We start from the raw sequence: 125,146 nt of genomic DNA on the forward strand, positions 1-125,146 counted from the left end.
TATTATAAACTGGGTGGATCGAGCCCTGAATGCTGATTGGCTGACAGCCATGGTATATCAGACCCTATACCACGGGTATGACAAAACATGTATTTTTACTGCTTTAATTACGTTGGTAACCAGTTTAAAATAGCAATAAGGCACCTCGGGGGTTTGTGGTATATGGCCAATATACCACAGCTAAGGGCTGTATCCAGGCATGCATGCCTGTGCATAAGAACAGCCCTTAGCCATGGTAAGTTGGCCATATACCACACCCTCTTGGGCCTTATTGCTTAAATATAGACCCCCCCCCCCCCAAAGCATGCAAAAAGTTTCAAGAAAGTAGGCCATTACCACATTAATAATAATACAAATGTAGGCCTTGCCAATGCATTGATATTAAAATTATTATTACATTTACATTTACATTTTAGCCATTACATTCTAAAATATGTGACAATAATGTGGACATTGCCTGACTAAATAGATTGGATGCATACATGGCGATTTTCCTGTTGCCTACGTGGCCGACGCAGGGACACATATTTAAAGTATTAATCTCACCATTTGAATCTCACCATCGCTGTTTTTATAATGAGAAAGTGAACAAAAAACAGGTTCGTTTTTTAATGGAAGGATTTGTATGGAAAGCCAAATTGAAGCCAACAGATGTTGTCTTCCTCATAATAACCGTACATGGTTTTACCTCAACAGAGTAGCGCAACACCCTTCAACTGAAGCGGCGGGAAACAAACGAAAGTATCGACATCTCTCACAAAAACATATCAAAAATGTAATCACGGATAATTATAAGGGAGTGGGAGACTTATAAATTGGCTACAATAATTACAATGACTTCTCAAGCAGCAAATGTAAGAAGGTATGCCTAATCCAGTAGTCTAATTTGTTGTCATTATATCCAGAATAATTAATAGGAATAGCATTGGGTGTTGCGCAATAGTCTATCCTACACGATTGTGCACAGTAGACTCTGTGTCCAATCCAAGGCATGAAAACATGAACTAATTTCCTTGTAATTGTACTCCTGAGTGGCGCAGTGGTCTAAGGCACTGCATCGCAGTGCTAACTGTGCCACTAGAGATCCTGGTTAGAATCCAGGCTCTGTCGCAGCCGGCCGCGACCGGGAGACTCATGGGCGGCGCACAATTGGCCCAGCGTCGTCCAGGGTAGGGGAGGGAATAGCCGGCAGGGATGTAGCTCAGTTGATAGAGCATGGTGTTTGCAACGCCAGGGTTGTGGGTTTGATTCCCACGGGGGGCCAGTATAAAAAAAAATATGTATTCACTAACTGTAAGTCGCTCTGGATAAGAGCGTCTGCTAAATGACTAAAATGTAAATGTTAATAATGCTTTCTCTGTTAAATCTAATGAGGCCCTGTTCTAAATCAAGCAGCTGATCAACATCAATTTGCTAGGGATATTAGATCCAATGTGGATCCAGGCACAACTGTCTACACCAGTGTAACGAATGAGACACCAAAATATTCTTCACATTCCTCGTGAACATATTTTTTCCAGCACTTGGGCTATCACACCAGCTGTTTGTCACTTGACTGTCATTCGGAAAATTCCTTCCTAGATCAGATGATGTGTGGAAATATCACAGTTTAACTAATCAGATGGACACCAAATGTGCATTCAATAAGTATTATGCATACATAGCCACGGACGGAAGGTAGGGGTGCTGAGGGTGCTACAGCACCCCCTGAAAAATCAGAATATTAAAAAATATATATATTATAATGTAAAAACATATATAAATTATATCACAAAAGTAGTGCACTGGGCCTTTACTAGTCCTGTATTAGCCGGACCGATATAGCCGTCTGTAGCGAAGGCAAAACATTTCTGAGATCTCTATACAAAAAACTGTTCAACAGCTAGATCCAGGATTCTTACAGGGTTCAAATTCAATGTGTAATTTAACTGATTAATGCTTCATATCTGATATAACGACAATTTACACTGCCATAATTGCAAGGACAAAAAAGTAATGTTTTATGTCACACGATTTTGGACAAATCCTTCAAGACATGATAAAGGGTTAAACATAGGTTTTAGATCAACTCATGAACTTGATTGAATATAGTTATGATCCCCCTATATTTTCATGTAATGACATGAAAAAAATTGGCAGATTATTATCAGTGACTTATCAACAGCTGTAACAAGTTGTCCAGTGTAGGAAATCCTCACTGGTACCCTAGTTTATAGAAAGACCCTCATACAGACACATCATGTACGTTTTCAGTTAAGATGATTCCAAGATGGCGTAGCAGTGCGGTCATGTTCTTTTTCGGTGTCCTTGTGTAAATAGCCAGTTTTTTGGGGGGGTCTATTTTGTATATATTTCTCAATTTTTACTTTTCATTCTTTAACTAAATATACTTTCTAATAATATTCTATTATTTCTTTATAATTTTTATCAAGAACCTTAAGCTGAAACTAGTCTAGCTGCAACCGAATGGCTACTTGCTATTAGCCACCATTAGCGTCTTCACCATTGTCCGTGGCCTGCACTACCCACCAGCCAGCTCTAGCTCTAGCCTGGACAATTTTTCGGCCAGTCTGCACAGCGTGCTATCGACCCAGAGCATATCGGATTTTCTGCCGGAATCACTGGACCCTAGCGCCGGATCATCGCAACCAGCTAGCTGCAACCAAATGGCTGTTGTCGTTGGCTAATTACCATTGCCCCTTAGCAAGCATCAGTTAGCCTTGAGCTAGCCTCAAGCCAGGCCCATCTCCCGGCTATCTACCTCTCTGTCAACCGGACGGGACCTCCTAGTGTTGACACGGAGCCCCGCCGATCCAACACGACTGGTTTTCCGACGAAATCGTCTGATGTGGTTTCAACAGGCTTCCCGTTACGACATCGACCACGAAGATCCATCTGCTAGCCCCGGCCCGTTAGCACACGCAAACCGGGCCTCTTGCTCGCCAGTGCTGTAGCAGCCCCTGAACTACCTCCAAACTCTCCTATTGCTGTTCACCGGACCTTATGATAACTCAGCTATACAGCTGATGCCTGCTGGACTGTTCCTTTATACGGTACCGCATCCTGTTTATGTTTAGCCTCAGCCCAAACTTTGTCGCCATTACCAGCTGTTGTCTTAGCTCTCTCGAATAACACCTGTGATTGCTTTATGCCTCTCTCCCATGTCAATATGCCTTGCTTATTGCTGTTTCGGTTATTTCTTATTGTACTATTTCACTGTAGAGCCCCCAGCCCAGCTCAACCTGCCTTAGACAGCTCCTTTATCCCACCCCCCATACACGTGGAGACCGATTCAATCGGTGCCTCCAGTGATGCTATCTCTTTCATCGTTACCCAACGCTTAGGTTTACCTCCACTGTACTCATATCCTTCCATATCCTTGTCTGTACATAATGCCCTGAATCTATTCTACAACGCCCGGAAATCTGCCCCTTTTTTTCTCTGTACCCAACGCACTAGAAGACCAGTTCATAAAGCCTTTAGCCGTATCCTTATTCTACTCCTCCTCTGTTCCTCTGGTGATGTAGAGGTTAACCCAGGCCCTGTAGCCCCCAGTATCACTCCTACTCCCCAGGCGTTATCATTTGTTGACTTCTGTAACAGTAAAAGCCTTGGTTTCTTGCACGTTAACATCCGAAGCCTCCTCCCTAAGTTTGAGTTATTCACTGCGTTAGCACACTCCGCCAACCCTGATGTTCTAGCAGTGTCTGAATCCTGGCTTAGGAAGGCCACCAAAAATTCAGAAATGTCCATCCCCAACTACAACATTTTCCGTCTCGATAGAACTGCCAAAGGGGGTGGGGTTGCAATCTACTGTAGAGATAGCCTGCAGAGCTCTATCATACTATCCAGGTCTGTGCCCAAACAGTTTGAGCTTCTACTTCTAAAAATCCACCTTTCCAGAAATAAGTCTCTCACTGTTGCCACTTGCTACAGACCCCCTCAGCCCCGAGCTGTGCCCTGGACACCATATGTGAATTGATTGCCCCCCATCTATCCTCAGAGTTCGTGCTGCTTGGTGACCTAAACTGGGATATGCTTAACACCCCGGCCAACCTACAATCTAAACTAGATGCCCTCAATCTCACACAAATTATCAACGAACCTACCAGGTACAACTCAAATCTGTAAACATGGGCACCCTCATAGATATCATCCTGACAAATTTACCCTCTAAATACACCTCCGCTGTCTTCAACCAGGATCTCAGCGATCACTGCCTTATTGCCTGCGTCCGTAATGGGTCCGCGGTCAAACGAACACCCCTCATCACTGTCAAACGCTCCCTCAAACACTTTAGCGAGCAGGCCTTCCTAATTGATCCTGGATGGATATTGACCTCATTCCATCAATAGAGGATGCCTGGTTGTTCTTTAAAAGTGCTTTCCTCTCAATCTGAAATAAGCATGCCCCATTCAAAAAATTCAGAACTAAGAACAGATATAGCCCCTGGTTCTCCTCAGACTTGACTGCCCTTGACCAGCACAAAAACATATTGTGGTGTACTGCATTAGCATCGAACAGCCCCCGCGATATGCAACTTTTTAGGGAAGTCAGGAACCAATATACACAATCAGTTAGGAAAGCAAAGGCTAGCTTTTTCAAACAGAAATTTGCATCCTGTAGCACTAACTCCAAAACGTTTTGGGACACTGTAAAGTTCATGGAGAATAAGAGCACTTCCTCCCAACTGCCCACTGCACTGAGGCTAGGAAACACTGTCACCACCGATAAATCGACAATAATCGAGAATTTCAACAAGCATTTTGCTACGGCTGGCCATGCTTTCCACCTGGCTACCACTACCCCGGCCACCAGCTCTGCACCCTCCACTGCAACTTGCCCATGCCCCCCCCCCCCCCCCCCCCCGCTTCTACCTTCTCCGCTATGCAATCCGGTTTCCGAGCTGGTCATGGGTGCACCTCAGCCATGCTCAAGGTCCTAAATGATATTATAACCGCGATCGATAAAAGACAGTACTGCGCAGCCGTCTTCATCGACCTGGCCAAGGCTTTCGACTCTGTCAACATTCTTATTGGCAGATTAAATAGCCTTGGTTTCTCAAATGACTGCCTCGCCTGGTTCACCAACTACTTTTCAGATAGAGTTCAATGTGTCAAATCGGACGGCCTGTTGTCTGGACCTCTGGCAGTCTCTATGGGGGTGCCACAGGGTTCAATTCTCGGGCCGACTCTATTCTCTGTGTATATCAATGATGTTGCTCTTGCTGCTGGTGACGCTCAGATCCACCTCTATGTGGACGACACCATTTTGTATACATCTGGCCCTTCATTGGACACTGTGTTAACAAACCTCCAAACGAGCTTCAACGCAATAAAACACTCCTTCCGTAGCCTCCAACTGCTCTTAAACACTAGTAAAACTAAATGCATGCTCTTCAACCGAACGCTGCTTGCACCCGCCCACCCGACTAGAATCACTACTCTTGGCGGGTCTGACCTAGAGTATGTGGACAACTACAAATACCTAGGTGTCTGGTTAGACTGTAAACTCTCCTTCCAGACTCACATTAAGCATCTCCAATCAAAAGTTAGATCTAGAATCGGCTTCTTATTTCGCAACAAAGCCTCCTTCACTCATGCTGCCAAACATGCCCTCGTAAAACTGACTATCCTACCGATCCTTGACTTCGGCGATGTAATTTACAAAATAGCCTCCAACACTCTACTCAGCAAATTGGATGTAGTCTATCACAGTGCCATCCGTTTTGTCACCAAAGCCCCATATACTACCAACCATTGTGACCTGTACGCTCTTGTTGGCTGGCCCTCACTATATATTCGTCGCCAAACCCACTGGCTCCAGGTCATGTATAAATCACTGCTAGGCAAATCCCTGTCTTATTTTAGCTCACTGGTCACCATAGCAACACCCACCCGTAATCTGCGCTCCAGCAGGTATATCTCACTGGTCATCCCCAAAGCCAACACCTCCTTTGGCCGCCATTCCTTCCAGTTCTCTGCTGCCAATGACTGGAACGAACTGCAAAAATCTCTGAAGCTGGAGACTCTTAACTTTAGGCGTCAGTTGTCAGAGCAGCTTACCGATCACTGCACCTGTACACAACCCATCTGTAATTAGCCCATCCAACTACCTCATCCCCATATTGTTATTTATTTTGCTAATTTGCACCCCAGTATCTCTATTTGCACATCATCTTTTGCACATCTATCATTCCAGTGTTAATACTAAATTGTAACTATTTTGCACTATGGCCTATTTATTGCCTTACCTCCATAACTTACTACATTCGCACACACTGTATATATATTTTCTGTTGTATTTTTGACTTTATGTTTTGTTTACCCCATATGTAACTCTGTGTTGTTGTTTTTATCGCACTGCTTTGCTTTATCTTGGCCAGGTCGCAGTTGTAAATGAGAACTTGTTCTCAACTGGCTTACCTGGTTAAATAAAGGTGAAAAAAAAAAAAAGAGTAGGAGTCATTGATTCAGTGTAAACATGTTTAATCAGGTTTACGTGGAGACAAGTAACATGCATGCAGTAGCCCCGAGGCGCAGAAATGTCAGCCCACAGAGAGAAGCAGGAGATTGAACTTCACTCAACTTTCTAGAGCAGTGTACATCATCTGGTTAATCGTGATCGACTGGTCGATCTCTAAGGCATTCCTAGTTGATCGCCAAACATTTCTGTAGAAAGCCCAACGATAAAGCCTTGTGTTCCTATTTTATAAATGTTTTGTCTAGGGCTGTTGGCGTTAGGTGCACCAGATTCAGCTGTCCTGCACGCCAGGTAGGCGAACTGTTGCAATTTTTAACCATTTGATGTGTCTGAAGGCACAAACTCTGCCTTCCCGGCCGGCCCAGAGAGCAAATCAAGTGCACTATACGCCTACCGCTGGCCAATCGGGTGGCTCAGATGACCGTGTCTGCAGTAACGTAGCAGGCATAAAATAAATCTACAGCAAAGTTGATACTGTGAGATTTCAAAACGTTTCAAATAGGGCTGTCAAACGATTAAAATAATTAAATGGCATTAAATTCTGTAGTTAATCGCAAAAGATGTATTTTCTCAAAAGATTTGTCCATATTTAAAAAAGCAGTGTATTGAGTTATAGGCATGTAGGGCCTGAAAAACAAAACATATTCTGTATCAGAATGTTTTTAATGGCATATTCACCATAGACAATTTAAGCAATCCAAAAGTCCTGTAACTTACTAATGCTCCCAGTAGGCCAGGTAATGCTCCCTCATAAATTCTCACACACCCACACACACACACAGTTAAAGCTTCAGACATTCCAAATGATTGTCCTCCCAATTACCGATTGGAGAGTTGTCTATAAGAAAACAATAACTGGCTTTATGGATACAAAGAGCATAAACCTGTCCAACAATGTCATGAATTCCACAGAACATAAACCTCTGACCATACACTTCAGTCCTCCTCCTATTTATTTTCACTGAGTCAGTTGCAAAGACAGACAAGCCTGTTGACATTTTCAGATGATAAAGCTGCTCTCTTCTTTTGTACGATATGCACAGAGAGTGAAAACAACCTCTCACAAGGTACTGATGTGGCAGGCGTTGCCAGGTAACTTCGTGCAATGCAGGCCAGCCCGGTGTGTGCCCCTGCATGCTGTGACCACCACTGTAGTGGACAGTCCTCCATGTTGATGCTGGGCTCTGCATTGTAACGCTCCACACATTTCTCAATGAACTCCTCTTCATCAGAGTCAGACTCAAAAGAACTCAACAAGAGGGCAGCTTTCTTCTTTGGTGGCTCTGACTCTGTTGCTTTATCAGGTTGCTGTGCAGGCCTCTCTTCCTTCAGCAAGTTGCTGACCAAAGCCCTCTCAGGTCTGGGAAGGCACTTCAGGTCCTTAAACCTTGGGTCGAGTGCTGTGGCGATCTTCAGCCATGTGAGGTTGTTTTTTTCCTTGCGTTTCTCCAGGTCTGTTGTGAATGTCAGCTTGAATCTTACCATGTAGGCAGGGTCATCATCTGAGCTCTCCATCCCCCGAAGGAGATTACACAAAGCAGGCAACACCACTGAGCAGGAAATGTACTTCTCTCCTCCCAGAGGTTCAGTCAAGTACCTGCAGTGAAAGATAATTCAAAATCGGTTCAGTCAATCGTGAGAGACTTGTTATACACAGTCTCTCTCTCTCTCTCTCTCTCTCTCTCTCTCTCTCTCTCTCTCTCTCTCTCTCTCTCTCTCTCTCTCTCTCTCTCTCTCTCACACACACACACACACTTTACACTCTCTCTCACAGACACTCTCTTTCTCCCACACACTTTACACACCAAATCTTATTATAACACTAATAGTGATATGAACAATATTACCTGCAGTTCCTCCAACTATTACCTGCAGTTCCTACAACAGAGCATCTCTCAGTGGTTGTTGGTTTCTGTGGACACACTTTACCATTTCCAGAGTGTAATTCCATCTTGTTGTGACATCTTGTGCGAGTGACTCCTTCTTTAGCCATTTGCAACTTGCTGTTGTCCTAGCTCTGCAGCGTTTGGTGGGCTGTCTTTGAAATGGGCAAAATAAATCTACGTTTGGCAAGGGCATTGTCGAACCCGCTGTTCTGTAGGGAAACTGTGATGGACCTTTGGAGACTGTGCTCGGTGCAGGGCAGGTGTTCAAAAGGCAGATGTCTCGCAGCTGCAATCATGTTCCGTGTACTGTCTGTGCAAACTGTGGTAACTTTGTTTTCAATGTTCCACTGCTTTGCTAGATCCATGAAATGCCCGACGCACGTTTCAGCATAGTGCCTCTCTTCTGTCTTCATTACGGCCAGAACGTGTGAATGCAGTTTCCAGTTTTCATCGATCGGTAGTTGTGGTTACTGACCGAAGTCCAGAGCTGTGTTCGAATACCCATACTACATACTTAATGAGTATATACTACATACTATTAGTTCATTTTAGTATACTGTAAACGAACGGTATCGTTGAGCATACTAGAGCATTGCCTGTCTACCGGAAGTTGATGCTGTTGCTATACAACCTCTTGCTAGCTTGTTAGCATAACACATGACTAGCTAAACATTTAACGATTTTGGGTGTGTTCGTAAATACAATCTGCAGTGCCAGAGTGCGCTCTGGGCGTTCGTAAATTCAGAATATATGCTCCCCTTATTTATCCTACGGTTCTGACTTGGTGTACAGGGAGAATATTGTAAGAATGGCCCATGTTCTGAATTCTGTCGCTGTACATTTCAAAAGTGCTGAACAAATAGTTCTATTGACTACGTCCATCCTAGCTCACTCGTTAATGTCTTAATCAAAATTACTGATTGCCTCTTATCCGCTCGTCGTCCCCTTATGCCATAGTTTGTACATCTCCATTGTCAGGTCCTGTGTAGCTCAGTTGGTAGAGCATGGTGTTTGCAATGTCAGGGTTGTGGGTTTGATTCCCACGGGGGTCTAGTATGAAAATATATGCACTCACTAACTATAAGTCGCTCTGGATAAGAGCGTCTACTAAAATGTAAATGTCAGTAGAACCCACATTTGTTTAAGCAAGTCAGCCATATTAGCTATGTTTTTTTTAAAGGCAGTAAATGAGGATGAATGAACTGTTTCGCTGATAGCCAGGTGTAGCAGTGGCTGAAAAGAAAGCTCTACTGTTGGGACAACTTTGTGTAGGCCCTAACAGTTTGTGGGCACCGTTTGTCACCGTTATAGTGCAATTAATGTATTGTTTAGTGTTGTGTTGTGTAGTGGCTTTGCTGGCATGCATCTAAAACACATTTTTGGAGTTTGCCACACCAAGATTAGCATTCTAAAATCGCCACTGTATGGATGGTTCTGGGGGTCAAACTACGAAAATGCGTTAATGGCTTCAATTTTTTTACGCGTTAACTTTGACAGCCCTAGTTTAAAACCATGACAAGAGAGAGACTGTCAACGAATACAGCAAAGAGATGCTGTTTTTATGAGTGAGTTAATGTTTAAGTTCTCACTCAGCACTGTCAACACTTTGTATTCAACACTTGTATAAGCCATAAAATGTACGTTCTTCCTATTTCCACTCAGCGCTACAACAAGCACTGCAGCAGTAATGAATGAGTAGGAAAGTGTATCTATAGGCTTGCGTTGTTGTTATTATTAGCAGCTTGTGTCTTTTTTAATATTGAGGAATATTTAACTTTCTCTGTTCATAGGAGTAACAACATGAATTTGTACATGAGGCAGAAATAATGCGGTGTCCTTTTTTGGTCAGTGTCAGCAGAGGAAAGGGAGAGCGGAGGGATGTTGAGAGCCAGACCCTTAGTCTGCTGCTCTCTCCCTCCACTGACTCACCATGAGATGCAGGCACCATCAGCCCAGTAAAATAAAAATAAAAAGCAAATTATTTGAATGTATGCTCACTCAGCTGTGCTTCACAAGTAATACAAGAACGGATCTATTACCGGTGTCATCATATAGCCTACCTCAAATTTTGAAATATAATTTTAAATGGCCCGAAAAACTATTCAAGGGCAATTCAAGCAAAGCCAAAATACGGTGGTAATGTATTGGGCCTATAGCTTACTGCACAAACCTCATTGCTACAGTACTGTTTTCAATTGGTTAATGTTGCATAGGCTTATGTTTTTTTAATCTTTTTTTTTCTGAGCGGTAAATCTTGTCTTGCATTTTGACTCAGTGATCTTGACTGGGGATCACTGTTCTAGAGTTTTCCCTGTTAACACTATCAACGTTTCCCTTTACTGTGGCAATTGTGACAAGCAATATTAGCCACGTTCAATGCAACATACCGAAACAAATCAAACTATGCAACAGATTTTGTTATAGGCACAACGCATCGGAGTAGGATTCTACTGCATTGACACACACTACTCAGCCCGTACTCTACACAAACCGATGAAGCATAAACAATCAGAGCTGCAGTAGGCCTATATGCAAATAGACCATTACCATATATGGATCTGTGCCATTTACTTTGAACTGGACTGTGTTTACAGCATTAGCGGTCGTGAGTAGATGTGCTTGTTTTGAGATCAAAGCGAGAGCTGCATGTAGCCACATGTGCACATTTTGTTCATATCCTTTGCTAGTTAATGAGTTATTAGCCCAGTTATAGATCATTTGTAGTCAGCAATAAGGGAGTGATTGCTTCCTACAAGAGCACAAAACGTACACATTTCTAGACATCTTTGAAAAGCCAGTCAGTTAAAGAGCTTTTTTCTTTTTCTTAAAGGGGCAGTGTTGTATTTTGAGACAGGCTTAAATAAGCTAAGCTAACCTAACCAGCAGACCTGAAATTTGCTCAATGCCGAATTTTTTTTGAGGGAACATTGATTTGTGCCACAAACATAATCCAATACCTGCAGGTAGTCAGAGGTTTTATTGAATTTCTTTTGAAGTGCATTTTCAGTGAACTGATGAACCCTTACTCAGAACTCTGAGGGAACCTCTCTAGGAGAAGAATGTGCCACGAATTACTATATTGATGACACCACTATCCCCATATCAATATGCTACTGCAGGCACAGAACATAATTTATTGTAAGGGCCTCATCGTGGTGAAATCATTTAAAGGCTTAAACCTCATGACATTCACAATGACTGCAGCTATATTGAGTGAAACCCATTGACAGAAAATTCAAAGCTGTTCACCAATTAGCATCTGCCTGATTAAGTCACATAAGGGGTATTCCTACTCCCTCTTCTGCTACGTATTTTTGTCACCTATCCCTAATGTGAGTTTGAAATCACATCTCTTACGTAGGCTCACTGAGATAACTATCTATGTCAAATACATTTTCCAACCCTGTCACTTTAGTGCTGTTCACTATGATGCAGGTGTTGTCTGGCTGCGGATGAGTGCATGAGTTTACCGGTAGTCTCAAAACCAAACAATGCATTGTGCTCTGTTTTTTTGTTCCCATAAGTTTCACGGTGTTCATTTGTTTTTCTATGTCTCATTCTGCTTTCGTAAATCATAGAGGTGGTAGGCTACTGTCACCATATCTTGGTTTTACTTCCTGTTTTTAAAATACTGAAATGTACAGTATGTATCATTTTGGAATGTCTGGTTAAAATGGCAATGTTAAATAGTCTGTTATTTATCAGTAAGACCAGCAGGCTGGCCTAGTTTGCAATATGAAACTTCACATTGAGTTGTGTGGTGTTTGCATTTTATTGCATGCAATCATCACATGTAGATAATGCTGCAAACATAATTTATTTAAGGGGATCAAGTCAGTAAACATAATATTTCACCAGCTGCACTGTGAGAATATTCTATGTACTGTAATAACTGTAGAGACACAGACAAAAGAGAACATTTGTCTTCCTTACAGACACACAAGGAAGTGGGACAATACATGAGGGAGTTACAACTGCAGTCATTTGATTACCGACAAAGGGGAAGAATCTTCAGTAGGCCTATTCTAGCCTGGAGGATAACAAATCAATAAATGCTAAAACAGTCAGATATACTGTACTTAGGGCTATCAGTTTATTTTAAGAAGTTGATACATTTATCCCTCATTAGTTGATTAACAGTACATATGATTGGAGTGAGATCAGAGAAATCCATCTTAACTGCAGGGCAGTTGAACCTTATGAATACTGGTGACGGCTTACTGTAGGTGAAAGACACTAGAAATAGAAGCCACCCTACACAGGACATTATGGTGAGGATATCCAATGAAGGATCAGTACTTACGGTACCACCTGAGACCTTGTGCACCCTATTCGGAAAGTATTCAGACCACTTGACTTTTTCCACATTCTGTTACGTTACAGCCTTATTCTAAAATTGATTAAATTGTTTTTTCCCCTCATTAATCTACACACAATACCCCATAACGACAAACCAAAAACTGGTTTCTAGATTTTTTTGCAAATCTATTAAAATTAATAACGGAAATATCACATTCACATAAGTATTCAGACCCTTTACTCAGTACTTTGTTGAAGCACCTTTGGCAGCGATTACAGTCGCGAGTCTTCTTTGGTATGACGCTACAAGCTTGGCACACATGTATTTGGGGAGTTTCTCCCATTCTTCTCTGCAGATCCTCTCAAGCTCTGTCAGGTTGGATGGGGAGCGTCGCTTCACAGCTATTTTCAGGTCTCTCCAGAGATGTTCGATCGGGTTAAAGTCCGGGCTCTGGCTGGGCCATTGTAGGACATTCAGAGACTTGTCCCGAAGCCACTCCTGCATTGTCTTGGCTGTGTGCTTAGGGTCATTGTCCTGTTGGAAGGTGAACCTTGGACCCAGTCTGAGGTCCTGAGCACTCTGGAGCAGGTTTTCGTCAAGGATCTCTCTGTACTTTGCTCCATTCATCTTGCCCTCGATCCTGACTAGTCTCCCAGTCCCTGCCACTGAAAAATATCCCCACAGCATGATACTGTCACCACCATGCTTCACCGTAGGAATGGTGCCAGGTGTCCTCCAGAGAGTTCAATCTTGGTTTCATCAGACCAGAGAATCTTGTTTCTCATGGTCTGAGAGTCCTTTAGGTGCGTTTTGGCAAAAGGTCTGAATACTTGTTTTTTATTTTTAATAAATTTGCAAACATTTCTAAAAACCTGTTTTTGCTTTGTCATAATGGGATATTGTGTGTAGATTGATGAGCACATTTTTGATTTTATCCATTTTAGAATAAGGCTATAACCTAACAAAAATGTGGAAAAAGGGAAGGGGTCTGAATACCTTCCGAATGCACTGTATATCCTATAATTCATTACAATGGTTCCAATTGGTCTAAGTATCTCTCTTTGACGTTATACATGAGGTAAGCTCAGTGTAAACTAATATGTCATGTCTACCCATTTTGTAGAATAATTGTTGACGTCTTGACATCGTTATGAATTCATCCATTTATGCTGTACCCCTTATGGCAGGGATCTTCAACTAGATTCAGCCGCGGGCCGATCTTTTCTTGAGCGGAGGGTCGGAACATAACTACAAATTATTTGTAGACTGCAAATTGACCGGAAGAAGCCCAAACAAATATTTGACAAAAACATAATAAATTCAAACCTTGCCAACATTTGCATATGATCACGTGTCTATCTATTATGCGTGGAAATACTTAGGAACAGATTTCCCAAATTAAAATCACTGGAGCTGATTTCCTGGTGTTTTTACTGTTTTTTATGTGCAACAATGAAATTACAAAAAAAATACACAAAAATATCTATTGTTTTTGCTCAGAAACTTGGGGCCGCAAATAAAACCATCAGGCATCTGCCTTAGGAGGTTTTCTGATAGGTTCAGCCTACACCACGTAATTTTTAAAGAGGCAAATGCCTGATGCAGTTGAAAGAGGAAACTGCGCATTGAAGGTATTTCAGGATGTGAAAGGTTATAGCTGACTGAGCACTCAGTGAGGTCTCAGGTGATGACCGAGGTCATTTACCCTGTTCTAACTTAATGGACAGACAGACAATTTTCTTTTCTCAAAAGTTTATTTTCAATTTTGTAGCATTTTTTTGTGCATTTAAACAAATACTTTGAAAAACAAGCATCTTGAAAACAGCTCTAGTCTGCCTCCAGTCATTTCTATTTCCCTCATACATTAAATGATGGCCTTGAGATATTCCTGCATTAGCAGAGTAGAAAACTCAGTACGTAATCGTTAAAAGCACTTACAAATCTACATTTTGCTTTGTGTATATTTAGCTAACATTTTGTAACATCGATAAACACCCACCAAATCCTGTTCAACATTCATTCCCTCTAATTTCCACCAAAGATACTTTCAGTTTCTCCTCCTCTCTCTTCCTGAGAACAATACCTTTAAATACAGCTGAAACTCTGATAACATGATACAATTTTTTACTTGGACAACACTGCAGTAGGCCAAGCCTATAATCTACTGTAAAACACAAAGACAGCACATTGGGCTGTAGTCTGTCTACATCTGGAGCATCTAATGGAAAATAAAAAGCATGGAGTACATAGGGCATAGCCTCCAATTATGTCCTATCATTGAAGCCATGACCCCATGGAGGTCCTTGTTATTTTTGGTCTCTGAAGAAGAGGTGACGGAATGCTGGAACGTGACCTGCAGCTTCCAGGGGAGTGTGGACAGGGACTCTGCCAACGCAGAGGGGAGAGAAATGCTTCCCCCTGGGCTGTCAAATGTCCCTAGTGGTGTGACTAGTGTTAAGGTGTCTGTATGAAGAGATACATACTTCCTCTTGGGCTGTTATTAAAGTATGGGACTCATGTTAGTGAGTGTTAGCACTGTGACCATTTTTTATTTTTCTGAAGAAAGACAATTCCCCTGTGCAACTCTCAAGAGACATCTCTAGTTGCAGTACCACCATGGCAGTCAGGCCTATTCTATATGTCAGTGGGTCATCATAAGTAATTATCTGAATACAGTGCAATTGATCTGACACCATGGTAATCCAAACTCAAACCATATCCATTCCAGAGCCACACCTCATCACTATCTTCCCTGTCTATCTACTCTGACCTTTCAGTCCGCACCTTCCCTGAGGTGCAGTGGAAAGGTGCTGCTGTGCTATGGGTGTGTGCTGTGTCCCTCCAGGGCTCTACTATGGAGGCCTGTGTCTCTCTCACGTCAGGGCTAGGGCACAGATCAGAGGAGTCATTTCCATTTCCTCCCACTTGGCTAATTACTGTCTGCACGCTCTGCCAGCCATTCTTCTTCCCTCTCATGTCATAACAGAAACCTGTGCAGTGGAAAACCCCTGATTACCCTGCGTAGATTAGACAGAGGTGTTAATACAGTAACTCCATCCTCACAGGGTGGGATATGTTTTAACAGAGGGAGAAGCGTCGAGAGTTGATGTTCATCTTGGTGAGGCCAAGGTGTTTGAGGGTGGTGGAGAGAGCAAAGGCAGCCTTCATGGGGATGTCACAGAGCAGGTCGGACTCCTCGCCACACTCCTCCAGCTCGTAGGTGGCGTCGTCCAGCATCTCCTTGTGGCGGTGACACACCTGCTCCACCTTCAGCCGGTGGATCTCCACACGCAGACGGATCAGCTGGCGTGCCAGACGGTTGTCCTGGAACCGCATCTCCCTCTTGAGGAGGAAAGGAAAGAGAGAGGGGAGAGATTAGTAATCAAATATCAATTCAAGCGCTCGTTTCCTTGGATTAGGCTTTTGTCATTGATGTGTAAAGACACTGACACATGTCTGTGTAAAAAAGTATTTGCATTTCTATTTTAGGATTTTTCAGCTCTGAAATGAACACAAGGTCCCTATTGTTTTAGTGTGTTTGCATTATTTTGGATGCAAAGATAGCACATAGTCATGCTGTAATCAGACAAGCATTCAAGTAGAGCTCAACAGTGAAAACAAGTTTATTTCCCATTGATGTCTCCATCACACGACACTGGTGGCTGGCATAGAGGCTCTGCGTTATGGCACACCTGAGTCATGAGGAAGCACAAACCAGCCAACCCAAACCAGTGTAACTACTTACCTGGTAATTACGTTTGTCAAATAGTCGCATTGTGTCCGATTCATATCGAGTTGAATATTTTCATTGTATATCTGAAATAGTGTAGCCTTATTAATTTCTAACATGTCCAAGTAAAAATAACAGATTCAGAGTTGGAGATTTTTTTTGTCAATATTGGCATTAAAAAGACGTGCACTCACCAGCTCTTTTCTAAGAAAATCCAACGCATCATCAATGGTATCGAAGCCACAGATGTTGCGTATGGTTAGATCTGAGTTCTCATCCCGCATAACTTCAGGCAAAAACACATATTTTTCTGCAGTCTCTTGACTATTATCTAAACCATTTGGGTTCTCCTTCCACGGTCGGCTCTGCAAGCGCTCCTGCCATTCAAAGTAGGATGGTCTGCGGGTTTGTAACTTTAGTTTTTCGGTAAGTGCTTTCACATTGTTCAAATCCTCAGCGTTTCCCTCATTATCTCCTTCGCAGTTGTCCTCACCTCCCAGCTCCTTAAAGTCCATTGCAATTGCACTAGACGTTTTAAATGGATCTGCGTAAAAAGACATCACAGAGGCTGCGAAAACGTTTGAATGAGTTATTCACAGAGCAAGATATGTCCCTTGAGTGTTCAGTCAGTGGGCTTGCCAGTTCTGGATTGGAGTGCACTGGTGATCCTTACTTTATTTATAGAGTGATAAGGATAAACAAAAGTGACCGCCCCTTATTGAGCGAGGGGGAAGAGGTGTAGGTCATGCAAGTATCCATGTGACCACAAGTTGGTGAAATAAAGAGTTAGCGGTGTCTACTTATGGCAGCACTCAGGTGCAACTTCTAACGTTGGAATGCAATGATCTGATTTGACATGTAAAAAAAATCCTACACTAAAATGGCAATAGGATAAAAGTGACATTGATTTATCCATATCTCTGAAACGTGATTAGTTAAGATGACTCCTAGATATATTTTGTTTTTATCTGGAATGTTTGTAATAAAAATATTTCTTATTTGATTAGATTTGAAATATTTTGGTGTTGCCAATTCATTTTTAGTAGGACTGGTACAGTAGCTATACATAAACATAATGTATCAGTGCATGATCCTGACTGAAGAACAGCTGAGAAACTGTAAAAAGGTTTCACTTACTATGACTGTGATATGTGGTTGTGTTACCTAGCTTGTATGTCGCTCTTGATAAGAGCGTCTGCTAAATGACAAAAAATTTAAATGTAAACGCGTCAGAAATAGGATTGGAATGTTTTCATTTGAGGCAATGCCTCCATCTAGTGGTGATATTGTAACACGCATGGGGAGTCTATTCAACTTGCTCAATAATGGGCTGAAAGATGGATAGCAAGCAGCATGCTGCATGTTTTACACTATATGTGAATGAAAACATCTACTTTCTCCCACCTACTATTTGACCTCCAGATGATCCATTTTCTATCAAAAACTAGGTCAACACACAGGAAATGAGAAGGGTATTCACAAATATTGACCAATACAGTGGCTTGCTTTAGGTGAGTGACCTGAAGTTACTAGATGAGTAATGTAAACTAACTAGTCTGGGATGGTTCAACAACAGCTTGAAAGAGACCGAAATCAGTCAGCAGCTGATTTCACTCAAAAAATCGAGTATGATTTTTATACATACTCAACTCCAATAGTCTAATTAAGCAATAAGGCCAGAGGGGGTGTGGTACATGGCCAATATACCATGGCTAAGGGCTGTTCTTAAGCACAACGCAACGTGGAGTGCTGGATACAGCCCTTAGCCGTGGTATATTAGCAATATACCACAAACACCCGAGGTGTCTTATTGCTATTATAAACTGTTTACCAACGTAATTAGAGCAGTAAAAATAAATGTTTTGTCATACCCGGTCTGATATACCACGGCTTTCAGCCGATCAGCATTCAGGGCTCTACCCACCCAGTTTATAATGGTATTTTGGTGAGGTTTGTTGACTTTACATAGGGAGGGAACATGCCCGATCCACATCAATGGATCGTGGTCCTCTGTAGCTCAGCTGGTAGAGCACGGCGCTTGTAACGCTTGGAACGCCAAGGTAGTGGGTTCGATCCCCGGGACCACCCATACACAAAAATGTATGCACGCACGACTGTAAGTCGCTTTGGATAAAAGCGTCTGCTAAATGGCATATTATTATTATATTATAATGGGACTGCAGTAGACAGAGTTTTAAGTTCCTCTGCATCCACATCACAGAAGACTTGAAATGGACCAACAACACCACCACCACTCTTGTCAAGAGAGCCCAACAGCGTCTCTACTTCCTATGGCGGCTGAAGAAATTCGGCATGCCACCCCGGACCCTCTACAAATACTACCGCTGCACCATCGAGAGCGTCCTGACCGGTTGCTTCACGGCCTGTGACGGGAATTGCTCCGTCTATGACCGCAAGCCCATCCAGCAGGTGGTGAATATGGCCCAGTACATCACTGCTGGAACTGTGCTCCCACCCATCCAGGACATCTACTTGAAACCGTGCCTGAGGAAGGCCCGCAGCATGATCAAGGACCCCACACACCCCAGCCACGAGCCGTACCCTCCAAGTTTGCAGACGACACAACAGTAGTAGGCTTGATTACCAACAATGATGAGACAGCCTACAGGGAGGAGGTGAGAGCTCTCGGAGTGTGGTGTCAGGAAAATATCCTCTCACTCAACGTCAAAAAAACAAAGGAGATGATCGTGGACTTCAGGAAACAGCAGAGGGAGTACCCCCCTATCCACATCGACGGGACAGCAGTAGAGAAGGTGGAAAGTTAAGTTCCTCGGCGTACATATCACTGACAGACTGAAATGGTCAACCCACTCAGACAGTGTGGTGAAGAAGGCGCAACAACCTCAGGAGGCTGAAGAAATTTGGCCTGCCACCTAAAACCCTCACAAACTTTTACAGATGCACAATTGAGAGCATCCTGTCGGGCTGTATCACCGCTTGGTATGGCAACTGCACCGCCCACAACCGCAGGGCTCTCCAGAGGGTGGTGCGGTCTGCACAACGCATCACCGGGGGCAAACTACCTGCCCTCCAGGACACCTACAGCACCCGATGTCACAGGAAGGCCAAAAAGATAATCAAGGACAACTACCACCCGAGCCACTGCCTGTTCACCCCGCTATCATCCAGAAGGCGAGGTCAGTACAGGTGCATCAAAGCTGGTACCGAGAGACTGAAAAACAGCTTCTATCTCAAGGCCATCAGACTGATAAACAGCCATCACTAGCACAGAGAGGCTACTGCCTACATACAGACTTGAAAATCACTGGCCACTTGAACAAATGGAACACTAGTCACTTTAATAATGCCACTTTAATAATGTTTACATATCTTGCATTACCCATCTCATATGTACAGTGAGGGAAAAAAGTATTTGATCCCCTGCTGATTTTGTACGTTTGCCCACTGACAATGACATGATCAGTCTATAATTTTAATGGTAGGCTTATTTTAACAGTGAGAGACAGAATAACAACAACAAAATCCAGAAAAACGCATGTCAAAAATGTTATAAATTGATTTGCATTTTAATGAGGGAAATAAGTATTTGACCCCCTCTCAATCAGAAAGATTTCTGGCTCCCAGGTGTCTTTTATACAGGTAACAAGCTGAGATTAGAGCACACTCTCATTTACCTGTATAAAAGACACCTGTCCACAGAAGCAATCAATCAATCAGATTCCAAACTCTCCACCATGGCCAAGACCAAAGAGCTCTCCAAGGATGTCAGGGACAAGATTGTAGACCTACACAAGGCTGGAATGGGCTACAAGACCATCGCCAAGCAGCTTGGTGAGAAGGTGACAACAGTTGGTGCGATTATTCACAAATGGAAGAAACACAAAAGCACTGTCAATCTCCCTCGGCCTGGGGCTCCATGCAAGATCTCACCTTGTGGAGTTGCAATGATCATGAGAACGGTGAGGAATCAGCCCAGAACTACACGGGAGGATCTTGTCAATGATCTCAAGGCAGCTGGGACCATAGTCACCAAGAAAACAATTGGTAACACACTACGCCATGAACGACTGAAATCCTGCAGCGCCCGCAAGGTCCCCCTGCTCAAGAAAGCACATATACATGCCCGTCTGAAGTTTGCCAATGAACATCTGAATGATTCAGAGGAGAACTGGGTGAAAGTGTTGTGGCCAGATGAGACCAAAATCGAGCTCTTTGGCATCAACTGAACTCGCCGTGTTTGGAGGAGGAGGAATACTGCCTATGACCCCAAGAACACCATCCCCACCGTCAAACATGGAGGTGGAAACATTATGCTTTGGGGGTGTTTTTCTGCTAAGGGGACAGGACAACTTCACCGCATCAAAGGGACGATGGACGGGGCCATGTACCGTCAAAACCTGGGTGAGAACCTCCTTCCCTCAGCCAGGGCATTGAAAATGGGTCGTGGATGGGTATTCCAGCATGACAATGACCCAAAACACATGGCCAAGGCAACAAAGGAGTGGCTCAAGAAGAAGCACATTAAGGTCCTGGAGTGGCCTAGCCAGTCTCCAGACCTTAATCCCATAGAAAATCTGTGGAGGGAGCTGAAGGTTCGAGTTGCCAAATGTCAGCCTCGAAACCTGAATGACTTGGAGAAGATCTGCAAAGAGGAGTGGGACAAAATCCCTCCTGAGATGTGTGCAAACCTGGTGGCCAACTACAAGAAACGTCTGACCTCTGTGATTGCCAACAAGGGTTTTGCCACCAAGTACTAAGTCATGTTTTGCAGAGGGGTCAAATATTTCCCTCATTAAAATGCAAATCAATTTATAACATTTTTTACATGCATTTTTCTGGATTTTGTTGTTGTTATTCTGTCTCTCACTGTTCAAATAAACCTACCATTAAAATTATAGACTGATCATGTCTTTGTCAGTGGGCAAACGTACAAAATCAGCAGGGGATCAAATACTTTTTTCCCTCACTGTATATAGTGTATTCTATACTATCTATTGCATCTTAGCCTATGCCACTCTGCTAATGACATTGCTCATCCATATATTTATATATTCTTATTCCATTCCTTTACTTAGATCTGTGTGTATTAGGTTTTTGTTGTGGAACTGTTACATATGACTTGCTAGAAATTGCTGCACTGTCGGAACTAGAACCATAAGCATTTCACTACACTCTGAATAACATCTGCTAACCATGTGTATGTGACCAATACATTTGATTTGGTTTGATTTTGTACCGTCGGGCACACGGTATCGGAGTATGAGGTCTGATACCAACAGGCTCAGAGACAGTTTCTATCTACAAGCCATCAGACTGTACCGGAGCATGAGGTCTGATACCAACAGGCTCAGAGACAGTTTCTTTCTACAAGCCATCAGACTGCTTAACACTTGAACTGGACTGACCACTTGCACTGACTCTCTGCACCTTAGCACACATGCACTCACTCACGCACACACCCACAAAGATATACACTCTTATTATGAGTAATATGATTGCTAAATACTGCACAATATAAACACTTGCTCCTCAAAACACGTGTAAATATTAGACTATAAATAGTGCCTTCCTGTATTATACTTATGCTCAAATGTTTATTCTATTGTGCTATTTACTTTACTGTTTGTGTTCTTATAATTTTGTCACGGTTCAGACAGACGACCAGAGGACCACAATTGCGTCACACCAGAAAGTTTATTAAACTTAAGGGAAAAGGGAAGTAGGGAGTGAATGAAGGCTCCAGGGGTAACAGGGATCCCGTCCAATGTGCTGGGTCTGTGCCCCCCCCAGTGGCAGCGAGGCGTCCTATGAAGCCGGTGGTGGGTGGTCCAGAAGTCCTGGGGGGGGGAGACACAGACACAACAGGGCGGAATGAAACAAGGCAGCAGTACAGTTCAAGGGAAATCCAAAATACGTAGTAGCAAGGCAGAAGGCTGGTCAGAGTTACCGGGATTGAAGAGTAGTCAGGAGACGTAATGGCAGAAGCAGGTCTGGATCTCCTGAGGCAGAAGAGTATCCAAAAAACAGGCAGGTCCGGGGTCACAAAACCAGGGTGAGCCAGAAGCGCGAGCAAACAGGTTCCGGGTGTGAGCTTTGCAGACGATCTGACACCGGAGAGCTGAAAGACAGGGCCTTAAATACTGGGAGAGGTAGTGGGTAATGCAGCGCAGCTGGCAGAGTAATTAGAGCAGAGCAGAGCAGGGACAGGTGGAGCTAGTTAGGCTGAGTAGAGAGAGTGGTGAGCAGAGTGGAAGAAAATTAAGGTGGTAACCCGGTGGAGTGAGAGGCCCATGACAGAACCCCCCCCCCAAGGGACGGCCCCAGAAGTCCCAAGAGCAACACCACGCCGGGCGGGAGGAGGGGAGCCGGAGGAGGGCTAGAACTCCTCCGAACGGTCCGAGTGAACGTCCTCATCCTCGGAGGAAGCCGGAGGGCCGTGGTCGGGAGATGGGACAGGTCCCGAGACAGGATCAGGCACAGGACAGGAAGCCGAGCGGGCAGGACGGTTAGGGACCCCTCTGGGGCGGCCCCTACGGATTGCAGGTTGATCAGGATGCCGTTGGTGGAAAGCGGTGATGAGAGTCCTATCCACAATCCGACTAGCTGGCACCCAGGTCCTTTCCTCAGGTCCATAGCCCTCCCAGTCAATGAGGTACTGGAGACCCCTACCCCTCCGTCTGGACCGAAGCAGGCGGCGGACGGTGTAAACCAGACCACCATCGACGAGCCGTGGAGGAGGAGGACCAGGCGCAGCAGGGACCAGCGGACTCTCATGGATGGGCTTAATCTTAGACACATGGAAAGTGGGGTGCACCCTCAGGGAATTAGGCAGTTGGAGCCGGACAGCAGTTGGGCTAATCACTCTTATGATAGGGAATGGGCCAATGAACCGAGGTGCCAGCTTCTGCGACTCCACCCTGAGTGGCAGGTTCTTCGATGACAACCACACCCTTTGACCAACATGGTAGGTGGGAGCAGGAATTCTCCGACGGTTGGCCCCGGTAGTGTAGCTGGCAACGGATCTGAGGAGTGTGGCTCGGGCTTGTGACCAGGTGCGGCGACATCGACGGGCAAAAGCAAGTGCAGATGGGCAAGTAACCTCCTCTTCCTGGCTGGCAAATAGAGGAGGCTGGTATCCATAAACACATTGGAAAGGGGACATACCGATGGCAGAGCAGGTCAGAGAATTGTGTGCGTACTCCACCCATGTCAATTGCTGCGACCAGGAGTGGGGGTTGCGTGAAGTCATGCATCGCAGTGCCTTCTCGAGCTCCTGATTAGCCCGCTCTGACTGCCCATTGGATTGGGGATGGAATCCGGAAGTCAGACTGACTGTGGCTCCCAGCAGGTGACAGAACTCCTTCCAAAAAGCGGAGGAGAATTGTGGACCACGGTCAGAAACTACATCCTTTGGCAGTCCGTGGATCCGGAAGACGTGTTCCAGGACCACCTGGGCGGTCTCCTTGGCGGTTGGGAGCTTGGGGAGGGGAATGAAGTGTGCCATCTTGCTGAAACGGTCAACGATGGTGAGAATGACGGTCATGCCACTTGAAGGGGGCAGCCCCGTGACAAAGTCAAGGGCGATGTGAGACCAGGGACGTCTGGGCACAGGCAGGGGCTGCAGCAATCCGGCTGGGGGCTGGCAGGACGACTTGTGTTGGTTGCAGATGGGGCAGGCTTGGACGAATTCCCGTACATCCTTCCTCAGAGAGGGCCACCAGAACCTCTGGGCGAGCAGGTTGTAAGTGCGGGTGGAGCCAGGGTGACAAGCTAGGCGGGAGTCATGTCCCCACTGAACGACCTGGGACCTCAGGTCTTCGGGGACAAAAAGGCGGTCAGCTGGGCAAGTGCTGGGACCTGGCTGGTTACGGAGAGCCTCCAGCACCTGTTCCTCAACAGCCCAGGTCAGAGCTGCAACGATGCAGGGACTTGGCAGAATCGACACAGGGTCCTTGGAGGGGGTGTCATCCTTCTGGAATTGACGGGAGAGGGCGTCTGGCTTGGTGTTGCGTGATCCAGGCCGGTATGACAGAGTGAAATTAAACCTGGTGAAGAACAGGGCCCAGCGGGACTGCCTGGAGTTCAACCGTTTGGCCGTGCGGATGTACTCCAAGTTCTTATGATCGGTCCAAACGAGAAATGGAATGGTGGACCCCTCCAGCCAGTGACGCCACTCCTCCAAGGCAAGCTTCACAGCCAGCAGCTCACGGTTCCCTATGTCGTAATTGCACTCAGAGGGGGACAACCGACGTGAGAAAAAGGCACAGGGATGGAGCTTCCTATCCTCCGCAGCCCACTGAGAAATCACAGCACCAACTCCCACATCCGAGGCGTCCACCTCCACAATGAATTGCCGGTCCACATCAGGCATCTGGAGGATGGGAGCGGAGGTGAACCTCACCTTGAGGGTACTGAAGGCTTTGTCGGCTGCTGGGGTCCAGGTGAAGGGTTGCTTGGTGCTGGTTAGAGCAGTGAGAGGGGCAGCAACGGTACTGTAGTTCCGGATAAACTTCCTATAGAAGTTAGCAAACCCCAGAAACTGTTGCAGCTTCTTTCTGTTCTCCGGAACTGGCCATGAAGTGACTGCTGATACTTTGGCAGGATCCATTTGGATACTTCCCTCTGCCACTATGTACCCCAGGAAGGCCACTGTCTTGACGTGAAACTCACATTTCTCTGCCTTGGCGTAGAGGGAATTCTCCAGAAGACGATGAAGGACTTGCTGGACATGGCGGGTGTGTTCAGACAGGTTTCTGGAGTAGATTAAGATGTCATCCAGGTAAACGAAGACAAACTTGTTTAACATGTCCCGCAGTACATCATTCACTAGAGCCTGGAACACAGCAGGAGCATTGGTGAGGCCAAAAGGCATAACCAGATACTCGTAGTGGCCTGTTGGTGTATTGAATGCGGTTTTCCATTCATCTCCCTCCCGGATCCGCACTAGGTGGTAAGCGTTTCTGAGATCCAACTTGGTAAAAACAGTGGCTCCCTGGAGCAACTCAAAAGCAGAGGTGAGCAGAGGCAGAGGGTAACGGTTTTTCACTGTGATGTCGTTGAGTCCCCTGTAGTCGATGCAGGGGCGAAGAGATCCGTCCTTCTTCCCCACAAAGAAGAAGCCAGCACCAGCAGGAGATGAAGATGAACGGATTAATCCTGCGGACAGAGAGCCATTGATGTAGTCCTCCATGGACTTTCTTTCAGGAGCAGACAACGAATAAAGACGACCCTTTGGAGGAGCTGTTCCAGGGAGGAGGTCGATGGCACAGTCGTACGGTCGGTGAGGGGGCAGAGATGTGGCTCTTGCTTTGTTAAACACCTCTCTGAGACCATGGTAGCATTCTGGGACATTGGAGAGGTCAGGAGCGGAGTTAGTAGGTACTGGCCGAGGGGGTAGTGCGGCAGCAAGCAGGCAGGTTCGGTGGCAGTCCTCTCCCCACTCCCTGATCACCCCGGTCACCCAGTCGAGCTGAGGGTTGTGCCGGCGGAGCCATGGGTAACCCAGGATGAGGGGTTGGCCTGGAGAGGGGAGCAGGTGAAACTGGATAGTTTCTTGATGGTTTCCGGACAGACCCATCGAGACCGGGGCCGTGACATGAGTGACCGATCCGAGTAAGTGTCCGTCCAGTGCCCGGGCAGGAATAGGAGGTGTCAAACGGAGGTTCTCCAGTCCCAGTTGGCGTGCCAGCTTGATGTCCATTATGTTGGCTTCGGCGCCAGAATCCACCAGAGCAGCCAGGGTGTGAGTTGAGTCAGAGAGGCGGAGGTGAACTTGCAGCAGGGGTTTGCGGTCGGAGGACTGGATGGTCATTGAACTCAACCGGACTCCCCCTATGCCCGGTGAGCTTCGGCCCTTTAAAGGGCAGGTTACCACACGATGTCCATCACCTCCACAATAGAGGCAGAGGTTTGAGGTGAAGCGGCGCTGGCGCTCTGCAGGAGTGAGAGAGGCTCGCCCAATCTCCATAGGCTCAGACTGATCAAGCTGACCTGGGTGAGTGGCAGTAGATGACAGGAGCCCAGTCGGATCTCTCCGAATGCCGGTAGTAGGTGGACCTTGGCGCCCCCTCTCACGACGACGGGTCTGTATCCTTCTGTCGATCCTGACAGTCAGTGCGATGGCTTCATCAAGAGTGGAAGGCAGTTCATGGGAGACCAACTCGTCCTTGATATAGTCAGCCAAACTATGGAAGAACGCGTCCACCAACGATGGTGTGTTCCAAGAACTTCGTCTAGCCAGGGTTCGGAAGTCGATGGAATGGTCTGCGACTGTACGTCTGCCTTGTCGAATACTGAACAGTTCACGAGACGCCTCTGCGGTGGGTGAATCCAGGTCAAACACCTTCAGCATCTCCTCAGCAAACAGGTCGAAGGTTGCACATGCGGGGGTTTGACGTTCGAACTCTGCTGTTCCCCAGAGTCGAGCTCGGCCCGTCAGGTGAGTGATGGCATACCCAACTTTAGCCCCCTCCGTGGCGAAGGTCCTTGGCTGCAAGGAGAACTGAAGTCGGCAGCTAGTCAGGAATGGCCGGACCTGGGTTGAATCGCCGTTGAACCGCTCGGGGTTTCCAATCTTGGGTTCCGGAGCAGCGGCTGCAATGACCGGGGCAGGTAACTCGGGGGCAGGGCTGGTGGGCAGACTGGCTGGGGTAAGGTTGGTGAGGAGTTGAATGATCATGGCGAGTTGTTGTTGCTGCTGCTGGAACTGCTGCTCATGCTCATCGGTTTCCATGTCGGGGAAAGTGTGCGCTGAGTCCATAATGGTCAGATCGTACTGTCACGGTTCAGACAGACGACCAGAGGACCACAATTGCGTCACACCAGAAAGTTTATTAAACTTAAGGGAAAAGGGAAGTAGGGAGTGAATGAAGGCTCCAGGGGTAACAGGGATCCCGTCCAATGTGCTGGGTCTGTGCCCCCCCCAGTGGCAGCGAGGCGTCCTATGAAGCCGGTGGTGGGTGGTCCAGAAGTCCTGGGGGGGGGAGACACAGACACAACAGGGCGGAATGAAACAAGGCAGCAGTACAGTTCAAGGGAAATCCAAAATACGTAGTAGCAAGGCAGAAGGCTGGTCAGAGTTACCGGGATTGAAGAGTAGTCAGGAGACGTAATGGCAGAAGCAGGTCTGGATCTCCTGAGGCAGAAGAGTATCCAAAAAACAGGCAGGTCCGGGGTCACAAAACCAGGGTGAGCCAGAAGCGCGAGCAAACAGGTTCCGGGTGTGAGCTTTGCAGACGATCTGACACCGGAGAGCTGAAAGACAGGGCCTTAAATACTGGGAGAGGTAGTGGGTAATGCAGCGCAGCTGGCAGAGTAATTAGAGCAGAGCAGAGCAGGGACAGGTGGAGCTAGTTAGGCTGAGTAGAGAGAGTGGTGAGCAGAGTGGAAGAAAATTAAGGTGGTAACCCGGTGGAGTGAGAGGCCCATGACAAATTTATTATTTATTATTGTCATTGCATTGTGGCGAAGGAACCTGCAAGTAAGCATTTTTTGGATGGTGTATACCATATGTATCCTGTAGGGGAGAGTGGGGTAAGTTGTGCTTCACTCCGTCAAAGGACATATATAATTATTTCTAACAAATATTTATTTCTACATATATTACAGGATTTTGTGTATCCCTGGAAATAATCAGAATTCATGTAAACATTGTTTTGAAAACATAGCTTGTCCCAAAAAAGGGGTCTCTTACCCCAGGTATGGGGTAAGTTGAGCTGTGGGATAGGGTAAGTTGAGCTGCGGGATAGGGTAAGTTGAGCTGCGGGATAGGGTAAGTTGAGCTGTGGGATAGGGTAAGTTGAGCTGCGGGATAGGGTAAGTTGAGCTGCGGGATAGGGTAAGTTGAGCTGCGGGATAGGGTAAGTTGAGCTGCGGGATAGGGTAAGTTGAGCTGCGGGATAGGGTAAGTTGAGCTGCGGGATAGGGTAAGTTGAGCTGCGGGATAGGGTAAGTTGAGCTGCGGGATAGGGTAAGTTGAGCTGCGGGATAGGGTAAGTTGAGCTGCGGGATAGGGTAAGTTGAGCTGCGGGATAGGGTAAGTTGAGCTGCGGGATAGGGTAAGTTGAGCTGCGGGATAGGGTAAGTTAAGCCGCCTACAAATTTCTGTACTGAATGAAATATTACCACTAACTTTTAAAAACCATGTCTATCTTTGTTGTTCTGAAACCCGACTTGCCGTGGCTATTGTTACGGAGATTTCTGCACGTGCTGGATTTTTTTTTACGTAGCTGCTGCCCACGTAGCTTCTGCTCAGTGTTCCCACTGCTCCGCTGCCTCTCATTGACATGGCTGGACCCTTCTAGCCGTGGTCTATTGAAATGCAGGGTGGAACTTCATGTTGTACACTAAAGATATAGGTGGTGGGCAACGCTGAAAACAGTGAAGTTGATCGATCTACGTTGAGGAAGGAGCTGATATTTTGTATATGACAATTACATATTCTTATGTTTACTGTAACATTTGTTGCCACCTTCAATTCGTCCACATTTTCTCAGAAAAAGTATATTTCAACACTCAACATTTGCGAACTGCTAAACTTGGAACCAATCAGAACTCCCGCACATACCCATAATGATGAAGGCAGCCAATGGCCTGTTTCTATCTACAAAGGTAACACAGCCTCACATGAAATTGTGATCTGCTGTCAGTGTAACATATACAGTACCAGTCAAAAGTTTGGACACACCTACTCATTCAAGGGTTTTTCTTTATTTTTACTATTTTCTACATTGTAGAATAATAGTGAAGACATCAAAACTATGAAATAACACATATGAAATCATGTAGTAACCAAAAAATGTTAAACAAATCAAAATATATTTTATATTTGAGATTCTTCAAATAGCCACCCTTTGCCTTGACAGCTTTGCACACTCTTGGCATTCTCTCAACCAGCTTCACCTGGAATGCTTTTCCAACAGTCTTGAAGGAGTTCCCACATATGCTGAGCACTTGTTGGCTGCTTTCCCTTCACTCTGCCATCTCAATTGGGTTGAGGTCGGAGGATTGTGGAGGCCAGGTCATCTGATGCAGCACTCCATCACTCTCCTTCTTGGTAAAATAGCCCTTACACAGCCTGGAGGTGTGTTGGGTCACTGTCCTGTTGAAAAACAAATGATAGTCCCACTAAGCCCAAACCAGATAGGATGGCGTATCGCTGCAGAATGCTGTGGTAGCCATGCTGGTTAAGTGTGCCTTGAATTCTAAATAAATCACAGACAGTGTCAGCAGCAAAACACCCCCACACCATAACACCTCCTCCTCCATGCTTTACGGTGGGAACTACACATGCGGAGATAATCCGTTCACCCACATCGCGTCTCACAAAGACACGGCGGTTTGAACCAGAAATCTCAAATTTGGACTCCAGACAAAAGGACACATTTCCACCAGTCTAATGTCCATTGCTTGTGTTCCTTGGCCCAAGCAGGTCTCTTCTTCTTTTTGGTGTCCTTTAGTAGTGGTTTCTTTGCAGCAATTCGACCATGAATGTGATGCGTGATTTGAAGGAGTCAGGCGCAGGAGGGTAAATCACAGTATACAAAATGTATTCCGTAATACAGCGTTAACCAGTCCAGTGCACAAAACAGGCGCACTGGAACAAACAGGCACACAGGGAAAATACCCCGGCAATACAAAAATACACTGAGCTCAACCGAGCTACTAATCCTCACAATAAACAATCACCCATAAGGACAAGGGGGCAGAGGGAACACTTATACATGTACTAATGAGGAGATATGAACCAGGTGTGTGTAATAGACAAGACAAAACAAATGGAATGATAAGATATGGAGCGGCAGTGGCTAGAAGGCCGGTGACGACGAACGCCGAAGCTTGCCCGAACCAGGAGAGGAGGCAGCTTCGGATGAAGTCGTGACAATGAAGGCCTGATCCACACAGTCCCCTCTGAACAGTTGATGTTGAGATGTCCATAGCGCTTAATGGTTTTTGCGACTGTACTTGAAGAAACTTTGAAAGTTCTTGAAAGTTTCTGTATTGACTGACCTTTATGTCTTAAAGTAATTAAGTAATAATGCACTGTTGTTTCTCTTTGCTTATTTGAGCTGTTCTTGCCATAATATGGACTTGGTATTTTACCAAATAGGGCTATCTTTGATGTCTTCACTATTATTTTACAATGTAAAAAAGTGTAAATAAATAAATAAATAAAAACCTTTGAATGAGTAGGTGTGTCCAAGCTTTTGACTGGTAGTGTATGTTTGAGTATACTTGAAATATCCAGCATGCAATACGAATGGTCTTGATGATATGAAGTAACTATGTTGACCATTTAGCCAATTTATTGAAAGCTAGGCAATGTTACAGTTGACTAGCCTAGCCAGCTAATACTGTAAACTTCAATGTGCCTGCTCCGGAAGCTAGTTGTCATAAATGCTGTAGGTGGGTGTAGTGGTGGAATCAAGCGCAGGACACCGAAGTATAGTCCAAAAGACTTTAGTGGAATATCCAACAAGGAAAACAGAACAAACTTGCCCGAAGGCGAAACTATGCACGTAGGCAACAAACAAAAGGCGCACTACACAGGTGCGTAAAACGCTCCAACACAGTTGAGTAAAGCTCCACCGAGCGAATACGGAAATCGACAAGCAAACATACGACAGGAACAATCACACACAAACACAGACACACCCAACGAGACTTAAATAGAACACTAATGAGGACTAACTAGACACAGGTGTACAACATCAAGACCAAACCAAACGAACATGAAACATATATCGGTGGCAGCTAGTACTCCGGGGACGACGACCGCCGATGCCTGCCCGAACCAGGAGGAGGAGCAGCCTCGGCCGAAACCGTGACAGTACCCCCCCCTTGACGCGCACCCAGCACCGCTCCTCCGGGCCGTACCCCTCCCACTCCACGAGATACTGGAGACCCCCCATCCGGCGTCTGGAGTCCAAGATGGACCGAACGGTGTACGCCGGAGCCCCCTCGATGTCCAATGGGGGCGGAGGAGTCTCTCCTATCTCATTGTCCTGGAGTGTACCAGCTACCACCGGCCTGAGAAGAGACACATGGAACGAGGGGTTAATATTCTTATATTCAACAGGTAGATGTAACCTATAACACACCTCGTTCAATCTTCTCAGGACTTTAAAGGGCCCCACAAACCGCCGACCCAGCTTCCGGCAGGGCAGGCGGAGGGGCAGGTTTCTGGTAGAGAGCCAGACTCGATCTCCGGGTGCGTACACCGGCCCCTCACTGCGGTGGAGATCGGCGCTCGCCTTGTGACGAAGGACGGCCCGCTGCAGGTGGACGTGGGCAGCGTTCCACGTCACTTCCGAGCGCCTCATCCAATCATCCACCGCAGGGGCCTCGATCTGGCTCTGCTGCCATGGTGCCAGAACCGGCTGGTAACCCAATACACATTGGAAAGGGGTTAGGTTAGTAGAGGAGTGGCGGAGAGAGTTCTGGGCCATCTCGGCCCAGGGAATGTAACGCGCCCACTCCTCAGGCCGGTCCTGGCAATACGACCTCAGAAACCTACCCACATCCTGGTTAACACGTTCTACCTGCCCGTTACTCTCCGGGTGGTACCCCGAGGTAAGGCTAACCGAGACCCCCAAACGCTCCATAAACGCTCTCCACACACGGGAGGTAAACTGAGGGCCTCGATCAGACACTATATCCTCGGGGACCCCGTAATGCCGGAAGACGTGGGTAAATAGGGCCTCAGCGGTCTGTAGGGCGGTAGGAAGACCCGACATAGGGAGAAGACGACAGGCCTTAGAGAACCGGTCCACAACGACCAGGATGGTGGTATTCCCCTGAGAGAGGGGAAGGTCTGTTACAAAATCCACCGAGAGGTGGGACCATGGTCGTTGTGGAACGGGTAAGGGCTGTAACTTACCCCTGGGCAGATGTCGGGGCGCCTTACACTGGGCGCACACCGAGCAGGAGGAGACGTAAACCCTCACATCCCTAGCCAAAGTAGGCCACCAGTATTTAGTGCTAAGGCAATGCACTGTCCGGCCAATACCTGGATGTCCAGAGGAGGGTGACGTGTGAGCCCAGTAGATGAGTCGATCCCGAATCTCGAGCGGAACGTACCTCCGACCCTCAGGACATTGTGGAGGGCTGGGGTCGGTACGCAACGCTCGCTCGATCTCGGCATCGACCTCCCACACCACCGGTGCCACAAGGCAAGACTCCGGTAGTATGGGAGTAGGCTCAACGGACCTCTCCTCCGTGTCATACCGCCGGGACAGTGCATCTGCCTTACCATTCTGGGACCCAGGGATGTACGTGATTTTAAATACGAACCTGGTGAGAAACATACTCCATCGAGCCTGGCGAGGGTTCAGTCTCCTCGCTGCCCGGATGTACTCCAGGTTCCGATGGTCAGTCAAAATGAGGAAAGGGTGTTGAGCCCCCTCAAACCAATGCCTCCACACCTTAAGGGCTTGAACTACAGCTAACATCTCCCTGTCCCCAACGTCATAGTTACGCTCCGCCGGGCTGAGCTTTTTGGAGTAAAAAGCACAGGGGCGGAGTTTAGGTGGCGAGCCGGACCGTTGAGAGAGAACGGCCCCTATACCAGCCTCAGACGCGTCCACCTCAACCTGAAATGGAATTGTGGGATCCGGATGCGCCAGCACCGGAGCCGACGTAAACAGGTCCTTCAGTCTCCCAAAGGCCCTGTCCGCATCAGCTGACCACTGCAGGCGCACCGGACCCCCCTTCAGAAGGGACGTGATGGGAGCTGCCACCTGTCCAAAACCCCGGATAAACCTCCGGTAGTAATTCGCAAAGCCCAAGAACTGCTGCACCTCTTTTACAGTGGTTGGAGTTTGCCAATTACGCACAGCGGACACACGATCTACCTCCATTCTCACCCCTGACGCAGACAACCGATAACCCAAAAAGGAGACCGACTCCTGGAAAAACAGACATTTCTCTGCCTTGACATATAGGTCGTGCTCCAACAGCCTCCTCAATACACGTCGCACCAGGGTTATATGCTCGGCTCGGGTAGACGAGTACACCAGAATATCATCAATGTACACGACCACCCCTTGTCCCTGCATATCCCGGAAAATGTCATCTACGAAGGATTGGAAGACTGATGGAGCATTCATCAACCCATATGGCATGACAAGATACTCGAAATGACCTGACGTGGTACTAAACGCCGTTTTCCATTCATCGCCCTCCCTAATGCGCACAAAGTTATACGCGCTCCTGAGATCCAATTTTGTGAAAAACGCGCCCCATGCAATGACTCCGTCATGGTCGCAATCAGAGGGAGTGGATAACTGTATTTCACAGTAATCTGATTTAGACCACGGTAATCAATGCACGGGCGCAACCCTCCATCTTTCTTTTTCACAAAAAAGAAACTCGAAGAGGCGGGGGAAATGGAAGGCCGAATGTATCCCTGTCTCAAAGATTCGGCTATGTAAGTCTCCATAGCTTTCCTCTCCTCTTGAGACAAAGGATACACATGGCTCCGTGGGAGCGCTGCTCCTGCCTGGAGATCAATCGCACAATCCCCCTGTCTATGGGGAGGCAACTGCGTCGCCCTAGTTTTGCTAAACACAAGAGCTAAATCCCCATATTCAGGCGGAATGTGCAGTGCGGGCACTTGGTTTGGACTTTCCACCGAAGTCGCCCCCACGGAAACACCCAGACATCGCCCCTCACACTGAGCAGACCACCCATCGAGAGCCCTCTGTTGCCACGAAATAGCAGGGTTATGGGTGCTTAACCAGGGAATCCCCAGCACCACTGGGTACGCAGGAGAGTCGATCAGATACAGCTGTATAGTCTCTTCATGACCCCCCTGCGCACACATCCTAAGTGGCGCTGTGACCTCCCTGATCAACCCCGACCCCAACGGGCGGCTATCTAAGGCATGTACGGGAAAAGGTTTGTCAACAGGTAGGAGAGGGATCCCTAACTCTAAACAAAACTTTCGATCAACAAAATTCCCAGCTGCGCCTGAATCTACTAGCGCCTTATGCTGGGAATGAGGTGCAACCTGTGGAAAACCAACAGGTATACAAAAGTGCGCAACAGAAAGCTCTGGGTAAGCGGGGCGTCTACTCACCTGGGAGGCCCCCCCAGTGCGTGGCCTGTTGTCCTCTCCCTCGGAGAACCCTCCCCAGCACCTGGCCGCAGTGTGCCCTCCACGACCACACTTGGTGCAGGAGACAGGCCCCCTCGGGCTCTTCCTCCTCCGCTCTCTAGCGCCAGCGCCCCCGAGCTCCATGGGGCACGGCTCGGAGGCGCTGGAGGGTGAAATGGACGGACCCCCCTCGGAACGTCCGCGGGTAGCTAGCAGGTTATCCAGCCTGATGGACATGTCGACCAACTGGTCGAACGAGAGGCTGGTGTCCCTACAGGCCAGCTCCCTACGGACGTCCTCGCGTAGACTACATCTGTAGTGATCGATGAGAGCCCGCTCATTCCACCCTGCATCCGCCGCTAGAGTACGGAATTCTAAGGCGAACTCCTGGGCACTCCTCCTCCCCTGCCGGAGGAAGACCAGACGCTCCCCCGCCGCTTTCCCCTCCGGGGGATGGTCAAACACCGCCCTGAAGCGGCGGGAGAACTCGTCGTAGGTGATGGTGTTCGCGTCGATCCTCCTCCACTCTGCGTTGGCCCATTCCAACGCCTTCCCGGAAAGGCAGGAGATCAGGGCGGACACACTCTCATGTCCCGAGGGCGCCGGGTGCACGGTGGCCAGGTAAAGCTCCACCTGGAGAAGGAATCCCTGACACCCGGCCGCGGTCCCATCGTAGGCCCTCGGGAGCGAGAGTCGAACTCCTCTGGGTTCCGGAGCGGGAATGGGCTGACTTCCCGATGGGGCTGGCAGAGAGGATGGCGGTGTAGGAGTCCCCCAGCCTCGGATGGTGGTGATCACCTCCTGCAGTGCGGACCCCATCTGCAGGATCTGGTCACTCTGTTCACGGACCCTGTCCTCCAGCGTCGTCGCCTGGGCTGCTGCGGCTCCTGCTGATTCCATTCTTATGGTGTGTGATTCTGTCATAAATGCTGTAGGTGGGTGTAGTGGTGGAATCAAGCGCAGGACACCGAAGTATAGTCCAAAAGACTTTAGTGGAATATCCAACAAGGAAAACAGAACAAACTTGCCCGAAGGCGAAACTATGCACGTAGGCGACAAACAAAAGGCGCACTACACAGGTGCGTAAAACGCTCCAACACAGTGGAGTAAAGCTCCACCGAGCGAATACGGAAATCGACAAGCAAACATACGACAGGAACAATCACACACAAACACAGACACACCCAACGAGACTTAAATAGAACACTAATGAGGACTAACTAGACACAGGTGTACAACATCAAGACCAAACCAAACGAACATGAAACATAGATCGGTGGCAGCTAGTACTCCGGGGACGACGACCGCCGATGCCTGCCCGAACCAGGAGGAGGAGCAGCCTCGGCCGAAACCGTGACACTAGTATTTCATTAGCTATCTCTCTGTCAGCAAATATTATGGATATGCTGACAAAATACATCTCTCCGCCCTAACATTCGGTGTCCACAATGCGGCATGGCGGGCTGTCTTACTCCCGCCTATCCTTTCTTTGAATTGGTGGATACATCTCATTATTGTTGTCCTTTTTTAAATATTCGATAAGGGTTGTTGACGTCAACTGCCTGTATTCAATGGAGAGAGATGCTATGCTACTAGCCTCATTCCATGAATATGCATAACCATCTCGAGACAACTCCGATATAAAGTGTTTTTTCTCAAAGTTGCCGGGATGTCACGTGTCCTACTTACAGTGGGGAAAAAAAGTATTTAGTCAGCCACCAATTGTGCAAGTTCTCCCACTTAAAAAGATGAGAGAGGCCTGTAATTTTCATCATAGGTACACGTCAACTATGACAGACAAATTGAGAAAAAAAATCCAGAAAATCACATTGTAGGATTTGTTATGAATTTATTTGCAAATTATGGTGGAAAATAAGTATTTGGTCACCTACAAACAAGCAAGATTTCTGGCTCTCACAGACCTGTAACTTCTTCTTTAAGAGGCTCCTCTGTCCTCCACTCGTTACCTGTATTAATGGCACCTGTTTGAACTTGTTATCAGTATAAAAGACACCTGTCCACAACTTCAAACAGTCACACTCCAAACTCCACTATGGCCAAGACCAAAGAGCTGTCAAAAGACACCAGAAACAAAATTGTAGAATGCACCAGGCTGGGAAGACTGAATCTGCAATAGGTAAGCAGCTTAGTTTGAAGAAATCAACTGTGGGAGCAATTATTAGGAAATGGAAGACATACAAGACCACTGATAATCTCCCTCGATCTGGGGCTCCACGCAAGATCTCACCCCGTGGGGTCCAAATTATCACAAGAACAGTGAGCAAAAATCCCAGAACCACACGGGGGGACCTAGTGAATGACCTGCAGAGAGCTGGGACCAAAGTAACAAAGCCTACCATCAGTAACACACTACGCCGCCAGGGACTCAAATCCTGCAGTGCCAGACGTGTCCCCCTGCTTAAGCCAGTACATGTCCAGGCCCGTCTGAAGTTTGCGAGAGTGCATTTGGATGATCCAGAAGAGGATTGGGAGAATGTCATATGGTCAGATGAAACCAAAATATAACTTTTTGGTAAAAACTCAACTCGTCGTGTTTGGAGGACAAAGAATGCTGAGTTGCATCCAAAGAACACCATACCTACTGTGAAGCATGGGGGTGGAAACATCATGCTTTGGGGCTGTTTTTCTGCAAAGGGACCAGGACGACTGATCCGTGTAAAGGAAAGAATGAATGGGGCCATGTATCGTGAGATTTTGAGTGAAAACCTCCTTCCATCAGCAAGGGCATTGAAGATGAAACGTGGCTGGGTCTTTCAGCATGACAATGATCCCAAACACACCGCCCGGGCAACGAAGGAGTGGCTTCGTAAGAAGCATTTCAAGGTCCTGGAGTGGCCTAGCCAGTCTCCAGATCTCAACCCCATAGAAAATCTTTGGAGGGAGTTGAAAATCCGTGTTGCCCAGCAACAGCCCCAATACATCACTGCTCTAGAGGAGATCTGCATGGATGAATGGGCCAAAATACCAGCAACAGTGTGTGAAAACCTTGTGAAGACTTACAGAAAATGTTTGACCTGTGTCATTGCCAACAAAGGGTATATAACAAAGTATTGATAAACTTTTGTTATTGAACAAATACTTATTTTCCACCATAATTTGCAAATAAATTCATTACAAATCCTACAATGTGATTTTCTGGATAGTTTTTTCTCATTTTGTCTGTCATAGTTGACGTGTACCTATGGTGAAAATTACAGGCCTCTCTCATCTTTTTAAGTGGGAGAACTTGCACAATTGGTGGCTGACTAAATACTTTTTTTCCCCACTGTATATCAGTACACTCGTAACAACGTAAGCTTTCTGAAACTTATATTTAATCAAATAAACCTCACATAACAAATAAGCCATACATTTGTTTGTTGACCAAATTCGACACTATCTCATTGACCTCCACACAAAAACTCCTTGCTTGGTGGGCGAAACAATAAAAAATCACCATTTGCTGGAGGGAGACAGATTTTCCGCCGAGTTAGGCCTCTCTCTTCCTCTTCCTCTCTGCTGTCATTGTATTCCAGAGGTGGGACTATTTATCATTCCAGGTGGTCCAGACCGGGAAGCATTCAAAATCTTAGCGCTAGCTGTTCGGTCTGACACAGATTGACAAATCATGGGAATTTGAAGAGCTATGAAGACTTTCTCTCCAGCGAGTCAAGTGTTGCTAGGCAACAGTAGCCTTGGCAACACTGCTCCATTTTGGCTAAAGCAAGTGGGAGAATCATGCTAACTTACAGTATGTTTGTGCTTTATAACAAAATACTTCACTCTGACACACAAAACGTATTTGCTAGATTCATGATAGTGTTGTTAGACAAAGCAAGGAAAGTGAACTTCAAAACGTGATGGGAAAATGTCATACCCTCTGTGTTTTTGTCTGACATATTGGGGAGTGGTCAAAACGGCAGTTGTTTGGAAAAAATGTGGTCATGCATTTACTAAAACAGCTGTATTGTTAGATCCGTAACATATATTTTGGATCTGCAAACAGATTTGAATAGGAGAAACGTAGAGGAAGATTTCATACCCTCTAACTTTTTGTCTAACTTGTTGGGGCAGTTGTTTGCAAAACAAATGTCTTGATGTGGTTACTGAAACAGCTGTAACTTTTAACTAAAACTCGTATTCTGATAAAAACACAAGATCTGAGTAGCAGAGAAGTAGACAAAGATATAAACACTCTAACTTTTTGTCTAAGCTGTTGCAAAGTGGAATAAGTAGCTGATTTGTGTCATAAGTTGCATTACTGCATTTACAGTGAATGGAAGTTGGAAGTGATGTCACAATGGGGGATGGAGGACAAAAAGGAGGACAAAAAAATTGAAGTATAAAATATATCAAAAAGTTGTATACAAGCACACTATTCCAGACCGATATGCACGTTTTAAAGTTTGAACGGCGTTTCTAGCTTAAACGGTGTAGAAGGAGTAGCGTTCCAAATAATAATAAGAAGTATGTCGAAGATTTAGAATGGGACGTTTGCTTCGCAAGTCCCGTTAAATATTCAGTGCCTGTGTTATCATAATGATAGCAGGGCTAGTTCAAACATCAGAAAACATACAGTGTGTTGTGTGTGTTAATTACATTGAGATGTTTATTCTTTTGGGTAAACATTTGAACTCAAAGGAGCCCATGGATTTGTTTTCAGATTGCTTGCATTGTATTCTAATGTATTCGCCATCAGCTTGTAGGTGTTGGAGGGGGGTGGTGTTTTGGACAGTCCAGAGATAGAGTTGAGCCCTGAGGGTCCATCTACAGTTGGTTCATCGCCCCTTGATTCATCACCTCTCTGGCCCCTCTCTCCAACGACCAGGCCCTTCTCACCAACACCCAACCCACTGTCCAAGCGCCCCCGTGCTCTCTACCCTACAACTCCATCAACCTCCACCCCATCTCTCCGACCCAGCTCCAATGGCCAGAAGAGGAAGACAGCTGAGGATCCTTTGGACACTGTCATTATGCAGCGGGTGGATGACTTAAAGAAACAGCAGCAGTGTCCAGCAAAGGCCGTCTACGACGTCATGGTACCATGGATGGGTCTATTCCTGCTGATCAACATCTCACCCCAAAAACTGTTGTGTGTTTTTTGTGCATGTTTTTTGTGCATGTTTCCTCATTCACGTTACTGGTGTTTAGTTCGTTTTTTCTCATATTTTCCCTTTCATCACACTTTTTCACCTGTGTAAAACATTGAACTATTTTTACTATTTTACAATATATAAAAGGTCTGCAAATGTATTTGTCTGGTTATTTGATACTTGTGGCATAAAATATGACTGTTTTCAATCAGTCACTCAGTAAACTTTTACTGCTTTGTACCTGAGCTGTGTAGATGGGGGTCTGTCCTTGTTGTCTACAGCTAGACCCATGTACCAAAGCAGGAAGGTCTCCATTGAAAGGCCACTACACATGACCATGTGCAACCTTGTGTTATGTAGATGAGGTTAATGTCTCGCGGTTCTAGCCTTATCGTCTACAGCTGGACAGCCATTCTCACCCATTTGCTATAGCAGGAAAGTTCTCATTGAAAGGCCACTACACAACACAAGGTTAGGTAAATGTCTTGAGGGTCTAGCTTACCCAAAAATATAAAAAACTAAAACAAGGATGAAATGACTATCATTATAGTACTCTTTACTGTAAAATGTGAACAAGAAAAACAGCAAAACCAAGTGTGTAGCTCATAACATTACACAAGCAGTCATCAACCAGAAGAGATGTGTGCACCTTTTCCAAATCACACTCCCATCATTTACTGTACACTCTACAAATTTAGGGTTCAACAAGGGTTCTTCTAAGATCCTCAAAGTTCTTTGAAGAACCTTAGGGCTCTTGGCACTGAAAAGTGCACCCAAAATGTTCTTCCAAGAACACCATAGGAGGTGGGGTTCATCGAGGAACCTCCTTAGTTTGTGGGGGTTCTTGCAGGAACCTAACTGCCCAACTGAAACATCTGGATTTGAATTTGAAAGGACAGCAGGTGCAGGCACTTAACTTTGTCTCTTGTATGATCTAAATTTATATTGTTTTCTGATGATACCATCTATCTTTTCATAGTTGTGCAAATATTTCTAAAACAGAAAATGGACACAATTCAATGGATATCAATCAACAAAGAGGTAAGAATATGTACTGTCGGCTATAAGAATATGTTGAAGGCTAGCTGTATTGGGTGCAGATGACTGAACTGCTCACATTAGTGTCTGTGTCTGCAGGTATACAGAGGAGGTATACAAAGGTATGTCAATTGGTATTGGTATGTTATGCAGATCAGATTTACCATCCTCCTCCTTTACCTCTTCAATTAATATCCCATAGGCCTCTACATTATGGACAAGGTATGTGTATGAAAACCATTATCAAAACAGTTTTTTTCATTCACATTTACCACCTAACCCTCCCTACACCTCTGATGAATATAACAGGAAACCTGTTCAATCACCAAGCACTGCTAAATCATTCTGGCTATGGATACGGAGAACATCAACACGCCAGAGGATATACCCATTGGACTTGGGGCTCTGCTGGGAGTTTACCTCATATTTGGATTTTTTCATTCTGCTTTGCCACTAAAATCATAATTAACACTGACAACTAAAATATTGTGTTATTGTTGTTATGCATATTAATAATAATAATAATAGGGGAGGGGGGGGGGGGTTTTAAAACATTTACCCCAAAAGGTTATTTAAGGATCCATTAAAAAGGGGTTATTTTAAGAACTTATAAGGGTTACCCCACAGTTTCAATTTGAAGAACTCCTTAAGGATACTCCAGGAACCTTTTCTTTTTAGAGTGTAGGGTACACTTGACCTGCTAGTGTGAGGAAGTAGTCCTTGAGGTTGTTGCGCACGTCTATAGCAATTCTGGTTGCTCTGTCTGCCGACATGTTTGTTGGGTCCAGGAAGCTGGTGTCCCCTTGTACCACCTGTCTCCACTCTCCTGGAAGCAGGTCCAGTGGGTGTGGAGTGGTCAACAAACGTAGGGTTGATGTACCGTGTTGATGACTCTGTGTTGTCAGTGTCTGTGGTGCGAAGGTAATTGCGGAGGGCCACGTAGGCCTTCACAATGGTCTCAGCGTTCTCTGGGGCAACCTCAAGGGCTCGTCCCAGGATCCTCCATCTTGCAGCAAGGATCCCAAAGCAGTTCTCTGAAATTCTTGTAATGGACATTTTAATCAATAATGAGGAGAGACAGGGTCAATCACCAATCAGGATATTACTTTATTCAAAACGTATCAATAAGCGGGGCTGGTCGGCCCAACAGTCTTGAGGCCTATGGGATTTTAATTGAAGAGATAAGGGAGTAGAATGGTACATGTGATCGGCATAACATACCAATACTAATTGACATACCTCCTCACAGACACAAAAGTGAGCAGTTCAGTCATCTGCACCCAATACAGCTAGCCTTCAACATATTCTTATAGCCTACATATTCTTACCTCTTTATTGATTGATATCCATTGAATTGTTTCAATTCTGTTTTAGAAATATTTGCACAAATATGAAAAGATAGATGGTATCATCATAAAACAATATCAATTTAGATTATACAAGGGACAAACCTTACTTTCAGTTAAGTGCCTGCACCTGCTATCCTTTCAAATTCAAATCCAAATGTTTCAGTTGGGCAGTTAGGTTCCTACAAGAACCCCCTCCAACTAAGGAGGTTCCTAGATTAACCCCACTTCCTATGGGGTTCTTGGAAGAACCTGTTGGGGGCAATTGTCAGTGCCAAGAACCCTAAGGTTCTTCGAATAACTTTGAGGATCTTAGAAGTACCCTTGTTGCACCCCTAATTTTTTGTGTAGATGGAAAGCATGATCTGTCTTTATCTGTCTTCCTCCCATAAGTAGGCTATTGAAGGTAGTGCGACATTACAGCTATTTTTAGGCATATAGCCAGTAGCCTACCATCACTGAGGTATTTAATTATAACCCACCCAAACAAGGCCTAATCACCAGGTAGCCTATTGTTGCAAAGATGCGTCTGTAGCAGATTGTTAAACGGTACTCTACATGGATAATTTTAATGTAAGGAGGCTGCTCTGTTTTTTCCAGGCAAAACCGGAGAAAATTAAATAAATGCTTTCTGGTCACTAATCTGAATATGTGCGCTTCCTTTGCTCGCCAATGCTGATGACTGGTCATTGGTCAACACGCGCAACTTTTAGGTTCTGAACCACATATTAGATGTTTTTCAAACAATTTGGTGCAATGCCGTAGGCTTATGTTAGTGACCAGATCGAATAAGCAAAGCCACTATATGTAGCCTATTAAAATATGTATTTAAAATACATTTTTCCCAATTCAGTTTCACACTCGCAACCCCCCGGTGTGCGTTTCACTAGCCAATCTGTTTTTTTTTTACTAGTGTGATACTGTCTCTGGCTGCGTGGAGAGTAATCCACAGAGACTGTGCCACAAATGAGTGACAAAACGTTACAAAACCTGGCCAGATCATTTATTGAAGCTCCAAATCAAGTCTCAAGTTATTCTATTTTCTATCAAGTCAGGCTCAAGTCATCAAATTTGTCCAAGTCATGTCACTCGAGTCCACACCTCCGGTGAATTGAAATTGTAATCATGTTTTGGCATGATTGTCTCATTTAAAGTAACTAGCTGCAGACTTAACAAACATTTAATCAGACAATTTGCATAGAAACCCAAATAAAAGCATGTAGATAGAAAGGTGTGTTGTGTGTGTCGTGTATGCTAGAATGGAGGTTTAAAAACGAGAGTGCATTAGAATATTTGGGTATGGAGAATGTTAAAGAGCCTGTAGAATTATAGAAAAAGCAGTTGGGAAATTAATGTTTGAGTTTCAAATACTAAATGTTCAGTGAATGAGTATACAGTTGAAGTCGGAAGTTTACATACACCTTAGCCAAATACATTTAAACTCAGTTTTTCACAATTCCTGACATTTAATCCTAGTAAAAATTCCCTGTCTTAGGTCAGTTAGGATCACCACTTTATTTTAAGAATGTGAAATGTCAGAATAATAGAGAGAATTATTTATTTCAGCTTTTATTTCTTTCATCACATTCCCAGTGGGTCAGAAGTTTACATACACTCAATTAGTATTTGGTAGCATTGCCTTTAAATTGTTTAACTTGGGTCAAACATTTCGGGTAGCCTTCCACAAGCTTCCCACAATAAGTTGGGTGAATTTTGGCCCATTCCTCCTGACAGAGCTGGTGTAACTGAGTCAGGTTTGTAGGCCTCCCTGCTCGCACACGCTTTTTCAGTTCTGCCCACAAATTTTCTATAGGATTGAGGTCAGGGCTTCGTGATGGCCACTCCAATACCTTGACTTTGTTGTCCTTAAGCCATTTTGCCACAACTTTGGAAGTATGCTTGGGGTCATTGTCCATTTGGAAGACCCATTTGCGACCAAGCTTTAACTTCCTGACTGATGTCTTGAGATGTTGCTTCAATATATCCACACAATTTTCCTTCCTCATGATGCCATCTATTTTGTGAAGTGCACCAGTCCCTCCTGCAGCAAAGCACCCCCACAGCATGATGCTGCCACCCCCGTGCTTCACGGTTGGGATGGTGTTCTTCGGCTTGCAAGTTTCAACCCTTTTCCTCCAAACATAATGATGGTGATTATGGCCAAATAGTTCTATTTTTGTTTCATCAGACCAGAGGACATTTCTCCAAAAACTACGATCTTTGTCCCCATGTGCAGTTGCAAACCGTAGTCTGGCTTTTTTATGGCGGTTTTGGAGCAGTGGCTTCTTCCTTGCTGTAGCTCAGTTGGTAGAGCATTGCGCTTGCAACGCCAGGGTTGTGGGTTCGTTTCCCACGGGGGGCCAGTATGAAAATGTATGCACTCACTAACTGTAAGTCGCTCTGGATAAGAGCGTCTGCTAAATGACTAAAATGTAAAATGTAAAATATAGGACTCGTTTTACTGTGGATATAGAGACTTTTGTATCTGTTTCCTCCAGCATCTTCACAAGGTTCTTTGCTGTTGTTCTGGGATTGATTTGCACTTTTCGCACCAAAGTACGTTCTTCTCTAGGAGACAGAATGCGTCTCCTTTCTGAGCGGTATGACGGCTGCGTGGTCCCATGGTGTTTATACTTGCATACTATTGTTTGTACAGATGAACGTGGTACCTTCAGGTGTTTGGAAATTGCTCCCAAGGATGAACCAGACTTGTGGAGGTCTACAATTTATTTTCTGAGGTCTTGGCTGATTTCTTTTGATTTTCCCATGATGTCAAGCAAAGAGGCACTGAGTTTGAAGTTAGGCCTTGAAATACATCCACAGGTACACCTCCAATTGACTCAAATTATGTCAATTAGCCGATCAGAAGCTTCTAAAGCCATGACATCATTTTCTGGAATTTTCCAAGTTGTTTAAAGGCACAGTCAACTTAGTGTATGTAAACTTCTGACCCACTGGAATTGTGACACATTGAGTTGTAAGTGAAATTATCTGTCTGTAAACAATTGTTGGAAAAATTACTTGTGTCATGCACAAAGTAGATGTCCTAACCGACTTGCCAAAACTATAGTTTGTTAACATGAAATTTGTGGAGTGGTTGAAAAACGAGTATTAATGACTCCAACCTAAGTGTATGTAAACTTCAACTGTATTTAGGTGGTTTAAATGATTAACTTTCCTGCTGACCTAAAAGTTGACAGTGCCAAAATCCTGCCAATCCATTCATTATTCTACTAACTATGACCGAATGTGAGACATGTTTAATATAATGTACGTTTCATGCATATACATTCAAACAAACACCATCACAAAGTATTTCACCATTTATTGAGTACAGAGACAAATAGCAAAGGTGTCTCAGGCAATATTTGAATCATCTAAATAGTGTAACCTACCAATCAATGTACAGTATATTAAGTGCCGTGGAGGGCACAATATTGCAGTCCAAAAATTAGAGCTTTACCATCTATGTCACAAGATACTCTAAATGTCGCTCACAACCAAGGGAACTAACAAAGAAAATCACTTTAACAACCAAAACAGAAAGTGGTTCTGAAAGGCACTGATGTTGGTGCCCACTGAAAGTTGGCAAGGTCACTATTAAGGGGTTCTAAAAGACAACCAACATGGATGCCCACTAGGTTCGCCTCCGAAAAGACAAACTAAAAGCAAAACCCACAACAACTTAGGATAGGGAGTAAAAAGAATATGGAGCAAAACAAACAAGGGAAACACCCGAACTCGCACATCAGCTGACAAAGTGGAGCTCTCCAAACATCTCTCAAGCTCAACTGGAGCACTGGGCCAGCCACTCCTAAATAGCACCTTGGCCAACACAGGTGAAACACCTTCCCACTAACAAGATGGCAACCAGCACAGGTGTAACACATTCTGGCTAACAAGGTGACACCAATTGGTGTGCCCTATGCGCCCAACATGCTTTACGTGTCCAACCTCAAAACATAAATGGAAAAACCAAAACCTGTAACACAAGCACGTGTATCTGTAGTTTGTGTTTTTCAACTCTAAAATGCACTAGACTGGTAAGACAAAATCCACAAAGAAAAGACAACAGGCAAATGCATATGTGGTCCCAATGTCTAAATAGTGAGGGCAAGGCTAGTTCAAACTGCAGCAGGATGGTTCTCCTCACAGGTGAGTGAATCAGTCCATGCTTGGTGAATAGCACTTGGTTGATTTCTGGGAATAGGACACAGGAGAGATGAATAGATCATATGACACAAAAGTGAGAGACAAGAATAAATACAAGTAATCATCACTGCAAAGTATGTAGTTTGTGAGCCAGGAAATGAACATCCTGACAGTCTGAGGCAGGGCGCTCTGCAATCATCCTACTCCAACTATTGACAGGGATAATGTGGCATTTCGTATTTGTTAGTATGAATTAAATTAGTGGGTCCAGCCTGTATTTTGTAAAAAAAAAATGTTTGACCTTTATTTAACTAGGCAAGTCAATTAAGAACAAATTGTTATTTACAATGACTGCCTCCTGCGTGGACAGGGGATTAAACATAAAAATGAGTCTTGACTGCATTAGCTTTACACTAGTTGTCCTACATATTTTTGTGGTCATAAATTATTACTTGGAATAAACTGATAGCTAAAACGCTCCTTGTCCCAGAATCAAATCACATTTTTTTGGTCGCGTACACACATTTTGCAGATGTTATCGCAGGTGCATCAAAATGCTTATGTTTCTAGCTCCAACAGTGCAGTAATACCTAACAATACAAAACAATACACAAATCCCCAAAAAATTTAAAAAGAAATTGAGAAATATCTGACAGAGCATTGTCAGTCTGGAATATATATATATATATATAGTGGCTTGTGAAAGTATTCACCCCCTTGGCATTTTTCCTATTTTGTTGCCTTACAACCTGGAATTAAAATGAATTTTTGGGGGGTTTGTATCATTTGATTTACACAACATGCCTACCACTTTGAAGATGCAAAATATTTTTTCTTGTGAAACAAACAAATAAGACAAAAAAACAGAACATGAGCATCAATACTTTGTAGAGCCACCTTTTGCAGCAATTACAGCTGCAAGTCTCTTGGGGTATGTCTCTATAAGCTTGGCACATCTATCCACTGGGATTTTTGTCCATTCTTCAAGGCAAAACTGCTCCAGCTCCTTCAAGTTGGATGGGTTCCGCTGGTGTACAGCAATCTTTAAGTCATACCACAGATTCTCAGTTGGATAGAGGTCTGGGCTTTGACTAGGCCATTCCAAGACATGTAAATGTTTCCCCTTAAACCACTCAAGTGTTGCTTTAGCAGTATGCTTAGGGTCATTGTCCTGCTGGAAGGTGAACCTCCGTCCCAGTATCAAATCTCTGAAAGACTGAAACAGGTTTCCCTCAAGATTTTCCCTGTATTTAGCGCCATCCATCATTCCTTCAATTCTGACCAGTTTCCCAGTCCCTGCCGATGAAAAACATCCCCACAGCATGATGCTGCCACCACCATACATCACTGTGGGGATGGTGTTCTCGGGGTGATGAGAGGTGTTGGGTTTGCGCCAGACATAGCGTTTTCCTTGATGGCCAAAAAGCTCAATTTTAGTCTCATCTGACCAGAGTACCTTCTTCCATATGTTTGGGGAGTCTCCCACATGGCTTTTGGCAAACACCAAACGTGTTTGCTTATTTTTTTCTTTAAGCAATGGCTTTTTTCTGGCCACTCTTCCGTAAAGCCCAGCTCTGTGTAGTGTACGGCTTAAAGTGGTCCTATGGACAGATACTCCAATCTCCGCTGTGGAGCTTTGTAGCTCCTTCAGGGTTATCTTTGGTCTCTTTGTTGCCTCTCTGATTAATGCCCTCCTTGCCTGGTCTGTGAGTTTTGGTGGGCGGCCCTCTCTTGGCAGGTTTGTTGTGGTGCCATATTCTTTCCATTTTTTAAATAATAGATTTAATGGTCCTCCATGGGATGTTAAAAGTTTCTGATATTTTTTTATAACCCAACCCTGATCTGTACTTCTCCACAACTTTGTCCCTGACCTGTTTGGAGAGCTCCTTGGTCTTCATGGTCCCGCTTGCTTAGTGGTGTTGCAGACTCTGGGGTCTTTCAGAACAGGTGTGTATATATACTGAGATCATGTGACAGATCATGTGACACTTAGATTGCACACAGGTGGACTTTATTTAACTAATTATGTGACTTCTGAAGGTAATTGGTTGCACCAGATCTTATTTAGGGGCTTCATAGCAAAGGGGGTGAATACATATGCACGCACCACTTTTCTGTTATTTATTTTTTAGAATTTTTTTAAACAAGTTATTTTTTTCATTTCACTTCACCAATGTCCATTACATGAAATCCAAATAAAAAGTCATTTAAATTACAGGTTGTAATGCAACAAAATAGGAAAAACGCCAAGGGGGATGAATACTTTTGCAAGGCACTGTATCTTATTGTTTTTGTTAATAGATTGTTTCTGTATTCTGATTTGGTTATTTGATGTGTGTTTCTGTGTGTTTTTAAAGACGGGAATCAGAAGTCCTCTTCACATCTGACTTATTCATCACGCTACATTTGCCCCCGATCCCCCACCCTACTGTATTAAGTAGCATAATGCTTGTTGTCACTTGTCAAATATATTTTTATTCCTTATCTGACTCTGAATTAAGCCTCTACGCTCCAGTCCTGTTCAAGCCAAGCTCAGCTAAACATTTCTACACAATACAAATCCCCTGTAAGAAGCTAGTCAGCATGTTTGCTCACATGTATTCCTTTGCAGGCTGGATATTGTAGTCCTTTACAATTGAGTCACGCCCTCTCGCGCGCTTGCATCACAACAAGGAAAACTACATATCCCAGCAGTACTTTCTTCAGCAGTTTATCTGCCTTACCCAATGTATGCTCCGTGCGCTTAATCCGTGACCAATCAGAGGGTAATCTTTTAATTCTAAGAGTTCAATACCATGAAAACCGTTTTATCAGCGCAATTTTCATAAATTAGTTTGTAAACTAGCGTGGGATGCGCTTGTGCGATCTTTAAAGTATTCAGTTTGGGCAACAAGTGCTTGGCACGAACAGAGACTGATTGCAGGTTTTTGGCAGCACACAGGTAAAATGTTGTTTTGTATTCATTCTACTTCTGAAAGATAACGCGTGGCGTTTCAGCCAATTAGAACTGTATAAAGTTGATTTTTTTAAAGTAAGCTAAACAACAATGTTACATAACTAACCTATAGCCTATCATGGTCAACTAACCTCTATCTCAAGGTCGACTGTTAAATAGCCATCACTAGCCGGCCTCCACCCAGTACCCTTCCCTGAACTTAGTCATGGTCACTAGCAGGCTACCACCTGGTTACTCACCCCTGCACCTTAGAGGCTGCTGCCCTATGTACATAGACATGGAAAACTGGTCACTTTAATCATGTTTACATACTGTTTTACCCATTTCAAAAGTATATACTGTATTCTAGGCCATCCTATTTAACTATTGCTGTACATATACTATTCTATCCACGTATTCTTCAGATATACTGCATATTCTATACACATACTGTCAATATCTATACAGCCCATCACACACACAAACATATATATATATATATACATACATACATACTCCGGACTCCTAAATTGCTCGTCCTAATATTTCTATATTTCTTAATTCCATTATTTTACTTTTAGATTTGTGTGTATTGTTGTGTATTGTTAGATATTACTGCACTGTTGGAGCTAGGAACACAAGCATTTCGCTACACTTGCAATAACATCAGTTAAATATGTGTATGCAACCAATAAAATTAGATTAGATTTTTCCATTGCACTGTTCAAATTGTAATTTTTGAATTAATCCATAGAATGAACCGTGTCTATGACCTAAGTGGTGTCATTCCTACTGAGTGAGATTGATTTGCCGGATGAAATAGATAACAAAGCCTGTTGTCTTTGATCCAACTTTTTCCACAGGGGCAACAGCTCGACATGCTATCGGGTATGCGGGTCTGTGTGCTCTCCGCGGCAGCTCTATTCGGCTCGTTGTGCCATAGCTGTCGCAGCCGGGCGCGTAGGTTGTCATTCCGGGGCTTTAGTTGGTCGCCCCGACAGATCAGCCGGTGGAACAGTCAGGATTCCATTGACCTAGCTCCTGCGGAGAAACCACGAATTCTCATCACAGGTTAAACCTTTTTTTATTTCAAGTAGCAATGAAAACTTTATGGCCCATAGTCTATAGATAGGTCCTATAGGATGTATATGTGTTTATGCATTTTTTTTTTTACAAGCATAGGTGTGCTGTCATTCTAGTTTTTGTCATTTCTAGTTGTTTTCACTGTTCAGTAAGTGGCAATCCTCTTTTCCTTAGTACAATAGACTGTGAGCAGACTGTGCTAGGGACAAAAAGGCCCCAGCAAGTGACCAGGGGCAGAATAATAGCCAGAGGCCAGTTTTTGTCTGTACATAAAGCTTTGGTGAAAACAAAAAAGGTTGCTGCCTGGTTGAAGCAGAATGTAACAAAATATTCTGAAATTGTACATAAGAATACATTTTTCACCATATATTCTTTATTGAGACCTTTGAGCAAATACAAATGAACAATTGCGATTGTGTTGTTTTATGAAATCTTATGAATTCTGCATTGTATTATTTTTCTCTTCATGGTTAAGGCGGCCTTGGCCAATTAGGTGTGGGGCTTGCAGAAATCCTGAGGTAAGAAAAAAAATGAAAGAGCAATCTTTTCTTCAATGCTGATTTCTTCGATGTTGATAGCCTGAATATTCCCCAGATTGTAGAATTCTCACGTAACATCTAGTTTACCTTCTGGTGTTGGACTCCTATCCAATTCAGTAAATTTCAGGAATTCACTGAAATGTAATATATTAATTGAATATCAATGTGTAGGAAACAGTACGGAACAGAAAACGTTATCCTATCGGATATCAAGAAGGCTCCACCAGAAGTGTACAGAAGTGGTACGTTTTCTTAGTTGGACTGATCAGCAATTCTCTCTTGATCGCAATGTCCATGCACATATCCATACTGCGCTTCTCAAATCCTCTTATTTTCTGCAGAAAAAAACATGTCCCCTGCCTTAAATGGGCAATCCGTAGTTTGTCTCTCTCTTCTCCTCCCCCTCAGGCCCGTTTGTGTATGCTGATGTGTTGGACTATAAGAACCTCAGAGAGTTGGTGGTGAATAACCGCATCACCTGGCTGGTGCATTACAGCGCTCTACTCAGTGTTGTGGGAGAGGCCAATGTGGCCCTGGCACGCAAGATCAATATCACAGGTCAGCTCCAAATTCACATACACACGCTACCACAGTATCCAGGGCAGTATCACAGTATCCCTTTTTGTAGGTTTTGTATGTTTTTGTCTAAAGCTTCACTCCTTGCTGTTCTTTCTAGGCCTTCATAATGTGCTGGACCTGGCTCTGGAGAGCTGCTTACGTCTCTTTGTCCCTAGCACCATCGGAGCTTTTGGCCCTTCTTCTCCCCGTGACCCCGCACCTGACCTGTGTGTCCAGAGGCCTCGCACCATTTATGGGGTGTCCAAAGTGCACGGCGAACTGATGGGGGAGGTGTGACCTGTTATGTTTACACATACAAATATACACACATCAACACACAAACAGTCATAGATGCAGTCATAATGCGACCACATCGCTGTCAAATGCACACTCTTGCACACACACAACCTGCCGGTCCTCTCTTAAAGCGAGAGAGTTTTCACATGTATCTTTTTCAGAGAGAGTAAGTCAATTAATTAACACAGTGCAGATTAAGAGAAATATGCTGCAGAAATATGCTTTTGCTGGATATTTGCTCTACCTTTGATTGTGTTAAATCTCTCTATGTTAGTATCTTCATCACAAGTATGGACTGGACTTCCGCTGCCTACGCTATCCTGGCGTCATTTCAGCTAACACACAGCCTGGGGGAGGAACAACAAGTAACCCATATTTATCATATCATCACTATTTAAAGTATTAATGCCATAGGGATATATTCCAATACATTCTGTGTACATTTTTGCTCTCCTTTCCCATAGACTATGCTGTCCAGATTTTTCACGATGCACTCAGCACAGGTCACCATGAGTGCTATTTACGTCCTGACACGCGTCTGCCCATGATGCACATTGGTGACTGCCACCGTGCGACTGTGGAGTTCATGCAGGCCCCGGAATGCCAACTGTCGCTGCGCACGTACAACATCGCTGCCATGAGCTTCACCCCTGAGGAAGTTGCCTCGGAAATCCGCAAGCAATTGCCCCACCTCAAGGTCACCTATAACCCTGACTCTGTCCGCCAGACCATTGGTATGTTCATTGTTCATCTTATTGGTGTGTGTCTGACTGTCTGTGGAGTGTTTTTAATTGTTATTGAACCTCAAGATGTGTGATTTGAATTAAGCCATAGCAGAAGTATATGGAACGTTTTCTCCTTCATAGTGTATAGATTAGAGTAGATATACATTGTATTTTTGTAGTAGTATTAAATATTGTAAGCCTTGCATGTCAGCCTTTCTCACATCCTTGACCTCCTACAGCATTGCTATTTGCTCTGGGTTTGCTTCACACGGTCCCCAGTCATGAATGATGTCATCATTGCGTCTTATGAAAGTTGTGATGTGTAAAATAACTCTTGACCATGATTGTCCCCTGGTGTGTAGCGGACAGCTGGCCAGTGAGGTTTGATGACTCCAACGCACAGAGAGACTGGGGCTGGAAGTCGACCTATGGGCTTGAGGAGCTCGTCTCAGACATGCTGAGCTCCATCCGTGACAAGAAGACCAACGCCGGACTGCCAGTCAGCTAGCAGGCACCACTCACAGAGACTGACCTACCAATCACTATTCCCTTAAGTCCGCTTCATTCTGGGTCTGCCTATCACAACAGACCCTCTTTAACCTTAGCATAATTTCCAAACCAGGACCCTTTTGTATGTCAGGAATATTCTACCAATAAACCAGGGACTATTTTCAAACCAGGAATCTTCAGCCAGAACCACTCAACTTGCCACGACAGTGGACACTGACGCCACACACACACACACAAACGCGTGCGCGCACACGGTAGGCAACAAGCACACACTCTCATAATAGCAGCCTTACTCATTTCAAGGAACCATACTGTCAACCATTCTCTTCTGTTGTGACTTTCTTCAGTTTCTGTTGTTTTAATTGTGATAGAGATAATTTAAATATCATAACAGGTTTAACATAAGCATCAAACCTCTGGGGGAAATAGGCTTCAGGCAAATTATTTTGCATATACAGTGAGGGAAAAAAGTATTTGATCCCCTGCTGATTTTGTACGTTTGCCCACTGACAAAGACATGATCAGTCTATAATTTTAATGGTAGGTTTATTTGAACAGTGAGAGACAGAATAACAACAACAAAATCCAGAAAACCGCATGTCAAAAATGTTATAAATTGATTTGAATTTTAATGAGGGAAATAAGTATTTGACCCCTCTGCAAAACAGGACTTAGTACTTGGTCGCAAAACCTTTGTTGGCAATCACAGAGGTCAGACGTTTCTTGTAGTTGGCCACCAGGTTTGCACACATCTCAGGAGGGATTTTGTCCCACTCCTCTTTGCAGATCTTCTCCAAGTCATTAGGTTTCAAGCCTGACGTTTGGCAACTCGAACTTTCAGCTCCCTCCACAGATTTTCTATGGGATCAAGGTCTGGAGACTGGCTAGGCCACTCCAGGACCTTAATGTGCTTCTTCTTGAGCCACTCCTTTGTTGCCTTGGCCATGTGTTTTGGGTCATTGTCATGCTGGAATACCCATCCACGACCCATTTTCAATGCCCTGGTTGAGGGAAGGAGGTTCTCGCCCAGGATTTGACGGTACATGGCCCCGTCCATCGTCCCTTTGATGCGGTGAAGTTGTCCTGTCCTCTTAGCAGAAAAACACCCCCAAAGCATAATGTTTCCACCTCCATGTTTGACGGTGGGGATGGTGTTCTTGGGGTCATAGGCAGCATTCCTCCTCCTCCAAACATGGCGAGTTGAGTTGATGCCAAAGAGCTCCATTTTGGTCTCATCTGACCACAACACTTTCACCCAGTTCTCCTCTGAATCATTCAGATGTTCATTGGCAAACTTCAGATGGGCCTGTATATGTGCTTTCTTGAGCAGTGGGACCTTGCGGGCGCTGCAGGATTTCAGTCCTTCACGGCGTAGTGTGTTACCAATTGTTTTCTTGGTGACTATGGTCCCAGCTGCCTTGAGATCATTGACAAGATCCTCCCGTGTAGTTCTGGGCTGATTCCTCACCGTTCTCATGATCATTGCAACTCCACGAGGTGAGATCTTGCATGGAGCCCCAGGCCGAGGGAGATTTACAGTTATTTTGTGCTTCTTCCATTTGCGAATAATCGCACCAACTGTTGTCACCTTCTCACCAAGCTGCTTGGCGATGGTCTTGTAGCCCATTCCAGCCTTGTGTAGTTCTACAATCTTGTCCCTGACATCCTCGGAGAGCTCTTTGGTCTTGGCCATGGTGGAGAGTTTGGAATCTGATTGATTGATTGCTTCTGTGGACAGGTGTCTTTTATACAGGTAACAAGCTGAGATTAGGAGCACTCCCTTTAAGAGTGTGCTCCTAATCTCAGCTCGTCACCTGTATAAAAGACACCTGGGAGCCAGAAATCTTTCTGATTGAGAGGGGGTCAAATACTTATTTCCCTCGTTAAAATGCAAATCAAGTTGTTATTCTGTCTCTCACTGTTCAAATAAACCTACCATTAAAATGATAGACTGATCATTTCTTTGTCAGTAGGCAAACGTACAAAATCACCAGCGGATCAAATACTTTTTTTCCCTCACTGTAGTTAAGTCATACCCCTACCATCAGTTTACAGTATCTCAAGGGGTTGGCTTTCATTTCCCTCCTGGCCTGCTGCATTAGGGTAGTATAGAGGGCACAGTGAAATGACACAGGAGCAGTGAGAGATATAGGGAAACCTATCAGGCACAATGGATGCAGAAGAAACAGAAAATCCACAATGTTTATAAAAGGCCTGCCTTTACAACACCACTTCAGTACATTTTCAAATATCTTCATATTTCTTTACAGGCACAGTGTGATTTTGGGTACAAATGGGTACCAAATAAATTCAGAATTGAAGCCTTATTTTTAATTAATGACTTATTAGAAATATATTTGTGGGTAATGAACAAAATGACAGTGTACTTTTGATCAGAAATGGAATAAATCTCTTCATTTGCTCATTCTGTTGTTTTGTTATTTGCTGTTGGGTGACTGAGTTATTATGGTAGTATTCTAGGCTACTAATCGGTAGGCCTACTGTGTGTTGATGAACAGACCTTGGCATACATAATTGAATAATTTTGAATTTTATCATAGGGTTTCATAACTCTAGCAATATGTTGAGCTACAATCCAAAGAGAACGTTGGTGAAAAAAATATCACATTTCATTAGGTTTGATTGATACATAACATACAGTTGATTGTTAGAATGTAAGTGTCAGGCTACCTACAACACATACATGTAGCCTATATTCAGAACAACCAATCAATTATGTGTATATTAGGTCTATGTATGTAAAAATAATAAATAAATAAAAATGTAAAACTGTGACAGAAACCTGGTTGTTCGATAAAGAAGAACATCAAGACAAAGCAGCTGCTTTACAAGTGGAATGCACTGTTGAGCGCTACATTCCGAGGGGTTTGTGCTGATTGTACAGAGATTGTAACAGCCGGTTAAATGGCATCCCTTGAGAAGGCAAGCACAAGATGTATGTCAGGAGAAGTGTAGCATTATCATAAGGAGACGTATACTTGGAATACGGAGGAGGAATGGAGGGAAAAACAGAGGCAGAGGAGGTCTAAGAGAGAGAAGGAGCAAGAGGGTGAGCTTAAGTCGGTTAAAAATGGCGGGAAAAAGGGAGATGGTTTGTTAAAGAAGAATGGTAGAAAGTGTAAGCAGAGTGAGCTGAACACAGGAGGAGAAATGGAAGTGAATGAGGGCGAAGTATTGGAGGTGGTAGGTGTGGTGAAGTTCTCGGCTTGCACCGAGGGTCAGGATAAAGATGAGTCTGTGACAGTAGGAGTGAAGTTTTTGGAAAAAGTTGACCCTTGCCTTTTGGCTGATCCATTTGTGGATTCAGGGTGGGTGAAAACAGAGTTGGGTGCTGTGGAATCGGTGAGGGTAAATAGAAGTGGTCTTGTGATAATTATTTGTGTTTCTGCTGGTCAGAGGGAGCAGGGTGGGGGCAAAAGTGAATAGTTTTGCTCTCAAGAAAAGGGCGCCATTGAAAGGAGTGATTACTGGGGTAGAAGTAAATGTGAAAGTTGATCAACTAAAGGGGAAGATTCCCGGTGTTTGTGATGCTCGTCGTTTGGTGCGACGCAGACAGGGTGGCGTGAGTGGTGAAACAGAAGAGTTGTTGTCTGTTCTTTTGAGTTCTGATGTTGTCTTTGCCCGACAAAGTGGTTAGGATATATAAGTTATCCTGTACGAGCTTTTGTGCCGAATACATTACATTGTTACAGGTGTCAAGCTTATGGGCATGTGGCAGCATTATGTAGGAGGGAGGTTCCTTGGTGTGAGAAGTGTGCAGAAGGGCATAAGACAAAGGAATGTGTAGCATTGGGGAAAGTATTGGTATGTGTTAATTGCAGGGGTGCCCATGGGGCTGGGGATTAGAAATGTCCTGTGTGAGAGAGGCAGCTTGAGGTTTCCAGGGTTAGAGTAGTGCAGAAGTTGTCATATGCTGAGGCAGTGAAGAAAGTAGAGGAAGATGGGTCAAGAGGGAGGGATCCTGAGAGTAGTGGTGTGAGTAGTAGATCTGTACCAGTACAGAGGGATAAACCAACAAGTGATATACAGTACCAGTCAAAAGTTTGGACACACCTACTCATTCAAGGATTTTTCTTTATTTTTACAATTTTCTACATTGTAGAATAATAGTGAAGACATCAAAACTATGAAATAACACATATGGAATCATGTAGTAACCAAAAAAGTGTTAAACAAATCAAAATATTTTATATTTGAGAGTCTTCAAATAGCCACCATTTGCCTTGATGACAGCTTTGCACACTCTTGGCATTCTCTCAACCAGCTTCACCTGGAATGCTTTTCCAACAGTCTTGAAGGAGTTCCCACATATGCTGAGCACTTGTTGGCTGCTTTTCCTTCACTCTGCTTTCCGACTCATCCCAAACCATCTCAATTGGGTTGAGGTCGGGTGATTGGGTTGAGGTCGGGTGATTGTGGAGGACAGGTCACCTGATACAAGCTGAACCTTGGCAAGACGGAGCTGCTCTTCCTCCCGGGAAGGACTGCCCGTTCCATGACCTCGCCATCACGGTTGACAACTCCGTTGTGTCCTCCTCCCAGAGTGCGAAGAGCCTTGGCGTGACCCTGGACAACACCCTGTCGTTCTCCGCTAACATCAAGGCGGTGACCCGATCCTGTAGGTTCATGCTCTACAACATTCGGAGAGTACGACCCTGCCTTACACAGGAAGCGGCACAGGTCCTAATCCAGGCACTTGTCATCTCCCGTCTGGATTACTGCAACTCGCTGTTGGCTGGGCTCCCTGCCTGTGCCATTAAACCCCTACAACTCATCCAGAATGCCGCAGCCCGTCTGGTGTTCAACCTTCCCAAGTTCTATCACGTCACCCCGCTCCTCCGCACACTACACTGGCTTCCAGTTGAAGCTCGCATCTGCTACAAGACCATGGTGCTTGCCTACGGAGCTGTGAGGGGAACGGCACCTCCGTACCTTCAGGCTCTGATCAGTCCCTACACCCAAACGAGGGCATTGCGTTCATCCACCTCTGGCCTGCTGGCTCCCCTACCTCTGCTGAAGCACAGTTCCCGCTCAGCCCAGTCAAAACTGTTCGCTGCTCTGGCACCCCAATGGTGGAACAAGCTCCCACACGACGCCAGGACAGCGGAGTCACTCACCACCTTCCGGAGACATTTGAAACTTTAATAATAATTGTAAAGTGGTTATCCCACTGGCTATAAGGTGAATGCACCAATTTGTAAGTCGCTCTGGATAAGAGCGTCTGCTAAATGACGTAACTGTAAATGTAAATACAGCACTCCATCACTCTCCTTCTTGGTCAAATAGCCCTTACACAGCCTGGAGGTGTGTTTTGGGTCATTGTCCTGTTGAAAAACAAATGTTAGTCCCACTAAGCCCAAACCAGATGGGATGGCGTTTCGCTGCAGAATGCTGGGGTAGCCATGCTGGTTCAGTATGCCTTGGATTCTAAATAAATCACAGACAGTGTCAGCAGCAAAACACCCCCACACCATAACACCTCCAGATATCATCCGTTCACCCACACTGCGTCTCACAAAGACACGGCAGTTAGAACCAAAAATCTCAAATTTGGACTCATCAGACCAAAGGACAAATTTCTACCAGTGGTTGTGTTTCTTGGCCCAAGCAAGTCTCTTATTTTTATTGGTGTCCTTTAGTAGTGGTTTCTTTGCAGCAATTCGACCATGAAGGCCTGATTAACACAGTCCCCTCTGAACAGTTGATGTTGAGATGTGTCTGTTACTTGAACTCTGTGAAGCATTTATTTGGGCTGCAACTTCTGAGGCTGGTAACTCCAATGAACTTATCCTCTGCAGCAGAGGTAACTCTGAGTCTTCCATTCCTGTGGCGGTCCTCATGAGAGCCAGTTTCATCATAGCGCTTGATGGTTTTTGCGACTGCACTTGAAGAAACTTTCAAAGTTCTTGAAATGTTCCAGATTGACTGACCTTAATGTCTTAAAGTAATGATGGACTGTCATTTCTATTTGCTTATTTGAGCTGTTCTTGCCATAATGTGGACTTGGTCTTTTACCAAATAGGGCTACAGTGGCTTGCGAAAGTATTCAACCCCTTGGCATTTTTCCTATTTTGTTGCCTTACAACCTAGAATTGAAATTGATGTTTTTGGGGGTTTGTATCATTTGATTTACACGACATGCCTACCACTTTGAAGATGCATAATATTTTTGTGAAACAAAGAAGAAATAAGACAAAAAAACTGCAAACTTGAGCGTGCATGACTATTCACCCCCCAAATGCAATACTTTGTAGAGCCACCTTTTGCAGCAATTACAGCTGCAAGTCTCTTGGGGTATGTCTCTATAAGCTTGGCACATCTAGCCACTGGGTAATTTTGCCCAATCTTCAAGGCAAAACTGCTCCAGCTCCTTCAAGTTGAATGGGTTCCGCTGGTGTACAGCAATCTATAAGTCATACCATAGATTCTCAATTGGATTGAGGTCTGGGCTTTGACTAGGCCATTCCAAGACATTTAAATGTTTCCCCTTAAACCACTCGTCAAAAGTTTGGACACACCTACTCATATGTGTTATTTCATAGTTTTGATGTCTTCACTATTATTCTACAATGTATAATGTGTTCTAAAACTTTTGACCGGTAGCGTATATATATACATGTATTATTATTATTATTATTAACAACAAATCAATACAGAAAGTACATGGGGAACACAAGTATATATAAAGAATATACAAAGGACCATTGGGCTAGGGGGTACAATATCACATTACACAAGGACCTTAAGGGACATATACACACATTTATAATTTCATTGTCTTAAAATATAGTTCAATTAATTTTTGTAAGGTAAGAAAACCTGGTGTTTTGTTTGTAATTTTACATTTGTGAATATGAAATTTGGCCAAAATAATAATTAAATTAATTACATACAATTGTTTCAACTTATTTATATCGTAGGTAAAGAATCCAAGCTGTACATCTCTCCATAATAGTGTAAAATCTTAATAAATGTGTTCAATTATAAATCTACTGATGTCTACAGATTCCTTACATGAATACAATGCCAAAAAAAATGCAAAACCGTTTCTGGGTGGTCATTAAAAAAGGTACAATTTGAATTTATATTTTTCTTAAATTTCTTCATATAGTGGTTGGCAGGATAATATTAATGAATAATTTAAAAAGAAACGTCCTTAATTTTGTTAATAACTAGGTATGTGTGTGGCAACATCCAAACTTTTTTCCAACGGATATTATCAATCAAACCATTCCAATAAGGCATGACATAAGGTATAGATAGATACACCATCCTGCTGAAACAAGGTTCGTATAGCTCTATTGTTGTTGAATGGACCAAAAGAAAAACAAATATTTCCTACCTACGAGTTAACAGGGTTAATCGTAGGTATGTTCTGAGGGTCAGGTCTTGACACGTTCCTGAATAATTAAGCAACACCTGAGGGAATGGCATCTAAAACAATTGCAAAATCTTTAGGTGTTACAGGGATCTTGCAAAGTGATAAGAATGTCTTATAATTCAGTAAAAGACCCTCTGCAATTACAAGTTGGCTCACCAATAGGATATTATTTCGGAACCAATATTCTAAAAGCAAATAAGTATTTTTATACAATATGTCCCGATTATTCCATATATAATATCTGTGAGGAGAAAGATTATGCTTAGAAATTAAGGACCATGACAAGAAAACCTGCCGATGAAAAGCAGAGTTTCACTGGAACTTTGTCAATATTATAATTGCAAACCAACATGAAGTTATGGCCACCATAAGTAGAGAAGACATGATGAGGAATAAAGTTCCACATAGAAGTGGGTCTTCTCAAGAACTGTTTAATCCAATTGATCTTAAAAGTTATTATTTAAGGTAGTAAAGTCCAGAAAATCAGCCCATTACAACAGTTTTCCTAATGTAATGGGTACGGTTTCTCCACAGAAAGTTGAAAAGCATCTGGTCAATCTCTGCATATTTTACCGTCAAGATATAAAGATAGAGCTGCATATGTTAGCCTAGAGATACAGTGAGGGAAAAAAGTATTTGATCCCCTGCTGATTTTGTACGTTTGCCCACTGACAAAGAAATGATCAGTCTATAATTTTAATGGTAGGTTTATTTGAACAGTGAGAGACAGAATAACAACAAAAAAATCCAGAAAAACGCATGTCACAAATGTTATAAATTGATTTGCATTTTAATGAGGGAAATAAGTATTTGACCCCCTCTCAATCAGAAAGATTTCTGGCTCCCAGGTGTCTTTTATACAGGTAACGAGCTGAGATTAGGAGCACACTCTTAAAGGGAGTGCTCCTAATCTCAGCTTGTTACCTGTATAAAAGACACCTGTCCACAGAAGCAATCAATCAGATTCCAAACTCTCCACCATGGCCAAGACCAAAGAGCTCTCCAAGGATGTCAGGGACAAGATTGTAGAACTACACAAGGCTGGAATGGGCTACAAGACCATCGCCAAGCAGCTTGGTGAGAAGGTGACAACAGTTGGTGCGATTATTCGCAAATGGAAGAAGCACAAAATAACTGTAAATCTCCCTCGGCCTGGGGCTCCATGCAAGATCTCACCTCGTGGAGTTGCAATGATCATGAGAACAGTGAGGAATCAGCCCAGAACTACACAGGAGGATCTTGTCAATGATCTCAAGGCAGCTGGGACCATAGTCACCAAGAAAACAATTGGTAACACACTACTCCATGAAGGACTGAAATCCTGCAGCGCCCGCAAGGTCCCACTGCTCAAGAAAGCACATATACAGGCCCATCTGAAGTTTGCCAATGAACATCTGAATGATTCAGAGGAGAACTGGGTGAAAGTGTTGTGGTCAGATGAGACCAAAATGGAGCTCTTTGGCATCAACTCAACTCGCCGTGTTTGGAGGAGGAGGAATGCTGCCTATGACCCCAAGAACACCATCCCCACCGTCAAACATGGAGGTGGAAACATTATGCTTTGGGGGTGTTTTTCTGCTAAGAGGACAGGACAACTTCACCGCATCAAAGGGACGATGGACGGGGCCATGTACCGTCAAATCCTGGGTGAGAACCTCCTTCCCTCAACCAGGGCATTGGAAATGGGTTGTGGATGGGTATTCCAGCATGACAATGACCCAAAACACACGGCCAAGGCAACAAAGGAGTGGCTCAAGAAGAAGCACATTAAGGTCCTGGAGTGGCCTAGCCAGTCTCCAGACCTTGATCCCATAGAAAATCTGTGGAGGGAGCTGAAGGTTCGAGTTGCCAAACGTCAGGCTTGAAACATTAATGACTTGGAGAAGATCTGCAAAGAGGAGTGGGACAAAATCCCTCCTGAGATGTGTGCAAACCTGGTGGCCAACTACAAGAAACGTCTGACCTCTGTGATTGCCAACAAAGGTTTTGCGACCAAGTACTAAGTCCTGTTTTGCAGAGGGGTCAAATACTTATTTCCCTCATTAAAATGCAAATCAATTTATAACATTTTTGACATGCGTTTTTCTGGATTTTGTTGTTGTTATTCTGTCTCTCACTGTTCAAATAAACCTACCATTAAAATTATAGACTGATCATGTCTTTGTCATTGGGCAAACGTACAAAATCTGCAGGGGATCAAATACTTTTTTCCCTCACTGTACCTTCAGCCTTGGTTATTAGGACTCTTCCTTTTAAAGAGAAGTCCGTCTGTAGCCATTGATTTAGCTTCTTCTGGATTTTTTAAATAAGAGGGTTAAAATTTAGTAAGCCTCTAGACTTCTGATCCTTAGTAATGGTTATTCCTAAATATGTAAGTGCTTCTTTCACTGGAATACCATAATATGACGGTGCCACACAATCTTTGACAGCCATGAGTTCACATTTATTAATGTTAAGACATAGACCAGATGCTTTGGAAAATGATTTTATCACATTGATCGGTATGGGAATCTGACTTGCGTCTTTCAGAAAAAAGTGTAGAAGAACCTGTTGTTCTCATCCAACTTGTTGGTCTCGTCATCATCATCGATGCTTCCGTTCTGCTGCGAAGGAGGAGCCCTGTCGCGCACTGTATCTTGGGGTTTTGTTAGCACGTCGAAGACAGCACTGTGAGCAAGTCTTTCTCCAGACTCCACCATCACCCGCTTTTACATCTTTCTCAACTAATAACATGGACGCGGGGTTCTTCCGCGTAAGATATTTAAATATTTACTATTACTCGTTAAATGGTGTTCAAAATGTATAATATATTCGTTTGGGTTTGTAAATATGTGCCATTGTAGATGGACGAGCTCGTGCGCCATTCCGCTGCAATGAGAAGCTAATGTAAAGATGGCGGCTGCGTTAGCTAGCAAGTTATCGTTATCTAGCTAGCTAACCTAGCTATAGATATGTTGGATTGAAGCAAGCCGATAAATTTGGCGTATGTGTTCCCATTTTCATTACTGATGTAGTTACAGGTGATAACTACAAAAATGTTTTATCTAATATAATACTTGGTTGCAAAATGGGTTTGTATAATTCTAGCCATACTACGGTACAGAGTCAGGCTGAGCATGTCTACTCGTACTCGGGCCTTATCGCACAATATCTAGATTAGTATTAGCTAATTACATAAACCGACGTATATTCTCCATAACAAGTGTTCATATTAGGGACTTAGTTTCTACATAATGTTTGACACCTATACAATTAAATTATGTTTCTGATGTCGGCTATCTAACGTTATGTGCCACTTTGTGACGTAGTTAACGTTAGCTAATGAATGCTCAACTCTGTCCTCTTATATCGAGGCGGAATTGAGTATTGCTGGTCGCGCGATTTACTGCACACAACATTGAGTCACCATCAGTAGATACTTGTAAGAATGTAAATTCTGAAATCGCTTACCTGTCCCTATCAATGTTTGGCCGGTACAACTGCTGTCCTTCCGTGGGGTGCTAAAATTAATACTTTTAATAAAACATTTATAAAATACAATTACCGACTTTTCCCTAATTTGTTGCTCAACTCAGCGCAAATGCGCATGTTCCAGTTGAGCAACACAAATGAGGGAAAAGTCGGTGGTTGTATTAAATAAAATATTTAATTAAAAGTACGAATTTCAGCACCCGCTTATGGACTGCAGTTGTACAGGCCAAACATTGATAGGGACAGGTACAGGAAAGCCTATTGACCGATGGTGACTCAATGAGTACGGTTACATGCACACAATAATGCGATTATTGTGGATAGACAGATTTAATATAGTAGTTTGATTAAAACGTTGACATTCTTTGCAGGAATAACGGGTTTCCCTAATAATCATTTTTACATGGATACATCTAAAATCAGGCTACCTGATCGCACTCTCTTATAAATGCAGGAAATTGCCAATCAAAATAAACGTTCTGTCACAGCGTCCTTGTTATTTTTGGGAAGTATATTTGATTCTTAGTTTGGACATATAAAGTTTGTATGTGGAAACTATTTCTAAGACTCATACATTGTTGTTACGAACTCCCTTCACTCGTGCTAAAGAGAGAGGCTTGCACTACTGGTGCTGGGCACATGCGCAGATCAAATGCACAGCTAGAACGCTGATTTAAGGTATCCCAATCATTTGAAAGAGTGCTCAGAAAACCAGGTGTTTAAATCGGTGTATGCTTACTTCGATTTTGGCCATATGTGGATTAAGATAAGCAGAGTAAGATGTTTACATGACTATTGCATAATCTGCCTACTGTCATAATCAGTTTGATATTGAATTATTCCTTTGCATGTAAACTTAGCTCAATGTTGGTGCTAGCAAATATCCCGACCGGTTATCAATACTCGACTCGCCTCGATATAAGAGAACAGAGTTCAGCGTTCCTCAGCTAAGCAAACGTTGGTGTCTGCGGAAGGGACAAGTACAAACAATAAAGAACAAACATTTATTGTGATAGTTGATACAGATGTTATATAAACTAATTTTGTACTTGTTTCATACAGGGCACAAGTGCAGAACAGGACAATCGCTTCAGCAACAAGCAGAAGAAACTTCTAAAGCAACTGAAATTTGCAGAATGTCTGGAAAAGAAGGTATGATAAACAACAAACTAGCATCAAAGCACATCTTCTAATTGAATTGAAATGCCCCCACAAGTAAATATGGTAAAATAATGGCGTAACAGAATGGCACCGGAGGAGATGGCTGCCGTTTTATGGGCTCCTAACCATTTGTGCTATTGTGTGTTTTTTCGTACATAATGTTTCTGCCACCGTCTCTTATGACCGAAAAGAGCTTCTGGATATCAGGACAGCGATTATTCACCTCGTATTGGACAAAGATTTTTTCTTTAACGAGTCGGACGCAAAGGATTTTCTGCAGACACCCGACAAGGCCCAAATCCCTGTCATTCGCATGTGAAAGAGATGGAGATGTCGGGGTGCCTTGTAAGGATCCGACGGCGAGTGTGTAATCTGCCTCTACCATCAGTTTGTATGGATAAGAGCGTCTGCTAAATGACTTAAATGTGGCGCACAATTGGTCCAGGGTAGGGGAGGGAATGGCCGGCAGGGATGTAGGTCGGTAACTGTAAGCCGCTCTGGATAAGAGCGTCTGCTAAATGACTAAAATGTCAATGTAATGTAAATCTGTCCTATTAGCCAACGTACAATAATTGGATAAAAAAATAGACTTAACTAAGATCGTGGATATCCTACCAACGGGACATTAAAAATATAATAATATCTTATGTTTCACCGATGGATAACATACAGCTGGCGGGATATACGCTGTGTCGGCAAGCTGGAACAGCTGCCTCCGGTAAGACAAGGGGTGGCGGTCTGTATATATTTGTAAACAACAGTTGGTGCATGAAATCTAATATTAAGGAAGTCTCAAGGTTTTGCTCGCCTGAGGTAGAGTATCTCATGGTAAGCTGTAGACCACACTATTTACCAAGAGTGTATTCATCTATATTTTTCGTAGCTGTCTATTTACCACCACAAACCGATGCTGGCACTAAGACTGCAGTCAATGAGCTGTATAAGGCCATAAGCAAACAGGAAAACGCTCATCCAGAGGCGGCACTCCTAGTGGCCGGGGACTTTAATGCAGGGAATGTAAATCAGTTTTACCTAATTTCTACCAGCATGTTAAATGTGCAACCAGAGGAAAATAAACTCTAGACCACCTTTACTCCACACACAGAGACGCGTACAAAGCTCTCCCTCGCCCTCCATTTGGCAAATCTGACCATAACTCTGTCCTCCTGATTCTTGCGGACAAGCAAAAACTAAAGCAGGAAGCACCATTTGACTTGGTCAATAAAGAAGTTGTCAGATGACGCAGATGCTAAGCTACGGGACTGTTTTGCTAGCACAGACTGGAATATGTTCCGGGATTCTTCCGATAGCATTGAGGAGTACACCACATCAGTCACTGGCTTCATCAAAGGGTAGAGCTGCCGCTTTCAAGGAGCAGCACTCTAAACCGGACGCTTTAAAGAAATCCCGCTATGCCCTCCGACGAACCATCAAACAGGCAAAGCGTCATTACAGGACTAAGATTGAATCATACTACACCGGCTCCGACCCTCATCGGATGTGGCAGGGCTTGCAAACGATTGCAGACTACAAAGGGAAGCACAGCTGCGAGCTGCCCAGTGACATGAGCCTACCAGGCGAGGTAAATTATTTATATGTTCGCTTCGAGGCAAGCAACGCTGAAGCATGCATGAGAGCATCAGCTGTTCCGGATGACTGTGTGATCACGCTCTCCGTAGCCGATGTGAGTAAGACCTTTAAACAGGTCAACATTCACAAGGCCGCAGGGCCAGACGGATTACCAGGAAGTGTACTCCGAGCATGCGCTGACCAACTGGCAAGTGTCTTCACTGACATTTTCAACCTGTCCCTGACTGAGTCTGTAATACCAACATGTTTCAAGCAGACCACCGTAGTCCCTGTGCCCAGGAACACTAAGGTAACCTGCCTAAATGACTACCGAACCGTAGCACTCACGTCTGTAGCCATGAAGTGCTTTGAAAGGCTGGTCATGGCTCACATCAACACCATTATCTCAGAAACCCGCCCCGACAGATCCACGGATGATTCAATCTCTATTGCACTCCACACTACCCTTTCCCACCTGGACAAGAGGAACACCTACGTGAGAATGCTGTTCATTGACTATAGCTGAGCGTTCAACACCATAGTGCCCTCAAAGCTCATCACTAAGCTAAGGACCCTGGGACTAAACACCTCCCTCTGCAACTGGATCCCGGACTTCCTGACGGGCTGCCCCAAGGTGATAAGGGTAGGTAACAACATCTGCCACGCTGATCCTCAACACGGGAGACCCTCAGGGCTGCGTGCTCAGTCCTCTCCTGTACTCCCTGTTCACCCATGACTGCATGGCCAGGCACGACTCCAACACCATCAAGTTTGCTGACTACACAACAGTGGTAGGCCTGATCACCGACAACGATGAGACAGCCTATAGGGAGGAGGTCAGAGACCTGGCCGTGTGGCGCCAGGATAACAATCTCTCCCTCAACGTGATCAAGACAAAGGAGATGATTGTGGACTACAGGAAAAGGACAGAGCACGCCCCCATTCTCATCGACGGGGCTGTAGTGTAGCAGGTTGAGAGCTTCAAGTTCCTTGGTGTCCACATCACCAACAAACTATCATGATCCAAACACACCAAGACCGTCGTGAAGAGGGCATGACAAAGCCTATTCCCCCTCAGGAGACTGAAAAGATTTGACATGGGTCCTCATATCCTCAAAAGGTTCTACAGCTGCACCATCGAGAGCATCGTGACTGGTTGCATCACTGCCTGGTATGGCAACTGCTCGGCCTCCGACCGCAAGGCACTACAGAGGGTAGTGTGTACGGCCCAGTACATCACTGGGGCCAAGCTTCCTGCCATCCAGTACCTCTATACCAGGCGGTGTCAGAGGAAGGCCCTAAAAATTGCCAAAGACTCCAGCCACCCTAGTCATAGACTGTTCTCTCTGCTGCTGCACGGCTTCTTAACAGCTTCTACCCCGAAGCCATAAGACTCCTGAACAGCTAATCAAATGGCTACCCGGGCTATTTGCATTGTTCCCCCCCTCTTTTACACTGCTGCTACTCTGTTTATTATCTATGCATAGTCACTTTAACTCAACCTACATGTACATATTACCTTAATTACCTCGACTAACCTGTGCCCCTTCACATTGACTCTGTACCGGTACCCCCTGTATATAGCCTCACTATTGTTATTTTACTGCTGCTCTTTAACTATTTGTTACTTTTTATTTCTTATTTTTTTATTAAATGTTTTTTAGTTTTTTTTTATGGTATTCTTTCTTAAAATTGCATTGTTGGTTAAGGGCTTGTAAGTAAGAATTTCGCTAAGGTCTACACATTGTTGTATTCGTCGCATGTGACAAATACAATTGGATTTAATAGGCATAACTTCTGTATTGCCTAATTTGGTTTAAAGGGATACTTCAGGATTTTGGCAATTAAGCCCTTTATCTACTTCCCCAGAGTCAGATGAACTCATCGATGCCATTTTTAGGTCTCTGTGTGCAGTTTGAAGGAAGTTGCTAAATAGTGCTAGTGCAATTGCTAACTAGCGTTAGCGCAATGACTGGAAGTCTATGGTATCATGCTAACATACCCATAGACTTCCAGTCATTGCGCTAATGCTAGTTAGTTATTGGCTCACGAAACTACCTCAAACTTCCTTCATACTGGACACAGAGATATAAAAATGGAATCCAGAAGTTCATCTGACTCTGGAGAAGTAGATAAAGGGCCTCATTGCCAAAATCTCTACGTATCCCTTTAAGTGTGCAATGGGTTGAAGTTAGGAATGTGTTTGAACTTCTTCCTGATTCTTCCTCCCCTAGGTGGATATGACCAAGGTGAACCTGGAGGTCGTCAAACCTTGGATCACTCAGCGAGTGACTGAGGTCCTGGGGTTCGAGGATGACGTCGTCATAGAATTTATATTTAACCAGCTGGAAGAAAAGGTAATACTATTGACTCCAATTCCTCCCAGTTCTTGTAATTCAGATGTGATTTATATTAACTTAATATAAGGCAAAGAGGTTTATTTAACAGAAAGTGTATTGATAAGAAGGGACACAATATAAATGCAGATGGGGCAAGCGCGACCACCGGTGTCCAGTATACATCATTTTTGAATGACCCAACGTTTTTGCTGTGATATGTGACGAAGTGCCTTTGTGCCACAGTTTTCTAATGATGATGTGATTTATGATTCAAAAGGCCTGAACCAATATGGATGTTATACCTTGCATCAGAAGTATAGCACCAACACCTTATTAGCTCTCTGCTGAGCCCAAAGTGTCACTGAGCCCAACTCTCCCTGATGCAGTGTGTGGTTTGAGGTGAGTTATGGTCAGGGATCAACATGCTAGTGATAGAAACACTTGGATAATGCCATGCCATTTTCTCCATATACTTTTGAATTGCACCACTAGTTTTTCTTTATCTCCTCTGTATCCTGTCTTTGGAGGGTGCTAAAATTGACAGAATACAGTTGAACTGTTAGGCTATTGATTCTCATTTAATTAGTTTAGACAAAAATTACATCAGTAGTATCTTCAATCTGGGCTGTGGCAAAACTGTGCTTTAAACATTATTACCAAGCCCACTAAGTGATTTTGGTGAATATTACCATGCACATGGACGCTGTTCTGCATAAATAAGTTACATCAGTGTACTAGTTGTCCAAGGTTTCCTTCCAGTTTGTTACATTTCATTTCCCCCTCCTTGAAATTGCCCTCAATTTGGAAAATCCAATCTCATGGGTAAAATTATACTCATGCGTTCTACCACTCATACCACATTTCCCCCCGCTTAACTAGCATTTGGCCTATAAAACATGACTTCAAGGGGAAATTAGATTTAATAAACTGGATGAAACCTCAGATATAGAAAAAGGAAATGTTCAAGGTTATTGATAGCCTTATAGTTAATCAACAACTGTTTTTTAATGAACAAATGTATGACTCCCAACAACCCTAGGATGCTTTATATTCATACAAAGGTGTTACTGGAATCCTGTAAGTTATCTTACTATCTGTTTTAGTGAACCTAGCCTAATACTGGGAGGGAAAATACATTCAGCAACCGCATACCATATCATTTCTGTGCTGTTATCTTTTGGAGGTGGGTTTTAAGCTAAATGCTTTAACAGCACAGCAATGATAAGAAAAGTCCTTATTCATCATTATTTGTGAGCTAAAGGGGTATCTAACTTTTTAATTCTTGACCTACATGTTGAAATAAAACCCCTTTCAAATGTTTTGTGCACTCATTATTGCTTGTTCGTCTCTTACAATTTAGATAAATGATATAACAATAAACTCAAGGTGGTTGAGTCTCAAGCAGTAGGGCGGCGGAAGCAAGCCAAGGGAGCGTCTCTTTCTGCAGGAGACTCGGGCGCTCCATACCCACTGATCCTGCGGGACACGCTGAAGACACCGGGACTGTACTTGCAGTGTTGGGTTTTGATGCACTCTGTTTTGTGGATATCTGTTAATCTCTCAAAGAGTAGACTTGGGAGACAGAGAACAACAGGGCAGGGAAACTAGTGGGGGGACTGGCAGGGAAAGATATCTGGTCAGTTATTTTCCATCATGATTGATGAAAATATTAGTGATGGATGGGAGATTTATTCATCAGAATATTTTATGATGGGTAACTCTGCCTTAATGCATGTAGTGGGGGTGCTTATACATGGATGATGTACTAGTTTTGTCTCCCCTCAGCTATTCTCAGTTTCAGGTTTAAATTACCTAACTAATGGGGTGGTGAGAGAGAATTTGAATTGCACCATTTTATCACAGCCTCAACAGAACAAAGGTTAGGTTGCAATGAAGCAGTCTGTGTTGGGGCCCAGGGGTCATACTGTAGCTATTGTCTTTTGTTATGAAGATGGCTGCTATTATTTAGCAGGCAGGTATAGCTTAGTGAGGAAACAAAGGGGGAGGCAGTCGCTGAGCGAGACCCCCCCCCCCCCCCCCACCCCCTTTCACTCTTGTGAGTTCTCCCTCCATGTTAAATTGGTGTGTTGTCTTTCTCTCCCCCTTGGTGTGTGTGTTGCAGCACCCGGACAGTAAGATGATGCAGATCAACCTGACGGGCTTCCTGAATGGGAAGAATGCCAGAGAGTTCATGAGGGACCTGTGGCCTCTGCTGCTCAGCGCTCAGGACAACATCGCCGGTATCCCCTCCGCCTTCCTAGAGCAGAAAAAAGAGGAGATCAAACAGAGACAGGTAAGCAACCAGACACAATCTCACAATCACCACATTGTCAGGCACATGTATTTGTACTAGGGCTGAATGATTGGGACAAATTGTCATTTTCTTTTTGCTAGATATTGACATTTTCTAACACTTGTGAAAACTTGGTAATTCCACCAGACATGGTTAAAACAAGTGTCAGGGTAGAGAACATCACTTCTAAAATGAGATCATATTTATTAATACGTACTGTGCTAACTAAACACAAAACCAAATGAAACATATTTTCCATCATTGTTATACTTATGATAATAGATAGGATCATTACACCTACATATTAACATTAATTTTAAACATGAGCATCAAAATAAAGTGTGCTTTAAGTGCAGCACTTATTCATTAATTAACATGATTTCCAATTTTACCATTAAATAAATAATGAACTTAAATAACATAAGTTAATTATTTATTCAGGCAGCCGTAGGCAATGTGTAGCCTGTGTCCAAAACATTTGGAGTCTGGTTCAGTCATTCTACGCGATGGCCTTGACAACGTGTGCGCTGTTATCGTTATGCACACTTGCTGCTCCTCATTCAGTCCCCAGGCGGCTAAAGCTTCTTACATAATAAACATAATATGCCATTTAGCAGACGCTTTTATCCAAAGCGACTTACAGTCATGCGTGCATACATTTTTTGTGTATGGGTGGTCCCGGGGATCGAACCCACTACCTTGACGTTACAAGCGCCGTGCTCTACCAGCTGAGCTACAGAGCGATGTTTTGTCCCGTGTGATCTCCGTGGAAGTAGCCTATGATGTTTGCAAGCAAAGACCTTAAGTTGAAACTCCTTTTCAAGAAAGTGTACTGTCAAACGAATGTAGGGCTCAGTTCAACTACGAATGGTCTGTTGTAATCGCATAATAATCAACATGTGTGCGCTCTGTTTCAACTTCTCGCTTCAAATTGTTATACAGTGTTGGGATGGAGACTTGGGAGAAATATGTACGAGATGGAATCTTGTATCTCCTGTCCAGCTTGTTAATCACCTTGAAGCCGTCTTTGCTGACTGTAAATAGGAATCATGTCTTTGTCTATGAGATAGCCTCAGTAATTTATATCACCTATGGGGCTGCGGCAGGGTTTCCGTTAACCGGTTAATGCCGGCTTTTGGCCTATAAAAAAAATGAAAAGCCAATAAATACAACTGTTGCCGTCCAAATTGTCTGGCAGAAATAAAAAAAATCCATTGCAAAATAATGCTTTTTATTCGTTGATGGAAATACCAGTCGATGTGCTCCAACTTCAAAGGCAAATAAATCGTCAAGCTCCTTGGAAATTACTGTCTGGCTCAGGCTGACCTATTTTACTGTCTTTCTATTATTACTCACGCAAAAGACGTGAGGTCTTCATGAGGGACTTCAGCTTAATGTACCCTGAAAAATTGTGTTGATTATCCCTGTTTCCGTTGTGCCCGCCGAGAGGGGATTCTTTCTCCAAAACAGAGTAAAGACGTCCTCAAGATCGCTCCTTCTTGAGAACAAAGTAACGAGGCTCTTGTGCGTCGCAAACTGCTCCGAGGAGTTGCACACTTTTAACTTCCCAACAGCAGCGGCTCACTTTGAGCAGGCCAAGGTCTGCTGCAAACGCAAGTAAATTATAGCGAAATTATTTTTGTCAGGCCTGGTCCTAGCAGTTCTGCTGCCGCCCTAGGCAAAATGAACATATGCTGCCTTTGTCATGTATAGTATGAAGATTTGGTAATTATGTGTATCATGCACTATTGGTGCATTTTAGTTGAGCTTATTCAGTTGCACTTGGAAACTAAACATGGTTGCCAACTATTCACATCGGAGTTACAATGTTGCAATCACTAGGCAGCCAACTGCCTATAGTCGAAAACAGAGTTATCAATAAGCCACGTATATCACACATGACACGAGCCATGACCCCATGATAGTTCAAATTACAATAAAAATAACATTAACAGCAGCCAGTAGAACTAAAAAGAGTGAGGTAATTTGAGCTTTGGAAACGAGTGCTTTTATAAATGCATGGTGCGGGCCTCGTTTCAGCCTTAACTAATGTTTATTTCCGTATCAAATTTGATAGTCCAACATCAGTTTTATAATTTCTTCATTTTGTGGCTGCCTCGAGTGACCTCTTTCCACTGCTGTGGTGCTGAATCGCACCGGTAGTGAGGCGGGCCGGCCCGGTCATGGCTAGACGGGATCCAGCTTTTGTCAAATTAATGTCAAAAGTAGATTTTTTTAGCTAACCCTTTTCCTAATTCTCCTAACCTGCTACATTCAGCTAACCTGCTACTAAAAGTCAAGTCTGACGTTCATTTGACAAAAGCTGGATCTCTTCTAGCCGTGACCGACCGGCCCTGGTGTTCGTAGACAGACATGTTTTGTTATTTATTAGGCCTAAATAAAATGGTCATGCCTAGGCTAAATTAAATTAGAGGCCTAGATTGTATTTGAAAACAGCTGTTTTATTTGTTAGTTAACATTTTCATACAAGTAAACTATAGGACAGGTCATTCGCAAATTATATTATACAAATATATTTTGAGGTTGTTTTATTACTGTGCAGGCGACTTGTTCTTCTAGGCTAAATGTTTTTTAAAAATATTAATTTAGGATTTATAGCAGGGATGAAGATGCAACGGGCTATGTTTTGCTTTTCAATAAAACCTGTCATTTTGTTATAAGAACATCGTTCTACTTTATTTTATTACACCTTTACAGGATAATTTCCATTCTGTTAAGATGAATTACAATAATCTAAATGTGATTTTGAGCACCGTGGGTGGACGCCCTAATGCTTTAAGCACCCAATGCATGGATGTCCGGTAAATTTAAAATGTTGCGATTTGCATTGTCCGGTGCCAAATTTTACTAGCGTAAACCCTGGTCTGCAGGATGTTTTTTCGTTAGTGCTAGCAGCACGCATGTTTCCAACACACTTTGGAGGTGAAGCCCTTTCTCTCCTCACCAGCATCTAACTGCGCTCTAAGCGGGGATGCTTGTGATTGACCAGCGTGTGCATGCTATGCAGCGAGTGAGAGCAAGCTTGTGATTGGTCAGCATCCTCTGTGCATGTAGAGCGTGAATGAACAGAGTATAGTGCATCTCATTGGAGGAGGCACCATAGTCTAGTTTTTGTTGCATTAACGGAGTGTCAAATAAAGAAAATCGCAGCCTCTTGCGATATGGATGTTGCACATGTCAATATTGCAATTTTGATCTGAATTTGATTAATCGTGCAGCCCTAATTTGTACAGTGTTTTACTGCTTTGGCCTCGCATGCTGTTGTCTGTTGCAGATTGAGCAAGAGAAGCTTGCCTCTCTGAAGAAGATTGATGATGAGAAGAAGGAAAAGGAAAACAAAGAAAACCGAGAAAGGGAGAGCCCCAGAAGGTAAGCAAGAATCGCGTTAAATAAAATCCCTTGGAAGTCGACCTCAATCAAAATGTTAAAAGATAGTTAATATGGCATTGGCTCTTATGTTGTTGTGGTGCAGGAGGAAGTCAAGGTCACAGTCTCCACGGCGACGATCTCCAGTGAAGAGGGAGAGGAAGCGCAGTCACTCCCGCTCCCCGAGGCGTAAGCCCAGTCCCAGCAGCTCCCCTCCACCACCAGCTCCAGCTGTCACCCTGGTCAGTGTTACCCTGCCCCAGAGCACTGAGGAGCCCCAGCCTGAGCCAGACACCTCAGAGAGCGCCATACCTGAGCCAGTCATTCAGGAGGCCTCCTCCACCAGGTAAGGGAAAGGTTTGCAATATGCAGGGAAGCGATTTGTCCTGATTTGTTGATTCAATTTCTGACATCAAAATGAAATCTAATTTGTGGCATGTTTTCATTTCCCAGTGATGTGGTGAAGCCGGACACTGTGGTTGTGGTACCTGACTCTGTGACGGATGTCAAAGAACCCTCCCCAGATAAGGCTCCCAAAAAGGAGAGGCCCAAGCCCAGGGAAAGGGAGAAGGATGGCAGGAGAGATAGGCCCCGCCACCGCTCTCGCTCCCATTCCCGCTCCCGCAGACGACCCAGATCACGCTCCAGATCTTACTCCCCCCGGCGGAGGCCGAGCCCCAGGAGACGGATGTCCCCTCGTCGTAGGAGCCCCCCCAGACGTGGCCCCCCAGGCCCCAGACACAGGCGCAGTCGCTCCCCGATCCGCAGGTGAGTGGAGGGCCACAGAAGTGTAGCTGAGTTCAGAAGTGCCTGTCACTGAAGCTGTCATTAACAGCCCTTTGGGATTAACTAGCTACCTTACCAAACAGCATGTGATCCTGAGTTGTGGTTGATTTGTGCTCTCTCCCCTAGGCGGCGCTCTCGCTCCCCATCATCCTCTGGGAGCAGCTCCACGTCTCGCTCACCTCATAAGAAGGCAATGAAGAGAACGTCGACCACACCACCCAGGAAACAGCCCCGCGGCCATGCAGCTGACCCCTCCCTCAGCCCCTCCAGGAGAAGAGCCCCCAATGGCAGCCCCTCTGGGAAGACACAACGCTCTGCCTCCCCTCGGGCCAGAAAGGGCCGGGCCTCAGCCTCCCCATCCAGATCAGCTGGTATGTTAGCTCTACTTACTTTTCTCCATTCCATAATGAACAAAAATATAAACGCAACAAGTATAGTGTTGGTCACATTTTTCATGGGCTGAAATAAAAGATCCCTGAATTTTTCCATACGCACAAAAAGCTTATTTAACATTTTGTGCACAAATTACTTTACATCGCTGTTAGTGAGCGTTTCTCCTTTGCCAAGATAATCCATCCACCTGACAACTGTGGCATATCAGGAAGATGATTAAACAGCATTGTCATTACACAGCTGCACCTTGTGCTGAGGACAATAAAAGGCCACTCTAAAATGTGCAGTTTTTTACATTTGTCATTTAGCAGATGCTCTTATCCAGAGCGACTTACAAATTGGTTTGTCACACAACACAATTCCACAGATGTTTAAAGTGTTGAGGGAGCCTGCAATTGGCATGCTGACTGCCAAAATCTCCACCAGAGCTGTTGCCAGAGAATTGAATGTTCATTTCTCTACCATAAGTCGCCTCACACGTCGTTTTAGAGAATTTGGCAGTACGTCCAACCAGCCTCAAAACTGCAGCCCACGTGTGACCACGCCAGCCCAGGACCTCCACATCCGGCTTCTGCATAAGCTGTCAGAAACCGTCTCAGGGAAGCTCATCTGCGTACTCGTTGTTCTCACCAGGGTCTTGACCTGACTGCAGTTCGGCGTCGTAACCGACTTCAGTGGGCAAATGCTCACCTTCGATGGCTACTGGCATGCTGGAGAAGTGTGCTCTTCACGGATTAATCCCGGTTTCAACTGTACCGGACAGATGGCAAACGGCGTGTAAGGCGTTGTCTGGGCGAGGGGTTTGCTGATGTCAACGTTGTGAACAGAGTGCCCCATTGTGGGGTTATGGTATGGGCAGGCATAAGCTACGGGCAACGAACACAATTGCATTTTATCAATGGCAATTTCAATGCACAGAGATAGATACCACGACGAGATCCGCGTTAGGAAGAGGGTGGGAAAGTAGATCCTATTACATTTACATTTTAGTCATTTAGCAGACGCTCTTATCCAGAGCGACTTACAGTTAGTGAGTGCATACATTTTCATACTGGCCCCCCGTGGGAAACGAACCCACATCCCTGGTATTGCAAGCGCCATGCTCTACCAACTAGTTACATAGGTCCCCTGTAGCTCCAAGTCTGGGCACCCCTGCTATACGTGCTTGTTTTGTCACACAAACTGAAATTAGGCGAGCTATTCACATTTTAGCAACCAGGAAATGACTGAGCGATTTCTGCATAGTGCAGCTTTAAACAGAAAATCTACTCAAACTGTCTTTTGGTATTTTTTAATTAGTCCACTGTTGATACAGTCCCAAATGTTTTGCATGTCAGCAGTCAAGTTTTCAAGATACTGGAATTGGATATTGGCATTTTGCATTATCATGATGTGGCCGGTGACACATTTTATTCTTAAGTCCAATAACTTGACTGCTGACATGCAAAACATTTTAGGACTGTATCAACAGTGGTCTGTAGTGAACTCAGCCCTATGTAACTTCCTCACCTTTACATACACCCTTCCTCTAAAAGAGCATCCAGGAATGTCTAAACAATCAGTGACCTGGAAACTATTTACATTACTTCATCTCAAATCCTAGGCAGGCCTAATTTCAGAAGTGGAACACTTTGAGAGGCCTTACTGGCAGGCCTTGACTAATGGAAACTGCTGAATCATAAACCTCTTTTCAGGCTGCAGCAAACATCCTCTTCAAGCATGATTTATCACTCTTACTACTAGTGTTATACAAGCATTTATATTTGTGAATGAGTATTCTTGCTGGAAATATTCTGGCACCTAAAACATCTTTTTGCTTTTCAGGTTCAAAGAAGAAACCAGGAACGAGGAACGATTCACCGTCTCCTGTTCCAAAACCCAGGCAGTCCGAGGCATCAGAGTCAGGTGAGTCTGCCTTCTAGTGCCTGTCTTTGTGTGTCGTTCTGGTGTGATGCACCGTGGGTGTGGGTGGATGTTTGTGTTTAGCTGTTTTCTCTAGCACTGAACGGAGACTCACTGCTTTGCGTTTCAGAGGGGGCTACAGCAGATTCTGTGCAGCAGCGACGTCAGTATCGCAGGCAGAATCGGGAAACGTCTTCAGGTTACAAGCGTTTTTTATTTTGTGTTCCCCACCTCAGCCCATCTTTTTTTCTAACCCACTGTGTCCGTCTCGTCTTGCACCCTCGTCTCGTGGATCTTGAAGCTGTGCCTTAATCCCCATCCACATGTTGCTACTGGGAAATGACGTGTACTGTCTTCTTTCGGATTGGTAACAGAGGCTGGATCATCATCCTCCTCGGAGGATGAGGGGTCCAAGAGGCCGGGCGGCGGGCCAGTGGCGAGGAACGGGGATGTCAGGAGGAGGCGCAGTCACTCCCCCTCCTCCCCCAGGAGACGACACAGGGACGGCTCCCCCAGGTCAGCTACAGACAGTTCTCTCATGCAGTCATGATTATAGATTTTGGACGTTTTGCCTATACCAACAAGACACACACACACTGTCCCACATCATGCATTCCTCATGTAAATCTTTGTTTTCCCTCTACAGAAAAAGACGCTCCCCTTCCCCTGGAGGACGCAGATCTCCCCCAAGACGTCGCAGATCTCCCTCTCCTCCTCCTAGGCGCAGGTAAAAGCCTTATGCCTCTTCTTTCTTTGGGGGGGGGGAATTCCCTCATTACTGAGAATTCTCCAGAATTCAGTGCACCACACCTGAGATTCAAAGAATAACTTGTCTCATATGTCCTCTTTGTTTCCCCAGGTCTCCCTCTCCACTGCCTCGCAGACGCTCCCCCTCCCCCAGACGGTACTCTCCCCCCATCCAGCGGCGATACAGCCCCACTCCCCAGGGCCCACAGAAAAGAAGGCTGTCAGGGTCTCCCTCTCCCAAACGCCTATCCCCGGTGCCCAAGCGCCGTCCCTCCAGGTCCCCTAAACGCAGGAGTCCCCCTCCCCAAAAGAGACGTACACCTCCCTCATCCACCTCTCCCCCCAGACACAGGAAGAGCCCCATGCTCCCATCCAACCGACCAGGCCGGGACACTCGCTCCCCCCCTCCTGCTCACAGTAACCGCCTGTCCCCTTCCCCTGCCAACCGTGGCCGAGCCAGTCCTCAAGGGCGCTTTGACACCTCTCCACCTGGCCAGAGGCGCCAGGCGTCCCCCTCACACAGCAACAGGGCAATCCGCAGGGTGTCCCGGACACCAGAGCCCCGCAAGAACCAGAGGTAAGCAGGCTCTAATTGGTCTTATTAAAGCAAAAGCTTCTGCTGCACAACAATAACTCACACCACTATTTTTAGATGTACACTGAGTGTACAAAACATTAGGAACACCTTTCTAATATTGAGCTGCAGCCCCTTTTGTCCTCAGAACAGAGTCAATCGTTGGGGCATGGACTCTACAAGGTGTTGAAAGCATTCCACAGGGATGCTGGCCCATGTTGACTCTAATGCTTCCCACAGTTGTCAAGTTGGCTTGGATGTCGTTTGGTTGATGTATCATTCTTGATACACATGGGAAACTGTTGAGCGTGAAAAACCCAGCAGCGTTGCAGTTCTTGACACACTCAAACCGATGCGCCACACCTACCATACCCCGTTCAAAGGCACTTAAATCGTTTCTTGCCCATTCACCCTCTGAATGGCACACATACACAGTCTATGTCTCAATTGTCTCAAGGCTTAAAAATCCTTCTTTAACTTGTCTCCTCTCCATCTACACTGATTTTGAAGTGGATTTAACAAGTGACATCAAAAAGGATCGTGGCTTTCACCTGGTCAGTCTGTCATGGAAAGAGCAGGTCTTCCTAATGTTTTGTACACTCAGTGTATATTACAGATATATCACACCTTTTCTCTCCGGTTTCTCCCTATCAGAGCCTCTAAGAGCCCCCAGCCGATGAGGAGAGCGTCATCAAGGTCACCATCTGGTTCCCCTAAACCAGGAGCCCTGAAGCGGCCAGCCGCAGGGACCCCCTCTCCAGGCCGCTCAGCCAGTGGATCGCCATCTGCACCGCCAGCTAAAAAGGCCAGCAGCGGTTCTGGTAGCCCTTCTCCAAACAAGGTGAGTTTAAAGCTGCTATCTGTTAATAGTACGACGTGAGATGAAATATTCGTTTTTTGACTCAACTAAATGGCTAGATAGGGGAGTGTTCTCCTGTGAGTAAAAGCTGGCGTGTGTTGTGTTTCTGGGCACCAATACCATGATAACTTGGTGGAAGACTGAAGTAGTTTAACCAATGAAGTTCATAATGCCCTCTGCTTGGCCCAACTCACTAAATGCAAATTAAATACTTAGTCACTTAGTCACTCGTGGTATTGCTTTGTCATCCCCATCTCAGAATTCTGACACCGAGGCTGGAGGAAAGAAAAACAAGAAGAAGAAGAAGGAAAAGAAACACAAGAAGGAGAAGAAACATAAGAAGCACAAGAAACACAAGAAGGAGAAGAGTGATGTGCCGGTTGCTGTTGGGGACGACCAGGAGAACCTGGGGATGGAGGGGGACGCAGACTCCAACCCAAAAAAGGTGAAGTCTACTCTTCTGATTTACTGAGGGGTTTTAGCCTGCTTCACATCATCTCCGCCACTGCGCCTAGCATCTAAGCGTTGCATCTATTTCATTCAAGATAAACAAAGTTAGACAAGGTTGTAGAAGTTGACTGGTGCACCATCATTTATTGCATGTCATCAGCTAATGTATTCCTTTATGGGGCGGCAGGTAGCTTAGTGATTAAGAGCGTTGTGCCAGTAACCGAGAGGTCGCTGGTTCTAATCCCCGAGCCGACTAGGTGAAAAATCTGTCGATGTGCCCTTGAGCAAGGCACTTAACCCTAATTGCTCCTGTAAGTCGCTCTGGATAAGAGCGTCTGCTAAATGACTAAAATGTAAAATTATATTACTATGATGAAGCATGCTGCAGCATCTTACCACCTAACTTGCAACGTAACCGAAATATGATATAATTAATGCTACCTTTCCTTAAGGAATCAGACAGTGAAGTAGAAGAGTGTCTCGACGACCTGGAGAAGCACCTGAGAGAGAAGGCACTGCGTTCCATGAGGAAAGCTGGAAAGCTGTCCCCTCCACTGTCCTGAGAAGCCCGGTCACTCCCCTCCCTCTTCTTCCTCCTCCGTTTTCCTCCTTTCCTAATTTTCCATTCCCTTTGTTTAGAATTTTTCGTTAACCTTGTTCAGCTTTAGAATGTACAAATTGTTTATTCTTTAGTTTGTTTTCTTTTACAGGTTTGGTAATCTATTGAAAGATGGTTTTTATCAAGAGCTTGATATGTCATGTGAGATCTCCCAATTAATATTATTATTTTAAAATATTTTACCCAAAGTGTGTTATTGCTTATATCCAAACTGTAAGTGTCTTTGTTGGACCCCTCAATTTTCAAGATAAGATCAGGGATGGGAACGGTATAATTATGAAGCTTGCATTGTACAAGTCTCTCATACTACAACATACAAAAGATTTAACTTTGGGAATTTAGGATTGCATGTGCAGCTAGCGCGTCTGCTCTGATGTGCATGAAACGGACTGTAAACAAAAGCAAATACACAGATCAAAGCTGTCATTTTCCCCCTTTTGTCAGCGGGCATTGTATGGTATTGCTATGCTGTGTGCTCTCTAAAATGGGGAACGAATCCGAACAGTCTGTTTTTCCATTATTTTTGTTATGTAATAGAGGTGTTTGGCCTTGCAGTAAATTCTGGCTCTGAAAAAGTCAGTTTAAAAATAACTGGATTTTTCATGAGGATTCTAACTTTCTCTGACCTCATCAGAGAGCCGGGGTTTGATTTCCCACATGGGTTGATATGCAGTCATACTTTGAGTTCACACTGATCCACTCTTTTGCATTGAGCTATTCATTTTTGTGGGACTGCTATTTGACTTGTATTTAAAAACTCCTGCTTTTGTCATCCTTTCAGAATTAAATGATTTTTTTATATTAAAACTCTAAAGTGATTATGTTGTATATTGTAAATTCATGGATATGGCCTGTCCTAGAAAACAGGGTTGGCCACTTGGACAAGATTAGTATGAGATGAAAGGCGAGTTCCTAATGAGTTCAGGAAGCCAAGCTAGAGCTCTGAGACTTAACGTCAGATGTTTTGATCAAGAGAGACCTTTAGAAAATATGCATGTTTTCTCTAACACTAAATATACAAATATGTATTTTACAGTTATAAGGAAGGTGAACTCTTAGTGGTTTTATAATTTGATTATGCTATATTTAAAAAGCATGTCATTTCAAGCCTTATTCATAGTTTTGTTGAATAGGAAATACATAAAATATTAAATTTTAATATTTGTATCATATGTGCTGTGTACTTGAGCTTGTGTCCTCAAAAGTGACTACACCTCAGCAATTTATAACTATTTTTACCAGAAAGGTGAGATTTTAACCTTGGAGCATTACTAGTTAATGTTTATGGTCCTCTCGTGATAAATCATTACTTTCGTGGATTGTGTAGATTACATTTTAGATTAAGAGGTTAAAATTATATATTTTTTACATGAAAGTTAGAATTGTGCAGCATAAAATTGTAATAGGGGTACCGAGTGCTGTGCATTGCAAATAATCCTGCACCAAACTAAGGCCATAGTGTGTATTAGTAATGACACCCTGGACAGTGACTGCTGTTCCCTTGGTTTGTTCTTTATTGTCCTGTCTTTGTTGGGATGCCTGATCGGTCTATGGGAGCAGCTGCTCTAGATTACTGGGGAGTCCTAGGCAGAAAGCACATTCAAGCAAGGCTGAGGGGCAGATGCATTGAATGGTTTTACAATCAGCACTATGTAGGCAAACGGGATGGGCACACCATGTCATAGTAGACCTATTAGGCATCTTGGCCAAACTGCTTGTCCTGTCCAACACATTTTTATAAATGGTACAGTACTTTTATCACAGTTTCACAATGCCATGCTAGTTCAACTCGATTGAAAGCTATCTACTGTAGAAAGCCTGATTACTTGATAGTGCCATTTTCTCTCATCTGCCAGGGCTATGACTCATGTGACCTTAATACACATTTAAAAAATATACAGTAAACAGACAAAAAAAGTCAATCCTGAAGTTGTTGATATAATGTACTAGATGTGAGTCTTGTAAGGGTTTTACAGTACCTAAACAAACTATTCTCTTATGGTTAATGCTTTTGTTGTAACACCTGCTCCAGAGGAGGGCTGACACAGGCAGTGTGAGAACATTGAGCAAGCTGCTGCTACACCAGCATTGTTGCCAAGGGGAGTTGAGCCAGCTACCCAGTCTCTTATAGGTTATCAATAAAATGTCACGTCACTGGCCACCTCCGATAGGGTTCTAACTGCAGACATATCTCAGGTCCCTCTATACTGCCACCTACTGGTCTCTCAGGCCCATCTCTCAGGCAGGCGTGTTGCCAACTTAGCGACATTTAGCGAGTTTTCAGGCCCCTCTAGCGACACATTTTCAAAAAAGCGACTAGCGACAAATCTAGCGACTTTTTCTGGTGTTATTGTCGACTTTTGGAGACTGACGTGAAAGCACGTATCGTTCTTACTCTTCTCAACGAGCAGCGGGTGCTGCCGTGGGCCCCATCCCCGTCCCCACCCTGTTCAACGAATCCAGTAAATGTGGGGGAGTTAAGATGGAGTGTCGCCTGGTTAATGTACAAAAGCAGAAGGCTCTCTTCCATTTCCCCTGAAAACCGGTATCTTTCTACCCCGCTGAGGGTGTTTCGGGCCTAACACAAGGAGCAGATATTTTTTTTCTGTTTATCACAGAGAGGATAGCGTCCAAACGACTGACAACTCACGCTATGAACAGTACACAGTGTCCTTCGCCCTCGCTTGGCGAGCACTGTTATCCCGCAGTCCTGTTAACGTTACGGCGAAGGAAGTGGCTAGCTAGGACACTGCCTGCCGAGTACTGTACTGTTTTCTTGCAGTTCTGTTAACGTTACATCTGCTATCCAACACAACAGATTACATTTCAAGCAATAAAAGTTGCACATTAATTATACTACAATGATAGTTTAAACGAAAAACTAACCATTTTATTTCCCTTTTGACCCACATTTTAATCGCATAGACAATCAGGGAAAATCCAGAATATCAAAGTGTCAGTTAAACACAAGCATTAAGATCCCTGCAACAAAGTGTACAAGCTGTAATACCACAGATAGAACAATGAGATTAAAAAAGATTTTTAAAAGATTTGGTAATACTATGCTAACATTCATCCCGCCATTTTCATTCAACACTGAAAACTCATCCCACCAGTAGGTGGTAGTATAGTAAAATCATTGAGGGATCCTGGCATTGGAGAGGGGCCTGAGAGATTATGTCTGCAGTTAGACTCAATTGACTTTAGATATACATATTGGGAATAATGGACAGCACTATGACTATTGCAATAATATTTTATGTATATTCAATACAAGAGCAGGAGGTCATTAGGTAATGTGTTCTGTTTGAAGGGAAAGTGCATATCTCCATGCAATTATCAGACCATGCATACACAGTACCCACAACTTCTAGTTGATCAAATGTATTGCAAAAAAATTGGGGGACATGGAGGTGTTTGATGAACGGGAATTATAATAGTAGGCTAATAAAAACAACATAGGCCTGATGATGCCTTTGCCGTTGGTAAGGAGATCACATAGCAGCATATCGCCTATATATTTATTTTAATTGACTATACACTGAGTGTACAAAACATTAGTAACACCTTCCTAATATTGAGTTGCACCTCTTTTTGCCCTCAGAACAGCCTCAATTTGTCGAGCATGGACTCTACAAGGTGTTAAAAGCGTTCCACTGGGATGCTGGCCCATGTTGACTCCAATGCTTCCCACCGTTTTTTAAAAAGTTTTTATTTTATTGATGTAGTTCTGTCCTTGATCTGTTCTTGTCTATTAATGTTATGTATTATGTAATGCTTCATGTTTTGTGTGGACCCCAGGAAGAGTAGCTGCTGCTTTTGCAACAGCTAATGGGGATCCTAATAAAATAAAATAAAAATACCAATACCAAAATGTGCGGCCAGTGTTTGGCACTGGCTATATGCATGCCTTTTTTGTTTAAAGAAAAAGTCGCTGCAAAATATTTAAACATTCTGCCCACACCTCTACAGAAAAGGTACAAATGTTGCCATTGCGCTTTCTTTTAGAAACGTCATGGCCCAGTTCCAACATCTCCAAATCATACAATAAATGAGGGCGTTTTTGTTACCATAAAAGGTGACTGGAGGGCGTTTTCCAGGCGGAGTTTTAACGGTCATTCACGAGCGCAGAAATATAGTATGCCTCTGATTTATCAATGATTATGTTGCGTGCAACAGTTTGATAAATCACAATCATTTGTTGTGCACGGAAATCCTGTAGAGATACCGAAGAGTCAAAGGGAGCTGTTCTGCAACATCTAGTTTTGTGGACGGGCTGCACCAATAGCCCACTACCCTTGCTATCTTTGTGTCGACTTTCTCCTCTCAGCACTCGTGTGAGAAATACTGCGAGCCACCAGCCTAGGAAAAGCGGTTACCCGAAAACTCCGTGGAAAGGGGGTGGCAAAGAAGAGCGAGTAGGCTAAAGATACCCGTTTGGTGCGGAAAGAAGATTTCGTTTGGAAAAGTTTATATAGTTTAGTTCACAATGTCTTTGTCAGTACCCCAGAATGGAATCAAGGCGGATAACGAGCCCATTATCGAGCTCTTTGTGAAGGTACGTTCCAGAATAGATTCTACAGCAGGCTGTCGCATTGGGAAAAGTTTGCTCCTTGAATGTATTTTTCTGAATAATAAGTTAACGTAGATATTAGGCCTAAATTAACAAATGTATTTAGTCGGACACGTTTTTTTTTTGGGGGGGGGGGGTACCGGTATAAAGTAAATATATAAACTACTTTTCTTTCTTGGAGTGCATAGGACAGTTAATAAGTGGGCTGTCGTTATTTATGTACCATTTGATTATATTATATTGCTGCCATTTGCATTCAAAAACGGTTACTTTAAGTACTGCGCATACAGTTTTCCCAAACGTTTTACGATTTGTAACAATTCGAGTATAGGTTCGTTTTTGAGACCCTCCCAAAGTGTGGCCATGTGGGTAAATGTCAGACGTGAAGGGCGGATACCGCGGCTCTGTGCTCTTCCCATCATCAGGAGGAGAGGGAGAAAAAGCATCCATCCCCCTTTTCAAGTGTGCCTCGATTTTATGTAACTTAACTAAGCGTGAATTATACATGTAATGGAAAGATTGGCGATAGCTTATTAACCAGTGCAACATTGTAGCATTCACTCAATCGAAACGATACATTGTAGCACCGCCACCGGGTGGTCGCACGCTGGTCGAAACAATGTAGCGGCCCTATTGAAATACAAGATTTCCAGCCTGTCAAAAATTGGATATCTGTAAGGTTTGGAAGGAGATGACAGATGGAAGAAACTCTTTTGATATTTGTCAATTGGAGAGAGTTAGAATATATTTACAATTACTGGGCTTATGTCCTGTTTAGGCTGATAATGGTAGGGGTTCCCCACAAGTTTATAAGAAATCGGTGACTCACTGGCTTGGCATTTTCACAGAAAAGGGAAATAAGTATTTGCCTTCCAGACTAAAATCCAAGTCTGCCAAAATGAGGATACCTTCCTCCCCCTTAGTTGGCATGTAATACAGCTTGTTGTAGTGACCGTGTCTCTAAGGAAGATATAGCTAGCTTTTTGACCTTGCATTTCAATATTGTAAAGTTACTCAATTGAAAAAGGAAATTATGCACTAGAAAGTTTGGGACATCACAGGCTGATATCTGACCTGGAATAGGACTGAAATGTTTTATAGGGTGTTTCTCAATGTGCATACTACCTGCTCCACACTCATGCTCCAAGTGCATTCTCCGTGGACTTTATTTTGAGTACGTTCTTGTTAAGACAAGGGTGTGGAGAACACATAAAACATTTCATTGAGAAGCACTCGCACTCCTCCTACTGTATTACCTCACGCTGCATCTCCCCATTCACTGAACCTTATTCCTGCCAGGACAATGGCAACAATAGAGACTAAACAAGATATAAACAAAGCAAATGTTTTACTTCATAATTATCAGCTAGATGTGAATCGTAATCTAGCTAGCTAGTTAAACAGGCAAAAATTACCTATAATTAATGTTATGTAAGGTAGATGTCAATTCTTCGTGGCTAGCTAGCCAGTTAGCCCTACTGACTTACTATGGACTTACCCATTCACGGAACCTTCCTTCTTCTAGCCAGGACAATGGCAATAGAGACGAAACAAGATATACACAAAGCAAGCGTTTTACTTCATAACTATCAGCTAGCTATATGTCAATCGTAATAATGTAGCTAACCAGATAGTATAACAGGCAAAAATGACCTAAAACCAATGTTTTCCAAGGTAGATGTCAATTCTTCGTGGGTAGCTAGCTAACAATTCTTTGTGGCTATCTGGCTAGTTAACAATAGTAGCTAGCCAATTAGGTCTATTGACTTACTATGGGTTTACGACCTATGCACACTACAGTGGGTATTGTAGGCAGGTAACCATGCCAAAATTAACACAGCATGTATTTATTAACGTAGCAAGATAAAATATTGTAGTCAGGCAACATATGAGATGTGAACAGACATTTCATTCCAATGTCTGAGTGTATTTTCTCTCGCTTCAGCTCAATTGGCCACCATTGATCAGCATCATTTTTACGTGGTTGCGTCATATTTCTTTGCATACTTTCCGTTGAAGCTTGCGTCAATGTATGCTTCAAAATATGACGCTGCCACGTAAAAATGATGTACATTTTCTTGAAATCATTGGTGGCCATTACTTGAGCTGAAGTGAGAGAAAATACACTCAGACTTTGGAATGAAATGTTGCCTATTCACATCTCATATGTTGCCTGACAACAGTATTTTATCTTGCTACGTTAATAAATACATACTGTGTTAATTTTGGCAGAAGAAAATAAAAAAACTTTCCGGATCACAAACAAGGTTGATGGGAGTCTATAGGTGTCTCTCAAAATGCATACTACTGTGCTCCAAGCACGCAAATTGGAGCCCTCCGTGCTCTGTTTCGCATACTTTGATTTGGACTCATACTCCGACCATCCCGTGCTCCAATTTGCGTGCTTGGAGAACAGTAGTATGCATTATCAGAGACACCTATAGACTCCCATCAATCCTGTTTGTGATCCGGAAAGTTTTTTATTTTCTTCTGCCTGTTGCTCGGAAGAGTAGGAGAGGCAAAACAGGGAGAGGGGGTGGAACCCCAGTGGGGTAAGGGGGTCTGAATTCAATTAGGAAAAAAACGTAGAGGCCTTGAACCTGAAACCAAGCTTTATTGGTGACGTAAACTCATTGCACTCCTCTGAGCAGTATTTCACTGGTGATTATGATCATACTGGTTATGATGCTGACAGTGTGATCTAGATACATGCGGCTCTGTTCTGCATCAAAGGCTACAGTTCCCTTGACGTGCCATAGGCCCATTTGAAGTCCCCATCTTGTGACTGTCGAATTTGTATAATCTCTTTATTTTCAACTCTTCATTTCGCAGCTTTTCTCTTATTGAATTAAACTCCGACATTGTCCTTTTTGCCGGAGGATCTTTTTGCCTCAGTGGATAGACATGAACTTTATCTGCCCGTTCCCAAAAGCATTTGGCAATTGGCGTGCGTAAAGTTAGGCCCTAAAGCTTAGGCTTACACACTAATGCCAGATAGCCTAAAAATTATGAAAGAAAAACCTCAATGTAGCCTATAGATATAAATTGCACAATAATTATACATTTATGGCATTTTTTAAATGTATTGTTTTGTCTTTATTCAACCCGCCCTTCATCCATACAATATTTAATGACCCTAAGTCAGCCCACCTCGAGTATATAAACTTGGGGCGCTGTGTGTTATGAGTCAACCTGCGCATCACTAACAGGGAGGTGTTAGTGACAGCTAGCTAGCTAGCTACCCCAGTCAGCCACCCCTCGCTGCGTACAGGAGCAGTTACATCATCCCTGGTGACATCATATGTGGCAACAACCACTTCCCAGTCCAACCCTCTCTTGTGCTGTGTGTGCTCTCTCTGTAGTGCTTGTGTACAGATCGTCCCCCATTGTCCGTGTGTTTCTGTCAGTGTGTGCACACAGAAAGTGAGGATTTGATAGGTGGCACATTCTCTCCCTACATCCTATCCATTGCTCTGTAGTAGAGGCAGACATATACAGTCATGGCCAAAATTGTTGGCACCCCTGAAATTTTTCCAGAAAATGAAGTATTTCTCACAGAAAAGTATTGAAATTACACATGTTTTGCTATGCACATGTTTATTTCCTTTGTGTGTATTGGAATAACACAAAAAAAACAGGAAAAAAGCAAATTTGACATAATTTCACACAAAACTCAAAAAATGGGCCGGACAAAATGATTGGCACCCTTAACTTAATATTTAGTTGCACACCCTTTGGAAAAAATAACTGAAATCAGTCGCTTCCTATAACCATCAATAAGCTTCTTACACCTCTCACCCGGAATTTTGGACCACTCTTCTTTTGCAAACTGCTCCAGGTCTCTCATATTGGATGGGTGCCTTTTCCCAACAGCAATTTTAAGATCTCTCCACAGGTGTTCAATGGGATTAAGATCTGGACTCATTGCTGGCCACTTCAGAACTCTCCAGCGCTTTGTTGCCATCCATTTCTGGGTGCTTTTTGAAGTATGTTTGGGGTCATTGTCCTGCTGGAAGACCCATGATCTCGGACGCAAACCCAGCTTTCTGACACTGGGCCCTACATTGCGACCCAAAATCCTTTGGTAATCCTCAGATTTCATGATGCCTTGCACACAGTCAAGGCACCCAGTGCCAGAGGCAGCAAAACAACCCCAAAACATCTTTGAACCTCCACCATATTTGACTGTAGGTACTGTGTTCTTTTCTTTGAAGGCTTCATTACATTTTCGGTAAACAGTAGAATGATGTGCTTTACCAAAAAGCTCTATCTTGGTCTCATCTGTCCATAAGACGTTCTCCCAGAAGGAATTTGGCTTACTCATGTACATTTTGGCAAACTGTAGTCTTGCTTTTTTATGTCTCTGTGTCAGCAGTGGGGTCCTCCTGGGTCTCCTGCCATAGCGTTTCATTTCATTCAAATTTCGACGTATAGTTCGCGCTGACACTGATGCACCCTGAGCCTGCAGGACAGCTTGAATTTCTTTGGAACTTGTTTGGGGCTGCTTATCCACCATCCGGACTATCCTGCGTTGCAACCTTTCATCAATTTTTCTCTTCCGTCCACGTCCAGGGAGATTAGCTACAGTGCCATGGGTTGCAAACTTCTTGATCATGTTGCGCACTGTGGACAAAGGAACATCTAGATCTCTGGAGATGGACTTGTAACCTTGAGATTGTTGATATTTTTCCACAATTTTGGTTCTCAAGTCCTCAGACAGTTCTCTTTTCCTCTTTCTGTTCTCCATGCTTAGTGTGGCACACACAGAAACACAATGCAAAGACTGAGTCAACTTCTCTCCTTTTTATCTGCTTTCAGGTGTGATTTTTAGATTGCCCACACCTGTTACTTGCCCCAGGTGAGTTTAAAGGAGCATCACATGCTTGGAACAAACTTATTTATCCACAATTTTGAAAGGGTGCCAATAACTTTGTCCGGCCCATTTTTTTAGTTTTGTGTGAAATTATGTCAAATTTGCTTTTTTCCTGTTTTTTTTTGTGTTATTCCAATACACACAAAGGAAATAAACATGTGCATAGCAAAACATGTGTAATTTCAATACTTTTCTGTGAGAAATACTTCATTTTCTGGAAAAATTTCAGGGGTGCCAACAATTTTGGCCATGACTGTAACTCATCCATTATTGATGCTACAGGATGTCCATCATTGTTCCCGCTCTGCTGCTTTAAACACCAGGCAGATGTCTTAGACAATGAGGCAGGCATGCACGTTGCCATAGGCACCACACAAACTGTGGCCACTGGGAACAGCTGATAAGGCTCACTGTGTGCTCTCTGCATTGACTGGTGTAGTGGAGCCGTCATGGCACCTCCACATCCTGATCCCCATTCATCATCCTGCTAGCGTCTGAGAGGAGAGACTTTAGTGGCATTGAAACTAGCTGACCCACCTAGATTGTGAGGATGATATGAGGTTATTGCCTGCTTTAAGTCTACCTGCTGCAGTGTGTACTGTTGTCTTACAAGGTTTCTATGGAAACAGTTTTTATTGTAGAGGTGAGTTGTAGAGGTGAGTTCAGGCCTCAAGGTTTTATTAAAGTGGAATTGCAGAATTAACCTGATGTAAAATCAACCCTTCAGCCCCTGTGATTGTAGCCCGGCTGGTGTGACTCACGTGGTATTTAGCGAGGGAGAGCTGTGACACACTGGTCTGGACAAGAGTCCGTTGTTAGGGCTGTATTCGCGCAGAAGTTGGCTTGAGATTAATTGATTGGTTTTCTCAAACAGTTGTATAGGGGGGATTGAGACCTCTTGTTGTTTGGATTTGAAAATCCAACAGTTTTATTGGAAGGGGGCGGTGCTCGGGTACTGTGTATGGCTGTCCATGTGGGTGTTTGAGTGAGAAAGACAGAGGCGAACCAATCAGTAAAGAGGTGTATTTTTGTCCGCTCATATAGGAGCAATAAAGGTCTAGATTATTATGATTTTGATTTATCAGGGGGTGCTGCAATTCTATCCATTTTGCCATGGGGTGGAGAGACATTGTTGCAGTTTTAAAGCAAATTTCCTGCAATTCTACACATTTTGCCATGCCTTATGCCATGTTAATATGATATCTGAGTGAGGGTGACTAACAAAATCAAAACCCTGTGTGCCTGGTCGGTATTCGGACATGATTTCTGCAAGTTTATATAGCTGGCTAGACCAACTTAACAATCAAAAAATTGTTAGCTGACATGGCTAATTTAGTGACTGCCAGTAGCTAGGTTTCCATCCAATTGGCGACTGATTTTCATGTGAATATTCTAAAATCCGCATTAAGAAAATATGCATATTTTCCCACCAGTGGTGTGTTTCCACCAAACGGACTTGTTGCGGATAAAAATCGGTGCGTGATGACATAGTACACACAAAATGTACTTTTTTGCTTAAGTGTTCATGTACCGAATAAAAATCTAAAGTTCAATGTGTTTCCATCGGATGTACAACTCTACCAATAGTTTTGTCACAAAAACTGTTGCGTTTATATAGCAAATGTGCCTACTCTGGTCTTGGCACATGCGCTCTAGCCAACAGCTCGCAGATACAGTGCGGGTAGACTGTGCGGGTAGGCTAGTCTACATGATGAGATTATTATAGACAAATGAGCAAGATTATTTTTATTTGTCAAACGGCAGTCAAGCATCCATCATCATGTCACCAGAATAAGACCCTCGATATTTATTGGAAAAGAGTATAAAGCTCATCACCGTGCACTTTCACCACCCTGTGAAGTTCATCATAATTTATTTAATGGTTGGGCCTACAAATGGGGGTGTGGGCCACCAGTTGCCCATCCCTGCTCTACGGGCGTATATCAAAATTCCATTGTGGCATCTCTGCTAGTTTTAAAGTAGAGGAAGTTCAGGAGTAAAAACAAACAAAATATAATTATTGTAAAATTGACTGTGTCCATAACATGTGTATATATAAGCTGGAAGTAGAGGCCTAAGCATTGTTTTTCACTAGTTTACTCCAATTAGGGAAGGGGTGGTGGGAAATATATTTTAAAAAAGGATGTGTGTGTGTGTGTGTGTGTGTGCGAGAAAAAATAACATATGGGGGGATTGGAAGTGATGCAGACAATTACATTGATGGAAGTTGCAATATTAAAGCTGATCTACCCCTTAAAAAAAACAAAAAAACATGTGAACTGAATGACTAAGTGATTATTATGAAGTTTCTGTTAGGAGACTGCACTGTTCATCATGTGCACTAATCACTTTGGTTTGACCCTCCAGCACTGGACAGGAAGTGTGGTAATTTTTCCTTGATGACCCATACTACCACAAGACTCAGGGCATCGCTCATCTATAGGCACACAAATGCACGATGCCACAATGACCCAGCACGCCAATATCATGCTAAATTACTGTATGGAACAGGAAGCAATACAGATGACTCCACATATGAACCCAGAAAGGACATGCTTTCATCTTTAGTTTGTATGCTGTCTCTCTGCCAGCAAGTGTGCCAAGGCTGTCATCATGCTGGGAGAAAGGCACACCTCCACCTCCTACCAATGAGGAAGGCATAGAATCTATGGATTCTATTTCTATGGGTGAAAGCAGTGCCAATAAACATTTAAAGTAATCAATTCTTATGTCCTGTGGCTGGAAGGGGGTCCGTCTGTTCTTTTGTGCTACTCAGAGAGAATCACATGGAAACCATGTCGACAGAGCCCAATTATGTACCAGTCACTGGTTTTTAAAGAACCCCTGCAGGGATGTCCTCCCAGGATAACATCCTAAAGGTCAACACACTTCTCCCTCAGTCTCAGGCCAGAGAGACATCACGAAAAGAGCTGCTCATGTCCTACACTTCCCTCCCTGTACTGTCTGTCTGTCTGTCTGTCTGTCTGTGTGACTCCATATCATGTGAGATCTGCCATCATAGGATAATAATAGTTTGGTATGAGAATTATTAGGAACAGCTTGTACTCTGGCAAAAACAGGATATGTTTAGTTTACCTTTTCTAGATGTCTTGGCAACTCTGTCCTCTTGCCTCTGCTTAGTCATGCCATTCTGTTGTCATTGTCTAAAATTGCAAGATCCACAGTTTACACACTCTGGGTTGTTTGTGTCCCTGCAGTAACTTTAACTTGTGTCACAAGTATATACTCGTATCAACTTGACTTCAACTGATAGCATTCTACATGTCAATCTCAATTTGCCACTTGTTTGCATAATTACTTTGAGACCATGAGTATAACACATTCTTTCTCCCCTGAGTGGCACAAAGGCAATTGAGTAGCCTGTTTTAAAAAAAAAATAGTAAAATCAATATAGCAGTTTATTCTCTCCAAGTACTATTGTAGTGCTGCAGTCAGCATCATGAGTTGGGGTACAAAGATGAATGGTCTGGAACAGTCCTGTAGCTGTGAGCGGTAGCTCTGCCCTGCACTGTGCAGCATCTGGGCTCAGAATGCTTCATCATTAAAAACTGTTAGGACTGGGCCTCGACCAAATGGACACTGCGATGTAACACAACACAAGATGGGGGGGGGGGGGGGGGGTGTTATAATTAGGGCTGTCCCTGACCCCAAAAAATATTGCTAGACCGAAAGTCGTCTGTTCTTTCGAACAATCGATTGGTCGACATTTTGAAACGTGTATTTTTCCATATATCGACACACCCTATGTGTTTTAATAAAATCAACTATATGCGTTGAGCTTATGGTTTCATTAAATAAGACAAATGCCTCGAGGGCGCCAGAAAGCTAGATAACCAGAAGAGAGAAACCCTAACCTGACCCAACTATTCTCCTCCCGCTCCTGCTGGATTTCACAGATTCTGCCATTACTCTCCTGAAGTTGCCGGTAATAGGCTACACGAGTAGTCTGCAACCTTTCTCATGTGGAATGCCAATTTCTTACCATTTCTACCATTCTGCGTGCCAGTTATGGTTTTCATATGCACGTTTTCGTGAAACAGTTTAATTTCATTTATAATAATGTCTTCATATCTCAAAATCATTGTCATGTGGTTAATAAAAATGATATCTAAATGAAAATGATACAAACCTAAAAAGTAACTTCTATTGCCAACTATGTAAAAATAGCCTACATAAAGCCAACAAATAAAAACATTGGCTACACATGGCCTGTCTGCAACGAATTTGAAACATTGTATCAACTTTTAAATTTGGTCCAGCCCGAAGCCAGAGTTTCCCACGCCAGTGAGCTCTGGCTGTAGGCTATTTTCGCAAGGGATAAGAAGCAGCGCTTGACTTGGGCAGGAGCTCACCAGAGCTGAGTACCTCTTATAGAATATTAGCTCAAAAGTATTGTGGAGCTCTTGCACCTAAATATAAACAGTAGCAGCACCCAAAATGAGTACCGGAACCTATTTCAGTCCAAGTCAGGCACTGATTAGTTATCAGCTAGACCTATTTTATGACCTTTCCACTGGATCAGATCATGACATTTTCCCCTTTCACGCTGAGTGGTTATCGAAAGGGAGAGAGCTGTAACATTGATAAAATACATTGAGGAACTATTGTAATTCTCAATGGATGTAAAACCGACTTCATTTGCTTGCTGTTTGAGGTGAAGAAAACATTACTTTGAGAAGCTCCACAGGTCATTAGTGGTGGTGTGTTAAGCCAATCAGAAATACTATCAGATCCCCACATGGGCACATTTATATGCCTACATATGCGCAGGCCAGGTAGCCTATAGGTCTACTTCTATGCGTGCGCATCCTTACTCAACAAAAGACAATGACTAAATTGACAAAACCCGTAAATGGAATGACATAAACCAAAACTTGTTTCTCACAAGTGTAGCATAGGTTGTGCACTCTGCAAACAATGTGTCCACTCGACAATGAGAATGGACGACAGAAATAATAATATTGAATGCATTAATATAAATTACCGTAACCAAAGTAACAAACATTGTAGATTAGGAATTAACGGTAAATGTACTACTGGTGATATATGTAATGGGGAATTGATATACACTAACAATCAAACAAAAACAATTCACACAATGAAGTTATGAAACAAATTGGCGGGAGAGAGCGCATTCTGGAGAGAAGTGCATTGTGCATCTGGGCACATGGTCAATCCCACGTCTGCATTGGCCATGTAGCATTTACGGTGATATTGCCTCAGCAGAAGTCAGGGCATTCATACTTCTTGCGTTTTGCAGAGCAGTGCAGAGCTGTTGTCAAGGAAGTTGGTTTGTGTTTATACAGGATCTATAACGTCAACCAATCATGTCAATGCGGAGCTATACAGAGCCCTCTGCATTGTTACAACATTTGGTAGGCACATGTCGGTGCGGTATGGAGCTCGATTTGGCCTCTGCATGCCTCTGGAGGCGATGCGATTGTGTCACACCCTCCATATGGAGCCTCCGACCACATTTTCAGATAAAGCATAAATTGACTTTTAGTCTAGGCCTCCGCAATGGATTAGTTCTCTGAGATGGGTGCAAATATATAGACAGTACCAGTCAAAAGTTTGGATACACCTACTCATTCAAGGGTTTTCCTTTCTTTTTACTATTTTCTACATCATAGAATAACATCAAACTATGAAATAACACACATGGAATCATGTAAAAGTGTTAAACAAATCAAAATATATTTTATATTTGAGATTCTTCAAAGTAGCCACCCTTTGCCTTGATGACAGCTTTGCACACTTGGCATTCTCTCAACCAGCTTCATGAGGTAGTCACCTGGAATGCATTTCAATTAACAGGTGTGCCTTGTTAAAAGTTAATTTGTGGAATTTCTTTCCTTAATGCGTTTGAGCCAATCAGTTGTCTTGTGACAAGGTAGGGTTGGTATACAGAAGATATCCCTATTTGGTAAAAGACCAAGTCCATATTATGGCAAGAACAGCTCAAATAAGCAAAGAGAAATGACAGTCCATCATTACTTTTAAGACATGAAGGTCAGTCAATCCAGAAAATGTCAAGAACTTTTAAAGTTTATTCAAGATCAGTCGCAAAAACCATCAAGCGCTATGATGAAACTGGCTCTCATGAGGACCGCCACAGGAAAGGAAGACCCAGAGTTACTTCTGCTGCAGAGGATAAGTTAATTATAGTTACCATCCTCAGAAATTGCAGCCCAAATAAATGCTTCACAGAGTTCAAGTAACAGACACATCTCAACATCAACTGTTCAGAGGAGACTGCATGAATCAGGCCTTCATGGCCGAATTGCTGCAAAGAAACCACTACTAAAGGACACCAATAAGAAGAAGATACTTGCTTGGGCCTAGAAACACAAGCAATGGACATTAGACCGGTGGAAATCTGTCCTTTGGTCTGATGAGTCCAAATTAGAGATTTTTGGTTCCAACCGCCGTGTCTTTGTAAGACGCAGAGTAGGTGAACGGATGATCTCCGCATGTGTAGTTCCCACCGTGAAGCATGGAGGAGGACGTGTGATGGTGTGGGGGTGCTTTGTTGGTGACACTGTCAATGATTTATTTAGAATTCAAGGCACACTTAACCAGCATGGCTACCACAGCATTCTGCAGCGATACGCCATCCCATCTGGTTTGTGCTTAGTGGGACTATCATTTGTTTTTCAACAGGACAATGATCCCCCCCAAAAGAAAACGTTTTTTATTTTTATTTTTTATCCATTTTAGAATAAGGCTGTAACGTAACAAAATGTGAAAAAAGTAAAGTGGTCTGAATACTTTCCGAATGCACTGTGTGTATCTATCTGTTACTGCTCGACTAAAAAAATATTGGTAGACCAAACATTCGACCAGCTCACTAATTGGGGTCAACCCAAGTTACAATGCACTATATCAGTGATGTTTCGAAAGACCTGACCATATACACTGAGGGTACAAAACATTAGGAACATCTTCCTAATATTGAGTTGCACCCCTTTTTGCCATCAGAACAGCCTCAATTCGTCGGGGCTTGGGGTGTCGAAAGCCTTCCACAGGGATGCTTCCCCATGTTGACTCCAATGTTTCCCACAGTTGTGTCAAGTTGGCTGGATGTCCTTTGGGTGGTGGTGGACCATTCTTGAAACAAACGGGAAACTGTTGAGCGTGAAAAACCCAGCAGCGTTGCAGTTCTTGACTCAAACCGGTGCACCTGGCACCTACTACCATACCCCGTTCAAAGGCACTTAGAACTTTTGTCTTGCCCATTCACCCTCTGAATGGCACACATACACAATCTATGTTTCAATTGTCTCAAGGCTTAAAAATACTTCTTTAACCTGTCTCCTCCCCTTCATCTACACTGATTGAAGTTGATTTTACGAGTGACATCAATAAAGGATCATAGCTTTCACCTTGATTCAGCTGGTCAGTCTATGTCATGGAAAGAGCAGGTGTTCTTAATGTTTTATACACTCAGTGTAGGACTGGATATTTATTTATTTATATTGTTGAGATTCAACAGTTACATTTATGTTTGTTTAAATGTTCTGGACACATCTCTCTCGGTGAATGAAAAGCATGCTGTGTGCTCATGCCATCCTGTTCAGAGGAAAGGCTTGGTGCCTGTTAGGAAATTGACGTTTTAATCCTTCTGCTCCCAAGGAAGCCCTCTGCTAATGAGGCATTTCTCCTGTAGACCAATGACAGGAAACGAGACTAACTTAAACGGCAAGGAATGAGGGAGAAGGATGGATGGGCAGTGAGAAAATGGAGGAGAAAGGGGGAACATAGTGAGGAGTTCAGGATGTGTTGAGATAGGGCAGGCAGCAATTCGGACAGAAACACAACATTTATAGATCAGCTTTGCTTCTGACATCTTCAGCTCTCTGTTACATCAACTTTGCTAACAGGGTGCTCCAGTGCTGGACCTCAGAAATGTAGGGAATCTACCCTGAGGGCAGGCAGTATAACCCAATTTGATCCCATCTGCTTATGTTTTACATGCTGCTTGTATCTTCACACAGGTTAAATGAGCGACAGCGAGCCATGCCTAGTGTAGTTCAAATGAGCGATGAGGCTGCTGTTGGTTTGTGTGGCGATGGTGCAGGCTTTGCTAAACTGGCAAACACCTATAGCACAATACTGGAGCCAAGGGGTCGTTCAGAATGGTCTAGACTGTAGTCGTCTTTTCAGGGAATCACTCCATTTTGTGTTAAAATTGCCTCTATCAGATTGTAGAAGGCTAAATGTAGTATTTTACAGGTGTAGGTGTGTGTGTGTGTGTGTGTGTACAGAGTGATGGGGAAGGTGAGGAATGTAGTGTATGTCTGAGTCACCTGTTTGGGGTCTGTTTTTGATGTCGAGGTGGAGGGTCACAGTACACCCAGACCTCGGTGTGAGCCGGCCAGTGCTGAGTTTGTGTTGGAACCACACTCTTTAAACAACCGTCACAGGGAGATGAGCAGGAACTGTTTCATCTTCACTTCTCCTGCACACCTGCTTCCTTTTCTCCCTTCCCTGGTTTATATCTTATTTGCTTCTAACTTTACCTGAATCATGTTTCACTCAACTTCATACCCGACTTTCAGTTGTAATTTTTATACTGTATTATTATTCTTAACCTGGGGAGAGTAATCGGTCACATTATTGATGACTCAGAGTGAGCTAAATCTTATCCCTCTCCACCCCTTGGTCAGTTTCCCAAAGAAGCTTTCATGTTAAAAGATTAAAGTCCTCTACCTCTGTAGGCCTGTCTGTCTGGGAGACGTTAGGTTTCCACTCCATGTCGTCCGCATGAGTCAGAGCCACACCAGGGTGTGATGCATTTCCTTTCCCGTAGGGCCTTACTCCTCCACACTCATCTTTCTGACCACAGACCCAGCCTCATCAACCTAGCCCTAGCCAAGTCAGCCTCAGTCCCTTGCCTTCCAAGTAACAGCCTTACATCAGCCAAACCAGCCAACTCGGCCTATCCCAGCCCAGTCAGACCCAGCTGCCCTAGTCATCCCAGCTCAGCCACGCCCAGTTTGCATGCTTGTCCAGCCTAGGGGAGGCGTGACATAACATGACCCTTCCCTTCCCAGAGGACATTCCTCCTATGTCGCGGAGCGCTTGTTGGCCGACCCCCGCCAGCTCCTTATTCGGTAAAAGTGTGGCCTGAACTCGAGCCCGCCCAATTTAGAATGTTAACTGTAAGTGGAGGGGAGGACATGCCCATCATGTTACTAAAATTAGGCCTGGATCAGACAGGGCAGAACTCTCCAAAGGAAAAACAATAGACATGCTACCAGTCCCGGTCTGAAGCGTTGATCAGCCACCACTCTGGTGGAGTGTTTTGGCCTCAATGATGAGGACTTTTAAAAAGGTTATTACAAAGGCACTGATGAGAATAGCCTGACTGGTAATTTTATACATTCCCTAAAGTGTGTGTGTGAGAGAGGGAGACAGAGTGGTACAGCTCATGATTATATTGCTGTGATGTTCCTAGCCATAAAATGTTATGGGACATGAGGAAAAAGACACCTTTTTGTTAATGCCAGTTAAAATTCTGAGTAGCCAGTCTATTACAACATCCTGAAGCTAGTTGAGACCTACAGTACCGTCAGACTTGACATGCCTCAAGATGGTCATTACACCAGTAGCTCCATCAGCGTGAGGGTGAAAGCGATATCATGATCTGAGGTCACCTCAACGCTGGTGACATGGCAGTGTGTGTCTCCTGTAGATGGGGATGACTGAGGTCCCATTGTGCTCCGGTGGGCCTCCCTGGACATTCTGTGACTTCGGCATGAGTCATCCTCTCCACTGGACGAACTGTGTGTGTGTGTGTGTGTGTGTGACGTGCCTGTGTGTGTGTGCATACATGTGTCGGTCTGTCTCTGTGTTGGTTCAGGTTCTCTCGTACTTCTATCTCAGAAGCCTAACGTTCTTTAGTAGTTGTCAGCTGTTGTAGCATGTGTTGCTTGCTGTAAGTAAAATACCAACATTGGCGCAATGTGGAATCTCTTGAGAATTTATTTGGAATATGATGCAATCATCAGCAACTCCTGACTAAATTTAACATGGAAATGAATAAGATAAATCGATAGTGCTAGGCTAAATCATTTACTGAATGATAGCCGACTTGTTAAGTTATATTTTTCAGTAAGTACTGTGGGATTGCAGTTTTCTTACCACATAAAAATTTGAAATTATGATCACTGCTGAATCACTGAAAATGAAAATAAACCTACATCAGTGTGATCTCATGACCATATTAGGTGCTGGCCCAAAATAATTTCTTACCTCACATTACATTTTATTGGTCTGTTTTTTTTATCCAGTAACATGCACCGAACCGTCCACAAACAGTTTCTGCTGGGTATTCCCCACAAGGAGCTCTGTATTCACAATGCAGAATGCAACAGTTCTGGGACACTGCTCAAAGCAATGGATACTTGAGAGAGAACCGTGTTGGAGGGCCTGTTACACCACTCAGAGAGACGGAACTAAGCCATGATTTTAGTTATGACAGTTAACGGCTTCAGACGGGGCTTAGTGTCACAGCTACCGTGTCCCTCAAATACCCCAAAATCGGATGGGTTGTATTTTAAACCGTTTGTAGCTATATATATATATATATATATATATATATATATATATATATATATATATATATATATATATATATATATATATATATATATATATATATATATATATATATATATATATATATATATATATATATATATATATATATATATATATATATATATATATATATATTATTTATTTATTTTAAAATAATAAGTCATTTTATTGATTTGAACGTCTTAAACATTTACAGTGGCTTTGTGAATATCTACACATGACTTCACTGTAAATCAGCTTCTTTGTATTTGTCTTGAGACAGTTTCTTTGTGAGTGTGTTGAAGATACAGCTGTGTCAGAGGGGACGTACAGAAGAAATGCACCGCTACAAGCATCCTTACCCTCCTTGGCAGGACCAAGAGGACATTTACGGAATAGTTTCTACCCCCTGCCTCTACTGAGGGGCCCAGGATGGGGGAGGGTAAGAGGAGAGCACCAAGCAGCACGCTACTTCTGAAGCGAATAATGCCGAGTGTGGCTTGTGCTCTGCTTTCTTTTCCCCTAGACCCTTCTCATCCACTCAATCTATTATTTTTGTCTCCCTTTCTCCTTAACTAGATTTATGCTAATCGACCAGTCTATTTCTGTCTTCCCTCATTTTCCACCATTCTCTCTTCCTCTCGATCTCCCTCCCTCCCACCCTCCGCTCGCTCCCTCCGTCTCAGAGAAGGCAGGGCTGCAGGGAGTCTGTGGCAGTAGCAGACTAGGGCTTGGCTCTCTGCAGCTCTGATATGTGTGTACCTGGAAGATCAGACCAAGGCCTGTTTTGATGTCTGCTTTCTGCTTTAGCAGTCTGCAGCCTCCAGTGGACAGGATCCCTGCCATGTTCTGACTGACAGAGTTTGGCTTTCTCATCTGCTCTACCGTGGCTGGCCATCTCTGAGCACTGGCTTTGATTTAGCTCACCCCTAAATCTGCTGCTCACGCCATTCATATACTGAACATGGCTGAAATCCATGTCTTTTATGTCTACGTACCATTTTATTCTCAAAGAGATGCCGTTCACATGGATACCTCTGTGAAATGATAATCCCCTCTTTATTATGGGCTGCATGTCATGCGAGTCTGTTCTCCATCATCATGGGAACAGTAACCATGTCATACTGTCATTCCTACCCCTAACACATAGTAACCAACAAGAAGTCATCTCTCTGAACTCTTGGTAGCTAACAATTACCTGAGGTTTCAAACAGAGCAATACGATTTGATAGCTAACCTTTCATACACAGGACAGGAATGGAATCATACGGAGGGGACATTGAACAAAGGTTGTGATCTAATCCAACCTTTTGAGATATTGAATTGAGCTCTAACAACAGATAGAACAGCAGCTCCAGCCTCTAGCAGCAGGCAGATCAAATGGAGAGAACACACTGGACCTTCACACCACAGAGAGAGAGAGTGAGAATCAGCAGACTGGCTGTACACACCAGCAGGGTGCTGCTAGCTGGACACCCTGCCTGGAACAGTCTGGGAAGTCCCCTATTCATTCATAGGACCACTTTAGGCCGTGCCTCTACAAAAAAAAAGTAAAACAGAAAAATACATTTTCAATTTTGGCTACGTATTTATTTTCTTGTTGATTTTATTTATGGACATATTTCTAGTGGTAGAGGGGGACGTTAGCTCCATGTGAAGTAATACGATTTTATTAATGTTCCATAAAGCCCAGCCCTATGTTGGCACAGGTCTGTCAGTCCATAACTCAAAAGTCTGTGGTATGCTATTTTAATTAGTGTATGCATGTCTTTGACGTTGGAATGGGGCTGAATCTGAGAGGAATTTTCCTCAAGATACCCTCTGCACTGGTCAGAGGGAAGGGGGCACCAGAGAAAGAAATATGGAGAGGAGGATGGATATGCGAAAGGATATCTACAGATACAAAGTACACAGATCCAAGAGGGAACATGCAACCATTCAGTTTAGTGAAGACTTGTTACAGTTGGAGAGGGAAGAAATTCCTTTCGTCAATGCTCCGATGACCTTCAGTCCCTGCCCTTCTGAATGGATGAATACTGGCCATTCTTCAGAATGAACTGGCTCTGAGAATGGCCTTCCTCTGAGCTCACTGTCTCTACGGAGCACTCCATAACCAGTTGTGTAAATCTGGAAAGGGGGAAGATTCGGACCGTATGAAAGGGGCTGAGACTATGCTTGAGTTGATCCTCTTAAAAGAGGAAAAAACATAATGAAGTGGGACTGATGTCAGAAAATACATTGATGAGATCAATAGTGACAGTAGCAAGATGATGTGAGTAGTGTTGTATCGCTGTCAATGCCAGAAATCAAAGCACAAACTCAGAATGAGCTGGTTTTAAAACTGAAAATACTCTTACTATTTACTAGTAGAAGTCAAATCAAAGGCTACTGGCTTTTCCAGCTATAGTATGTTTGCTTACACAAGATCTTTACTCATTAATATTTCATTTCACTTTTCCGGTCACACTTTATTTGGATAGTCCATCTGTAGATACTCTACAGATGGTCATACTATCTGTTGATAAGCAACTGCTTGCTAAGGCTAGGGTTTAGAATAAGGGTTAGGGTAAGGGTTAAGTTTGGGGTTAGGATAAGGGTTAGGGTTAGTTAGTTAAAATGTTACTGATAGTTAGTCTGTAGATGTTCTACAGACAATCCAAATAAAGTCTTACCCACTTTCCTAATTAGTAATTACTGTACACGTGTAACATATTAATATTACATGAGGGGAGGATAGTTGCATTAAACTCATTTTCTTTGATCTCCCATCTCTTCCTCACTCCCACATCTATTACTAATACACACACACACACACACACACACACACACCCAAAGCTGGATACTGGCACTTGCCTGTACTGAAGAGTCCTGTTGATATGGACCAGCTTGAGGGGGAGAAAGGGAGTGGGTGAGGGGGAGAGTTTGCTAGCGGTGGTAGTTGGAGAGATCTCTGGTCTGGTGTGTTTATAGGACACTGTGTCTGCCAGCGGAGTGTTTAGAATATTCTCCTCACTGCCTCCTTTTTACTGCTTGGACTGGAGGTCTGTGTGTACACTATTCTAATGCACAGTAGTAGTTTGTCATACAGTGGAGGTGAAAGTAGCCGATCTATTTGAGGAAGGGAAAATTCCCTGTGTGGTGATGGATCTCTACTAGTGGGTAGTTCCTCATTTTTCCCCATGTCCAGAGATTGTCTGATAACAGTAGTTTGGCCCGGTTTCTTGTTTTGGATAACAGGTTGTCCATCATCGTTCTTCTAAGAACTAAATGTTGTTTTACAACTCAAAAGATGTGATTGTCTCACAGTGAAGGATGAGCAGGCTGATTAAGCACTGTCAGACATATCATCCTTCCCCTCCCACTCAAATACATGGTCTAATGAAACACAAGAAGCTGTCCTGCTCCCTTTTAGTCACATCAGGGGTTTGTGTTCCACTTGGCTGACTGTCAGTGTGGATGAATGGAGGCGGCTGTGGAAGTGTGCTAAAGCGTTTGAGACAGAGGTCAGCCTGCTCTCTGGGTGTCGGGGAGCTAGTCTCGCAACCGTGTGGAAGAATCATTGTCTGCTCAAAATAGGCCTGTGCTGAGTCAGTGCAGTAAAACACCCCTGGTCATTGGAAATTGTACAATCGAGGTCTGATAATGTTAGTGTTCCAAGACGCTTGCATTTAAGGCTCAACCTTGACTTTATTGTGATCAGCTTACAAGACCCATTTAGATCTTTGTCAGCCATGTTTGATTCCCTGCCTCTAATCCAGTATTTCTCAAACTGGGGGTCCCGAGTGTGAAACAGACAGTATTTTAATAGACTATATACACTGAGTGTACAAAACATTAGGAACACCACCCTAATATTGAGTTGCACCCTTATTTTGCACTCAGAACAGCCTAAATTCGTTGGGACATGGACTCTGGAAACTGTTGAGCATGAAAATTCCAGCAGCGTTGCAGTTCTTGACGCACTCAAACCGGTGCGCCTGGCACCTACAGTACTACCATACCCCGTTCAAAGGCACTTCAATATTTTCTTTCCCATTCTCCCTCTGAATGGCACACATACACAATCCATGTCTCAATTGCCTCAAGGCTTTAAAATCCTTCTTTAACCTGTCTTCTCCCCTTCATCTACACTGATTGAAGTGGATTTAACAAGTGACATCAATAAGGGATCAAAGCTTTCACCTGTCATGGAAAGAGCAGGTGTTCCTAATGTTTTGTACACGCAGTGTATATTTGTATTGGAGATTTATGTCTTTGCCTATTCGATCTGGTTACTAACACTGACCTGCGGTACTGCACCAAATTCTTGTCAAAAAAACATCTGTGGTTCAGAACCGCATCTTGACTGTTGACCAGTCATCAGCATGGTGGGCGCATATCCAGATTAGTGACTAGAGAGCACTCGTTTCAGTCTGCTACAGATGCGTCTTTGACAGAACAATGGGCTGCCTGCCGATTTTTCATTGATCATTTTCATAATTCAGATCACACTGCTTTCAATAATTATGGGATGAAAATGTAACATTCTGGCGAATTTATTACGATATTTGTGAGGAAGAAAAAGGCTACAGACAGACCATGCTTTCCATCCGATCCTGCTCTGGACTCCAGAGAAATGACATGATATCCCTAGTTGATATTGGCTGCTAACATGAATTACATTCAGCTCAAAATGCAGGTGTAAAACAGTCTTTCTTTATCTTGCTTTTTGAAAATGCATCACCGTTAGCTATAATGACAGGCTACATTTGCGCAGAGATTGTTTGCGTGTGCGGGGGTCTCGAGGTTTGAACCACTTGCGGGTCAAAAAGTTTGAGAACCACTTCTCTAATCCATGCAGCCATCTTTGGTTTTACAGGAGCCTATCATACAGATACAATGTCATGCGAGTGTCATCCATTATCTGTAAATAATGCTGATGTAATCTTAACTAAACTAACCTTCTTCCCTTGCTCTCTCGTAGGCGGGAAGTGATGGCGAGAGCATCGGGAACTGTCCTTTCTCCCAGAGACTCTTCATGATCCTGTGGCTAAAGGGAGTGGTCTTCAATGTCACCACAGTGGACCTGAAGAGGTGAGTGAGGGAGACTACACGCTACCACGTCACACTAGCTATCTTGCTCACTCAACCACCACGTTACACTAGCCTTCTCACTCACTCCACCACCACGTCACACTTGCTAGCTCCTCCACCACCACGTCACACTAGTGCACTCACTCCACCACCATGTCAAGCTAGCTCCTCCACCACAACGTCACGCTAGCGCGCTCACTCCACCACCACGTCACGCTAGCTCCTCCACCACAACGTCACACTAGCTGGCTCCACCACCACCACGTTACACTAGCTAGAGCACTCACTCCACCACCACGTCACGCTAGCTCCTCCACCACAACGTCACACTAGCTGGCTCCACCACCACCACGTTACACTAGCTAGAGCACTCACTCCACCACCACATCACGCTAGCTCCTCCACCACAACGTCCCACTAGCTGGCTCCACCACCAACACGTTACACTAGCTAGCTTCTCCTCCACCACCACGTAACACTAGCTAGCTCCTCCACCACCACGTAACACTAGCTAGCTCCTCCACTACCACGTAACACTAGCTAGCTCCTCCACCACCACGTAACACTAGCTAGCTCCTCCACCACCACGTAACACTAGCTAGCACCTCCACCACCACGTCACACTAGCTAGCTCCTCCATCATCACACTAGCTAGCTTCTCCTCCACCACCTAGTAACACTAGCTAGCTCATTCCCCCAGAAGGGATCAGCCTTCTACTCTTCCTCTGCTCCTGGAGGGCCAGGGGAATGTTCTCTCTCTCTTCTCTCTCATTGCCTCCCAGAGCTTTTCTGGGCTCTCCACTAACACTTTGATCCAACCCCACCTCAAACATTTTCACCGCCCTTACTTCTTATTTGGTTTTCCCATGACCTTTCCCAACCCGGGGAAATCTGGAAAATAAACAAGCTGCGTTCTGGAGAGGCTATTTGAGGTTGTAATCACTTCCTCCCTAGATTTGGGGGTAAATTGTATTTTTCTTACTCTAAAATCAAAGCAAAATCTAAAAGGATCAAAGCAGAATCTAAAAGGATCATCTTCCCCTCCCAAAGTAATTTGAACACTATTTAGTCTTGGCTGAAACTGCAGCAAACTTCCTTGCCCATTTTCTGTAGAAGGCTGCCTGGCAGCTCCTTACCCAACCATTATTTTTACATTTTAGTCATTTAGCAGACGCTCTTATCCAGAGCGACTTACAGTTAGTGAGTGCATACATTTTCATACTGGCCCCCCATGGGAATCGAACCCACAACCCTGGCGTTGCAAACGCCATGCTCTACCAACTGAGCTACACGGGACTATATCCCTCAATGCATCATCTAAACACTTCCTGATTGTTTTTCCTCTTCCCAGGCCAGGGCTGTTGCCATACAGTATGTGTGATTATTTTCAGATATAGAAATGGACTCTTGATTTCCATGGGCCTTTCATCATTGCTGTCTGACTGACAGTATAGTATACTGCAGGCACTCTGATGAAGTGTTGTAAAGGGGATAGCTCAGCCATGCAGATACTTATGCATCGCTTAGAATCTCTTCTCCTGAGAAAGCTCAAACACTGCTACCTCTGCCAGGGTTGGTCCTGTGGGTAATCTAGAGTTGGAAACAAAACAAGACAAGACTGGGTAGTACACAGAGCAACCTTCTCTTTTACTTTTGGAGGCACCGGGATGTTGTGTCTTTGGCTATCTGTGAATGTATTTGCACATGTATCTATGTCTGTGTGTGAGGGTGTGTAAGACGAAACGAGCTTCCAGAGGTCTTGTAAAAGGCAGTGGAGGGTGTCCGCCCACTTAAGTGTCTGTTTTCCCCTCTTTTGTCAAACATGTCTTTGTTCAGCTGTTCTGACCACATACTGCTTTGGCCTTTTTTAGACGACTGATAAAGGGTTCACTTTTTCCACACAGTAGTGTGTCAACAGAAAGAGGCAAAGTATTGCACAAATATGTCCTATTTTATCCCTTTTTATTGCTGTATGGAACTAAAGGACAGTACATTTTATAATCTTAAGTTTTGTGACCTTGCTATGGAAAACTATTAAAAAAGCCTTTTTGGCTCAATTCTTTGAATAACATATTAAAGCATTTTTATTTATATTTTTCAGAGTACACTTACCCCCTCCCCCTGTTCCTTAATGATGCCATGGGGCGAGGGTGCTTCCTGTGCTCATGCCAAAGGGTTGAGGTCACTTCCTGTTTTTGGGGGCCCCTGTGACTAGTTGGTCTTACGAGTCTGTTTCACATCTCCCCTTGTAGGGAGACCTTAATCACTGTACTTCGCACATAACATTGCATGGTGACATGGCCTGCAAGTGAAGCAGTCTCTATATATAGATCAGTGGTAGGCAGTTCTCTGCATCAAAGTTAATTTGCGGCAAACTTTTTTTTGTGAATTGGCTCAGACACGACAAACCAGATACAATAATTTTGTTTTTTCTGATTTTACTTTGAAATTCATTTATGTATTTTTTTGTTTGATGATTATGAAACATGACTCAGGGCTTTGTGTTGTTGATGGGTCATTCATCACACACTCATTATGTTCTGTGTGTTCATCATATCTCACCTCCCAGAGACATCTGGAACAAAAGAAGCCTGCTCTGAGCACTGCGGACAGAAGAATGGACACGGACACATGCACAAACTCACAGGCGCATACATCACCCGGTTGAAAATAAAGTCCAGCCCAGGGTGTCTGAGGGGGGATGGCTGTAGAGGGATAGAGTGGTCTGGAACAGTCTAGCATGGAACTGGGACAGGGAATTGTGTCCTGTCTATGGGCCACAGCCCACTGATCTGCAAAAGCAATAGAACTGGGCCCTGGGGGAGACACAGAATAATGCTTTAATGATTGTTGATTATTTTTAAAGACTAGATAAAGACTAGATGGATTATAGGGATATAAAGGGATAGATTAGTGAGTAATCTGTGATGGCTCAGTTTTGTAGTATAAAACTTTATTATCCCCAGGGGGAACTTGGTTTTGCAGCAAAGTCATCCATACAAACAAGACAGACATTTCAACAACATGAAGGAAAGGGGGATACCTAGTCAGTTATTCCTACTGAATGCATTCAACTGAAATGTGTGTTCCGTATTTAACCCAACCCCTCTGAATCAGAGAGGTGAGGGGGGCTGCCTTAATCGACATCCACGTCATCGGCGCCCGGGGAACAGTGGGTTAACTGCCTTGCTCAGGGGCAGAACGACAGATATTTACCTTGTCAGCTCAGGGATTCGATCCAGCAAGCTTTCAGTTACTGGCCCAACGCTCCTACCCGCCAGGCTACCTCTTAACACAGTATAAGATATGCATTGCATTTGGCTGATTTTGAGTATTTATTAGTGCGTTGTGACATGCCCACTAAATCCCCTCTCTTCTCTGCTCCCCAGGAAGCCTGCAGACCTCCAGAACCTGGCCCCAGGCACACACCCTCCTTTCATCACCTTCAACGGGGAGGTCAAGACCGACGTCAACAAGATCGAGGAGTTCCTGGAGGATGTCCTCAGCCCACCCAAGTGAGTCGTCTGGTCTGGTTGGCAACGGGCTGTTACACCCACTAGGCACTTCACATCACACTGCCTCCACGAGTAGATACCTACGATACAGTATACACTCTGCTTGTCAGATCTAACCAGGTGTGTGTGTGTGTGTAGGTTCACCAAGCTTGGCGCCAGACACCCTGAGTCCAACACCACTGGGATGGACATCTTTGCCAAGTTCTCAGCCTTCATCAAGAACTCCAAACCAGATGCCAACGAGGGTGAGCTTCCTCTCCCTACACAACAGATATATATTATACACACACACAAAGTTTAGTTCCAGGTTACTACTCAAAAGTCAGTGGACGAGCAATACTCAGAAATTGAGTCACACTAGTGGCGCAGGAAGAGTTCTGTGGTTGCTAGGCAACAGCGGTAGCCTGAGGTGATTGGTGGCTGGGTGAGAGTGTGGGTCTGACACGGGAACACAGTGCTTTTGTTCTCTGGGGTGGCCTCTCTCTGTCCCCAGGCTCATTCCTTCCCCTGTTTCCCATGTCACCTGGCTGGGCTGTCTAAAAAAACATCCAAACAGCCTGGTAAAAACAACAGAGAGAGATGGCCTGGACATGAGCTCAAAGCACCTCTCTTGTCTTCCCTAGCTTTGGTTTAACAGCCATGCCACAGCTATAGATGATAAATTGCCTTATAAAAACTAGTTGATAACACAACAATCATATTGTGTTATGACCATGGGAAGACATGATTTGTACAAGACAACAGATGACAGTATACTGTAGCTTTGCCTCAGTCATATTGGCTAATGTTTCTCTGTCTGTATGCCATGTTAATCTGGGGTCAGCTGTTTTATGACATACAGTATCAGTTCATGTTGTTTGGTATCTTGGATGGTATGGTTTCTATTCGCCACCCTGCGGTAATATTGATCCATCGTGATGGTTGGCTTTGAATTCCTTCTGGGCTATGTCAACACTACTGCTGACAGTCATATCTGAATGATAAGCATGCCCTATTTATAAGACTGTAAATGTAAAACACATGCCTTGTCACATTCTCTCCAACTGGCTACATACGCTGCATTCAAATCAGTAGACTTTGCTCAATAAACCACAATGAGTCCATCCCCTGCTATCTATGTTGGCTGCATGGACCACACCTTATTTGGGGGCTCAAGAAAATGCCAAAACTGGGAGCGAGGAATGTCTGAAAGTATTTATGCAAGGCAGCTCTAGTTCTGCCATCTTGCTATGCAATGCTGCCCTCTGCTGTATGTTTCCTGTAGTGTTTGTTTGGAAAGGGGTCCAGAATATTCAACACAATGCAGGCAGGCTGGTTTGTGAATGCTATAATGCAGGTGACAGTTGTTGCGATAGTGTAATGAGAGATGATAAATTTTCCTTTTTCTGCTGTAGGTCTGGAGCGTGGGCTGTTGAAGACACTGCAGAAGCTGGATGAGTACCTGCGCTCCCCGCTGCCTGACGAGATCGACCACAACAGCATTGAGGACATCAAAATCTCCACTCGCAAGTTCCTGGATGGTGACGAGATGACACTGGCTGACTGCAACCTCCTGCCCAAGCTGCACATTGTCAAGGTGAGACTGAGGATGTTAAACAGGATATTACACATACATTACAGCTGAGTTAGCAGAGTCCTTATAGTCCATGAGCCAGACCCCCAAATATGGCTCTTCGGGCTCACTTGGGGTGCCAATGTCTCATAGTGATTTCTGTGAAGGTCTATGTTCCTGGAGTTGGAAAATGTGTAATAATAGTGCAGCAAGTGGAGCTTTCTCCGGTTATCACTTTCTTTCATCCATTCCTCCTTCCCATTAATTTTTCCCTATTACAGACAATGTCAGTATACAATAAGTTATTGCTCACGTATACCCTTTAACCATATATAATTGGAAAGCTTTGATTCACAGCTATCCATCAGACACATTTTCTGAATGTTCAGGTCAACAGAACTTTGACCTTTGACCTCTGGGGTACATATCATAATTACCTTTGCTTTAAAAAGGAAACCCTGATACATTTTAACATTGTTTGACAAGTGATTCTGAAAATATAACCAACTTTGAAAGCACCAGCTACAACTATTGTTTAAAAATCGCCCATATTATGCCATTGACATTAGAATAATGGAAGCTTAGCCATAGCATTCCATATAGTGGGGCAACTATGTTTTTGGATTGTAACTTTGCTGATAGAGGCACCAAATTTCACACACACAGTTAAAACAGTTTTTTTTTTAAAGATTTGTAGATACACAGAAGTATTTTTCCAATATGGCCACCAAACAACTCAATGGGGTCTCGTTGGATACATTTTGCATGACGATACCTGTATTAAATAGAATACACAACCAAATGAGCCAGATGTGTGTGTGAGATGTTAGACGTTTTTGAGGGAGCGTGCAATTGGCATGCTGACTGCAGGAATTTCTACCAGAGCTGTTGCCAGTGAATTTAATGTTAATTTCTCTTCCATAAGCTGCCTCTAATGTCGTTTTAGAGAATTTGGCAGTATGTCCAACCGGCCTCAGAACCACAGACCACGTGTAACCACGCCAGCCCAGGACCTCCACATCCGGCTTCGGGGGGATTTCTGTCTGTAATAAAGCCCTTTTGTGGGGAAAAACTAATTCTAATTGGCTGGGCCTGGCTCTCCAGTGGGTGGGCCTGGCTGCCAAGTGGGTGGGCCTATACCCTCCAAGGCCCACCAATAGCTGCACCCCTGCCCAGTCATGTGAAATCCATAAATTAGGGCCTAATTAATTTATTTCAATTGACTCATGTCCTTATATGAACTGTAACTCAGTAAAATCTTTGAAATTGTTACATGTTGCGTTTTATATTTTTGTTCAGGGTATATGTGAGCAATAACTTGTTGTATAGGCCAGGGTTTCCCAAACTAGAATACAATACAATGTTTGACGACATAGTGTGAAATGCTTACTTACAAAATTGGTTAGGAGCCCGTACAACGGCAGCCATCTCCTCCGGCGCCATTATTCCCCAAGTGAGCCCGACCTACTATTATAGTGGACTATTATAGTGATCACTCATCAAAGCTACCTTTGCTGATAAGGTAGCACAATGCTGGAATGCTGGTGTTTGCAAAACATCTTATGCATGAGTATCTTGGTAGCGCATGCCATTCTGCTACTCAAGTCATGTTGTACCACTCTTGGCCTATAGAGGGACGGGTTCTCTAAAAGTTTGTTCTGAGACTAACTTACTTCATCAATGTCCCCCTCCATCCACAGGTGGTGACCAAAAAGTACAGAGGCTTTGACATTCCCAAGGATATGACTGGCATCTGGCAGTACCTGCAGAACGCCTACACACGCGAGGAGTTCACCAACACCTGCCCCAGTGACAAAGAGATTGAGATCGCCTACCAAGACGTGGCCAAGAGGCTGGTCAAATAGGCCCATCCCACATCCACGCCCCCCTACCCCTCCCCAGCACTGGGACTGGTCTGTTCAGACACGAGAAAGAACTATGGACTCCTCAGTTAAAGCAAACCTAATGCATGAATCTCTTTGTTCCTACTTTTCTCTTTTTATTTTTGGAAGATCTCTTGAGTACATGAAGAAGCTCAGAAAGGTCCATTGCTTTTGTTTATTGCTTTTTTGTTGTCTTTTTTTTAATGATGATTGTTTCGAGGCGTCTGACTGGCGAGATGGTCGAGATACCTGCCAGATTGGACGCAGGCTGGTGTGTATCCGAGCTTATCAGTTTTGGAGGGCCATCAACACACACTCCTTATAAAGTGGCCTTCCGGCTGACCCTCTGATTCCACACGGGAATATGGTCACAAGCGTTTTTTTCTGTTGTCTGTTGAATATTGATTTGCTTTTTAGGCTTGCTATGATAATGACCATTACAAGACTGATTTTGTGTGTTGGCTAAGGAGTTGGTTTAAACAGTGTTGAAAGCTTCAGTGTTTTTGGCTCTAGAGGGTAAATGAGGGCAGGTTTCACTGCATGTAGTGCATTAGACGCTAGGCCAAACCACAGAGTTTGACGACATAGTGCGATATGCTTCATTTTACTGTTGCATTGCTTGAGTCAATTGGAATAACTATAATACAGTTAAGGCTACCTGTTGTCCATGCTCTGATACCATTTACTCCATAACCTTGTATGTGGACACATGGGTGCAAACATCCATGTCAATTATGCTAGCTGAGCTCAGTCTACAGTAGGCTTAGAGATGTACCTGTACCAAGTCCTTAGATGACATGTTTTCAGCTCAGGACAAGGGAACCTACGATGCATGAAATATTAGATAATATGTAGCAAACAAAACCAACCATTTGGACTTCTATGGGAATACAAACTGTCCTTCATCACTGCGTTGCCTCATATCACTGCTCCATATAGACACTGACACTCTTGGCAGTAAAGCTCAATTTGCCCAAAAATAACATTTTTTTCTCTCCTGTAAGGTATGAAGGGAAGTCTTTAGCTTGTGTTGTGCTGGTAGCAGTGGTAGTTTATATTACACTTCTGCCACCAAAAAGGGGACATTATTCTGGTCTCACTGTGGATTGAATGACTCCTGTTATCTAAACTAGTGAAGTAAATGAAAACACACACTTGCCGTCTCGCTTTCTGCTATAGCATACAGAAGAACCCCAATGTGCGATCAGGCAGCAGAAAAGGTGACACTATATTTATGAGAAAAGGCATTGGGGAGAGGAGAATGGTAATGTAATGACCATCATTTAGGATTTCCTTTTCTCATTATTTAGAATGCTCTCAACGGTAGTGAATGTAGTATTCTGTCATAGTTTCAAAATGCTTTAGTGTGGATAAAGCAAAAATATATATTGGTTTGTTTCTTCTCCCCATGTTTTGCCATCCTTTCAGACATTTGTTGTAATACAAATTTTATAAAAGGATTTGTAAATATTTGTTTTGATTATTCAGAATAAGCCTTTTTTTTTACCTGCTTGGGTTTTAGTACTAGAAGACATCTCCTCTGGCCTTATTCTTATCTGGCCTCTTGCTCAGATGGTTTTCAAAAATCACAACAATTATGAAATGTGTATGTCAATTTCAGAAGAAAAGATCCAGGCTATGTCATGGCTTTGTTTTTAAACAATATTGACATTATTGAAATAAACCTATTATTGGGACTCTGGTTTGTGGGCGTGATTGCTGGGGGTTGTTCCAGAAAGCAGGATCAGCCAGCTAACTGTCCCAAAAATTCTAAAACAACTATATTTTCGAGGAATATAGACTTGAAATTGGCATGCTATAATTTACTCATTAACCAACAACCCATATTCAAGAGAAGTTTAGCTTCCTAAATGAATCAGACAATCAAGATGTATATTTGACTGCTTTTCATAGTTAGCTGGCTAACTTAATGATCCTACTTTCTGGAACACCCCACTGGACTAATGACCTAGCGGCCTACAGTTACTGTGCATTTCCTTGTGTTATGTGCAGTGGTGTAAAGTACTTAAGTAAAACTACTTTAAAGTACTACTTAAGTCGTTTTTAAATAGTAAATCTGTCATTTACTATTTATATTTTTTGACTACTTTTACTTCCCTACATTCCTAAAGAAAATATTGTGCTTATTACTCCATACATTTTTCCCTGACACCCAAAAGTACTCATTACATTTTGAATGCTTAGCAGGACAGGAAAATGGTCCAATTCATGCACTGATCAAGAGAGCACGTGGTCATCCCTAATTCCTCTGATCTGGTGGACTCACTAAACACATGTATCTTTTGTAAAAACTGTTGGAGTGTGCTCCTGGCTATTCGTACATTTTTTAAACAAGAAAATGGTGCCGTCTGCTTTGCTTAATGTAAGGAATTTGAAATGATTTGTACTTTTGATACATAAGTATATTTTAGCAATTACATTTACTTTTGATACTTAAGTATATTTAGAACCAAATACTTTGACTTTTACTCAAGTAGTATTTTACTGGGTGACTTTCACTTTTACTTGAGTAACTTTCTATTAAGGTATCTATACTTTTTCTCAAGTATGACAATTGTCTACTTTTTCCACCACTGGTTACAGTATGTGTTATTGATGGTAGACAGAGGAGCTGGACTAAGACCAGTTTTTTAACTAACTGATCTATTCATAGTTTTCACTATAGTGGAATGAATGTCCAACCCATCCTTCCCCCTGAAGACGCCTTCAAATTGAGCCTTCAGCTTCATTATGTTTTGGAGTCTGTCTGCTTCTTATTCTCCTCTGTTCCACTGCACAAACAAGTCAATTCTACTCGCAGATAATCCCCAAAGTTGTGCAAGCAGGAAGAGGTGTGTGGGCGTACAGTTGGGTGCCCTCCAGATCATTAAAGTATTGTGTTTCACTCCCAGACATTCTCTTTTTTGGCTGAATAGCATTGCCACACAGTCTCTCCTCATAACTCACATAGAGGAAATCCACCCAGACGTAAACAGATGGATGGACTGGAGCTGTGTGTGTGCGTCTGTCTGTCTGCCTGTGTCTCTGTTTGACCAAAACAAGGCTGGCTATCATTTAGAGTCAAACCACACACTCATTAGGGGGAGGTTGGTGTAGTGTATTAGGGTAATTGTGTAATTTGGGTGAGGGAGGGGTTGTTGTGTGTCCGAAATGGTAAGCCTGTGCTGTGTTCCAGTCTCTGCTCTGCTCTGGGTGAGAACAGGGAGGAAGACCAACAGGGGGAGCCAGTCACCATGATCTGCAATGGTCTTCTCTCCTGAGAGACAATGCCATGTTGTGAGTGTATCTGTGGTTACTATATGGTCATTTGAATAGTGTTAAATTATGTTTTTGAGCAAGTGGTTGAAGGATAAAAAAAAAAAAAAAAAAGGTACTTAAGACAATTGTTCAGCCAATACCCTTGTTCTTTAGAACTGAATGTCTTTTGTTTATGTGTTATCTATTGTCACCATAAGAATCCAACAGAAAAAAGATATTTTGCCATTTTACACAATTCATGTTTGTTAGCATAGTGACTGACTGGTTTATCTGAGAGCACAGTAAGGTGTTATGTCTGTACCTGGCATTAGACCTTATCCAGGGCAGTGCCAGCACAGTTTACACGTTCCCCACAACACCCATTTATACAGATGGATAAATATTTACCCTAGTAAAGTACCTCACTCAAAGGTACATAGTGATGTCCCAACTGGGCTTTAAACCTGCAACCCTCTGGTTACCTTAGCACTCCTAGCCCTAGAATGGGATATCAGGTTGCTGATGATGCTTTACCATGTGACCATGTTTCACACTCTTTGTTTGGTGAAAAATGTAGGTTTGTCACAAGATTGTCTGTAGTTAGGCCTAATCTTATGTAAGACTTTGCATGGGAAGGCAACATTAGGGGATAGCAGGCCATCTTAAAAATCTACCCACTTCTCTATACTGAATAGAGTTGAATTATGTTGAGTCCAATTTAGTTTGATAGAGCCAGACAGTCTAAAGTGGATTTATACTCTCGTCTTGAAGGAACAAAATGCCATTCATAGTCATTATCTGGCCTTTCGCATCCCATGACTCCTGATGAAGAACAGGTTTATATTAGAGGCATGGAGACTGGTGTTAAATTAACTTTTATGGACAAATATTATTTTCATGATCGTTTTTGCGCTGCCACTTTGGCTGCCAAGAGCTGTTCACCGTTGATTTGTGCCACGGTCCGCGATACAAAGCACAGTGTTGAGCTTTCACTGTAAAGGCCCAGGCTGTCCTGTTGAAAAACGTTAACGCACCCCTCACACGCACCAACCCACCCGAGACGCGAAAAGCGTCCGCTTCTGGAAAGGCGGGCACGCGGTGTGTTGTTGTTCTTGGAAGGAGACGGGGCAGAAACATTCCTCCCTGACTCCAGTTCTGTAAATCTCACAGTCCCATAATGCTTTCCATGCACTTTATCTACGCTGTACATCTTCGGCAGCGTTGGCTTTATGGATACACGGCGTCTGCGACTTGTTAGCGAAAGCAAAGCGCCGGGAGTTGGACATGTTGATCCTCCAACAAGGTGTGTTTTTCTATCTGGCTTTATGAAAGTCATAAGCACCATGTATCGTGCTCAGTTGACTTATGTATTCGTTTTTGGCTGTGTTAGAGGCCTTGTCTGTTATTATCCGCATAGGCCATAAATAGCAGAGGTATAGGCCTTTTCCCCTGGGGGGTTGGGGGTAGGCTAATTACTGTATGTCTCTCTGCTGTGCTGCTAAGATCTTCATATGAAGTATTTCAAAGTTTTGATTTGCATGTGTTTTGGTTTATATCAGAAGTCAATGTTTTATTATTGGGATATCAGATGTTAACTGCAGTTGACTGACTGGTTACATGTTTCTTCTGATGGTTGACAGTTTCTGGCAATGTGTCAGTGAGTGAGTGACTTTTCTACATTTACAGGCCTGCAGTCTCCCATTGAGGACAATGTGCCAGTGGCTCCGTGACACACAGTAGATGTGACTGGGGCACAGCAGGGTGCCAACAGCGTTAAAGGGTATGTACGTACATACAAGGTCTGTGCCAGTTACCATACAGCTTATGGCATTGTGGCGCCGTGTCACCCCTCCATCCTCTTAACAGGGCGGTCTATGAGTGGAAAGACTTATATTCTATTCAGAGGAGCCGTTCGCCGTATCGCCTGCAGTTAACCATGGTGGGTTTGTGTGCACACTGTTTGTTTGAGGGTTTATTAAGATGTGGGAGAGAGGGTAGGTTTCTCCGCAGGGCATGGGTGACTGTTGTGGGAGATAGGGCGCCCAGTGAGCTGGTCTGGTCTCACCCCCCTGGCCCCTTCACTCACACACTGTGGCAGGGCTGTGGTGAGTGTGGCTCTGTGCTGGCCTGGCAGTGAGGGGTCTACTACAGTCTGTGGTGGGGGGTCTGTGAGACAGCACCTCAGGCCCCACTAGAGGACACTGTACCACAGCAAGCCTGGAGGGAATGGTTTTCCTGACCTGGCAGAAGCTGGAGTCATGGGCTGAATCTCAAATCACCCACTTACCGGCCCCCATTTGCGCATTCACATACGCCTCAATTTGCACAAGTGTCCCAAAGCTGAGGGAGTGAAAATTATCGAGGGTGTAGGGGCTAATTAGACCCTCAGATAGCCACTTCGACCGAGGCAGCAAGGCTGCAGGCTTCAGAGCGAAGTGCTATCCTGACACGCACTGCGATATGTTTGGAGTTTGTGTAATTTCATACAAAAGAATGGATAGGTGTGCCTAATTATGCCACGTGCATTTGTTTATGTCTGATTGCGAGACTTGACACATGTAACAGATAAAATACCTCCCAAATTAAATGTTTAGCTGTTACTGAGGTTTATACCTTGTAAAACAACAGTGGTGATTTGTTAATTCGAATTTCATGCTCTTTTTATTATTTAAAAGTGGAACATGAATTGCATCATTCAAGTCAGGAGTGTGTCCAGAAGTTGATGGGGTTAGTGATCCCATCGCCACTCTCTGTAAGTCACCCTCGGAGTTTCGTCAGCAACACGTGACAACAGAGGGCCCTCCGAGCGAGTTGGTACGGGCGAGGGGGTGGTTGGGGATTCACCGATGGATAACTGCATACTCTGTTGTGGGTGTGGCGAAATAAGTGGGTGGATAAACAGAAGTCGGTGTATGGAAAGCGAATTGGCTAATTGGGCAGATTTGTTGCCACTCAAGACAGTTTTTCGTGGGTGATTGGGCTGCACGCTAAGTCTCCTAACCTGCTATGTAAACATTAAGCTGACCCGCGGTGCTCCGGGCTATGGCTGGTCTAACCAATAATGGAGAGCTGATGTTATACCCATCGCTGTTGATCCACCTACTGATGTTACACCCATCGCTGTTGATCCACCTACTGATGTTACACCCATCGCTGTTGATCCACCCACTTCTTTCGCAACACCCACTTTCAGACACACTCCAAGTATGCATTTACCTAGCCGATTAAACTCAACTCCATGATTTACGATGAAGTTGAGTGGCGACTAATGTGGGCGGCCTGGAGCGCCTACATTCTATGTTATAGCGGGCTATTCTTTGGGTGCTGAAATCCGTAGTGTTTGATTAAAACTTCATTTTATGTGAAGTCAGACTCGAGTCCGCCCACACTAGTCGTCGCTCAACTCCATCGTAAATCGTTGAGTTTAGTCAGCTAGCAGTTACCCATACTTAAGAAACTACCACTGGGAAACCATATCTCGTCTATGGTCAGCACTTTTGCAGCAAGTGTGTGTATAAGTTACATGCCTTCTACATGAGTTAAGTATCTTCTTCTTGATTGGTATGTCTGATCATTTGTGTGGGTGGCTTTATGAGATTACAATAGCAGTCTGTTTTGTTTTGTCTGTAACAAAAGACTATTAGACATAAAAGACTTGCTCCGTCAGCACCCCTCTTTCCTGCCCACAAGAAGATTTACCTTGCAATTTATATGCTACGCTAGTGTGTCAGAGTTGCCCTCAGGGCATATCTGTCTGGTATGTAGCAAATTATTGCTGTGTGAGTGTGTGTGTGTGTGTGTGTGTGTGTTTAAGCCTGTGTGCGTGTCTTTAGCATATAGAACAAAAAAGTATCCATGTTATTCTCATAGAGGGTTATGCCCTGGAAAAGAACCAGGAAACACCAGTATGTTTAGCAAACAGATAATCCGACGTGTGTGTGTCTGAGAGTGCGTGTCAGTGTGTTTGTGTGTGTCTTTGTTCTAAAGTGAACTAGCAGGTTCCCTTTTTAGACCTGTGGCATATACAGGGGGAAAGAGGTCTTTGAAGTGCTGGGTCTGCCATCCATCTCCAAATTGCTGGCTTTCATTTCACGCCAGCTACTGCAGAGGCCAGGGCTATTAAAGAGAAAGGCTCACTCGGCTCCTACCCCTCCCTACCAAGTCTCCACGGTGAAACTACAACTAGAGTACTAGGCCACTTACTCGGAGCACAACTTAAAGATATGGTGAGGAGATTATTATACTGTCAGAATGCTTTAGTGTAGAGCAGAACACAATATAGAGAACTACAGTGGAGTAGAGTGTTCAATAGAAAAGAGTAGAGTATAGAAGACTATAGTTCAGTAGAATAGAGTACAGTCAAACATAGCACAGTTTAGTAGAGCATAGCAGGGTTTCCCAAACTCGGTCCGGGGGCCCCTCTAGGTGCACATTTTGGTTTTTACCCTAGCACTACACAGCTGATTTCAAACAATCAAAACGTGATGATGAGTTGGTTATTTGAATCAACTGTGTAGTGCTAGGGCAAAAAACTAAACGTGCACCCAGGACCGAGTTTAGGAAACCCTGGAGTAGATCACAGCAGGCGCATGAAATCAGTGTGATATTCTCCAAAGTGAACCTCTGATCTCTTACCGCAGGTGCTCCTCCGCCCCCAGTTTCTCAGTCCTCTGATCTCTAAACCAAGGTGTCTACTTTACTCGCCAGGAGCCATAATGGATGCCATCGCATTTAAAATGAACACTGGAGGAGGAGGAGAAGGAAGGAAACCCCGGCCTATATCGATTGCCCTGCCGCTTTACCATAGTAGACAATACACAGGGCCTCCGTAAGTGTCTGAGGCAGGTTGTCTCTCCTAATGGCTTTTAGCCCTCAATTAAGTAAGTAACAGAAGCCTAGGCGAAATGCTTTAACCATTAATAAGACAGCAAGTGTTACTCCTGAAGGATGTCAGTTCACCAGGAGGCCTGCTCTGAACATAAGACCTCCACAAAGTCAAGATTAGCCTGCTCCTTTGTTGCAGGGAGCTGTGATCGCTGTGGCCAGACTCAACCCTGTCTACTGATAATCTCACAGGACATGTTGCAGTAAATGCTCTGGCTCTGCGCGGGACCTCCTGAAGTAAGAAAGGGAGGTTGAACAATGGTGTGGTTCAGTATCTTTAACGATGGAGGGGAGGGTGGGTTGATATGGAGCGAAGGATTAATCTGGAACAGGGTCTGAAGTGGATCAGTGTTATATGGTACCAGAACCCTGAGCTGGGCCGCAGGGCTGGCACGGCTTGAAAGGCAGCGTAGGTTGGAGGAGCCCGGTCGGTTTTGTTGTTCACTTGTGTCTGGTTCTGTTTCCCGGGACGTAGAGGCGGTCATCTTGTTTTTATAAAAGTTGTTTATTTGGAGTGAGGTCCCTCTCGGTTGTAGTGAAAAGCACTGTAGCCTCACTGTTTCAAATCATGGCGATTTTTGGGTAAGTCTGGCTTTGATGGAACAACAGCCATGGGTTAAGCCTCCGACACACAGACTTACAGAGAAACACACATTCGACACATGCATGCATGGCCCCTCACACACACACACACACACACACACACACACCAGTACACCTGTATTTCACGATACTTCCTTGATGTAGTGCCTAGAAACTGAACTGAAAGACAGCCTCAGAAAATGACTGTATTGGTTTGATCTTCTCACACCAGCCCAGTAAATCCTCTATAGAGAGTTCAGAACTGGGATGGGATATCCTGCCCCAGCTTGCCCCTATAGGTTCTGTCCCTGGTGGGTGTGTTGCCTTCTCCCCAGGCCTGTCCCTAAGAGAGCCACCGTGTCCCTGCTCCTTCTCTTGCTCTGTCCTGCTCTCCCTCAGGCTCCTGGTCCTTCGCTTTGTGACCACATTTTTCCCCAGAGATGTCTGCCGGGAAAGAAACGTTTGTCTGTGTGTGTGTGTTTGTGTCTGTGCCATTTTTGGAAGAGTCCCTGTTTTCTCTCTGCCCCAATGCTCAGGAGACTCATTGAGCTACGGAAGCCCAGCGGGTCCATTTCTCCTGTGGCTCAACCGCATACCCTGGGACGGAGCATCGGTTGGAAATGTGTCTTTTTTTCCACAGATCATAAAACTGAGAGCCTCCCCCGTTCTCTCCAGCCCATATTAAACAGCTCCATTGGCCTGGTTGCCGCTAGTTACAGTAAAAATCAACACCTCGTCTGCCCCAGACAGAGGCATTTCAGTGTGTGTATCCATTTTCCCCACGCGCTGTGTCTGCTCAGTCATCAGCAGGTCTATGTGTGTATGTGTGTGTGCCACTCCAGTGCCTTGGCCCGAACTCTCCTCTACCTCTGAAGCTCTGTAACTGCAGCCTCTGAGATTGGGGGCTGTAGTTTTCCCTGTAAACGTGCCAATGAGCATGTCTTTAACTTGGAACCATCTCATCTGTAGTAGACCACAGTGTCAGCCATTGCATCATACTCATTTACAATTATCTGCATTTGATGGATGATGACCCAATGAAAGTCACTGTCTGCTGTCAAATCAAATTAAATGTTATACATCACATGCTTCGTAAAGAACAGGGATGTACTCCCGGTTCAGTCGTGGCTGCGGGAGTACAGGAGAAGACTAAGCATGCACCCCTGATGCGCCACCGTGTTGAGGGTTAGCGTGGCGGATGTGTTGTTGCCTACCCTCACCACCTGGGGGCGTCCCGTCTGGAAGTCCAGGATCCAGTTGCAGAGGGATATGTTCAGTCCCAGGGTCCTTAGCTTAGTGATGAGCTTGTAGGGCACTATGGTGTTGAAAGCTGAGCTGTAGTCAATGAACAGCATTCTCACGTAGGTGTTCCTTTTGTCCAAGTGGGAAAGGGCAGTGTGGAGTGCAATAGAGATTGCGTCATCTGTGGATCTGTTGGGGTGGTATGTGAATTGGAGTGGGTCCAGGGTGTCTGGGATGATGGTGTTGATGTGAGCCATGACCAGCCTTTCAAAGCATTTCATGGCTACAGATGTGAATGCTACGGGCGATAGTCATTTAGACAGGTTACCTTGGCGTTCTTGGGCACAAGGACTATGGTGGTCTGAATGAAACCTGTAGGTATTACAGACTGTGCTGTGCATCCCTCATAAAGTGGCATTCATGATATACTGTAATAATGTGTTGTTTAATGTTGAATTGCCTTTTTATAGTATTTCTTGTCTATCATTTTGATGTGACAGCACCCTCCCTCTTCTCCCCGCTACTCTACCTGTGACACACCTGACGTGACATAACGTCCTCCTCTCCCCCCTGTCACTCACCCAGCAAGGTAGTGTCTGCCCACTCTAGCCTGTCTGAGTCTGAGCCCTGTACAGTATTGTATAATGTTTGGTGGGCAGTGGGCTGGTATCCAGTCTGAAGGCAGTGGAGGAAACAATAGCAGGCCAGAACAATGGGCTGGCCCCAGATCTGTAGAGCTGTGCTTGTCCTTGCCCAGATGCTACGTCTTATTTCCTCTTTGATTACTCATGCCTGCCTCATGAGTGGTAGGCACACTCATAGGCTTGTCTGTCTGTCTGTGAGAGCAATTACAAAGAAAAGGCTTTTTGTCTGTGACTGGTTTAGATTTTTGAGGCTGGAATACTTTTGTGATAATGTTGCATACCCCTTGACTTATTCCACATTTTGTTGTGTTACAGCCTGATTTCAAAATTGATTAAATTGATACTTTTTCTCACCCATCTACACACAATACCCAATAATGACAAAGTGAAAACATGTTTTTAGAATTGTTTTCAAATTTATTGAAAATGAAATACAGAAATATCTCATTTACAAAAGAATACACATCCCTGAGGTAATGTTAGAATCACCTTTGTCAGCGATTACAGCTGTATGTCTTTCTGTGTAAGTCTCTAAGAGCTTTGCACACCTGGATTGTACAGTATTTACACATTCTTAAAAAAGGGCTTTAGGAGGGAACTGAAAGATAGTGATGGACTCCGAGTCACAGATGGCTGAAGGGAGGGAGTTCCAGAGCCTAGGAGCAACCCTGGAGAAGGCCGAAGCACTGGAGCTACGGCCTGGGGATGACAAGGTGGCCTGCTGTGGTGGAACGGAGTGCACGTGTGGGTTGATGGGGGAGAAGAAAGTCTGAGAGGTAAGGAGGGGCAAGGTGGTGAAGGGCTTTGTAGGTCAGAAGGAGGATCTTGTAATCAATGCGTTGGGAGATAGGGAGCCAGTGGAGTTCACGGAGGACAGGGGTGATGTGCTGCCAGGACTTAGTGTGGGGGAGGAGTCGGCTTGCAGAGTTTTTAACCATTTGGAGTTAATGGTGGGAGCTTGAGTTGATGCCGGAGAGTAGTGAGTTGCAGTAGTCAAGATGGGAGGAGGTGAATGCATGTTTGAGGGTTTCAGTGTCAGGAAGGGAGAAGGAGGACCTGACTTTGGCAATGTTGCAGAGGTGGAAGAATGAGGATTTGACAGTCTGTCTTATGTGGTGGTCAAATGAGGGGGTGGAGTCCAGGATGACGCCAAGGTTGCGTGCATGGAGGGAGGGAGAGACATTACATTTACATTTACATTTTAGTCATTTAGCAGACGCTCTTATCCAGAGCGACTTACAGGAGCAATTAGGGTTAAGTGCCTTGCTCAAGGGCACATTTACGTCATTTAGCAGACGCTCTAGTCCAGAGCGACTCACAAATTGATGCATTCACCCTATAGCCAGTGGGATAACCACTTTACAAATTTTTTTTTGGGGGGGGGGGGGGGGGGGGGGGGGGGTAGAAGGATTACTTTATCCTATCCCAGGTATTCCTTAAAGAGGTGGGGTTTCAAATGTCTCCGGAAGGTGGTGAGCGACTCCGCTGTGTGTGTGGGGGGGGGGTAGAAGGATTACTTTATCCTATCCCAGGTATTCCTTAAAGAGGTGGGGTTTCAAATGTCTCCGGAAGGTGGTGAGCGACTCCGCTGTGTGTGTGGGGGGGGGGGTAGAAGGATTACTTTATCCTATCCCAGGTATTCCTTAAAGAGGTGGGGTTTCAAATGTCTCCGGAAGGTGGTGAGCGACTCCGCTGTGTGTGTGGGGGGGGGGGGTAGAAGGATTGCTTTATCCTATCCCAGGTATTCCTTAAAGAGGTG

At 44.1% G+C, this 125,146-nt stretch overlaps 4 protein-coding genes across 7 annotated transcripts; 3 read left to right on the top strand and 1 right to left on the bottom strand.

The window, feature by feature from the left end:
• Nucleotides 1-14,412: 14,412 nt before the first annotated feature.
• Nucleotides 14,413-17,053, bottom strand: LOC311102846 (protein FAM167B-like). The gene is made up of 2 exons (XM_084144287.1): nt 16,594-17,053; nt 14,413-16,011 (listed from the first exon to the last, which is right to left on the bottom strand). Exons 1-2 carry the CDS (start codon nt 16,957-16,959, stop codon nt 15,748-15,750), a joined length of 630 nt encoding a protein of 209 aa, XP_084000413.1. The 5' UTR covers nt 16,960-17,053; the 3' UTR covers nt 14,413-15,747.
• Nucleotides 17,054-49,917: 32,864 nt separating this feature from the next.
• Nucleotides 49,918-52,749, top strand: LOC311102324 (L-threonine 3-dehydrogenase, mitochondrial-like; the record flags this gene model as incomplete). The annotated part of the gene is made up of 8 exons (XM_084143628.1): nt 49,918-50,110; nt 50,598-50,640; nt 50,833-50,903; nt 51,070-51,219; nt 51,338-51,510; nt 51,791-51,881; nt 51,981-52,250; nt 52,604-52,749. The coding sequence occupies 8 exons, from the start codon at nt 49,918-49,920 to the stop codon at nt 52,747-52,749; spliced, it is 1,137 nt and encodes a 378-aa protein (XP_083999754.1).
• Nucleotides 52,750-62,791: 10,042 nt separating this feature from the next.
• Nucleotides 62,792-81,522, top strand: LOC311102385 (uncharacterized protein). Of its 4 annotated transcripts, none has more exons than XM_084143709.1 (16): nt 62,792-62,905; nt 64,687-64,776; nt 68,589-68,711; nt 68,971-70,986; nt 74,282-74,376; nt 74,480-74,719; nt 74,827-75,141; nt 75,286-75,530; nt 77,377-77,457; nt 77,585-77,653; nt 77,829-77,970; nt 78,101-78,181; nt 78,314-78,778; nt 79,430-79,616; nt 79,894-80,079; nt 80,537-81,522. In XM_084143709.1, exons 4-16 carry the CDS (start codon nt 70,765-70,767, stop codon nt 80,645-80,647), a joined length of 2,439 nt encoding a protein of 812 aa, XP_083999835.1. In that variant the 5' UTR covers nt 62,792-62,905; nt 64,687-64,776; nt 68,589-68,711; nt 68,971-70,764; the 3' UTR covers nt 80,648-81,522. The 4 variants fall into 4 exon arrangements, with proteins under 4 accessions (XP_083999835.1, XP_083999833.1, XP_083999834.1 ...); XM_084143707.1 differs by having other exon boundaries at nt 62,798-62,905; nt 70,816-70,986; XM_084143708.1 differs by having other exon boundaries at nt 62,798-62,905; nt 70,816-70,986; nt 80,544-81,522.
• Nucleotides 81,523-84,816: 3,294 nt separating this feature from the next.
• LOC311102511 (chloride intracellular channel protein 4) lies at nt 84,817-114,474 on the top strand. Its single transcript, XM_084143873.1, has 6 exons — nt 84,817-85,261; nt 105,718-105,827; nt 109,217-109,342; nt 109,481-109,587; nt 110,737-110,918; nt 112,595-114,474. The coding sequence occupies exons 1-6, from the start codon at nt 85,193-85,195 to the stop codon at nt 112,757-112,759; spliced, it is 759 nt and encodes a 252-aa protein (XP_083999999.1). The 5' UTR covers nt 84,817-85,192; the 3' UTR covers nt 112,760-114,474.
• The last annotated feature ends 10,672 nt before the right edge of the window (nt 114,475-125,146 follow it).

Source organism: Coregonus lavaretus, assembly GCF_964263955.1.
Source record: "Coregonus lavaretus genome assembly, chromosome: 27".
Lineage (NCBI taxonomy): Eukaryota > Metazoa > Chordata > Actinopteri > Salmoniformes > Salmonidae > Coregonus > Coregonus lavaretus.

Bases quoted from the DNA above. Each gene is read 5' to 3' on its own strand.
- LOC311102846 (XM_084144287.1), bottom strand. From the start codon at position 16,959: ATGTCTTTTTACGCAGATCCATTTAAAACGTCTAGTGCAATTGCAATG. The intron at 16,012-16,593 runs GTGAGTGCACGT...TTCCTCCTCAAG, and splicing joins ATTTTCTTAGAAAAGAGCTG to AGGGAGATGCGGTTCCAGGA.
- LOC311102385 (XM_084143707.1), top strand. From the start codon at position 62,885: ATGGACGCGGGGTTCTTCCGC. The intron at 62,906-64,686 runs GTAAGATATTTA...TGTTTCATACAG, and splicing joins TGGACGCGGGGTTCTTCCGC to GGCACAAGTGCAGAACAGGA. The intron at 75,142-75,285 runs GTGAGTGGAGGG...TCTCTCCCCTAG, and splicing joins AGTCGCTCCCCGATCCGCAG to GCGGCGCTCTCGCTCCCCAT.
- LOC311102511 (XM_084143873.1), top strand. From the start codon at position 85,193: ATGTCTTTGTCAGTACCCCAGAATGGAATCAAGGCGGATAACGAGCCC. The intron at 85,262-105,717 runs GTACGTTCCAGA...GCTCTCTCGTAG, and splicing joins TTATCGAGCTCTTTGTGAAG to GCGGGAAGTGATGGCGAGAG. The intron at 109,588-110,736 runs GTGAGCTTCCTC...TTTCTGCTGTAG, and splicing joins CAAACCAGATGCCAACGAGG to GTCTGGAGCGTGGGCTGTTG.